Below are 134595 nucleotides of genomic sequence, written 5' to 3' on the forward strand. Positions count from 1 at the left end.
GGCCTCATGCCTACATGATTTCACTGCCGTTGGTCTTTTCAATTTCAGTTAAAAGGAGACAGAAAGTGAAAGGGAGAGAGAGAGTGAGAGACGACAGCACAGTTTCCCATTGGTGCTGTGCATGGTATTCCCATGTGGTTCTGGGGACTCGAACCTAGGCCCTTTTGCATGGTGAAGCATGTGCTCTACCAGGTGAACTACTCCCCAACCTCTGAGTGTTGGTGTTTGTTTCTAAGGGGACACATTAAAGAGTTCTAAAGATGGGGGGCTGGGTGATAGCACACCAAGTTAAATGCACATAGTATGAAGCACAAGCACCAGAGCAAAGATCTTGGTTCGAGCCCCCGGCTCCCTACCTAATGCTTCACGAGAAGTGAAGCAGGTCTGCAGGTGTCCATCTTTCTCTTTCCCTCTTTTCCTCTCTAACTTCCCCTCCTCTCTCAATCCTTTTCTGTCCTATTCAATAAAATAAAATGGGAAAAATGGCCTCTGGGAGCAGTGGATTCATAATGCCGACACCAAGCCCCAGCAATAACTCTGGAGACAAAACAGAAAGAGTTCTGAAAGTGAGGTCCCAAGGCTTCTAGTCTGTGGTAATAAAGGCATGGAGATGAAGGAGAGCTGAACTGAGACCAGACCCTACTGTCTCGACTTTTTCTCTTTTGTGATTTTGCTTCTTCATCTGTCTTGATCAATATTGCATCCACGGCACTTAGGTGCCAAGCCAATATGGGCTAATGAATGAATGTATTAATCCATCCATCCAATGGCAGAGAAACAGAGGATGACCTTAAGGAAGAAAGGAAGGCTGACTCCACTGTAGATTTCTCAGGAGAAAGAAGAGAAAATTTTAAAATAGAGAGAAGAGGGGGCTGGTCGGTCGTGCATCTGGTAGAACACCCACATTACAGTCCCTAAGGATCCAGGCTCAAGTCCCTGGGCCCCACCTGTAGGGGGAAACTTCACGAGTGGTGAAGCAGTTCTGCATGTATGTATGTGTGTGTCTTCCCTTTCAACTTATCTGTCTCTCTAAAAATAAGTAACTACAAAACAGAGGAGAATGAGAGAGATGGAGACAAAAATAGAGAGAGGAGAATTGCATATGCAGGGATAAGTCTAGCTGTTACCTGGGGATTAGACAGGGGGGGGAAATGGAGAGAGAAATAGGGATAGTTGTGCAAGACAAGCTGACTCAGACAAGAATCACTGGGTTTCTTTCTGCTTTCAGTGAAGTCAGATATCCTAAGAAGGCAGTGGTGAGCATTTCTTTCTTTTCTTTCTTTCTTTCTTTCTTTCTTTCTTTCTTTCTTTCTTTCTTTCTTTCTTTCTTTCTTTCTTTCTTTCTTTCTTTCTTTCTTTCTTTTTTGACAGTGGCAGTCTACAGAGATTTCCAGGGTTTCAAAGGGAGCATTCTGAAGGTGTCACAAAGAACACCTTATTAGAGTGCATGTCTCCCAGAAAATGAATTCTCCCTCTTTGTTCTCAGGGTGTTTCTCTGTTAATAGCTGCCTCCTACTATGACCCCAGGTTTCATGGCTCTGTGAGAGTAAAAGCTGTCCTTTGTGTGGCATTTCTCCCATCCCTAAACACACTTCTTTCCAGCCAGAGTCACAGTAGTGCCACGATTATTGAAGCAATGGGGCCGTTGAAACAGTTGTCTTTGTTCCTTTCTCTTTTCTACCATGTTTATTTAGGTTGAAATAATTTCCAGCAAAATTCAACAAACAGAGGGGAGTTGGGCGGTAGTGCAGCGGGTTAAGCACATGTAGCACAAAGCACAAGGACCTGAGTAAGGATCCCAGTTTGAGTCCCCAGCTCCCCACCTGCAGGGGATTTGCTTCACAAGCAGTGAAGCAGGTCTGCAGGAGTCTATCTTTCTCTCCCCATCTCTGTCTTCCCCTCCTCTCTCCATTTCTCTCTGTCCTATCCAACAATGACGACATCAATAACAACAACAATAATAACTACAACAATAAAACAACAAGGGCAACAAAAGGGAATAAATAAATAATTTTTTTTTAATTCCACACTTTCTCAGCACCCTTTGTGAAGAAAGCACTGTGCTCGCTTCCAAGAAAGATGAGATTCTGACATTGGCTTACAGATTATTATGACTGGCAAGAGATTTCACCATCCTTCTTAAAATTTTCTAGGCTGTAGATTTCTTTTAATTTGACTTGTTGCTCTAGAATGCAGCTGAAGGTGAATTGAATAATCTGGTGTAACAAAAATCACTGAGAAGCTTTCTTATTTCTCCACCTGGCACTCTTTTTTTTTTAAAAAAAAAAAAGAAAAGAAAAAACAGATTTTTGTGAGGGGCCAGGTGGTGGTGCACCTGGTTAAGCACAAACATCACAGTGTTCAAGTTGCCGGTCCCCACCTGCAAGGGGGAAACTTCACCAGTGATGAAACAGGGCTGCAGGTGTCTGTCTTTTTCCCTCTCTCTATCTTCCTTCCTTTCAATTTCTTTCTGTCTCTATCCAATAATAAATAAATAAAAACATTTTAAAAGAAAAAATTTTTTGTTTATTTTTTATTATGATAGAGACAGAGAGAAATAGGATAAAAGAGCAGGAAATAGAGGGAAAGAGAGACACCCGTAGCCTGCTCCACCACTTTGATAGGGACTGGGGGCTTGAACTCTGGCCTTAGCACATGGTAATTTGTGTGTTTTATCAGTTGTACCACCACCCAGCCTATCTTTGCACTCTCTACCCATTACAATATTCACCTCTTTTATATTCTATTGTATTTTCTTTTCTGTACATGTTGGCCTCCATGATCCTGTGAGTGAATAGACATAGAGAATGTGGAGTCAGATGTGGCTTGTTCTTAGAGCCAGACTTGGATATAAAATAATCTTGGCCATGCACCTGAATCTCTGCACCGCCTAGTCCTGCATCCAGAATTGAAAGATAGTAATGATGACCATGGCATAGAATTGAGGTGAGAAGCACATGGGCATGCTGTATGAATGTCGATCTGACACTGTCATCCCCTGTTCCATCTAGCAAAATGAGAAATATCTAGCCATGAGAAATACCTTATTAATATTTATCAAATTATTGAATAAAAATTACATCATATGGTGTGTTATTCTCACTCGAATTTTTTCCAGCCCACACCACCAGCTAAGTTTATCTAGGTCCAGGATAAACTTTGGGGGGCTGGGGTGGGGGAGCGGTGATGCACCAAATTAAGCACAAGGATCCTGGTTTGAGCCTCTGCTTTCCGCCTGTGGGGGCACATTTCAGAAGTGATGAAGCAGGTCTGCAGGTGTCTTTTTTTTTTCTCCCCCTCCCTATTTCCCAGTCCTCTCTCAATTTCTATCTGTCTTATCCAATAAAATAGACAAAATGGCCACAGGAGAAGTGGATTACTACTAGCACTGAGCCCCAGCAGTAATCCTGTAGGGGAAAAAAATAATAATACACTTTGTGATGAAACAGGATTAGAGGAACCCTTTTGCTGGTGTAACTCCCTTTTTAGATGGTAAGATTCAAAGGGCTCTCCCCTCATACTTCCTATGTCTTGCTTCTAAAGATAAATAATACCAATTAGGTCCTAGTAGTTAAAAAAAAAAAAGAGCTTTGAATTAAGACAGTCCTGGGTTGAAATCTGAGGTCTCCCAGTCTGCTTGCTATGGAATATGGAGTAATTTCCAAGTGTTTCCGTAAGCATTAGCATTCTCCTTTGTGAAATAAACATAACATGATATTTTACAATTAAAGTTAGTGAACAGGATGTTACTGGTCAGCTGAATAATGTCGCAAAATCCATCTTTAGTTCTTCAACATTGAGAAACTACCATATGCTGAGCACTGACACCATGATGTGTTTGGGAGACAGACTTTGTCATCAGTAAAAAAAAGGACAGACAGGAAGTAGAGCCGTAAAGCAGCGGGTTAAGCGCACGTGGCACAAAGCACAAGGACCAGAGTAAGGATCCCGGTTGGAACCCCCGGCTCCCCACCTGCAGGGGAGTCGCTTCACAAGCGGTGAAGCAGGTCTGCAGGTGTCTATCTTTCTCTCCCCTTCTCTGTCTTCCCCCTCCTCTATTTCTCTCTGTCCTATCCAACAACGATGACATCAATAACAACAACAATAAATACAACAACAATAAAAAAACAAGGGCAACAAAAGGGAAAATAAATAAATAAAATAAAAAATAAAAGGAGAAACAACTGGTCTGGAAGGTGGCACAGTGGATAAAGCATTGGATTCTCAACCTTGAGGTCCTGAGTTTGATCCCTGGCAACACATATACCAGAGTGATGTCTGGTTCTTTCTCTCCTATCTTTCTCATGAATAAATAAATAAATTCTTTTTTTAAAAAAAAAAAAAGGACAGACAAGTGCCATAGCAGAAATGACATCGGGCTATTCTGGGAACAGTAGGGAAGGAAGACTTCCTGGAGGAAGTGGATGTTGCTTGACAGCAGCGTCAGCAGTGAGGCAGGTGGAAAGAGGTGGCTCACAGTGCAGGGTAAAAAAGCAGGCCCCTCTGGATAAAAGGCAGACACAGGGGATCGTCGGTGCCAGATCTCAGTTGGCTGCTCACCTGGTGACAGGTTTTAGGCTTTCTTTGGAGGGAAAGGGGCAGCATAATGGGTAACACCACCTCCACCCTGTATCTAAGTCGTTTAAATGAAGAGCTCAGAATGCAGACACGTCTCTAAATATAAATGAGTTAATTCAGCTTTGGAGTTGCACAGAGAGCTCCTGGCTTATGTATCACTTCGTGGCGCACCAGCTGTAACATTTGCCCTTGAGGCCATGTTTCCAAGTTACTGTTTTTTTCCAAACATTTTGTTTATTTATGTATTTATTTATTTGGAAAGAGGCAGAAAGAAGTGGAGAGAGAAGGAGATATATATGTATATATGTATATATATAGACAGAATGAGAGACACCTGCAGCCCTGCTCCATCATGAAGCTTACCTCCTACCCCCTGTAAGTAGAGGACCGGGCTTGAACTCAGGTCCTTGCACATTGTCACATGTGCGCTCTATCGGGTACGCCATCGCCTGGTCCCCAGAGGACGTTTGGAGTAGGAAAGGATGCGCTGTGTGGCAAGCTGGTCACCAAGTGCATGCAACATAAAATGCATTTTCATAAAAGGTAGTTTTCTTTGATTAACCAAAACAGAAGCCACGGCTAAGTCTCTGTCTCCAGTCTGTCTTCCTCACCCTTTCAGCAGCGCGAGCCGCAGCCCAGAGCCAGGAACCCGACAGCGTCCTCCCAAGCCAGCCTCGCGCCGAGCGGACCAGCGCCCAGTCCTGGGACCCGGGGCGGGCCCGGGCGGGGAGCCAAGCCGCGCATGCTCATTGCGCCTGGCCGAGGGGCTGAGCTCCGGGCGGCTGGAGGGGAGCGGCGCGAGCGCGCATGCTCAGTGTCCGCATCTGCTCGCTCCATCCAGTGCCGCAGCCGGAAAACCGCAGCGGCGGCGGCGGCTGAGGCAGCGACGGAGCCGGACGCGGAGCAGTCAAACGGGATCAAAATACTGGGCGTCGCTGATCAGGCGACAGTCGAGCTCCCACGACTCGTGGCCTCGCGGAGGCCAGCGCTTGCCGGGAGGCGGCGGCCGCGGGAGCCCGAGGAGCCCGGCGCCGGCGGGAGGGGAGCGCCGAGGAGGGGCCGCGCGGCCAGGGCGCCGCAGGGATTTTGACGTCCGCCTCGGCCGCGCCTCCCGCCGCCCCCGGCCCGCGCGCCCCGCCGCCCACCCGGGCCTGACGGGGACGGGGCCTCCGGGCCGCCAGGGCGGGAGGGGAGAGGCAGCGGGGGCGCGCGGGCTTCGCCATGGCGGGGAGCTTCTCCACAACGTGATTGCTGAGGACTCTCCCCCCACTGAAAATTCCGGGCCCTCGCAGCCGCCACCCTCCCCCAGGCCCGAGTGACTCAACGAGACAAAGGGGAGGCGGCCTCGCTCACGCGCGCGCGGGCGGCGGACGGACGGACGGACGGACGCGGCGCCGCCACATTCCTATGCCGGGGAGGAGCGGCGGCGGCCCCGGCGGGAGGCGGGCGGCCGGCCGAGCCGACAGCTGAGCGCCCCCCTGCGCCGGGCCCCGCCGGGCCTCGCCCCGGCTCCGATGCCCGCAACCCGTTCCTCCCCGGCGCTCCCGCGCGGTCGCGCCATGTGAAGCGGGCGCCGGGCCGCCCCGAGCAGCCGCCGCGGAAGATGGGGGATGCCGCGGACCCCCGGGAGATGAGAAAGACCTTCATTGTCCCAGCCATCAAGCCCTTCGACCACTACGACTTCCCCAGGGCCAAGATCGCCTGCAATCTGGCCTGGCTGGTGGCCAAAGCCTTCGGGACAGGTACGGGCCGGCTTCGCTGGGCTCCTGCTCTTTCGGGCGTTCGCGCCTCCTCCCACGACCCCCCTTATTTATTTATTTATTTATTCATTTATTCATTTATTTATTTATTTATTTCTGTTGGTTTCCAATCATCAGATCACCCTGTGATATACGGGGTGGGGGGAGATGATGGGAGAGTAGGAAGAGCAGGCGGAAAGGAAGGAGCGACGGAGCAGGTTTGGTCTGCGATCCGCTGCCCTTGAATGGTCGGGTGGGAGGACTCGGGCACATTCCTTTTATTGGGCAGCTCACCCCCCGCCCCCGCCATCGGACAGTTGTGTCGTGATTTTTGTAGGGCGATCTTGGTGATCGTAGTTGGTGATATCCCCCCGCCCCTGGTGCCGTCATACTTGTGGTTCTCCAGCTCCAGAAACGCCGGGCGGGCTCTGGGCGGAGGGAAGGAGGCGGCGGCTGCTCTGACAGTGGCCGCTGCGCGGGGCCCGGGAACTGAAGAGGGTCGCAGCCCAGGCGCAGCATCATTTTTGTTGCCATCCTGTGAAAACCTGCTTTTCCTCCCCTCACCCGTGCCAGGCTCGATGAAACCAGCTAGCTGACAGTATTTAGACGACTGGCCGAATTTGGGTGCTGGTTTCCCTTTTCTAAATGCAAATCGACTTTATAAATTAAAAAGAAACACTCCCTCGGAATGTTTTTTTTTTTTTTTGGAGGGCATTGCTGTTGACACAGATTGCACAGTGCAGAAGCAATTAAACATTCCCTCCCTTAGCCAGGCTTTGCAAAATAACAGGAAAAGGGCCTCCTGTTATAATTCCTTAGCTATGGCTTTCGGAGCCCATGTTGTGGAGTGAAGGAAAAACAAATCAGCTTTTTGTTTTGTTTGAAGATGCTGCTGGGAGGTGTTTTTGTTTGAGGATCTCTTAAGAATAATTTTGTGAGATCTCTGTGCCCCAGTTAATAAAATTTTGTATTTAGTGACTATTGAAAAGTTTATTTGTATTTATTGACTTTCCTCCTGCTGCTGAATATAGAGGGTGTGTGTGTGTGTGATTATTTCCAGTTTTAGGTCCGTGAGAATGTGTAATAAGTGGTCTAATTCTGCTTAAACAAATACACTGCATAGTGTGTTGGGGGCTGCACTTCTTAGTTTACTAGTAGGGGAACTCGGTGGAAATTGATTTGGATTAGATTCAAAGGAAACTTCACATTGGCTTGACTTCATATTTGTGGCAGCTTTCATTTTGTTTGACTCACCATGCTTTTCTAAAGGCCCTATATAACTGGCATCACGAGCAAATATGATTTGTAAAGTCTTTGAGATAGTATGAATTTTAAAGATTTCCTCACACCTAACTGTTTGGAGTAACATATAGGAGAAGACAAAGTGTCTAGTGTTTGTGTTTCTTTTGACATTGTTGAAATCAGCAGTGAGAATGAAAGATGCATATTAGTTTTAACTTAAGCACCATTCTGAAGCTAATTTCCATGTGGGAAGGAGAAATTCAGGTGATTTCAGCATTTTGGAAAAAGGGAAATTGAAATGTATGGAGTGATATCTGGAAAAGCAATGTATACAGAATGGAAGTCAGAGGAAATAACTACTTTCTTCCCTTCTGGAACTGAGAAAAGCTGTTTCTAGACCAGATGTCAAAACGCTGCCCTGGATTCTCCAAGGCTACTAACCAGAAAATGACCTATTTTCTGGAGGTATGTCGGGCATGCCTTCTAGACACTGGGCCACAGGAGGGATGTATATCGAACACATACTAGGAAGGAAGCGGAAGGGGTCTAGTACTGATGGAATCTGCTGTGTGCCAAGCACCCAGCTAGCTTTGCATTAATTAGCTGCACATTCAGAATTCACAGCAACGCTGTGCTGCTACTCGTGTATTCCCATTTTAAAAACAAGACAAAGCCAGTGCACAGAGAGGTTCAACAACCCTTCCACTGTGACGTAGCTGGGAAGGGCAGAGAGGAGTTCTGATTTGACTGACCAAGGCTCAGCCATTGTGGAAGTAAGGCATGTCACTCTGGACCACTCAGTTAAAGGACATTGCTTCATTTATTTCTACAACTCTGGGCAGATATTGCAGATGAGAGAACAGATTCCGAGAGATTAATTTGCTTAAAATTAAACATCTGGCAAGTAGTGGGTTCTGCCTGCCAGCTCACGTCTTTCTGCCTCTGAAGTCTGTAGTTCACGTCACTCTGCACAGTAATCCTTTTATCTGCAAGTGTGAAAAAAATGTGCACCAGAGTACACCTTAAAAGCCTCCCCCCCTTCCTTTTTAACAGAGAGGATAGACAAACTGTCACATGGTTCACATGAATATTTTTCTTATTTGGTTACATTTGACTTGGCAACAGTTGGAATGGATTAAAAAGATCATATTCAAATGGAATGAAAAGCAACTTAGAGTGATCCAGGAGGTGGTGCAGTGGAGAAGGCTTTGCGCTCTCAAGCACCTGAGTTCAACTCCTGGGCTTTCATGCGTGAGTCAGACTGATGCTCTGGTTCTTTCACTTTCCTTCTTTCTCGTTTTAAATAAATAACTAAATAAATCTCTAACAAGGAAAAATAACCTTAGAAGACCTTCAAGAGAGTGACTGAGTCTTTTTCCATGAGAAACTGTCAAACTTGACATGTTAAAAAGTAATGAGTGGCAACTGGGGAGGTAGCTCAGCACAAAGGCGCAGGACTCGTGTGTGAGGTGCCGGGTTCAAGCCCTGGCACTGAACCATCCTCCCCCATGAAGCAAATAATCCGTGCTTAGAACCACATGTTGGGAACATGATTTAAAATTTAAATTTGAAATGATAGCTAGCAATCCTTGGGGGGCCACAGAATGAGTTATTGAGTCACACAGAATAATCAAGTAGTGCTGCGTAATACTACCTTACAGGCAGGTGGAGAACTTCATTAAGTTGAAATCTTATTTCAGAAACTTTGAGCCTTATTCTTCTCTCTACACTTAGACCATTCCAGATAGAGAAATCTTTCTGGAGGAATGCAGATATAGTTTTGAGCAAAGGAAGAATAAGTTTGTCTAGATGAACTGGAAGAATACAGATACCGTACAGCTGGCCTTCAGTTAGTGAGTGACCTCCTTGTTCATCCACTGCTCTTGGCCACCACCTGCTCTCTGACACACTGTGGCTCCAAGAGGACTTGGGTCAGAGCAGGCGGCAACACGACTCAGCTTCAAGCCTCACATCACACATCACCCCTCTCAGTTTCAGTCTTGTGCCCTCTTTCCCAAAACTGGTCAGTATACACCATAGCATCATTTTGTACTCTTATCTATTTGTACTTTATAGTGTACCCCACAGCACAATTCTGTTTTTATTATAGTAAAATATACAGCACTTTGCTAAATAACTAAAAAATATACAGGGAATGTTATAAGTGATGCAGAAGTGACATTAAATTACCTAGGTGGTTGACACACTTGCTACCTGTAAGTGGTGGCTTCTGGTGTGTTGATAAGTTCAGTTAACTACCAGCTCCAGAAATGCAGTCTGTCACAAAGTGAAGACAGCCTGGGGCAAACGCAACTGAGGTTAAACTATTTGTTTTCACTATTGTAGCTAACTGAGGACTATCCATAGTTACTTTGGGCAAAATGCAACCGCAAGTTAAGCTACTTATTTCCAGATTGTATTTGAATCCTTTCACCTGTTAAAGCTATGATGTTACTGAGTTTATTTCATATATTCTGTTCCTTTTTTGTCCAGCGAGGAAACTAGTCTATGCAAAACCTCTTAGAATAAGATGGAATTTAAGGCATGTGCTTTAGTGTTCATTTGCCATGTCAGCTTCAGGTACCATTGTCCCTCTCATGTGATTTAATTTATCGATATAGAGTCATCCCCTGTTACAGTTACACCTGTGGCATTTCTTTCTTTTAAATTTTTTTTAAGTTTATTTATCCCCTTTTGTTGCCCTTGCTGTTTTATTGTTGTAGTTATTACTATTGTTGTTATTGATATCCTTTTTGGATAAGACAGAGAGAGATGGAGAGAGGAGGGAAGACAGAGAGGGGGAAAGATAGACACCTGCAGACCTGCTTCACCACCTGTGAAGCAACTCCCCCTGCAGGTGGGGAGCTGGGGGCTCCAACCGGGATCCTTAAACTGGCCCTTGCACTTTGCACCACTTGCGCTTAACCCGCTATGCTACAGCCCGGCTCCCAGCATTTCTTTGTATATCCTACTGGTGAGCACATGAAGACTGTGATGACAGTGGCATTGTGGTTCAGGATTATAGCAGGAAGGCAAGTTTCAGGAGTTACTGCAGGAGTCCTTGCAAGAGATCATGAAGGGTTCAAGTAGAAGGATAGAAATTATATTTTTATACTTTTTTGCTGCTTCCCTGTTAATAAATAATATTTAATACAAATAAATGTTTTTTTCATAATTGCTTTGCTACCAAGGTTTGGGTTTTTTTTTGAGAATTTTTTTTTCTTTCTTTTTCTTTTTTTCTGTCAGAGCATTACTCAGCTCTGGCTTATGGTGGTGTGGGGGATTGAACCTGAGACCTTGTAGCCTCAGGCAAGAAAGTCTGTTTGCATAACCATTATGCTGTCTACCCCCTGCCCAACTACCAAGGTTTTTGCTGGGGCTTTGCACTTGCATTGTTCAACCACTCTTGGTGGGCTTTTTTTTTTTTTTTTACATATATATACATATATATGCAGAGAGAAGAGCTGGCATATACCCACTGCCCTACCACTTGTGAGGCTTCTCTTTTGCATAATTCATCCGTGTCGTAACTGAGGCTTGAACCTTAGTCCTTGTGCATGTACTGGACTACCCCTGCTTTATTCGTACATATGTACTGAATGCTTACAGTGCCAAGAGCTTTACGTGTATCTTCTCATATTAATCCTCACAACAAAGATATGAGATGGAAGCTGGTAATCAGTGTAGCTTTACTGGTGAGGAAAGTATGTTCCTGGGGTTCGTGATTCTTCCTAATCCACCAACTTGGGCCTGGGGAGTCTGAGTAGGCTGTGCTGTTAGCCACAGTGCTGTCTGGGTAGAAGTCAAGTGAATGGATAAAAGGCAAAAGATAGAAGAAAAAATATTGTAGAGTTATAACCCCCAGTGTTTACAAATAACTGAATTTGAGGGTTTATGGGGCTTAAATAAAAAAAGGAGAGGAACCGAAGAGGAATAGGCCACACATAATTTTAAGGAGGAGGAGGCTAGCTGAGCTTTTGAGATTTATGAGTCATGATTCCACTGACAGAGAAGGCGAAACTAGCAAATTGGAATGTGAAGTCAGTTTTGTTTTTGGAAACCTTGAGCTTGATGTGTTGACTAGACATCTGAAATTCAGTGACAATGGTCTATATATATCTATCTGTATATACCTATATATATATATATATATATATGAAACTGAGTCCCAGATGACAATTTGGAAAACTTCTGTGTATAGCTGTGTAATTGAAATTGGAAGTAGATGAAATCATAAAGGGAAAGAATAAATTTCTCCCCCCCTCCAGGGTTATCGCTGGGGCTCAGCGTCTGCACTGCAAACCCACTGGAGGCTATTTCCCCCTTTTGTTGCCCTTGTTGTTTATCGTTGTTATTATTGTTGCTTGATAGGACAGAGAGAAAACAAGAGAGGAGGGGAAACAGAGAGAAGGAGAGAAAGATAGACTCCTTCAGACCTGCTTCACCACCAGTGAAACAACCTCCCTGAAGGTGGGGAGCCGGGGGCTCGAACTGGGATTCTTGCTCGTCTTTGTGCTTCATGCCATGTGCGCTTACCCCGCTGCACCACCGCCCAGACCTCCAGAAAGAATAAATTTGAAACAGTTCACAGTAGAGAACACTTAGAATTGATTGATGGTGCTGAAGAAAAGGAGGCAGACCAGAGCAGTTAGGAAAAGAACTAAGATGCTGATGCTGAGGCCCTGCATGGAGAAGTTTCACGGGCAGTGGTGTTAGCCGCATCAAGAGCCTCCTTGTGCCTCTGCCATAGATGTCAGCAGATACTGAAGAGCCATGCAGGTGAAACAGTGATGCGGGGAGAGAGCTGGCAATGACAGTGGAGAGGAAAGGTCGTTTTCAGTATCTGTGGAGAAAGTCCTCTGAAGGAGAGGTGTTAAGAGTAGACAGCCTGGGAGTCTGGTTGAATGAACAGCAGGCCTTGTAGATGGAGGAAGTGGTTTGTGTGCAGGCTTGAGTTGTGTGTGAAACTGAGCTGGTGTTAGTGAAACTACAGTGTGGCTGAATTGGATGAGGTCTGTGGAGTAAAGCTGGGTGTGATCCAGCTTGAAAGGTGACTGGGGACAGACTTGTCTGGAAGACCAGGTTAAGGAATTTGGTATTTATTCAGGAGCTAAATTATTCTTAAACTTGGACCAAAAAAAAAAGCTATTGCCACTGAGTCATTGAATACTTTGTGTTAAGTAGTTTTGAACATGTTAAGTGCATTGTATTTTAATTCTGAAAATGATCCTACTAAGAAGTTATGCTTTTTTTTCTCCTATAATTCTAAAGCAGAATTTCCAAACTGCAGAGCTGTAGGCAGTGTCATACTTTGTCATGGAGGCCTTCTCTGTGCATTGTGGGATCTTTAAGAGTGTCCTTGGCTCCTCCTGATTTGATGGGCTATGTCCAAGGTGCTGTGGCTGTGGGGGACACTGGTGTGGTAGTGTCTCCCTTTCTCTGTTCTGACTCTGAATGAAAAAGGAATCCAAAACTGTGAACTTGTGAATCCACTAGGTCCTGAGCCCATCAAAAGAAAAAAAGAAGGATAAAGAATAGTTTAGACTAGTCGACTAAAAAGAACTTGTCCTTGATCATCCAGCTTGTATTCGGTGGAATAAAAATCAGTCTAAACCTTTATGATGGTGCTAAAATATTGGGCTGTTGGAAAAGGCTTGACTGGTTTTTTTTTGTTTGTTTGTTTTCTATGCTACAGTGTGTCGTGACTTTTCCGACAGCCAAATCTATTTCAACCTTTATGTTATATTCTTCCTATGGCTCACTGCAATTCTACACTATAATGTTGGCAGTGAAGGCGTTAAAAAAAGCATAAAAGCCTTTCAAATGCAAGTATTAATTTTTATTGCAGAATTTAAAAGTATATTTGATTTTTCTCAAGTACAGCTATTTATATTTGATAAGTTATTATAGAAATAAGGAATGCATTGAACATTGTCATTTTGGGTCCTTTTCTCATTGATCCTAGTTTTTATGAGCCATTTCTACTAGTAAACTGCAAATAAGAGTATCTAAATTAAATGTCGTGCATTTATCAGCAGTAGCAGATTTGGTGCTTTAGCTGAAATAATGTTGCTTTTATTTATCACCTTCAGCACTTTTCCTGCCCTACACCTCACAGTCTTCCCATTTCTTTTAAACAATGGCTCTTCATCAACTTAGCATTTTCCTCCATGCCGTGAACTCTCTTCACTGTTTTCTTTGACTAAAATGTAAACTCTTTTCAAATGCTCTTTAGTTGCATAAGTATGTGTGTATACACACACACACACACACACACACACACACACACACACACACACACACACACATATTTGTTGTATACAGTTAAAAATGCAGATAAAATGATAGTGTTCTTGGGCCTTCCTCCTGCCTTCACCTGGGACCCTAGTTTCTTTTTTTGGGGGGGGAACCCTAGTTTCTTTCCAGTCATCCACATGTATTTTAGATTAAAGCCAAACCCAGTTCTCCTTCTACCGTGTACTCCTTTTTTTTCTAGGACATTCTCTGAAAGTGCTTCTCTCCCTGTTGAATAATTGCCATAACAGCTATTTATATGCTACTTTGAGTTCTTTAAATGAAAAACACACATTGCAAATGTTAGAATTTATTGTTCTCATACTTAGGCTGTTAGAGATTGTTTCCCAGTGTGAAATGAGATGGCATTTTTTAAAATAATTTTAAATCACTCTTTTTTAATTAAAAATAGTTTTCACTCCAAACTAGGCAAAAGAAATCAAGGAATCCAGCAGTAGATATAGTTGCATTTCACAGTTTTGTGCCTCGTGCTCTTTGTGATCTAGCTGTATCCTGCTTTCTTGAGATAGAGATGGAATTGCAGTTAAACTGAAATAAGCGTTTATCTCTCCCCTCCATATCTCACAAACATAGGTTCCTGGCCATATATGTATATGATGATAAAATGTTGTTTTGAAATTGCTGTATTTCCTTGTTTCCAACCCCTTTCTTCATACCATTTTCTATATCTAAAATAGGAATTGATTGCAAATTTTGAGTCATTTAGACTGTTGTTACAATAATTATTTAAACCATTGAAGTTGTTCGATATTTGTCCTTAGCACAGTACAAAGCGAATGTGTCTGTCTTCACTTCCTCCCTTCCTTCTTTTACTTCCATTCTATGACTATTCTCGAGATTTTTTTCAACCATCTTCTTGTTTTCCATCCTCTTTTTTAAAATGACATTTAAACAGAGGGATTGCTGACAATGTATGTTTTTCTCTAGTTTATATTTTTGTGGAATTTTGTGTCTTAACAGGTGTTAAAGGAACAGACATTTTGCTTAACCGTTTTTCTTTTTATACAGATGCTAGAGCGTTGGAGAATTTCATTGTGAGTTCTTGTAAATTTCCTTTTTAAGATTTAAGATACACTTGGAGTAGGTGAGACAGGCACAGATTCAAAGCTCTATTAGTGATATAATAGAACAGAGCTAGGAGTCGAGCGTCAGCACAGCCTTTTAAGAGCACGTGACACAAAGTGCAAGGACCCGTGGAAGGATCCCAGTCGAACCTCCAGCTCCCCATCTGCAGGGGAGTCGCTTCACAAGCGGTGAAGCAGGTCTGCAGGTCTATCTTTCTCTCCCTCTCTCTGTCTTCCCTTCCTCTTTCGATTTCTCTCTGTCCTATCCAACAACAACAACATTAATAAAAACGATAATAATAACCACAACAACGATAAAACAACAAGGGCAACAAAAGGGAAAAAAATAGCCTCCAGGACCAGTGGATTTGTGGTGCAGGCTCTGAGCCCCAGCAATAACCCTGGAGGAAAAAAAAAATAGAGCAGAGTTAGCTACCTGTCATTGAGCCACTGGCAGTAAAGTCGGTCCAGGTGAGAGTCGATATCACTTGAATTTGGGTAGTAGCAATTGTTCTGGGAACTAGATAGTTGGGGATTGATTTATCGTGTGGAAGGAAAAGTGAGAGGAAGGACAATGAAAGAGGCTCAGCCAGGCAGCACAGGTGAGAGACAAGGCTGGGAGTCTGAGGTATATCCTACCCATATGGTGTTAGTTCACTAGGCCTTGAAAATTTCGAGGTGGATCTTAGAAGATCTTAAGGATGCAAGAAATCGACTAAAATAAGAAAAGCCAAAATAAAATAAAGTAACTGCCGGGTACTTTGATGGAGAGGGGAAAAGAGATGGGGGGCCTCAGGCAAGAGAGCCAGCAAAGGAGCCAGATGGAGTAGCCGACCACCCCGAGAGGAAGAAAGACAACCAGATGAGTGTAGAATGGTAAGACGAAGGAAGAGAGCATTTAGGAGGAGGGAATAGAAAGTACAGGCTCAGACAGAATCAGCAAGAGGAGGTCTCAAAAAAGCCACTGGATTTAGCAACATGAAGTTACCTGTGTCTTGGCTGAGAACATGCCGAGGGGAACGTGGAGGCAGAACGTCGACTAGAATAGGTTGAAAGTAAGATCATATCAGTTTATCTTCACATATTTAACAGAGTCCAACTCAAATTGGCCAACAGTAAAGAGGATTTATTGACTCACATAAGTAGAAGAGTTAGTACAGGTTTTACTGGATTAAGCTGGCAGGTCCATTTTTCTGTATTTCCCTTAGCTATACCCTTCACCAAGGAGTTCCATTCTCTAGCTGCTTTTGCTCTTGGTAACAAGCATCACAATAGTTTGAGACCTCACACTAATGTGCCACAGCATTCAGACCTCATACTCTTAGGATATACGTTCTGCATTCTTCCCTTGTGGTCTTTCTTCTCAGACAATGCCAGTTGACTACAGGAAAGTCAAATATATGACAACCAACTTTTGTCTTTCTTTTTTTGTATTTTTTAAATCATCTTTATTTATTTATTGGATAGAGACAGCTAGAACTTGAGAGGGAGAGAGACAGAAAGACACCTGCAGCTCTACTTCACCATTTTCCCTTGCAGGTGGGGACTGGAAGCTGAAACTTGGAGCCTTGCGCACTGGAGCGTGTGCTCAGCCAGGTGCGCCACCACCCAGCCCCAACTTTTGCCTTTCTTTAACCAGCTTCTCCCATTGTTGACGGATGCACAATCTTGATAAATGTTTTTTTAATATTTATTTATTTTCCCTTTTTTTGCCCTTGGTTTTTTATTATTGTTATTGATGTTGTCGTTGTTAGATAGGACAGAGAGAAATGGAAAGAGGAAGGGAAGACGGGGAGAGAAAGATGGACACCTGCAGACATGCTTCACCACCTGTGAAGCAACTCCCTTGCAGGTGGGGAGCCGGGGGCTTGAACCAGGATCCTATGCCAGTCCTTGCACTTCATACCATGTGTGCTTAACCCTCTACGCTACCGTACGACTCCCTTGATAAATGTTTAAACTCCCCCTCCTCTGTCCTACTCCCTCACTATTTGAAGCAAATCCTGACATCATACACTTTCCTCTATAAATATATTTGTCTCTCCAGAAGTCAGTGACTTAATCTTTTTATATTGCCACCAGAGTTGTCACAGAAAACTGCACAATGAATCCTCTGATCCCAGTGACCATTTTTTCCTTACAAAAAAAAAAAAAAAAGTAATTTATAGGGCAGAGAGAAATTGAGAGGGGAAGAGGAGATAGACACGGAGAGAGAAAAAGAGACACCTGCAGCACTGCTTCACTGCCCCTCAAGTGTCTTCCTTGCAGGTGGGGGGGGAGCATGGGTTTGAACCTATGTCCTTGGGAATGATAGCATGTGCACTCAGCAAGGTACACCACTGGCAAGCCCCACTTCCACTACACCACTCTGTGTCATCAGTGTTAAGAGCTCTCTATTTGGGGTCTGGGTGGTGACTCACCTGGTTGAGACCAGCAATGACCCTGGTGGCAAGAAGGAAGGAAGGAAAGAAGGAATGAAGGGAGGGAAAGAAAGAAGGAAAGGAAGGAAGAGAAAGGAAGGAGTGAAAAGGAGAATAATTCTCTAACTTTTCACAAATACTTTTTATTTTCCTGTTTTACAGTTCATTAGCTCTTTCAGTACCCATATAAAGACCATCCTTTTTGGTTGGTTGATATGTCTTGAGGATTTTTTTAAAATTGGTACCAGGGATTAAATGTAGGGCATGCACTTACCACAACCTGCTGTATATTTTTTCCTTTTGTTTTCTTTTTAAATATATAGGCTCCCCTTTTCCTTCCTTCCTTCCTTCCTTCCTTCCTTTCTTTCTTTCTCTCTCTCTTTCTTTCTCTCTTTCTCTCTCTCTTTCTCTCTTTCTCTCTGCCACCCATGCTGTTGCTGGGGCTTGGTGCAGCACTATGTACAAATCCACTGCTTCTGGAAACCATTTATTTTTATTTTCTTTATATTTTATTGGAACAGGACAGAGAGAATTTGAGAGGGGAGGGGAGATAGAGAGGAAGAGAAAAAGATAGACTCCTGCAGGTGGGGAGTGGGGGCTCAAACCCAGGTCCTTGTGCACGGTGATATGTGTGCTTAGTTGGCTGCACCACCACCCAGCCTCTCCTCTTCCATTTTCCATTGAATTATGTCTTCCTTGACAGAATTATTTGAGAAGCCAGGATATTTGTCTTACAGAGTTCTGTGCATTCTGAATCTCTCTAATACTGTTTACCAGTTTCCTTTTTGTCCTCTACGTTTCTTATAAGTTGATCGATCTAGAGAATTGTATGGATTCAGGTTTGATTTCTTTCCCTCACTTTTAAAAAATACTTCAGAGGTGCTGTGTACTTCTGGCAGAAGTGCTGTGTACTTCTGTCTCTCTCTCTCCTTTTTCTTGTGTTTATTTATTAACAGGAATGCTTCTCTAAAAAGAAACTTCCCTATAGAGTTTTGTTACCCTGTATAGAAAATTGTCTTGATGGATGCTATCTTCCAAATATTATACCAGGTAAACTACCCCAGAGGATGTAGAACAGAAAGGCTCACAGAACAAATTGAAATGTGTAAATCATGTTAAATCCTACTACAGTCAGAAATAAGGGGAGATTGACAGGTAAGCTAATGCATATAGGACAGAGAACACACGGAGAGAGAACGCTGTACTCGGAATCCTGCGGTATACAGTGTTGACTTGCCTGCCCTCCCCCCCTTTTTTTTATTTATAAAATGGAAACACTGACAAGACCATAGGGTAAGAGGGGTACAATTCCACACAATTCCCACCACCGGAACTCCATATCCCATCCCCTCCCCTGATAACTTTCCTGTTCTTTATCCCTCTGGGAGATGGACCCAGGGTCATTGTGGGGTGCAGAAGGTGGAAGGTCTGGCTTCTGTAATTGCTTCCTGCTGAACATGGGTGTTGACAGGTCGATCCATACTCCCAGCCTGTCTCTCTCTTTCCCTAGTGGGGCGGGGCTCTGGGGAAGTGGGACTCCAGGACACATTGGTGGAGTCGTCTGCCCAGGGAAGTCCAGTTGGCATCATGGTAGCATCTGGAACCTGGTGGCTGAAAAAAAGAGTTAGCATATAAAGCCAAACAAATTGTTGACTAATCATGAACCTGAAGGCTGGAATAGTGCAGATGAAGACTTGGGGGTCAGAGCATGGTGCACCTTGGGGAGGTGGAGGTGGAAGAAACAAGAGAAGCATGTCTGTGGAGCCTGGGGAAACTGGAACTTAGCTAATTACTGCGCTCAAGTTCCTGTAGCGGCAGTGAGTGGTGCAATTTAAAAGTTGGGGTATACTTGGTATACAACACTAGTAATTTTCAGATTCATAACATACTGATTAGATTCTTGTGTATATTGTGGAGTGATCACCACAATAAATCATCACTACATACTTGCAAACGTTCTTGTGATGAGAATCTTTACAGCTCATTTTTTAAAAAATTTCTCTTTATTTATTTATTGGCTAGAGACAGCCAGAAATCAAGAGGGGAGGGGTTGATAGAGAGGGAGACCGAGAGACAACTGCAACACTGCTTCACCACTTGCAAAGCTTTCTTCCAGCAGGTAGGGACCAGGGGCTTGAACCTGGGTCCTTGTGCATTGTAACATGTGCACTCAACCAGATGCACCACTACCGACCCCAAGGCTCATTTCTTAGTATCATCCAGATATGCACATTACATCCTCTTGACTTATTTATTTTACAACTGGAAACTTGAATTTCTGTCCCTCTCCTCCAGTTCTGCCACCTCTAATCTCTACTAACCACCAGTCTATTTGCTGTTTCTCTGTTGAGATCATGCAGTATTTGTCTTTCTCTGTTTAATCCATTTTCCTTTTCACAATGCTCTCAAGGTCTTGATTTGTTTCAAATGGTAAGATTTACCTTTTTATGATGATGGTATTCCATCTCTCTCTCCCTCTCTCTCTCTCTCTCTCTCTCTCTCTCTCTCACACACACACACACACACACACACACTCTTTTCTTTACCCATTCCTCCATTGATGGACAGCTGCATTTCATCCATAATGCTGCAGTCACCATGAAATTGCATGTACCCATCTTTTCCAATTTTCATTTTCTTTGGGTAAATGCCCAGAAGTAGAGTTGCTAGATTATATGATGGTTCTATTTTTTATTTTGAGGACCTTCCATATGACTGCATTCTTCACATCATCATTCTCGCCAACAGTACACAGAGTTCCTTGCTTCATACCCTCACCAACACTTGCTGTTTCCTTATTTTCAATACAGTGCTCACTGTTTAATGTACAAGTGAACCCTGTTTTCATAGATCTCTGATTGTTAACACAGGTTCCCAGGGTCTCTTGAGTTTTTTGGATTTGCAATAATGGGGATGGATGAAATTGTCTTTAATTCCTTTCTGGAAGCCTCCTCCAAGCATTTCTGGTAATATGCCACCACGACTTGGTAGATCTTTGTAGATCTGGGACACATGACCAGCTTCACATGGGCAAGTTGTCTGTCCACATTGGCAGATTTCTTTTTTCCAGAAGCAGAATTCCAGTCATTGGTTTTGCAACTTGCTCCTTCACCTCCAGGGACTCCCTATTTACTTTGCCGAGGGTTTGCAGTGTGCTGTGACCTGGTTCTTCATGTAGATAAGAATGCCACAGCCTGGGGAATAAAAAACATAAACACTAGTCTTGCCACTTGATGATAGTCATTCTAACAGATATGAAGTGATAACTCATTGTGGCTTTATTTGCATTTTTCTTACTACTAGTGTTATTAAGCCTCTTTTTTAAATTTTCATTTACTATTGGATAGAGACAGAGAGGAATCAAGTAGGGAGGGGGGAGATAGAGAGGGAAAGAGACAGAGATAGCTGCAGCACTGCTTCACCACTTACAAAGCTTTCCCCTTGCAGGTGGGGACCGAAGGCTTGAACCTGGGACATTGTAATTTGTGTGTTTAAACCAGGTGCGCCACTGCCCTCCCCCCCTTTTTGCATATTTTGGATTTTAACTCATTATTAGATATATCACTTGCAAGCATTTCTCTGCCATTGGCGAGGTTTGCCTTTTTTATTGCTGGCGGTTTCCTTGCTGCGCAGGAGCTTTTTAGTTTGATGTAGTCCCACATATTTTTGCCTTTGTTCCCAGTGTCAAACCAAAAAGGAAAAAAATGCCAAGATTGATGTCAAAAGTTTATAGTTGTGTTTTCTTCTAAGAGTTTTATTTATTTACTTTGGATAGAAATAGAGAGAAATTGAGTTGAAAGGTTGAGGTAGGGTGGGGGAGAGGGGGAAGAGAGGGAGGTACTGAGGGAGGGAGAGAGAGAGAGGAACCTGCAGCATTGTTTCACTGCTTGTAAAACTTCCCTCCTGCAGGTGGGGACCACTGGCTTGAACTCAGGCCCTTGTACATGGTAATGCGTGCATTCAAATGGGTGCATTACCACCCAGCCCCGTCTTCTAGGAGTTTATAGTCAAGTTTGTAGTTTCATTTCAAAGTAAATTTTGTGTATGATATACAATAGTGTCCAGTTTCATTCTTTTGTTTATGACTGTCCAGTTTTCCCAACATCATTTATCGAATCAACTGTCTTTTCGTGTGTGTGTGTGTTCTTTGTTATAGTGAATCAGTCATATACACAAGGAATCATTTCAGGATTTGATTCTGCTTTATGGGTCAGTGTGTCTGTTTTCATGCTAGTACCATAGTGTTTTGGGCGGTAGCTTTGTAAGAGTGTTATGCTCCCAGTGGCATTTTTCTCAAGGCTGATATATCTTTTGGCTGTTGATATATTTTATGGTTCCTTTTTTAAATATTTATTTATCCCCTTTTTGTTGTTCTTGCTGTTTTATTATTGTAATTATTATTGTTGTTGTTATTGATGTCATCGCTGTTGGATAAGACAGAGAGAAATGGAGAGAGGAGGGGAAGACAGAGAGGGGGAGAGAAAGATAGACACCTGCAGACCTGCTTCACCGCCTGTGAAGCGACTCCCCTGCAGGTAGGGAGCTGGGGGCTCGAACCGGGATCCTTACGCCGGTCCTTGTGCTTTGCACCACCTGTGCTTAACCCACTGCTCGACTCCCTATTTTGTGGTTCTTTGTTCAGTTTCTCAGAAAAAAAGCCATTGGAATTTTTGGAGGTTGCATTGATTCTATAGATTATTTTGGATTGTTTGAATCATCTTTTTAAGTCCAAAATCTATTTTTTCCCATTGTCCCAATATTCCCCACCATATAAATGCTGTCTCCTAATACCTGTGAGTGTAGGTTAACTGGCCCCAGAAATCAGTTGTGATTAATAGTGCATTGTTTGCAGGTTAGGGGAAAGCTTAGCTATGAGAGGACCTTCAGGGTAAGAATACTGAGTAAAAATGCAATTCATTTATTAAATATTTACTTAGTGTTCACCATGTGCCACTCCTATCCTATGGCTTACTTTCAGTGGGAGTTTCTGAAACTCGCCATTCCTTACTTCCTTTAGAAGTAATTTCTTAGATCTGGAAAATGAGGCAGTGTCCTCATGATTGAGTGTGATATTCATAAAATGCACCCCCCCCCCCCGCAGATCTTTCATTACTTTAAAGAATGCATGGATACAATTAGTGGCTAACTTGGCTCTATTAAAATTACCTTGAACAATACTATCTGTACTCCCTCAACCTGTACCTTAAACACTCAGGGCTTATAATAACCCGAGCATGATATCTCACAATCTAGTTAAGTCCTGATGCACAAGAAAAGCATGTCTCTTGCCCTTTGCAAATCTAGGAGTGCTATTTCGTTCACCCATTCTTTAAATGTTTTCCTATATTTTGTGCTCTGCAAGTTAGGGAGAAGGTGAATCTTCTTATTTTTTACTTTTCCTGCTTTTTAAAAAATTTATCAGTTCAGTTTTTTTGCTTTATGTATCTAATATATTTTTATTTTTAAATTTTATTTATTTGTTATTGGATAGAAACAGAGATTGAGAGAGAAGGGGAAAATAGGGAGAGAGATACCTGCAGCCCTGCTTCACTACTCGTGACACTTTCCTTCTGCAGGTGAGGACCAGGGGCTTGAACCTGGGTCCTTGTGCATTGTACTGTGTGTGCGCACTCAACTAGAGATGCCACCACCTGGCCCCTTTATCTAATTTATTTATTTATACTAATTTATTTCCTTTTTTTTTTTTTTTTTTTTGCCACCAGGGTTACTGCTTGGGCTTGGTCCCTGTACAAGGACTTTACTGCTCCCTGTAGCCATTGTTTTTTTTTTCTTATTTCCTAGTAGAAACAGAGAAATAGAGAGGGGAGACAGAGGAGGAATGCAGGAAAGACGAGAGACACCTGGAAGCACAGCTCCACCGCTCGCGAAGTCCCCCGTAGGGCTGGGGCCTTGAACCCTTGTGCAGGGCAATGTGTGTGTTCTACCAGTTGTGCCGCCACCCAGCCTTTCTTTATTTTTTTAATGGGGGGGAGGGAGGGGCAGACAGACACACTGACTAGAGCATTATTTATAAGAAGTGGTAAGAATTGAACCCAGGGCCTCACATTTGCAAAGCTTGTACTATACCTGTTTTTCCATTTTTCCAGGTCATGGTCCACTTACCTGAAAATGTGAAATAACTCCAAACTTTTTTATATTTATTTGCCTTCAGGGTTATTGTAGGGGTTTGGTGCTGGCACTGCAAACCCACTGCTCATAGGTGGCTTTTTTTTCCTCCCCCTATTTTAGTTGATAGGACAGAGAGAAATTGAGAAGGGACAGGGAAATGGAATAGTCACCTACAGACCTGCTTCACCACTTGTGAAGGCTTCTCCCTGCTGCTGGAGAGTGGCGCTTGAACCCAGGTCCTTGTGCATGGTGATGTGATGTATGTGCTCAGCTGGGTATACCAGCTCCCAAACTGTTTTTAAAATGTGGTAGTCTTGTACTACTGGCAACATGATAGGCATTTTCAAAGTGATCTATTTTACCATATTCAGTATGCAGTTTTGCATTTTTTGCAGTTTTGGGTAATGGAAAATTTTGTTTTTGACATGTTCTTGAGACATTCTTTGACATATGGAGTCTTTTCCTTACATTGGGAGACTTTTGAAACTTAAACTCTTAGAACTTAGTTTTATGGGTTTGCCATCAGGTGGAAGTAGCTCTCAGCTGTGTGTCTTTCTCCTGTCAGCCATGTCTTCTTGACAGACCACTGTTATTTTTCTTTTATTTCTCCCTTTATTCTTTTCTCTCTCCTTTCTTTCTTTAGTTTGTTCATTGTTTTTACCAGAACACTGCTCAGCTCTAGCTGTGGTGGTGTCAGGAATTGAAACTGGTGCTGCAGGCATCGAAGTCTCTGCATAGCCGCTAAGCTATTTATTTGCCTGTCCCTGTTGTTATTTCTTAAAGATTTTTTTGATATTTATTTATTCCCTTTTATTGTCCTGTTCTATTGTTGTAGTTATTATTGTTGTTGCTATTGATATTGTTGTTGGATAGGACAGAGAGAAATGGAGAGAGGAGGGGAAGACAGAGAGGGGGAGAGAAAGATAAGACACCTGCAGACCTGCTTCACTGCTTGTGAAGCGACTCCCCTGCAGGTGGGGAGCCGGGGGCTCAAACCGGGATCCTTATGCAGGTCCTTGTGCTTTGCGTCACCTGCGCTTAACCTGCTGCGCTACTGCCCGACTCCCCTATCATTATTTTTTAATCCATCTAACTAAATGGTTTAGACCTGGGGTCATATGAGTGATGTGTCTTTGGACAAGATACTTCCTTGGGTTACTTACCTGTGAAATGGGTCTAAGAGGACTACTGCGGGGCAGAATACATGTGGAGGACATTGCTTGTCATGCAAAGATTCTCAGCATTTGTCTGTATGCTGTCTGCTTTGCCAGTTTCACCAAGATCCTGTGTGAGCAGAGATGGGAAATGTAAGGCTAATACAGATAAAGGTTTATAGAGCAGTTTGTATTTTGAAAATGAGCGGTCAGTGGCCAGTGAATAGCTCTCTTAGATAATGTGCTGCTTTGCCATACGAACGACCTAGGTTCAAGCCTGACCTCCACTACATTGAGGAAGCTTTGGTGCTGCGGTGTGGTTGGGATGTCTCTTTCTCTCTTTCTCTCTCTGTCTCTCTCTTTCTCTTCTCTGAATTTTTTGTCTCTATAAAAAAAAAAATAAAAGGCCATGCATTAGACAAGAGGCTGATAACCAAAATATATAAAGAGCTCATCAATCTTAGCAACAAAAAAGTAAATGACCCCATCCGGAAGTGAGGAGAGGATATGAACAGAATATTCACCAAAGAAGAGATCCAAAAGGCCAACCAATATATGAAAAATGTTCTACAACATAAAAAATGTCATTTTTGTTGCACAGCCAATATTTAGAGTCCAATCTTTTTAAAATAGAAAAGTAAGTTTTCTTGTTAGAATTGTTCTACTAAAAGTTTTCTGTGATACTAAAATTTAAATAAACACCACCACTAGACCAGTTCACTTTTAGTTAATGCAGCTATGAAGGAAATGAAAGAGCTTTCAGTAATTCAATGAGGATGATATTTTTAGATGTCACCAAAATCCTAAATTGATACATTCACTCTTGACCTCTTTTCAGAGTCCTACATGGCCAGCTGCTTCTTGGATATTTCCACTTGGATATATTTGCTATCATTTCGAACTCAGCATGTCTAAAGCTGGGTTTGTTCATCTTGCTTCCAGAATGGTGTTTTCTCCAACTTTTCTTTTCTGTTAATCATACCGCCATTTCCCAGGTAACCCATTCTTGATCATCTTTGATTATTATCTTGTCCTCCTCTCTGCGTCATGCGTGGTCTGTTTTCAGCCGTCTTATGTCCTTTCCTGCCTGCTTTCACCAGAGTGGCCTTAGCAATACAGTCTTCTTAAAAACTGTGTGTGCTCCACTTATCATTAGAGAAATACAAACAAAACAAAACAGAAGCAAACAAACTGTAAGACTTGTGGTTAGCTTTGGAAGGGTGGAGACAGAGACCTTTGGTGTGGTGTGGAATTATACCCCGTAGTCCTATAAAGTAAGAAAGAAGGAGGAAGAAAGAAAGAAGAGATATGCAAGAAAATAAAATAAGCTGGAAACATAAAAAAGAAATATGTATTTCTGAGAGGAGAGAGAGAGGGCCAGAATATTGCTCTGGCGTACGTCATCCAAGTCCAGCGCGGTACCTGTTGTATATCCCCTGGACCACCCTGCAATTTTCCAGCTCTGAATTTTCCACCTATCAATATTGAATACCAGGTCCATCCCTCCCCCTTACTCTATGCCATCCTTGTCTTTTAAATCCGTCAGTTCTGTGATACTTTACTAGCTCTTATATGAAGATCTCATGTTTAAAAGTTCTTCTAAAGCCTTATCGCCAGCTGCCATTTCAGCCTTCCCTCTTACCCCTTACATGAACCCTACATGAACTCTTTCTCTTTCCCACACCTTCTTTTATTTATAAAGCCTGCTTTTCTTTGGTTTAACAAATTCTGCCTATTCACTTCTCCCTCCCTCCCTCCCTCCCTCCCTCCCTCCTTCCCTCTCTATACCCCTTCCTTTTAATCTGTCCCTTTCTCTCCTCCTCCCTTTTCTCCATCCTTCCAGAACCGCCCAGCTCTGGCAGTTGGTGGTGTGGGAGTTTGAACCTGAGACTTCTCACAAGCAAGCCCCTAGCAGTCTTGCAGCACTGCCTCCCCAGCTTCCTGTTCCTTTTCTTTAAGATGAGATGATGTCAGCCGGTCCTCTAAACTCCAAGCTTTTAGTGTTTCTTTTATTTGGTGCATAATCATTTTTGCTTAGTATTGGCTGGAGTTCCTACACTGCTTAACTTTGCTAGACTGTCTGCTCTTTTTTTGTGGATTATTGGCTCCCAAGTGAAGGGATTACTTATAATTCTTTGCATTCCCCAGAACCAATGTTGTTTGAAAATAATTTTCTAAAAGGAGCTTTCAAAACTTTAAGGTAAAAACCCAAGGATTATATTAATACTTTATGAATAAATGTTTTCAAATCCCAACTTTGCTGAATGCTGTGGCATTATTGAGCCTGTGTTAAAGCTGCCTGTTGTGGAGATGACTAAAATCACCAGGTTAAACACACACATTACAGTGTGCAAGGACACAGATTCAAGCCTGCAGGGGAATGCTTCACTACTTGTGAAGCACTATAGCTGTCTCACTGTCTCTGTCTCCCTCTCCCCTCTCAATTTCTCTCGGTCTCTAACCAATAATAAATAAATAAAAATGTTTTTAAAAATCACTATTGAGGGATGCTGGCCTGGAAACTCACCCCCCCCCCCCTTCTCTTTTTCCTTTTGCTGCACCGAGGTATCCCTGGGCTCGGTGCCTCCAGTACCTCCATGAGGAACCCACCGCTCCTGACAGTCTTCCCCTACCCTGTAGAAACAGAAATGGAGAAGGGAAGGGGAAGAGAAAGAGACGCCTGCAGCCCTGCTTCACCGCTTATGACCCCCCCCCACCACAGGTGGGGACCAGGGGCTTGAACCTGGGTCTTTGTGCATGGTAACAGGTGTGCTCTACTGGGTGTACCACCACCTGACCCCCAAAGTTCACTTTTCAAAGAGAAGACAGGAAGACAGGCAAGGAAGAAGGCTGGGCTGTCAAGTCTGTTTGCGGTTCCACGTTAAATTCTTAGATGCCCCTGCCTTACCTTTTAGGGACAGACCCTATTCTTGTCCTGGCTTTGTTGAAAAGCAGAGTCCAGGTGAGGAGTGGGAGATAGAGGTACAGGGTAGAATAGGCAAGCACACTTGTAGAGCAGTAGGAGCATTTTGTGTGTTTTGTTTGTATTAATAACCTTGCTGCTGTCAGATGCACACCGCTCCTAAAGTTCATTCGAAGGAGACAGTGGGAGAGTGAGACTTGACATTGCCAAGGGCAGTGGCTAGCAGAAGAGAAACTCCCAAAGGAGAGTCTGGTTTCCTTCTTGTGTCTCATTTGTAAGTACACTTTTCCATGACTTGAATAGATCATTTGGGTGTGTCAAGGAGGACCTTTAGGGTTAGGACAGGGTCGGTGGGAAGGTGGAAAATAGCAGCGATTTACTAGTATAAGGCATACACATCTTTTCTCTTTTTTCAATTTTATTTGATAGGACAGAGGGAAGGGAGAGGAACAAGGAGAGAGAGAGAGAAAGAGAGAGAGAAATACCTGCTTCACCACTCATGGTTTCCTTACTGCAGGTGGAGGGTAGGGGCTCTAAACCCACGTCCTCACACACGGTAATACTGTGTGCACACAATAAGGTGCATCACTATCTGGCCCCCAGTATAAGGCATTTTTAAGAGTAGTTCTCCCCAAAATTGCACCAATAACTCCCTCTCAGTTGTTTTAACAGGCTAATCAAGGGGGTGGGGGGAGACAGAGACTTTGACCTAGAGGGACAGATTAAGTTAGGCAGTTATGTGTTCTTTTACTTAATGAACTGTTCAACTTTGGACAAATGATTTTACACTCTAAGGTCTGGCTGTTTTCTCTGTATTTCCTGAGAGGGTATTCACCAAAGTTAGTTTTAGTTATCTGCTGACTTATTCTTTGTAGTTGAATACTCATGTGGGAATCTTTTGTCCAGAGTTATTGTGCTTAGAAAACTTTCTCTCTGTTTGCTTTGTAGTCCTCCTTTTCAGGTTATATATTTGGAACAGTATCTTCTGTAAAGAGAATTTTTTTTAATTTTTAAAAATTTTATTTATTTATTCCCTTTTGTTGCCCTTATTGTTTTATTGTTGTTGTCGTTGTTGGATAGGACAGAGAGAAATGGAGAGAGGAGGGGAAGACAGAGAGGAGGAGAGAAAGATAGACACCTGCAGACCTGCTTCACCGCCTGTGAAGCGACTCCCCTGTAGGTGGGGAGCCGGGGTTCGAACCGGGATCCTTATGCCAGTCCTTGTGCTTTGCGCCACCTGCGCTTAACCCGCTGCGCTACAGCCTGACTCCCAGTAAAGAGAATTTCTATTCCTGATTCCATATTATTTGCCAAAGTTTAATAAATCATCTTTTCACTCAAAGGGTTTCGGCTGTTTTTAGCAGGAATCTTAACTTATGTAAAAATAATAATAATAATAATAACAACAACAACATCATGTTCCTTTTACAAAGGTCTCACAAGGATCTCTCCTTCTTGCTCTTTATAGACAATGTGCCAGAGGAACTCCGGGAGCCCTTTTACACGGATCAGTATGACCAGGAGCACATCAAGCCACCGGTTGTCAATTTGCTTCTGTCAGCTGAACTGTACTGCCGGGCTGGAAGTCTCATTCTCAAGAGTGATGCTGCAAAACCCTTGTTAGGCCATGATGCTGTCATCCAGGCTTTAGCCCAGAAAGGTCTTTATGTCACTGACCAGGAAAAGTTAGTAACTGAACGAGATCTCCACAAGAAGCCCATTCAGATGGTGAGTCTTTCTATAACCGAGATTACTGGAAAGTGCATAAATTTGAGAGTGAGTTGTGCTAGAAAATAGAGGGAAATATGTTTTGAAATTTGACTGCCTTCTCTGCCCATAGTTTAAAAATCTATTTCTTAAAAACCCTATTTCCAAGTTAATGAAGATTTTACTACAGCATTTTGGAATGTTTGAGGTCATCTTACTACTACCATGGAGAAACAATTATGTAACCTCCAACTACTTTAAAAGTTATATTTACTCAACAAGGCACTAGAAGGAAAAGTAAGTCTGAGAGGGATCTATAGATGACTGTTGGAGGGATTATATAAAGCTAGGAAATTGAAGAAGAGTGGACCACAATTAGCCTTATATACAATACTAAATGAGGTAATGACTTAACTTTGTTTCTGCTTATTTTTCCTTTAAAAAAGAATAATGTGAGAATTATTAGCTTTACTCGGTTATAGATGTTTACAGTTATTAAGGATAACCAAAGAGGCTTAATATCAGATGAGATGTTCATCTCTTAGTGATGAACTTCAGATTCACCTTATGACTATTTTCTGATTTATGTACATGTCATATTTGTGAACATTTTACCAGCATCAGTGTTTAGCAGAATGCTTGTTAGGTATCCTAGTTGTTTCTCGAGCTTAACTTCTGTAGTCATTGCATTAATTGGATACTCTTACTAAGATTGTTTCCATTTATTTCTTTACTTTCATAGTTTCAAGGCCAGTCAGATAGTTAGAAAGCACACTGGTAACTTTTTGAGTTAGTGGTTGTTAGAGACTGCTTGTCCAGATACAGATAGATGAAGGTTATATAACCTAGTTGTCCTTCAAGTAGGTTATCTATTTTAGATCTTCCTGAATGAGAATGGAACAGCATTCTCTACATTATTTCCTAGTGTAGTCTGTATGTGTGAAGGTGTTTGTAGAAATGAAGGACTTGGTAGATTGCTAATTGCTTTACCTCGAGAGTTCTTTCTCACTGAGGTTAAAGAAGTCAGGCTCCCCCGGGGCAGATGACCTTACCAGTGTACCCCGAAACCCCATCTCTATGAAGCCCTGCCCCACTACTGAAAGACAGAAACAGGCTGGGAGTATAGATCGACCTGCTAATGCCCATGTTCAGCAGAGAAGCAGTTAGAGAAGCCAAACCTTCCACCTTCTGCACACCATAATGATTCTGGGTCCGTGTTCCCAGAGGGATAAAGAATAAGAAAGCTTCCAGTGGCAGGGATGAAATATGGAACTTTGGTGGTGGGAAGTGTGTGGAATTTTATGCCTCTTATCCTATGGTTTTGTCAGTATTTTCTATTTTATAAATAAATTAATTTTTTTTAAAAAAGAGGAAGTCAGAAATGTACTTTTAAGGATTGTAACTTAAGTGATTTGTAATCCATCTCCACTTCTGACTTCTAGGTTGTTAGAACACTTTATTCAACTACATCATATTAATCCTTTTACTGTCACACTAACCAATCTGTCTTTTAATTATATACTTTGTTTTTGTAATTTGATTCAAAAACATTCAATTAAGACTGTGATTTCTTTTCTTTTTTTTAATTTTAAATGGAATGAACTCAGGGCCTCAGGCATGCGTGCTGCTGAACAGCCTCCTGGACCGTTTTCTCATTCAGTAGTGGGAGTGGAGGAAGGGAAAGAGGGAGAGACACAGAAAGAACCGTCATGGCACAGTTGCACTATCCATGGAGCTCCCTTGGTATCACCCATAGTGTTGCCATGTGGTACCAGGCCTTGAACCCAGGGCTTATGATGAGATAACTACATGCTCTGCTGGGTGAACTGTCTTCTGACCCCTGCTGTGATGGCTTTTCCCCCCATCATTGGGGTTTCACCACTCTAGGAAAACTTTTTCAGATGGAAAGACTTCTAGAAACAGAGGTAGACAAAAATACTCCATAGCACTGCAACTTCTTCAGTAGACTGGGGGCTGGGCCTGAACCTGAACCATGCCAGTGGCCAAACATGGGCGTCGTCCAAGGGAGTTCTCTTCCTAGTCCTATTGTGAGCTTTTGATTGTTGATATTGGAATGTTATGTTACTATTTTTCTAAAACCTGAGAGAATTTATCAGTACTAGTGAAGCTTTTAATACTTAAGAAATCATTCTGTTTGGTGAGTTAAATGAAGAATAATGTGTTTATTTGTACTGAATACATTGGCTCTTTCCCACTTAGCAGCTCTAATCTGTGTAAATAATTTGAGGTCTTTTATTCTGTATGCTTGTCTTATAGCCTCTTTAAGAAAAGTAATTAATTAATTGGCAGTAGCAAAACTATTGTTGTCAAGTATAAGGCAAGCTTAACTAAGCAAAATATTCAAGTGGAAATCGAGAGTGTTGCTGCTCTGAGTCCTCAAAGAAGAGACATCACAGCACCAGAACTTCCCCCAGTGCCACAGTGTTTCCCATGTGGTGCTGGACTTGAACCTGGGAGTCTTATGTGGCAAGGCACACACCCTAGCCAGTGAACTGTCAGCCCGATTTTTTACCACAGTGCTTTTAAAGATAGATTTGAATGTATAGTTCATAATATTTTTTCTTCTATATTAATGGGAATTTTTTTCGGACTGTCTTAAAACTGATTATAATTATAATATATTATCGTTTGTGCATCCTATAAGCATTGTGTCTGAGAGCTATTGGGGATTGGCATTGTGGCTTGCCTAATGAATAGTAAAAACACAAGTAAGGGTGCATGTGGGCACCTGAGGGCAGCAGTAATGTAGCTTGAATCAGTGTTAAATGTGTGGCTACCAGAAGAAGAATTGTGTACAAAATCGCAGAGGACTGGGGAGAGAGCACCATGGTCAAGTGCCAGACTTTAGTGCTAGAGATTCTGTCCATTCCCCTGCACCACCACAGGCCAGAGCAAGCAGTAGTGTTCTGGTGTGTGTCTCTCTCTCATGAAAATAAAAAACAAACCAAAAAGTCAAAGCAAAACGTCACAGAGGAAAATCTGTTAACCAAAAGTATGTTCTAACCCAGATCTTGTTATCTATTGAATTGAATTAGCTGTCAAATTGAATACTGGTGTTCAGGTTGATATGAACATTGAGGAACTTAGAGGGAAAATGCAGAGAAGGCAGCCAGCAAAATGACTCGTCAGTATAGTAAACCCCTTCCCCCATCCCCTACCCTGCCCCATGTCTGTCTCTCTTTCTAATTGAAAAAGCCAGCCCAGCTTGGACAACAGCAACAAAATTGTACAGAGATTGGGAGTTGTTTTCATAGTGAAATCAGGTGTATGTGATTGTCTAAGTTATCAGGCTGGACTACAGAAATTGCATCATTATGAAATCTTAATTTCACAGGATTTTGTAGCTGGGAAGGACTTTAGAATTTAGGAACCAGTGTGTATATAAAACTGTGAGGACAGTGAGGAACTTGGGAAACTAGGTCCTTGGAATATAGATTCTCTGACACTGTGAAGATGTACAACTTTGTTATGCTAAGAACTTTTAGCAGAGGGATTGGGACATGTCTTTTTGAACAAATTTTCTAATTGATTTCATGTATTGAAAATATTAATATAATCCAGTTGTTCAATATGGGTGATACTTGAGAGTTTAGCAACTTGTTTTGCTTAAGATAGCACAGTTATTTGGTAGCACAGCTACTATTAGAATCTGAATGATAGCCTAATGGTTATGCAAAGAGTCTTTCATACCTGAGGCTTCAAACTCCCAGGTTCAATCTCCCATACCACCATAAGCCAGAGCTAAGCAGTACTCTACTAAAAAAAATAAAATAAAATAAAGAATCTGAATGAGTTACAACTGCAATTTCTAATGTATGATGGTGTGGTTTGAAGCAAATTTGTACTTAAATATTTGGAGTCATATTTGTCTATTTATCAGAACTGTAGACTGTTACAAATCTAACTCTTGGTTATGAATCAGCCATGCTTGCATATATAGGAAATTAGAACTGACATTTATAAATATCAGTTATATATATATTTTTATTTATAAAAAGAAGACATTGACAAAACCACAGGATAAGAGGGGTACAACTCCACACAGTTCCCACCACCAGCTCTCCGTATCCCCTCCCCTCCCCTGATAGCTTTCCTATTCTTTATCCTTCTGGAAGTATGGACCCAAGGTCATTGTGGGATGCAGAAGGTGGAAGGTCTGGCTTCTGTAATTGCTTCCCCGCTGATCATGGTTGTTGACAGGTTGATCCATACTCCCAGCCTGTCTCTCTCTTTCCTTTGTAGGGTGAGGCTCTGGGGAATCAGAGCTCCAGGACGTATTGGTGGGGTCGTCTGTCCAGGGAAGTCTGGTTGGCAGCATGGTAGCATCTGGAACCTGGTGGCTGAAAAGAGAGTTAACATACAAAGCTAAACAAATTGTTCAACAACCATGGACCTTAACGCTGGAATAGTGCAGATGAAGAGTTGGGGGGGGGGGGGTCTCTGTTTTGTAGGTAGCTAGTAGGCATATTTTAGTTATATTTGAAAAAAAAACTCAGTTATTTAAGGAAGGTATATATATCTATGTGTATAATATGTATGATATGAAAAGTGAGATTTATTTCTTTTTTAATAAATATTTTTATTTATTATTGCTTATAGACAGAGCAAAATTGAGAGGGGGGTGGGAGGTAGAGAGACAGAGACACCTGTAGCCCTGCTTCACCAATAGTGAAGCTTTCCCCCTGCAGGTGGGGACCAGGGGCTTGAACCTGGGTCCTTGCACACTATAATGTGAATGCTTAACCATATGTGCCACTGCCTGGCTCCTGAGATTGATTTTTTTTTTTATTTCTTTATTGGGGGACTAATGGTTTACAGTTGACAGTAAAATACAATAGTTCATACATGTCTAATATTACCCAATTTTCCACATAACAGTTCGACCCCAGAGATTGATTTTCTTAAGTGACTTAGAGCATCACTAATTAAATCTTATTTGGAATTCTTATGTAAACCAAAAATTCATTTTCAACAGTTTTCTTTTGTTGAGTATCAAAGAGAGATTGAGGGTTGGGAAGAAAGCATAATGGTAATGCAAAAGACTTTCATAAGTGAGGCTCTGAGATCCCAGGTTCAAGTCTCAGCGCCACCATAAGCCAGAGCTGAGTAATGCTGGGGGTGGGTGGGGGGGGGACAAGACTAGTTTTAAAAAGAGAGTGAGAGAAAGAATTAATATTTTTTATGGATACTTAAAAGTGGGCTGACAATGTATTGGGTATATAAATCATAAAATGTTTTCTCATGAACTGTCAGCATTATATTTCCAGATAGTCAGAAATGTCAGCTAAAAAGGTATCATATATCAGGGAGTCGGGCGGTAGTGCAGTGGGTTAAGCACACGTGGCGCCAAGCGAATGACCAGCATAAGGATCCTGGTTCGAGCCCCCGGCTCCCCACCTGCAAGGGAGTCGCTTCACAGGCGGTGAAGCAGGTCTGCAGGTGTCTGTCTCTCCTCCTTTCTGTCTTCCCCTCCTCTCTCCATTTCTCTCTGTCCTATCCAACGACGACATCTGTAACAACAACAATAATAAATGCAACAGTAACAAAAAAAAAAAAACAGCAAGGGCAACAAAAGGGGAAATATAAAAAGAATTAAAAAAAAAGATATCATACATCTATGCTACTAGCCATTACATTGCTTTGTTTTATTGGGAAGGTCTCTAAGTCTGTGGAGAGGTGATAGAAATACACATACACACAGGCTATTTGTAAGGAAGTGTTGTTCCGTTTCATTATATTTTGTTGTCTGTACACTCAGTTCTTCTTCTAGCGTTTGGTATATCATTGAATCTCCCCTTAAATGATATTGAATTTAGAATCTAGTATAGAAGAAAAACTGGAAGAAAAAACTAGACAGCATGAAATCGGTGCACTGCATGGAAGTGTGTGTAATCAGGAGACACTGGGGTTGTGGAGGTAGATGTGATAGTTTCTGCTGAGCAGGATCAGGGAAGACATCCTAGGGTTGAATGATTAATACAGTTTCAGTGTGTGGAAAGAGGGATGAGGCAATAACAGAAATCTGGCTGAAGGAGTTGTTTGAATGTGAAAGTATGTGAAATGTGAGATAAACCTAAAAACTAGGTTGGAGTTAAATCAAGAAGAGACTATATGAGCTAAAGTTACGGAATTTGAGTTTTTTTTGGGGGGGGGTTACAAAATTATGGAATAAAATTTCATTAACTTTTCTCTGGATTCATTCTTTTCTCCTTTTTTTCTCTCTAGTTATATCAAATAAAATATAAAAATACTGAGACACCATGTGTGGTGTGAAGTGTTGCAGTTTATTCTCAGACTTATGAGGTTTGGCCTTATATCTTTACTAGACTATTTGGTATGTCTTTTTGTTCTGTTTACTTTACTATATGCCAGGCAGTGTGTTTGCACTTTCCATCTCTGGTTCACTTAATCTTCTAAGAGAAAAGTGTAGTAGATTTATTTGTCCTGGGGGCTGGGTGGTAGAGCAGCGGGTTAAGTACACATGGCATGAAGCGCACGGACCAGCCTAGGGATCCCTCTTTGAGCCCCCGGCTCCCCACCTGCAGGGGGGTCGCTTCACAGGCGGTGAAGCAGGTCTGCCGGTGTCTGTCTTTCTCTCCCCCTGTCTGTCTTCCCCATCTCTCTTCATTTCTCTCTTTCCTATCCAACAACAATGACAGCAATAACAATAACAAGGATAAACAACAAGGGCAACAAAAGGGAAAAAATAGCCTTCAGGAGCAGTGGATTTGTGGTACAGGCACCGAGCCCTAGCAGTAACCCTGGAGGGAAAAAATTATAAAAAAGAAATAAATAAAATAAAAACTTAAAGAGAAATTTGTCCTGCTGATGCAAGGAAGTAGTGAAGGCAGGTCTCAGACCACCTTGGCTTTATCTACAGATTCCATGTTCTTCGTAAATTATGTTTTCTGTCTTTGATAGGAAAGGAGTAAGGAATAAGCCCTAGGGAAGAGAGGTGGAAAGAAGCAAAAATGTTGTGCTTGGAAGTCTTCTTGGTGGCTTGAAGGCCTGGTGACTTTCCCAGGGTTTTCAAAGGAACTTAAACATTCTGTTCCTGTCCTGAAGGTTCATTAATTTCATGCACTGTGGGAGGAAGAAATTGAATTGGATGATTGCTAATAGGGGCTGAAGCAGAACTGCGATCTAGTTTTCTTCGTGGATATGTATTTCTTGATTTTGTGTGTGTGTGTGTGTGTGTGTGTGTGTGTGTGTGTGTGTGTGTAAAGAATGTGCTAGGTGCAATAGATAAAGCATTGTACTCACAGGCACGAGCTCCCAGAGTTCTGTCTTCAACATTGCATGTGCCAGAGTGATGCTCTGGTATGTGTTCGCACTCTCTCTCCTCTCTCATAAACAAATGTTTTAATAAAACCAGAATGTGCAAGGTAGTCTTTTTTTTTTTTTTTCAGAATTCATGAAAAGGATGGAGAGCATACAAGCAGATCTCAGGAACATTGGAACTCTGTTTCCATTTTCTGATTTCCCTCCTTTCCAACATATTGGATCTGTTTGATAGCTGTTCTTAAGATTTAAGAGTCGGGCGGTGGCGCAGCGGGTTAAGCGTACGTGGCACGAAGTACAAGGACCAGCGGAAGGATTAAGGTTCAAGCCTCTGACTCCCCACCTGCAGGGGAGTCGCTTCACAGGCGGTGAAGCAGGTCTGCAGGTGTCTGTCTTTCTCTCCCCCTCTCTGTCTTCCCCTCCTCTCTCCATTTCTCTCTGTCTTATCCAACAATGACATCAGTAACAACAACAATAAGAACAACAATTAAACAACAAGGGCAACAAAAGGGAATAAATAAATAAATATTTTTTTAAAAAAAGAGTAAAAGCTACCATTAGAGAAAAATGATTGCATAAGTGGAAGAAGCATTACAACGAGAAGTGATATGGCCTAGCCACCATTGTATAACAGCTCCTTACAAATAGACAAGCAGAATTTGTCTGAAAAATTATTTAAAATCTCATAGCTGATATTAAATAGATATTCTTTTTTATTCTTAGTGCTGGATCTTGGTCTTTAGTTTCCCAGTCATCCTACACTAAATTTTTATTGCATATCTTTTTTTTTTGCCCATTTTTTATTCACCCATATAGCCCCACCTTCACTTCGTCCCTCAGTCACACCTACACCTATTACTTCCAAGTGTCCTTCCTTTTCCCCTTTTTCTCAAATCAAAGAAACAGTCCCTGACTTCCTCTGATGTTTTCCAGATTCTCTTCTCTTTCAGTGATGGCATAAAACCCAAGCATAGTTCACTTTATCTTTTGCTATCTTACCATGTGTATTGTGTTTGAGTTAGCGTCCAGTAGGAACAATGTATTTAGCACTCTACATTTACTTTCTCACAGAAATAATTTGAGGGTGGTGCTTGTTTTACCAGGTGACCTCATAAAAATAATCTATTTACAATAAAATTGAAGTCAGGCTATTTAGTCACTTTATTTATGAGTCTTCTTATTTATGAATTCCTGTTCTTGAGTGTCTCACTAAATAGTGAGAATTTTAGAGAAACAACTGTATTATAGTAAATACATGTTAGGAGTGTAGACATCAGATTTGGCCCTACTCTTGAGTTTTTTTAATGTTTTTTTTTTTTTTTTTAACCAGAGCACTGTTCAGCTCTGGCTTATGGTGGTGCGGGGGATTGAACCTGGGACTTTGGCGCCTCAGGTATGAGAGTCTGTTTGCATAACCATTATGCTATCTACCCTCCGCCTACTCTTGAGTTTTAAAGGATATAAAGTTTCCCAGGCAAATGTATGGCATGCTTTTGAGAGTGCCTTTTTTATGTATTTATTTATTTTAATTTGATAGGACAGAGAAATTGAGAAGGGAGAAGGTAACAAAGAGACGAGATACTTGCAGTCTTTGCTTCACTGCTGGTGAAGCTTCCCCCCTGCATGTGAGGAGTGAGGGCTAGAACCTCGGTCCTTGCACATAGTAACATTTATGATTACCCAGGTTTTCCATCACTCAGCCCATTTTTTGTTTTTTTGTTTTCTTTTTTGTATTTGTTTTTTCTCAGTAATCCTTTTTAATTTTTTTAATTTAATGATTTAGTAATGATCAACAGATTGTGGGATAAGAGGGCTACAGTTCCACACAACTCCCACCACCAGTGTTCCATGTACCCTCCCCTCCACTGAAAGGGTTCCATGTCTTTCTCCCTCTGGGATTATGGACCAAAGATCTCTTTGGGGTGCAGAAAGTAGGAGGTTTGGCTTCCGTAATTGCTTCTCCACTGGACATGGGCATTGACAGGTAAATCTATACTCCCAGCTTGTCTCTGTCTTTCCCTAGTAGGGTAGGACTCTGGGGAGGTGGGATTCCAGGACTTATTAGTGAGGTCATCTGCCCAGGGAAGTCAGGTTGGCATCATGATAGCATCTGCAACTTGGTGGCTGAAAAGTTTTAAGATACAAAGCAGAACAAATTGTTTAATAATCAGGAACCTAAAGGTAAGAGTATAGCAGATGAGATTTGTGGTCTCTATTTTGGAAAAAACTAAGAAGTCTAGTTTAAGTATATTCCAAGGGCCCCATGATTTTACTGATTTTTGCCTGAGACCCACAGCTAATATTCAGATGGACTGAAAGTATTGTCTGGGAAATTAATCCCCCAATAAAGAAATTTTTAAAAAAGAGAGAAAATAGACAAAAAAAAAAATGTATTGTCTGGGAAGATAGTGTCAGACTTGGAAATAGAGCTAGAAAGCTGTCTGTATCAGGGCAAAGAAAAGCTCCCAAATAAGAAAAAAGTATATAAATATTGTTAACTGTAAACACCATCGATCTGACCTAGGGCCAGCCTATGTCTGTTCATATTTAGCACAGGAGCCTGTGTAACCTCTGCATCCCTGTCGGTCTGAGCTCGAAATCCAGGATCACAGCTAGGAACATTCTAGGCTGCACTCATTTCAGGATCTGTCTTCCTCCAGTGACAGAGTATGTTGACCCAGCCTCCCTTCGGAGAATGGGGCCATTTCTACCGTTGTTGTTCCACACCGAGGGCAAGGTCCTATAGAACTGGCCCCTTTGTTTTGAGGTTGTCTGTGTGAGCGCATTAGGAGACCTTAAGAGGAATGTGATAGCATGATGCACTCAAAGGAACTGGTTCTAGTTTTAGCACTAACTGCTTATTAGAAAATGATCAGAAATGGAACCAGAGAGTTAGATGGGGACAGACATCATGCCAAGTGTGCACTTTATCCTGAAAATGATAGGGAGTGGCCCGGTATTAGGTTTTAAACCAGAGAGACTGTCGTGAGATTTGTGTTACGGAAAGTCACTCTGATAGTATTGAGAAACAGATACCACTGAGGAGACTGTCAAAATAGCTAAGGGTCTGAACTAAAGAACTTACTTTATATACTAAGGGCAGAAAAAAGGATGCAGGAAAAGGGTTGAGTGTGAGAAGCATTTCTGAGTCAGAATTGAGTTGAAAAATGAAGAGAGCCTAAAAGAGGCCTGGCAAGTAGGGGTTTTTTTTCCCCTTTTTAAAAATATATATTTAAGTTATTTTCCCTTTTGTTGCCCTTGTTGTTTTTCATTGTTGTTGTAGTTGTTGTTATTAATGTCATCGTTGTTAGAGAAATGGAGAGAGATGGGGAAGACAGAGAGGGGGAGAGAAAGACACCTGCAGACCTGCTTCATCCACCTGTGAAGCGACTCCCCTGCAGGTGGGGAGCCGGGGGCTGGAACTGGGGTCCTTAAGCCGGTCCTTGTGCTCTGCGCCACCTGCGCTTAACCCGCTGTGCTACTGCCCAACTCTCGGTTTTTGTTTTTTCTTTGTTACCTTACTTATTTCTAATTAAATTAATTTGTGTTAAATTGTTGGAAATTGGGCAAAGGAAGCCTGAGGATCTAGATGTTAACTTTTTCATTCTCTGTTGCCCCTGGTACTTTTGAGCCCTGATAGTTCTTATCTAGTATTGGTAAAATAAATAAATATATAAACAAAATAAGGAACAGTTTTATATCTTGAGAGCCATTAAATGATGCTCTTAACTCTTATTTTTTGATGAGAAAGATGACTCCCTTAAGTTTCATCCTCAGTTCCTCTTCGAATTACCTGTTGAGAAAGATAGAGGCCATGTGGGGTCCCGAGAGTTGCGGTGTGGAAATGGGTGGTATTGCCAGTACCCAGTGGTGGGGGTGGAAGTGAAAGATAAAGAGAATTGCACATATTTTAGAACTGGTAATCACTAATATGTGATATAGCTGGTAGTATTCCTGACTTCTAGGTGAGAAAATGATCCTCTGAAAAGTAGGTTAACTTGCTCAAGGTAAGACAGGTAATATGTGATGGTGCTAGGGTTTAAACTTTTTATCTTCTGACTCCAAAGCCCATGCTTAGTGCACTTACACCATATGGTCTTTTAGGAAAAGCACCCCAAGATAATAAACAAACAAACAAACAAACAAACAGAAAAACCCTACTGCTTCAATGGTGTTTAATGGCTTGTAAGCCCTTTATACTTCACTAAAGCATCTAGAAAAAAATAAACAAAGTAGCTATTATCATTTTGTGTGTGTGAGTTACATGGACCTCGTATGTGTGCCTTTTCACCATTCTGGTCTGTTTTTCATTCAGAGAGAAAGAAGAGAAGACACACAACACTGCAGTGTGTGTACTGGAGCTTGGGGAGACAGGCACTGGTCCTGCCTGCTGAACTAGCTCTCTGGTTTCTCACCATATATGGTAGCATTTCTTTTTGACAAGTAAGGAAGCTTTATGGATGGATTATTTAAGAGACCTCTATTCATTAGCTGCCGAAAGAGGGATAGGCCATTAGCTGTGTTGCATATAGTTAGTAAGAGTAGAGGTAAGCCTGACTTTTAACCAGTGATTGTTTACAGGTATTTTATGTTACCATCCTTTTCCCTGCCTTTGTGTTTTGGGCACTGGATTGACTCTCAGGAGGCAGGGAGAGAATATCAGCCTACAGTGGGATGGCAGACAGTGAGTGACACATGGTGTGTTGAATTAAACAGGACTACGATGTGAGAACAGGATGGAGGCCCCAAGAGTAGGAAAAGAGGGGATTGTTTTGGTCACCTAAGGGATCTTGTTATCTATTTAAAACTTTTTTTCCAGCTTGATTGGCAAATCTGTATATATTTGAAGTGTTCAATTAGCATTTTATTTATTTTTATACTTTTATTTGTAATTTGGATAGTGCCAGAGAGAAATTGAGAGGGATGGAGTAGACAGAGAGGGAGAAAGGATAAACACCTGTAGTACCGCTTTGTCAGTCTCGAAACTTCCCCTCTGCAGGTGGGGACCAGGGGCTGGAACTGGGTTCCTTGTGCAGTGTAATGTGTGAACTCAACCACGTGCACCACCACCCAGTCCTGCAGCTTAATTAATATTTTAATATAAGTATATCAATACATAAGGACCCAAAAAATTGTTAACTTTTGGCCACAGTTATCAGATGTTTTAAACAAATTGGATCATCATCAGTTTCTTTTCTTCTTTTTTTACCAGAGCACTAATCAGCTCTGGCTGGTGGTGGGGAGATTGAATCTGGGGCCTTAAAACCTCAGGCATGAGAGTCTGTTTGCATAACCATTATGCTATCTCCTCATGCCCCAAGGCCAGTTTCTGTTTTCTGGGAATCTAAGGGATGGAGCGAGAGTTGCTGGAATTGTCTTGCTTTACAGAGATGGGACCCTGGGAGAAGCCTGTCAGCTCCCACTGCCGAGACCCCAGGAGCTGCTCCCTCTCTTCTTTCTGAACTTCATGTTTCAGCTCTTCATAGAGTCTGTCAACTACTTTATTGTCCTCTCTATAACTGTTTTAATGTAAATTAACAGAATTATTGCAACAGATTCTATAGCTTGTCTTTTTTTAATGTAATAAACATTAAGGAACAATCACCTACTGACCTTTTCCCCCAGTTGAAGGTAGATTTAGTTATGGAAGTAAAGTTTTGTTTATACAAACACAAGTTAGGCATTTATTTACAGGAGATCTTAAGTTCCCAAGAAACAGGTTGTGAATCTCTGCCCATAAATGAGGGAACCAAGGAAATAGAAATCTATTTATAATACATTTCTAAGACTTCAACCAGTTAGTACTCTATGAGGACCAAACTACTCAACCAAGACACCAGAACTAGCCTTAACACTTAAGAAGTGAGTATCGGGGCAACACACTATGACATAGTTTTAATGGATAAGTTCTGTCGATGGACACAACTATGTTGTATGTGTGTGCTCCCTGGAAGTCAAGTTTTACAGGTGACAGACTCCCCAGCAGTCTTTTGATTTAGAATCTTGAAATTCTTTTGATCATCACTCAGAGTTAAATACATTTTACTCCAAGATCCATATGTGGTTTACTATAGAGACAAAATTATCCTTTTTTTTCTATTTGACAAAAACAGAGGTTGTGCCTAACTAAACTGATTCATGTATGACCTAAATTGAATTATAAATTCACATTTGAAAAGCGCAATTTGGTTAAGTTGTTTTATAGAAATAAGAAAAATGAGTATATTAGTACTGAAAACTAAATCTCATGCTCATGGCTTTTTTTATTTTATTTTAAAAGATTTTTAAATATACAAGTTACAAAATACTTTTGTTCACAAGTAGAACTATGGAAATAGTTTTATGTGGATTTCAGCTCCTGAAGATTCATTTTATTAAATACCATATTGTATACTGATACCAAATTAATTTTCCTGAAGTAATACCTTGTTGTCTTCCTTATTTCCCCATCCAAAAAAAAAAAAAAGTCTGATCACTTCATTGACATGAAATGAATATGCATTACTGTCTTGGATACACATCCCTTTTATTTTATTTTATACTTTTCTGAAGTTGTTTTTTTCTTTCTTTTCTTTCTTTCTTTCTCCCTTTCTTTTTTTTTTTTTCATTTATTTTCCTTTTTTTGTTGCCCTTGTTGTCTTTTTGTTGTTGTTGTAGTTATTATTATTGTTGTTATAGATGTCATCTTTGTTGGATAGAACAGAGAGAAATGGAGAGAGGAGGGGAAGAGGGAGAGGAGAGAAAGACAGACACCTGCAGACCTGCTTCACCGCCTGTGAAGCGACTTTTCTTTCTTTTTTAACCAGAGCACTGCTCAGCTCTGGCTTATGGTGGTGTGGGGGATTGAACTTGTGTCTTTGGAGTCTTAGGCATGAGAGTCTCTTTGCATAATCATTATGCTATCTACCCCCACCCTATTTTTTTCTTTGTAAATTCATCTTTATAATTCAAAAGTATAAAACTTAAGATATTTAGGAAGTTGATATTACAGATCTGCCAACAATAATTTTTGATGATTATTGAAGATGAATTAAACCTATTTTAACTAAGACTTCTAATATTTTAAAAAGAAAAGTTTCCATTATACATGGAGCACAGGGGATACTTCAGCGGGCTTGGTGTAGGAATAGCGATTTTTCCAGTTTGTGCAGTTGTAACTCAGTGCTGTCCACACCCTCGTTCTGTGTTGCACAGATTGATCCTCTGCCCCACCCCCATGGGACTGACCTATTTTTGCTCTTGGCAGAGCAAATTTAGCAGTTTAGGAAATTGTATTTTGGGGTTTTTTTTTGTGTGTATTTCTTTATTTATTTTCCCTTTTGTTGCCCTTGTTGTTTTTAATTGTTGTAGTTATTATTGATATTGTTATTAATGTCGTCATTGTTGGATAGGGTAGAGAGAAATGGAGAGAGGAGGGGAAGACAGAGGGGGAGAGAAAGAGAAATACCTGCAGACCTGAGTGAAGCGACTCCCCTGCAGGTGGGGAACCGGGGGCTCGAACCCGGATCCGTACGCTCGTCCTTGCACTTCACTACATGTGCTTAACCCACTGCGCTCACTTAACCCACTGCGCTACCACCCAACTCCCAGGGAATTGTTTTTAGTTAATGCCAGTGACATGGTATAAGGAAAGAATAATTAATGTATACAAAGAGCTCACCAAATTCATCCAATGAGCCATCCAGAAATGGGGAGAAAGTATGAACAGAATATTCACAATACAAGAAATCCAAAAATCAAAAAAAAAAAAAAGAACATACGAGAAAATGCTCCAAGTCATTGATTGTCAGAGGAATGCAAATAAAGACAACACTGTGATACCACTTCACTCCTGTGAGAATGTCATACATCAGAACAGACAGTAGCAACAAATGCTGGAGAGATTGTGGGGACAAAGGAACCCTCCTGCATTGCTGGTGGTAATATAAATTGGTTCAACTCCTGTGGAGAGCAGTCTGGAGAACTCTCAGAAGGCTAGAAATGGACCTACCTTATGACCCTGCAATTCTTCTCCTGGGGATACACCCTAAGGAACCAAACACACCCATCCAAAAAGATCTGTGTATACCTATGTTCATAGCAGCACAATTTGTAATAGCCAAAACCTGGAAGCAACCCCAGGTGTCCAACAACAGGTGAGTGGCTGAGTAAGTTGTGGTATATATAAATAATGGAATACTACTTAGCTATTAAAAATGGTGATTTCACCTTCTTCACCTCATCTTGGATGGAGCTTGAAGAAATCATGCTAAGTGAGATAAGTCAGAAAGAGAAGGATGAATATGGGATGCTCTCACTCATGGACAGAAATTGAAAAACAAGATCAGTAGAGAAAACACAAAGCAGAACTTGGACTGGAGTTGGTATATTGCACCAGAGTACAAGACTGGGGTGGGGGGAAAGCTCAGGTCCTGAACAGGATGGCAGAGGACCTAGTGGGGGGTTGGATTGTTATGTGGAAAACTGAGAAATGTTATGCATGTACAAACTATTGTATTTTACTGCAGACTGTAAACATTAACCCCCCGATAAAAAAAAAAAAAAAGAAAAGAAACCAGGTCTGGGAGATAGTTCTCCGAACAGAGCAGCACTTTAGCTGGCGCGAGAGCCTGGTATCACATGGGAGCACTATGAACAGGGGAAGCTTCACAACTAACAAAGCCTTGCTCTGGTGTTTCTCCTTTCTTTTTCTCTCACTCTCTTTTCTCCTCCTCCACCCCTCCAGCCCACCTTTCTGCCTCTGATATTTAAAGGAAGAAGAAGAAAAAAAAAGTCATTGGGGCAGCTTGGAATGTTCCTACTGATGACCACGGAGTGTGAGCTCAGATCTATAGGGATGCAGAGGTCACATAGGCTCCTAAGCTGAATATGGGCCCCAGATCAGATCAAATCGATGGGGTTTACAGTCAACAATATTTATATACCTTTCCCATATTTGGGAGCTACTCTCTTTCCTGATCCAGCTTTCTGGTCCTTTTTTTCAGCCATGACATCATCTCCCCACACAATAACTTGGATCTACCTGCAGATTTCAGGATTGGGCAAAAAGAAAAAAGAGGGGAAAAAAAAAAAGACTAGTATAGCTACAGGCCCTTTGTAATTAAAATAAACTAAACTATGACTAAAATAACTAAAATATGACTACTAGCTATCATCTACAAAACAGAGACATCCCCCCAACTCTTCATCTGTACTATTCCAGCCTTTAGGTTCATGATTAATCAACAATTTGTTTTGATTTGTATGTTAACTCTCTTTTCAGCCATCAGGTTCCTGATGCTAGCATGATGCCAACCAGACTTCCCTGGACAGACAACCCCACTAGGGAAAGAGAGAAGCAGGCTGGGAGTATGGATCAACCAGTCAACACCCATGTTTAGTGGGGAAGCGATTAAAGAAGCCAGACCTTTCACCTTCTGCACCCCATAATGAGCCTGGGTCCATACTCCCAGCGGGTTAAAGAATAGGAAAGCTATCAGGGGAGGGGGTGGGATACAGAGTTCTGATGGTGGGAATTGTGTGGAGTTGTACCCCTCATATCCTATGGTTTTGTCAGTATTTCCTTTTTATAAATAAAAAAAAAATTTTTTTAAGTCAGCCCAGAGAGGTAGAATCTCTTAGATTCAGAAAGCGCCAGTGGCAAAACAACAACAGAGAAAACCCAACAGAAAAAATGATATGTAACAATCGAAGACAGTGGAAAATGCTGTGAAGAAAATCAAGAAGGGGCTAGAATGGGTGGAACAATGTCAGTTTTTCATAGGAAGTGGTCAGGGAAGGCCTGTATAGAGAATTGACATTTGATCAGTATAAAACTTAATAAAATAGCAGAACTATAAAATTTTTTAAAAGAGAGAGAGTATTGACATTTGAACTGAGACCGACATACCAGAAGCAATCAGCATGTGATGGTCTGGAAAAAGGACATTCCAGACAGAAGAACATGAGACTTTGATGTAGAAGTAGATTTGGACTCAGAAGCCATTTTAGGAACTGAAACAAGGTAATAGAAGATGGTAGTTAGCATGCTGTATTGATAGGAAGGGTGATAAGAGATCTGCTTAGCAGGAAAGATTGTATCCAGAGCAGTTACAGCCCTAAAGACCATGATAAGAGATGTGTCTTGGGACTTCACCATGGCTCACCCATTAGAGCCCACTATTTTATTTTATTTTATTTTTTACTATGAGTTTTTTTACTATGAGTTGACTTGGGATTCAAACACCTGGCTATCAGAATAGCATCAGGCCATCAGAAGCTTCAGGAATATTGGAGCAATGTTGTGGTTCCTCTTTCTCTCTCATCCTCTATCTGGAAAAAAGAGAGAGGGAAAGAGAGAAAGTCCACCAAGAACAGTGGAATCATGCACTGAAGCCCCTACATGATTTGTACCTGGCAGGAACAAAAAGAAAGTTTGTCGTGAATTTGTTTTCTTCAATAAATGCTCAGTGCATGTGGGTATAGAAGGAAATCAGTTGACAGTTTCAGATGTATTTGGTCTGGTTAACTTTAAAAACTGCCTCGGGTTGCTCTCTTTGTAGACAGTATAGCAAGTGAGGGTAGGGCAGGGCAGCTGGAGCAGATCAGGAATTGCATTTTGGATGTGTTAGATTTTAAATGCATTCTAGTTATTGAACAAGTAGTTATATGTACTGAAGTTTAGAAGTCCTGGGAGTCGGGCTGTAGCGCAGCGGGTTAAGCGCAGGTGGCGCAAAGCACAAGGACCGGCATAAGGATCCCGGTTCGAACCCCGGCTCCCCACCTGCAGGGGAGTGGCTTCACAGGCGGTGAAGCAGGTCTGCAGGTGTCTATCTTTCTCTCCTCCTCTCTGCCTTCCCCTCCTCTCTCCATTTCTCTCTGTCCTATCCAACAATGACAACAACAATAATAACTACAACAATAAAACAACAAGGGCAACAAAAGGGAATAAATAAAGAAAATAAATATTAAAAAAAAAATTAAAAAAAAAAAAAAAGAAGTCCTGTGTAGAGATTTAAATTTGGAAGTCATCAGCATTTTTTTTTAGGGTGGGGAATAGCATACTGATTATGCTAAGAGACTCGCATGTCTGAGGCTCCCACCCCCCACATTGAGTTGTTCATACCACCATAAGCTTGAGCTGAGCAGTGCTCTGTTAAAAACAAAACATTTTTCTTAAAGGTTTCTTTTTATTATTATTAATGAAAGAGAGAGGGAAAGAAAGACCCAGACCTGTTAGATTCAGTGCTGGGAATCAAACTCAGGACCTCACGCTTAGAAGTACAATGCTTTGTTTTGTTTCCCATTCCCTCTCTGTACCCTGCCCCCATCACTTCATTGGGAAAGTGATGATTTACAAGACAGTTGTTCTCAGATGAGTACAATTCATATCTCCCCATGATAGGTGTCTACACACCACTCCTGTCACCAGCTCAAGTCATATCCCAGCATCTTGCACTGGGTGCCCAACACCCTCCTAATCCCCTCTCTTCCGGAACTCTGTTAGAGTCCTTGGCTCTGCTATAATAGGCCATGACTAAAATATATAAAAGGCTCACAAAATTAGTTAACAAAACAAACAAATAAACAAACAGCCTCATTAAAAATGGGAAGAGGACATGAATGGGATCTTTTTTTCTTAAATGAGTCTCTTCTAATACAAGTTAATCATAAAAAGAGAGACTCCTGTTTTTGTACATTCATGATATTCTTAAAAGGTTACCTACTCTAGAATAACATTCATAGATATCCTGGCAAGGGAGATCTACTGCCTGCTGGGTCCCTTGAAAGCCTTGTGGGGTGGGGGTGGAGAGATCTTATCAATGACTAGGGAATAAGGGCAGAGAATTGGAAGCTAAGAGGAGTTTAATAGGCATTTGTTGGAAACTAGTGGAGAGCCCCTAAAAAATTGCTATAGAAGATTCTCCCCTTTCTAATTTTACGGACTCCAGATCAACACACAAGGGAGTTGCCAGTATACTGGGTTGTGTATCTCAGCTTCCCAGATTCCTCATTCCATTTTCAATAAAGCTTACAAAGACAAATATCAGTAGACATTTGCTAGAACTCTCTTTTCTGTTTCTGGTTGTTAAAACTTTGTCAGTTTTATGTGAACCTGAGACCTTGGAGCTTCTAGCATAAGAGTCTTGTTGTATGACCACTATGTCATTTCCTCCACCCCTGAAATCACTGCTTTTTGCAGGGACAGACCCAGGCCCAGATCCATGGCTGATGGTTCTGTCCATGGTGCTCCTATGTGGTGCAGGGGCAGAGTCAGGGCTTCAAACACAAGGCATGTGTTCTGCCAGGAGAGCTGTTCTCTGAGTCCTAAAAATGCCGTGATATACTTGCCCAGCATGTTGTTGAGTTGAATGTCCATAGCATCAAAGTGTTTTGAGAACATACAACAGTGACATGATCAGAGTCACAATTTTGTAAAGGATTAATGAGATTATATGGCTTTGACCAAGAAGGTTGAGTATATGTTCTAGTGACCTTTATTAAAGTTGGTAAGAGAGGAAGGAATTGGAGTTAGGGAAGTTAGTATAATGAGTTGATAATGAATTAGGCTTGACTCAAGTTAAGATGCCTTCAGTTCATCCAGAAGAGATGCCTAGAGAAGTGTCTGAGGATAGGAACTTGGTAATGATTTTAGTATTAAAGGTTAGTTGAATCCACATTGAGATGCCTAGGGAATGACATATTTAAAGTAAAAAGAGAAAACTAGGGATAGAATTGTTTAAAGTGTGAATATTTAAGTAATATGTAGCAGACATTACTGTGCAAGAATAAAGGTATAGGGTGAAGAATTTTAGAACCAGTTTTGTTCTGTGTAATACTGTTTTGTTATTTATTTGTTCTGTGTAATACTGTTTTGTTATTTATTTGTTCTGTGTAATACTGTTTTGTTATTTATTTGTTGGCTTTGTGTCAGATTGGGAAATATTGCAACAGTTTAATAATAAATAAAAATATATTTATATATGTATATATATTTATTTATAGTCTGGAATTACAAAGGTGGGGCCAGGTGGTGCACACATTTTACAGTGTGCAAGGTCTCGAAACTTTACATCAGGCTCAACCTGACACTGTTGACTGGCTACGGAAGAAGGGCAAACGCTAGAAGAAGAACAGTGTGCAAGGACCCGGGTTCAAGCCCCCCCAAAACTCCACCTGCAACGGGGGATAGCTTTGCAAGTGGTGAGGCATTGCTGCAGGTGTCTACCTTTCTCTTCCCATTTCTATCTTCCCCTCCTCTTTCTGTCCTATTCAATAATGACAACAAAATGGAAAAAATGGCCACCAGGAGCGGTAGATTTGTAGTACAGGCACCAAGCCCCAGCAATAACTCTGGAGGCAAAAAAAAAAAAAAAAAGAATCCATCATCATCTGGGGGGGGCGACAAGGAAAATAACAGCTTACTCAAATAAATAACAGGACACGCATCATTTCTGAGCACAGTGGTTCATTAATTTAAATTCCTTTCAAGTAAGCACTTATTTTTCTGCCATGTAGTTAGCAAGACACTCCCCAGATCTAGAGCTTTGTAGTTACCCAGACAGCTGTGGCTGTCTGGACTCTGGCATGTGTCCTTATGTTGAGAGTAGGAGGTCATCATAGATCAAACTGGACTCTTAGTTCTACCACTGTTCCCTGTGAATGTGGAAACTGCTTGCCAGCAGGCTTTCATTCAAAAGAAGAGAGGTAGCGTCTAGATACTTGGTAGGTCAGAGGAAAGTCATTCATGCTTCTTACTGTTCTGTTGGAGTTCTTGCTATAAGTGTGTTCAAATCTTGTGAAAAACTTCATGCTGATATTCAGGCTAAAACGTATAGTTTAGGGACTGTAAGAGCATGTGCCTGGCCAAGTGTGCAGCCTGGAGTGAAACCCTCTAACCAGGTAAGTGCTCCATGGTACCAGAAAAACAGTCAGCCTGGGAGCAGTAAAATTGCTCATGTGTGAGACCCAGTCCTACCAAAAAGGGGGGGGGGGGACAATGTATTGAAATCTTGAATGGGTTGTGAGCAAGGCAGGTGTTCTGGCCTTTCTTTTCCACTTTCTCTTAGATAATGCGTAAGAAAGAAAGCCTCACTGGGTGGTAGAGGCAAGGTCAGAAATCGCTGTGATTGTCTTAAGCTGGTGTGCTTCAGTTTCTCTTTTTGTCTTGTAAAACTAGAACTGTCTGGCATGGCTTTCACATACACCCAGCTGAAAGAAAGGTTTGCTGACAAGTGACAAACTTCCTTGCAGACGTGTGTGTGTGTGTGTGTGTGTGTGTATGTGTTGCTAAGTGGAACCTTTATACTGCTGGTGATTTTATATAGTGAAGCATAATTCAGTGTATTTTACGTAGTTTGTTTTAGATTTTGAGATTTGAAGACAATTTTTGGCTTAACATCACATACACCAAAGAGGCGTTCAAGTCTGGGAAACTATAAAACACAAACATACTTTGAAGTACACCACATGTGATTGCTTAAACCCTTACTCGGAATGTCATATTGGTCAGCAAATGAGAGAACATAGCTGTCATTTTACATTTTTGGCAGAAGGTAGCAGCAGTTACATTGAGTAGTGGTGGATAAGGCTCAGCTGCCATATATAAGCTATTTTAAAAGTAAGTCCTGCTGAAGCCACCATGTTGACGACATTTGGAAGCAAGCTAACTGTTTTGTACTTAAATCTCCATTTCTTGCATATAGTCATCTATGTTAGTGTATCTTTGCCCTGGTATTTATTGGTATTTTTCTTGGTTAGATCTTTGATGATGCATTGGCAACTGCCATTATCAGTGACCCCTGCACAAAGAAGTGTGATACTGGGGCCAGGTGGCGGTGCAGCTGGTTGAGCACACATGTCGCAATGCACATTGCAAGGACCTGGATTCGAGCCCCAAGTACCTACCTGCCAGGGGAAAGCTTTGCAAGTTGTGAGGCAGTGTTGCAGGTGTCTGTCTCCCTTCTCTATCACTCCCATCTCTCTTGATTTTTTACTGTCTCTATCCAATAAATGTAAAAATTTTTAAAAAGAGGTATGATACTATGCAAGTCTTCTAATAAAAGTCCTTTAAATATTAATTACTATATCATTTATTTGGGGAACATTAAAATGATTAGTGAGATTCTCTTTGATAATAAACTTCTGTAGATTAATCCCATGGTTATACACTGACCATATAATACCTTAACAAAACTGTCAATTATTATATTACATTACCATTTTATAGCATTTCAATGTATGTATCATTTATTTGGTTTCCTTTGAGGTGAGAGATCTAGTATTATTCACATGGAACAAACGAAAAAGATGAAGCTCAGGGGTGTTTGAATGACTTCCTAAAGTTAGAGCTTCTTTGTAAGAGTCAGCTGTGTTGGGCTGGGAAGCTTGTATAGCAGTTGCACGCCAGTCTTGCATACTTGAGGTCCTAGTTTAGTCCCCAGCACCACCATATGCTATAGCTGAAAAGTGCCTGTCTTCCTCCTCTCACCCTAAAATAAATTTTCAAAAAGAAAAAAAAAGTGAATTAAAAATCCACCTTGTTGAGGCACAATTTAAATAAAATATACTAACTAAAGTCTGTTTTGTAGATGTAGACGTTCATATGAGAATATTCTGTTGAGATACCAAACTTTTCATCCCCCTTCAAACTTGTTTGGAGTCTCTTTGCTGCCAGCCCCACTCCTACCTCACTCCAGACATCCCTGAATCTCCTGTCACTGTGGATTAGTTTTGTCAGTTCTAGAAATTCATATAAATGAAAGCATAACATGTGATTCCTTTTTACTAGATCTTGCATTTTTGAGATTTGTTCATCTTGTTTGTTATATATTAACTTCTTTCTGTTTCTTAGTATCAGTTGCACTATATGAAAACCACAAATTGTCTAATCACTTGTCTGTTTCTTGTGAAGATTCACTTTACTTACTTTATGAGGCCATGATGGGATTGAGAGAGGGAGGCCAAAGCAACACTTGCTTCCTCAGTGAGGCCAGAGACTGAGCCGAGGCATCCTACTCTGCGCCATTTCCCTGGCTGTCCAGACCTGCTGATTGGCAGTGGTGCTTCTCAGTCTGGACCTATAATTAATAAAGCAGATATGGTTATGTGTGTGTTTTCATCTCTTTGGAGTATATAGGAGATGAGCTGGTAGATCATATGTGTATATATATGTTTTTTGCCATTCTAGTGTGCATAAGTCTCTCGTGGCTTTAATTTCCTTGAGAAGTGAAATTCCAGTGCTTTTTTATGTTTACTAGTCATGCACCTCCCGTTGTGAAGTTTCCTTTTAGATCTTCTTCTCATTTTCTTACTAGACTTTCTCATTTTTGTATTAGTAGAAGAGTTCTTTCTTTGTATTCTGAATCCAAGCCCTTTGTCAAATCCTTTTTTTTTTTTGCCTCCAGGGTTATCGCTGGGGCTCAGTGCCTGCACCACGAACCCATGGCTCCTGGGGGCCATTAGTTGTTGTTGTTGTTGTTGTTGTTGTTGTTGGGCAGGACAGAGAGAAATGGAGAGAGGAGGGGAAGACAGAGAGAGGGAGAGAAAGACAGACACCTGCAGACCTGCTTCACCGCCTGAAGTGACTCTCCTGCAGATGGGGAGCCGGGGGCTCGAACCAGGATCCTTAGGCTGGTCCTTGCATTTTGCGTCATCTGCGCTTAACCCGTTGCACTACCGCCCAGCTCCCAGTTTTTGTTTTTTTAATTCAAGATGACCCTAAAGTTTTACTTATTTAAAACCTGAAAAGGGCTGGGGGTATAGCTCAGTAGTAGAGTGCATGCCTCACAAGTATGAGGCTCTAGACTGGGACCTGACACTTCCCTCCCCCTCCCCCGCCAAAAAAAAAAAACCCCAAAACAAGACAGAAACTCCAAAAGGACTAATCGACACAGTAAGTGAATGTTACACTAAATGGTGACATGTTTCTGAAACTAAGTGGTACTTAGTTTTAAATATAGTTGGTAACTGTTTGAAAGCATTTATTTCATTAACAGTTTAAAAATAATGTTGATCAAAATTAATGCAAAAACACACCGGGATAGTTCTGTTGACACCGAACACAATATCATGTTGGAACTATTCAATAAGTATGTGTTTCATGAATACTCATTCATCTATCAGATATTTATCCAGTGGATAAATGTGTTAAGTAGACATTGCACCATGTGGACAGTCCTTGTCTTCAGGACACTTCAGAATCCTGAAAAGGAGAAAATAGGCAGTCACTTCACAGTAATTGTCTTTTTTTAAATATTTATTATTTAATCCCTTTTTTGGTTGCCTTTGTTTTATTGTTGTAGTCATTATTATTATTATTATTGATGTCATTGTCGTTGGATAGGACAGAGAGAAATGGAGAGAGATGGGAAAGACAGAGAGGGGGAGAGAAAGTTAGACACCTGCAGACCTGCTTCAGCGCCTGTGAAGCGACTCCCCTGCAGGCGGGGAGCCGAGGGCTTGAACCGGGATCCTCGCTCTAGTCCTTGTGCTTCGTGCCACCTGCGCCTAACCCGCTGCGCTACTGCCCGACTCCCCACAGTAATTGTCTTTCTTTTCTAAGAAGAAAAACAGGTAATAATTTTACCTTTACTTTGATTCTTGCAGCTCATGTGACAGAGGCTTTCAGACCTCAGGCATATGGAGCTCGTAACTGCTGTTTTAGAGGACAAGGGGGGCCCATGCTCTGAAACTAATCAGGGGAGAGTTGTAGCTAGGGAACACTTTCTGGGTGGTGTCATTTATAGTTTAAGACTTAAAGAAGTGCATGGAAATTAGCTTTAAATTTTTCTCATGAGAGTCAAGTAATGATTATACACAAAAGCAGTGAAAGACATTTGCTTTGTTCATTGTCAAATACTTGAGATTTTCACTATTTTGGCATGTGTTTTGCACATGTGTGAGAGTCTCTTTGCATGACCATGATGCTATCTTCCCCACCCAGATTCTTTTTTTAAGAATACAGACTTTGGGGGCAGGGTGGTAATGAACCAGTTTAAGCACACATAGTACAAAGAAAAACCCATTTTAGGAGTATGGATTGACCAGTCAACGCCCATGTTCAGCGAGGAAGCAATTACAGAAGCCAGACCTTCTACCTTCTGCCACCCACAATGACCCTGGGTCCATGCTCCCAGAGGGATAGAGAATGGGAAAGTTATCAGGGGAGGGGGTGGGATATGGAGATTGGGTGGTGGGAATTGTGTGGAATTGTACCCCTCCTGCCCTATGGTTTTGTCAATTAATCCTTTCTTAAATAAAAAATTAAAAATTAAAAAAAGAAGAACCCATTCAGGGATCCCAGTTCGAGCCCCTGGCTCCCCACCTATAGGGGGATCACTTTGCAAGCGACAGGAGGGATTTTATAGTCAGGAAAGATTGTTTAAAAGACTTGCAAATGAAGACAACAACAAGATACCACTTCACTCCTGTGAGAATGTCATACATCAGAAAAGGTAACAGCAGCAAATGCTGGAGAGGGTGTGGGGTCAAAGGAACCCTCCTACACTGCTGGTGGGAATGTCAATTGGTCCAACCTCTGTGGAGAACAGTCTAGAGAACTCTCAGAAGGCTAGAAATGGACCTACCCTATGACCCTGCAATTATATCCCCTGGGGATATATCCTAAGGAACCCAACATATCCATCCAAAAAGATCTGTGTACACATATGTTCTTGGCAGCACAATTTGTAATAGCCAAAACCTGGAAGCAACCCAGGTGTCCAACAACAGATGAGTGGCTGAGCAAGTTGTGGTATGTATACACAATGGAATACTACTCAGCTGTAAAAAATGGTGACTTCACCGTTTTCAGCCTATTTTGGATGGACCTTGAAAAAATCATGTTGAGTGAAATAAGTCAGAAACAGAAGGATGAATATGGGATGATCTCACTCTCAGGCAGAAGTTGAAAAACAAGATCAGAAAAGAAAACAGAAGTAGAACTTGAAATGGAATTGGTGTATCACACCAAAGTAAAAGACTCTGGGGTGGGTGGGGAGAATACAGGTCCATGAAGGATTCAGAGGACCTAGTGGGGGTTGTATTGTTATATGGGAAACTGGGGAATGTTATGCATGTACAAACTATTGTACTTACTGTTGAATGTAAAACATTAATTCCCCAATAAAAAAAAAGTGGAAAAAGAAAGAAAAAAAGACTTACCACTTGAGGGGGCTAGGCGGTAGTGCAGCGGGTTAAGTGCACATGGCACGAAGTGCAAGGACCAGTGTAAGGGTCCTGGTTCGAGCCCCCAGCCCTCCACCTGCAGAGGGTTGCTTCACAAATGGTGAAGCAGGTCTGCAGGTGTCTATCTTTCTCTCCCCCTCTGTCTTCCCCTCCTCTCTCCATTTCTCGTTGTCCTATCCAACAACAAGGGCAGCAAAAATGGGGAAAAATGACCTCCAGGAGTAGTGGATTGATTCGTAGTGCAGGATAACTCTGGAGGCAAAAAATAAGTAAAATAAAAAAAAAAAAAAAAAAAAAAAGAAAAGAGAAAGAAAAAAGACTTGCCACTTGAAAATAAGGCTTAACGGTGCAAAGTGGCGGGAGTGCCCCATGACTTCCCTGTGTCCATAGGGATATGGTGCTAGTACTTACAAGGTGTTGCCCTTGGGGGGAACTGCATGGTAAGTATTGGTAGGTATCTCCGTGTTAGTTCCTACTATTCATGTAAACCAATAATTATCTCAAAATAAAGATTTAAAAAAATGTCTGGGGGCAGGGTGGTGGTGCACCTGGTTGAGCACACATGTCACAATGCGCAAGTATCCGGGTTCGATCCCCCTGTCCCCACCTGCAGGGGAAAGCTTTGCGAATGGTGAAGCAGTGTTGCAGGTGTCTATCTCCCATCTCTATCTCTCCCTTTCCTCTCGATTTCTGGCTGTTTCTTTCTTCTCTTTTCTTTTTTTCTTTCTTTCTTTCTTTCTTTCTTTCTTTCTTTCTTTCTTTCTTTCTTTCTTTCTTTCTTTTTTAAGAAAGACATTAACAAAACCGTAGGATAGGAGGGGTACAACCCCACACAATTCCCACCACCCAATCTCCATATCCCTTCCCCTCCCCTGATAGCTGTCCCATTCTCTATCCCTCTGGGAGTATGGAGCCAGGGTCATTGTGGGTTGCAGAAGGTGGAAGGTCTGGCTTCTGTAATTGCTTCCCCTCTGAACATGGATGTTGACTGGTCAATCCATACTCCCAGTCTGCCTCTCTCTTTCCCTAGTAGGGTGGGGCTCTGGGGAAGCAGAGCTCCAGGACACATTGGTGGGGTCGTTGGTCCAGGGAAGTCTGGTCGGCATCATGCTGGCATTTGGAACCTGGTGGCTGAAAAGAGAGTTAACATACAAAGCCAAACAAATTGTTGAACAATCATGGACCTAAAGGCTGGAATAGTGCAGATGAAGTGTTGGGGGGTACTCACTGCAGACTCTTGTGTACTTCTGTTTTCAGGTATGTATTTTTCCCTGGTTTATGGACATGTGTGAACATATGCTCTATCTCAGGGGACCTGGTCTATATCTAGGTTTAGGGACTTTATTGAGGAATGGACCACCTGGAACGGAATTATAGAATACTATGAAAGGAAAGGTTTCATCTGAGTGATGAAGATGAAGGTTTGTCATTCCACACCTGAAGTCTCTGGACACAGTCTGAAGTGAAGCATGCTGGGGTGACACTCATTGCGTTGATTATATTGCGATCGGCGGATGCAATATTATTTAATATGAATTGAGAGAAGCATGCAGGAAAGTGTGCCCCACCCTAAGGTTCCAGGACTGGGGGAAATATAGGCTCTATAGTGGAAATGTCAGGTTCCTGCTGTCTTAGGGTTCAAGAAGACATAGTTATTGTTATTGTTATCATCACATTATTTGGTAATTGGGTTAACTTTGGAAAGTCTTTTTGTTAGGATTTGCTGTACAATACCCAACATCTTATATATAGCTGTGCCACCGGTTGCTTCTGTTCTCCCTGGTCTAGGCTTTTAAGAGAGTCAGCATATCAAAGACACAGACCCCTGCAAGCGTCAACCCGGCTTTGACCTAGCACGTTATGATTGGGCCCTCCTCAATTGCTATCGAACAGGCCATGGCCGGTGCGCCGCTATGTTCCATCGCTGAGGAGCCAGAGACGACCCGAACTGCCCCTGCAGCTCCAGACAGACTATGACCCACATAGTCAACGACTGCCACCTCTCCAGATTCAAAGGAGGTCTCGAAACTTTACATCAGGCTCAACCTGACGCTGTTGACTGGCTGCGGAAGAAGGGCAAACGCTAGAAGAAGAAGAAAGACTCAGCCTATGTATTAAAAAGACTCAGTCTGTGTTTTAAAAAGTTCCAGACATACAATCAATTTTTCCCCTTTCATATTAATTAAATAGTGGTTTATATGACTACACTTTAATAGGAGTATACATAAGCACCATTCCCACCACCAAAAGATGATGTCCCAATTTCTGGCTGTTTCTATCCAATAATTAAAGATAAATTTTTTTTTTTAAATGTCTGTGGAGACAGGCAGATGACTCACGTTAGAGCACATGTCTTGCACGTGTGAGGCTCTGGTTTTGATCACCAGGACTCAGTTGCTCTGGCATGTGCAGGTCTGAGAATTGAATCTGGGCCTCCACAGACACAAGTCTTGTGCTTGACTCACTGAGCCACCTCCTTAGTCCAAGTGAAGTGCTGCAGTTGAGTTTCAGAGGCTTTTGGCATATGCTTCACTGCTAACGAGGCAAAATCACAGTGATTGAATACTTGTCTCTAGACGACAGATCGGGGTTTACAGCAGTCAGCTGTTATTTCTGAGACTCTTAAGCATCAGTTTTCTCGTCTGTAGTAAGGGATGATGATGTTGATTCTTTACCAGGACTAGGCAAGCAGTGGTGCCTATGAAAGGCCCAGTGTAGTTCTGACCTATGGAGAGCAAGGAGCAAACGTTAGCAATTAGGTTTTATTCCCTGCTTCTGTGCTTAGTTAGGGTTTTAAAGAATGGTTACACATACAGGGTAAAGCACATAACAGTGAAAGGGAATGAAATTTATTTTCATTTCAGATATTAATAATTTTTTAATACTCATTTTCCCTTTTTGTTGCCCTTGTTTTTATTGTTGTACTTGCTACTGTTATTGATGTCTTCACTATTGGATAGGACAGAGAGAAATGGAGAGAGGAGGGGAAGACAGAGAGGGGGAGAGAAAGAGAGACACCTGCAGACCTGCTTCACTGCCTGTGAAGCGACTCCCCTGCAGGTGGGGAGCCGGGGGCTTGAACTGGGATCCTTACACCGCAGATATTAATAATCTTAAGAGTGGCATAGTTTTAGGAAGGGTTGCTGTGAAGAGACCTGCCTCACTGGGACACTGGTGATGAAAGGCGAGCGGGACACCCACCCACACACACTCTGCATACTGCCTGTCATAATGGCTGGTATCTGCTTTGAAGCTCCAACTGAAAGCTTTTTGTTTGTAAAGCTTTCTTCATCTTTTTTTTTTCCTTCTCTTTTTTGACTTGATAAAACCACTTCAGTTTCTGTAACTAATAGGAGCAACAGGACTGGCAGGTGTTGCTCAAATAGAAAAGTCTTAAGGCTCTGCACTTGCCTGTACCCATCATGCTCACTGAAAAATAAACATTTGAAGTGTGTTCTTTATGGGGTATGGCTTGGGAGCAAGTCTTCCACAGCTAACCTGTGGTTTAAGCAGGTTGACAGAAAGGCTTTAAAAAAAAAAAAGTGACTGTATTAAGAGCTCTTTTTATAAGCAAATAGCAAAGTTTGATGGGACAAGAATATTTAGAAAAGATCTGGTGGGGGGTGGTGCACCAGGTTGAGTGCACATGTTACAATGCACAAAGACCCAGGTTCCAGCCCCCAGTCCCCACCTGCAGGGGGAAAGCTTTGTGAGTGGTGAAGCAGTGCTACAGGCGTCTCTCTGTCTCTCCCTACCCTCTTGATTTTTGGTCATCTCTATTCTATAAATGAAGATAATAAATTTTTTAAGTCCTTATTTAAAAAGGGGGGGGGTCGGGCTGTAGCACAGTGGGTTAATAAGCACACATGACACTAAGCACAAGGACCGGCATAAGGTTCAAGCCCCCGGCTCCCCACCTGCAGGGGGGGTCGCTTCACAAGTGGTGAAGCAGGTCTGCAGGTGTCTGCCCCCCCCCCCCCCCGTGTCTTCCCTCCTCTCTTGATTTCTCTCTGTCGTATCCGACAACAGTAAGGACAACAGCAAGGGCAACAAAATGAGAAAAAATGGCCTCCAGGAGCAGTGGATTTGTAGTGCAGGCACCGAGCCCCAGTGATAACTCTGGAGGCAAAAAAAAAAAAAAAAAAAGGAGCCAGGTGGTGGCACACCTCCTTGAGCGCACAAGGACCCAGGTTCCAGCCCTTGGTCCCCACTTGCAGGGAAAAAACTTTGAAAGTAGAAAAGATCTGGGAGTGATGGGAGGGAGCATTGGCGCACCCTGTTAAGAGCACATAGCATCGTGTGCAAGGACCCAGGTTTGAGCCTCTACTCTCTGCCTGCAATGGGAATGCTTCACGAGCAGTGAAGCAGGTCTGCAGGTGTTTTTCTTTCTCCCCCTCTCTCTCCACCTTCCCCTCTCAGTTTCTCTCTATTCTACTTAAAAAAAAAAGGGGGAGGTTGGGCGGTGGTGCAATGGGTTATAAGCGCATGTGGCGCAAAGCGCAAGGATTGGCATAAGGTTCCCTGTTCGAGCCCCGGCTTCCCACCTGCAAGGGAGTCGCTTCACAGGCGGTGAAGCAGGTCTGCAGGTGTCTCTCTTTCTCTCCCCCTCTCTGTCTTCCCTTCCTCTTTCCATCCATTTCTCTCTGTCCTATCCAACAACGAACAACATCAACAATGGCAATAATAATAACCACAACGAGGCTACATCAACAAGGGCAACAAAAGGGCGGGGGGGAATGGCCTCCAGGAGCGGTGGACTCATGATGCAGGCACCGAGCCCAGCAATAGCCCTGGAGGAGGAAAAACTCTAGGGAGCTGTGTGGCGCCTCTAGTAGAGTGCGCAAGCCAGATGTACAGGCGGCCAGGGTCAAGTTCCCAGTGCTCACCTGCAGGGGGAGCTTCACAAGTGATGGAATAGTGTTTCAGGTCTCTCTCTCTCTCTCTGTCTCTCTCTCTCTTTCTCCCTTCTTCTTTCCCTCCCCCCTCAATTTCTCTGTCTCTATCCAAAATAAATAAATAAATGTATTTTTTAAGATTTAGCTTTGGACTGTTGCTGACTTAAGAGATTGCATATATTTGAAACTAGGTAAAAAAAAAAAAACAGTTACTGGTTTCTATGGCAAATGAAGATAAGCTTGGTTTCCTTTTGAATTATATTTTCTTAAAACTAGCATTTTACCTGTTGGGGCTCACTCAGCAGGATGGGTAGATTGCATGCTAGCATGAGTAAGGCCCTGGGCTTGACCCCAGGCACCACTGGGTTTCGTTGCAGAGAGCACCTAGGAGCTCCAGGAATGGGGAGTGATACTTGGGTGTTTCTTCCGTTCCCTAAAAATAAGGAATCAAATATTTTACAGTATGTGTTTTATCTCCTTTCTCTCCTCCTCCCCATCTCTCTAGCCACAGACACAATCATCCACAAGGTTATGAAAACTGCAACATTTTTCTGCATAACTTGAACACCGTAGCCACACCAGGAAACTAAGTAATAACCTAACACAGTCCTATTCCTGTTTTCTTGGTTCTTGTGCCTAGAATGTGTCTGTAGCTACTTCCCCCTATTTCAAACCAAGAAGTCAGAGGCCACCTATTGATATTCGTTGTCTTTTTTTTGTTGTTGTTTTTACATCTAGAACAGTCACCTCCTCCACCTCATTTTTTTGCTGTGACTACCTCTGTCATTGCCATTTTGAAGAGAAAAGCAAGTGACTTGCATAATAGACTTTAATCCTGACTTGCCTGATTGCTTCCTCCTGCCTACATTAAGATGAGCGTTTTTGGCGTGAGGCTCTCTCTGTAGGTGATTCTACTTGCAGTCTGATCTGACCAGAAGACACGTCAGGTCGAAGTATATCATTAGCAATGGCATTGCTTAACCCCTCCTGCCTTTGTAATTAGGAAGCATATGTGGACTGATACTTGGATACTGATTGCGTGTTTTATTTCCCAATAATGTCCCACTCCACAGTGGCTTTAGCATGCTTGTTATCTGTGCACACGTTAGTTATGGATAGTTGATGGCAATATGGTGACTTTCACAATTCTGTCATTCCTCTTGCATTGATTAACTGGTATTAATCAGTTGGTATTACTGTTTTGTAAAGAAGAGGTTCCTCCTCCTCTTCCTCTCTTAATGGCTACTGATTCATATTCATGAGTTTTTATTATTGTTATTGACCTTTTTTATACTCGTGTGAGCCCATACTTGGTTGTGGGGAACCCCCTTCAAGTTTGTTTTTCTGTCCTTTTAACTTCTTCCTATCAATCTCTGAGCAACTTTATTCTTTCTGACACAGCTATATTCTAGGTTCACTTTGTGTTTTTTCCTCTTTCTTGCTTGGAATTAGCCTTTTTTTTTTTTTTTCATTATTATTGTTAGTCATCACTGGGGCTTCACCACTCTGAGCTAGGTGGGGGAGTAGGGGGGGAGACATGCCACAGCACCAAAGTTTCTCCCAGTGCAGTGGGGACCAGGCTCAAACATGGGCCACATGCATGACAAAGCAGGCTCACTGTTCATGTCAGATGTCACTGACTCTCAGCCTTTTTTTTTTTTAATGTTATTTCTAAATTGAGGTCTAGACAGAGGTATTTATTTATTCAGACATTTTGGAGTACACGTGGGGAGAGAGAAGAGAGAGAGATGTAAAATGGGACAGCTTTCGTTCAAACAGGGCTGTGACTCGGGAGTGGGCGTGGTGGGTGGAGCATCTCACCTGTGGACGTGAGGTCCTAGTTTATTCATGCCATGGCAGGTGCTACAGGGATGCTGTGGCCCTGTTAGACACAGGGCTTATCTGTTAGACAGAGGCATTTATTGCTGTGTTAGTGTTACTGATTTGGGGCTCTTTATTTGAGACAACAGTGGGGAAGACTGACACTGGAACTTTTCAGCCCTTGAGTCTTAAAACAAGCAGCTAATAAGCCCAGGAGGTTGCCCAGTAGTAGAACACTGGACTTGCAGCCATCAGTTCTGGGTTCCATTTCTAGCACAGCATATACCACTAGAGGTGTGCTCTGGGTGTGTGTGTGTGTGTGTGTGTGTGTGTGTGTATGTGTGTGTGTGTCCGTCCCCCTCTCTCCCTCACTCTCCCTCTCTCTACCTGTAAAATTGGAGCATCTGCGCCCAGTTTTCCTTCTAGGAGAGGTGCCCTCCCAGCCTGTTCCCACTTGACTAGTGCACCTGAGCCAGCTGGCTGAGAGCCACATCAGGTTTGCATTATCTCCACATCCACTAGCTCTGCCCTAATTAGTGCCAGCTGCAGACCCACACTTGCTTGTGTGCATTTTCCATATGTTATAGCACCTGCTGGGCAAGTGGAATCATCTGTCCAGGTCGTCGATTACCAACTTGCAACGCTGCCAAGCAGCCCATTCCTAACCCGATTCTTGGCATAGGTCATGTTATTTTTAGACTTTGCATTATTGTCACCTGGACACTGACCTAAATGTCCCATAGTGTTCACTTAGACCTGAGGGTTTGCAAAGAAAAAGATGAAAAGAGCTGAAGTGAGACATAAGCTTGTGAAGTATCTCATTCAGTTAGTTCTGGGCTTCTTGTTAGGTGCTGGGAAGTCACCAAGGGATTTTGGTTATGGAATGATGTAAGTGGCTGGCCAGGCTGGTAGTTCAGGATTAGAACATAGAATTTGTGTGCTTGAAGTCCCAGAGGCTCCAGGTTCAGTCTCTGACACTATAAAATGCCAGAGCTGAGCATCCTCTCATAAAAATATACAGATTTCTTTTTAAAAGATAGATGTCAGGGCTGGGGGAGACAGCATGGTGGTTTTACAAAAATACTTTTGTGCCTGAGGCTCTGAGATTCCAGCTTCACTTTCTAGCACCAAAAGCCACAGCTGAGTAGTGCTCTGGGGGTGGGGGGTAGAAAGGAGAAGGAAGGAAGAAGAAAGAAGGGTGAAAAAAAGAGAAAAGAATGTCAGTGATTGGGAAAATGTATGCTATAGAAATTATAATCTCTCTCAGCTATAAGGAACTGTTGAGGAGGAGATAAACCTATTGAAAGGATACTATTTTGAGACTTTGTCTAGGGATTTAATTAATTATACTCTCATAGGATTTGAGGTTGAGCAAAATAAAAACAAAGCATTTTAGACCGAGGGGCCAGCATAATGGTGATGCATGTCTGCGGCTTGGAAGCCCAGGTTCAGTCCCAGGCACCACTACTAACCAGAGCTGAGCAGTACTCTGGTTAAAATAAAATAGAAATTAAAAAGATTTGAGACGGAGGATTTTTTATTTCTTGGTTAGCCAGTTTCATAACCACCACAGTAAACTATTTCCTTAGTTTGCCATCCTGTCATTTCACATGTGGCTTCAGCCGTAGAGCCTCAGGTCAATGTTCAGATGAAGCTGATGAAACCGCTTAGAAGACTATTCTCTCTTCTTGGTCAGGATTTGCATCTTAACACACATTTGGAGCGCATTTCACTTGTTTAAATCACTTCTCCACTGGGTAGTGTGATTATCAGACTTGCCAGAAGTACACTACAGAATGTAAACCAGATCTGGTGCTACCTTTATAGAAACAGATTAAAAGAACTGTCAGCTGCTTCACTGTGTGTTGTGCCTGTTAAATTTATGCATAATTAAGTGGCAGGTAAATAGCTGTAACTATGCTAAGAGATACATGCTACTTTTAAATTAGTTTATTTCTTTTCACCTATCTAACTAACCAGAGAGATCCAAATTAAATAAAGGAATTAGTTTTGTATAGTAGCAAGTAAATGTCATGTTAAGATTTTGAATCTTGGGCCGGGTAGTGGTACAGCAGGTTAAATGCACAAAGCGCAAGGACTGGCATAAAGGTCCTGGTTCAAGCCCCCGGCTCCCCACCTACAGTAGGGCATGTTGCTTCATGGGCAGTGAAGCAGGTCTGTAGGTGTCTATCTTTCTCCCTCTCTGTCTTCCCCTCCTCTCTTGATTTCTTTCTGTCCTATCCAACAACAGCAATAACAACAATAGCAAGGGCAACAAAAATGGGAAAAATGACCTCTAGGAGCAGTGGATTCATGGTGGTGCAGCGATAACCCTGGAGGCAAAAAAAAAAGATTTTGAATCTCATGAATGCCACTTCCCTTGCTAAGTCTACCCATTGGCAAACTGTCACCTGGGCATGTAGCAGAGCACTAGTGGCACTCTTTGCTCCCAACTGTGTTTATGCTTTTATTATTTATTTACTTATCTTGCCAGAGCACTGCTCAGCTTTGGTTTACGTCCATGTGGTGGATTGAACCTGGGACCTCAGAGCCTCAAGCATAAAAGTGTTTTTGCATAACCATTATGCTGTCTTCCCCACCCATTCCCGACTAAGTCTAATATAGGCTAGAAACAACATCACTGTGTAGAACAGCAGTACCCTAATATTCCTGTATTAAAACAGATCTTTTCTGGTCAGTGTGTATTCATACATTTTTTATTTGTTTTGATTTTATTTGTTTTGATAGTTCAGTGCCTTCTTGCTCCTTGAACTAACCAACTTTCGATTGACTACAATTTGGAACATTTTTTTGGGCCTATCCTTTAAGATTCTTAGATGTTAGCTATATTAAAGGATATCTTAAAATAGCCAGGGCATGCCTAAGAGCAATGTAAAGACCTTTTAAAAATAAATTGTTTACATACCCCTTTTCTGGAATTGCTGGAGCCTTATGAATATGAAGATAAACGTCTGTTGGAGGAAATTTTAATTCATGCAAGATACTTATTTTCACTATCACTATATGTGGAGATGCTTTTCACTCAGGCAGGGATGCAAAATTATGGATATAGCAAATATCTATAATCTATTTCATTTTTAATATTTTGAAATTTTACTTTAATGAGAGAGAGATAGAGATAGACAGAAACCAAAGTACCACTCAGCTCTGACCTATAGTGGCACCAGGGATTGAACCTGGGACCTTGCAGCCTCAGACATGCAAGTGTTTACGTAACTGTCTCTCTAAGCCTCGATTTCTTTTCTAATGCTCCCTTAACTTTGTTTTTCTTTATTTTTATTATTGGATAGAGACAGAGAAATTGAGAAAGGAGGAGGAGATAGAGAGGGAGAGAGGCAGAGAGAGACGCCCGCAGCCCTGCTTCACCACTCATGAAGCTTTTCCCCTGCAGGCGGGCCAGGGTCCTTGTGCACTGTGATGTGTGTGCTTAACCAGGTGTGCCATCGCCTGGCCCACTCCCTTAACTTTGAAATGCGTACACAGGTATTTGAAGACAAGTTTTTAAAAAATCAGATTACTTTGTGACACTGTTTTCCTACTTTTCCAGCATAAGTGGTGACTTATGTGTTATTTGTGCTGGAAAAGTGGGAGGAGAGCATTAGTACACATTTAATTTTTTTTTCTTTGCTGACTGCTTGAAATGTAATTGGCATGCCACGTAACTCACTGACAGTGTGTCGGTGGGCATATATTTTCTACTCTATGGGGTATGTGCCCAGAAGTGGAGTTGCTGAGCAAGTGGTAGCTCTGACTTGTTGGGAGTCACCAGACTGCCTTCCCCGCTAGCACTGTTCACGGCTTCCGGCTGCTCCACGTCCGTGACAGCAGTTGTCATTATCTGCCTTTACGATTACAGTCTCCTTAGTGGGTGGATACTGCTATCTCAGTGGGGTTATAAGTGCTATTTTACTTTTATTAAACTCCAAGCAAATTAAGATAAATAAAACGTAATGGTAGACCAGCTTTATAAATAAAATATTCTTTTCTAAATTAAATTAGCTTTAACAGAATAATCATATATATCATATTGCATGGTATGAATGCTATTTAGCAGAACAACTCAGGTATTTCGTGTTCACCACTGATTTGTTAAATTTCTGTTCATTCCTGTACTCCTGTATCTAAGAGTGTTTAGAATAGTCAGTGTTGTCGCCTCTTAGTACGGAGGCCAAGACCTGACTATTAAAAGAAATTTTTTCTTCTTAGTTATATGTCTAAATCTGATTAAGTAATTAAAAAAAACATGAAATAGTGAAAGTTCTAGCTTATTAATTTGTGGGGCTAGAAATTTCCTAAAATTAAATATTGTTTTTGACAGCATTAGCCTTCTTTTATAAAACATAACTTATTTTTATCTAGACTCTATTGATCAGAGAACAAAATATAATCCTTTTACCGCAGATATGAAGCCTGCTACTTATCTTTGCATGATACTGACGTTTTCACTCCAGTAAAGTCCCTGCTGCTTCTCTCAGTAGTATTCCCTTTTCTATGAAATGACCTTCATGATGGGCCTGCTTTTGGATGTCACTGTCTATGCTGCCACCTTCTGGCTTCATCTTGCAACTGTCCTATGAGTAACACTGCTGCTGCTCCCTGCAATACTGAGATCAAAGTCGAGAGATTTGGGGTCGCAGGCAACTCTAGAGCCAGCAGCATGAGAGCAAAAAGGTGATAGAAATTAGAACCCTGTGAGTGCCAGACCGCGGTCTTCTCATTTGTTTTCTCTCTTGCCTATAGCAGTAATGACTGGAACTAGACTATCGTGATCAGAATGAGGAAAAAGGTAGATCTGGGAGACATTTTAAAAGTAGAGTGAGTTTCTACTATGTGGATGCAAAGGAGGCAAGATCGTCGTAAAGTTGATTTTGAAATTTACGATGAGTAAGTGAACTCATCATCAAAAATAGTAAAAGCCGGCACAGGAGCTTCTTTGAGAATATCTCAAATATAGATGCTCAATAAGCTTGAATGCTAGGTCAGTCCAGCTCTCTTTAGCTTGTACTGTTTGTGCTCTCCTAGTAAGGCTTGTCTAGTTCTGCTGCCATTTATTAGAAAATGTTAGTACTATTTCTGAATATTAAACATTCAAAATCTATAAACTGTGATTTCCTGGCATAATTTTTTAACTGTTCTTTTTGATTTTTTTCAGAGTGCTCATTTGGCTATGATAGATACCCTGATGATGGCTTACACTGTAGAAATGGTCAGCGTAGAGAAAGTAATTACGTGTGCTCAGCAGTATTCAACTTTCTTTCAAGCCACAGACCTACCCTATGATATCGAGGATGCTGTCATGTACTGGATCAATAAGGTAGAAATTTAAACAAGAAAGACATAGATACTCATTTGCATGTTGCCATGCTGGATATTTTGGTCCTTTCAAAATGTGTATGTTGAAATAGTAAACCCTCTATGATGGTGTTAGAAGTTGGGGTGTCTGGAGAGTGACTAGGATATCAGTTGGAGCCCTCATGAGGGTAGTGAGTACTATTATAAGTCAGATCTGGAGAGCTAATTGCCCGTCAGCCATGTGAGGTCTTAGCAAAAAGATGGCCAGAAAGCAACACTGCTTCTCCTTGCACCTGGATCATGAACGTCCCAATCTCCAGAACTGTGAGAAGTAAATTCCTACTGCTTATAAGTACCCAGGTACTTTTGTTAATGCAATCTGAACAAACTAAGATACTGTGTCACTGTTTTTTTTGTTTTAAAATCAAAGTAAAAGCTACGCTTAGGGAGTCAGGCGGTAGCGCAGTGGGTTAAGCGCACATGGCGCGAAGCGCAAGGACCAGCGTTAGGATCCTGGTTCGAGCCCCCGGCTCCCCACCTGCAGGGGAGTCGTTTCATAAGCGGTGAAGCAGGTCTTCAGGTGTCTATCTTTCTCTTCCCCTCCTCTCTCCATTTCTCTCTGTCCTATCCAACAATGATGACAACAACAACAGCAATAATAACTACAACAATAAAAAACAAGGGCAACAAAAGAGAATAATAAAGTAATAAGTAAATATAAAAAATGTTTAAAAAGCTACGCTTATATAGTCTTTCTTGGTATTTCGCATTCCTCATTGACTAAAAACAACTAGTTAAAATAGATTGTAGAAAATAGATATGTCTGTTACAGCACGCAAAGACCCGGATTTGAGCCCCTGGTCCCCACCTGCAGGGGGAAAGCTTCATGAGTGGTGAAGCAGGGCTGCAGGTGTCTCTCCGTCTCTCTCCCTATCTCCCCATTCCTCTCAATTTCTGGCTGTCTCTATCTAATAAAAATAAAGATAATAAATACATTTTAAAATTGACATGTCTTTCACAGTACCTAGAATTACACTTACTAATGATGAGTGATTAATCTACTAAATATTCAGTAAGTAGTTATTGAATCCCAAGAATGAACATATTTTCAACCAAGTTGCATAGGATTATATTGGTAGATTCTGCTTCTTGGAAATTTTTGATACTGTGATTAGTTACTTATTCACTGAAGGTATATAAATTTTCAGCTTGCCATTCCAATTAGAGTAGTCAATTCTTTACAACCCTCTTTCATTTATTTCTTTATTCTTGCATAGAAACAGAGAGAGATTCAGATGGGAGGAGGAGATAGAGAGAGAAAGAGACAGAGACACACTGGCAGCCCTGCTTCCCCACTTAGGAAGCATTCCCCCTGCAGGTGGGGACCAAGGACTTGAACCCAGGTCCTTGTGCACTGTAATATGTGCACTTAACCAGGTGCTCCACCACCTGGCCCCCAACCCTCTTCCAACTTACATCTATTATCCCAGAAAAAATTAAGTCTTATTTGTGAACAAGTATTGGACAGATAAAAAGAATGATGGTCACATGCTAAACCTATTTATCTTCAAACTATGTAGCCATGCAAACATCCCAGTATGGGATAATTCCTTTACTTACTCTAATATTCCTTACTGTTTTTTTAAAATAATTTTTATTGAGAATTGCTGAAGTAGTTGATAGCCTTACTATTAAAAATGTACATTCATATGCTCCAAACCATTAAGCCTATTAAGTCTCATGACTTCCCAGTTCTCATTTTTGACTTTCCATTTATGCAAGTACTATCCATTCTCCTGCCTCTCTCTGCTTCCTACCACTCACCTGGCTAAGCTTAAGTTAGCCGCTTTATTGATTTAAGTTTAGCATTACAGTGAAAAGTAGTAGAATTACATACAGATATAGTGAATTAATACTTTATAGACAGTCACAAGTACTTGGTAAAATAATGAAGTAATTTTAGAATCTCAAATGAAGTACTTGAAATACTTTTTTTTTTAATTGGGAAAAATGATATCTTACCATTTAAGTGATTCTAATACTTAACATCAGGAATATAAGTTATTTTATTTTTATATTTAAATTTAAGTTAGTGTTTTTATATTTTAAGGTAAATGAACATTTAAAAGATATAATGGAACAAGAGCAGAAGCTGAAAGAACATCACACAATTGAAGCTCCAGGAGGCCAAAAGGTATATATTTCAAAGAGTGAAATTCTGTAGACATATATGTGTATTATTTGGGGAAATGTTAATAATTGTTTTCACTAATTAGTGAAGGTCACTGCATCTAGAAAGCTGTGTTATGAACTCTGGTAAGTAGATGCACAAATAATGGTTAATTGAATAATAATGTTTAGAAAAAGTCTTAATGACTAGAACTCAATTCCTAAAGTTTTTTAAGCAAGAGTAATAGTTTTGTTTTTGTTTGGTAAGATAAATATAACAACATAAGGACAATTTTCTGTGTAGCAGCCTTTTAGTTTACTTGATAAAAAAACCCTTCAAGGGGGGGAAGGAAGGAATAAAAAAAGGGGGGGAAAGCTTCAAATATAATAATCCAGGAGTTAGAAACAGTTTGAATATTTTGTGAAGAAATTAAAAAAAAAAAACAGCAATATGGAATCATTCTTTAAAAAAAAAAAATCATTGAGCAGGGTTGCTGGGGATTGAACCCAGGACCTCATACATGCAAAGTATGAATTCTGCTACCATGTGTATCCCTAGCCCCTTTGAATTCTTGAACAGACTTTCTGGTTTTCTTTGGAAATTTATGTGGTTCTTGAGTATACTAAAGCCAAGTGTATTCTAATGAAGGCCCATTAAACAAATGGAATTGAGGTATACAACTATAAAAAAAGTAATGATCTTAACTCTCCATTTGTATTACTTTGTCACTTCATTTTTTTTTTCCTTTTTAAAAAATTTCTTTATTGGGAGATTAATGTTTTACAGTTGACAGTAAATACAATAGTTTGTACATACATAACATTTCTCAGTATTTCTGTATTTCTGTTCATTTTGGGATGATGCGACTAGTCACTGATACCTATAATAGAAGAGAAAGAAAGGAATGTTCTTTTATGTGTCATCAACTTCAATAAAAAGGTTTGTGGAAAACCTTGAATTTGGGTCTTTCTGATGATTGGATTGGAGTCTTATGCCTTTCTAGAGTATCACAGACACGCCATGCCACATGAAATCGGAGTAGATTATATTGATATGATTTGTTGTGGTGATCTTAACCTGATAGCATTTATCGGTTAAATGTTCCTGTTTAAATGTTCCTGTCCAGGTAAAGTTCCTGTTTTTCCCTTTCAGTACTGTATTCTTGGGGGTCACTCTGTTCTTGGGGTCACTAAGTCTAGCTCATACTCTGGGGATAACCCGAACTCTCACTCTTAGAAAGGAACAGTGTCTACATAGTTATTTGCAATTCATCTGTAAGGAACCGTTGTGTCTTCTCTATTTATATATTGTTGTCTACATTAGTTTAAGTTGGCATAACCATTATACTATCTCCCTAGCCCTTAGATCACATAACTACAACAATAAGTTTAGTAAATATCTTTCACATTCATTTTTCTTTCAATTGATAATATATAGTAAAATTAAATGTTGTGTTCTGAAGTTACTTGAACATTTCCCCCCACTTCACTGAAGTTATTTGAAATAAATTTGGGTTAATTGATTTCTGTTTCAATTTTATTAGTCTTTTTTGATTTAATTTTGAATATGTAGAACATTAATAAAATGAATTATATTAATATAATTCCAAAAGTCAAAACTCCTTAAAAGGCATACTCAGGGAGTCAGGTGGTAGCGCAGCGGGTTAGGCGCACGTCGCACAAAGCGCAAGGATCCACGGAAGGATCCCGGTTTGAGCCTCTGGCTCTGCACCTGCAGGGGAATCACTTCACAAGCGGTGAAGAGAGTCTGCAGGTGTCTGTCTTCTCTCCCCCTCTCTGTCTTCTCCTCCTCTATTTCTCTTTATCCTATCCAACAATGATGAAATCAATAACAACAGCAATAACTACAACAATAAAAAAAAAACAAGGGCAACAAAAGGGAATAAATAAAGATATGAAAAAAAAAAAAGCATACTCAAAGCAGTGTCACTCCTTCCCCTACCTGGCCTACCTCTTTCCTGCCCTTCATTTTGTCCTTTTGAATTTATTTTAAGACCAGCAAGCACACATAGGCTTGTGTCTTTTTGTTTTGTTTTGTTTACCCTTTTGCAGTTTGCTTTTTTCAGTCTCTCCTGAAAATCATTCCACAGCGTTCCTAGAGAAGCTCCTCACTCCTCTTTATAACCACTCTACTCTGGTGTGCATGTGGACCAGTCTTTCCAAGCTCTTCACTAGATTTGGGGATACTAGCAGTCTCCAGAATCAAATAATTGCAAATAATGTTGCAAAGACTGATGTTATATATGTACTTATGTAGTTTTGGGATTTGTAACAGATCACTAGATTGAAAGGTAAAATGCATACTTAGTTTTGGTAGCTATTTTCAAAATCTTCCCCAAGTGGGTTTTTACCATTAGCGAGAACTTAAAGATTCATGGATTTAAAAACTTAAAAGATTCATGGATTTAAACAAACAAGCAAACAAAAAAAAAAACTTCTTTGGTTTCCTACTTACTTATACCATAAAATATGATTTGAGATTTCAATGTGTCCAGTTCACCTGAAAGTTAAAGAAGGGATCAGTTTCTGTCCACTTCAGAAATAGTTGTCTTTCAACAGGGATCTCATACTATATAGTTGAACTTTCCAACTGTGAGTATGTAAGCATGGATTATATAAATATTTATTTGTTCAGTATATTTAGAAATAAGAAAAAATAGAAATAAGTCATTTTCCTTCAAATAGCCTATCTAGTTAATTTCCCCCTTTACGCCAATAGAATTGCTGTCACTGAATCAGGTCAGTTGAGAAACAGGAGGAAGACTAGAACAGCTGGAGTTAGCAAAATGTCAAAATATTGAACATTTATATGAAATATCTAATGACTTGAACCATTGGATATTTCTTTTCATGTCTAATGCTTTGGCTAGTCTGCAGTTTTTGTTACTAGTAGCCTCTATGTAGTTTGTCAAACTTCAAAGAGAAAAATAATCTGTTTGTGAAACTTCTGATCTGTGAATGGAGAACTCTAGACACACGTTGTTAGTGGCTTCCTGCCCTGGTCTTCCTTTTGCACTTTTTATGAATATTTCCCTGCAGCTGTCAAAAACTTTTGTTAAATGAGAGCTCAAAACACAGGCAATAAAATCACAAGGGCCATTCTTTTTGATGTAATAAGAAAAAAATTGTTGAAAATGTTCTAGCTTTGTGGTAAGCTGGTACTTTTCTAATTCTTGAGATGATGTTTTTCTAATTTTTAAAAAATTTTTTATTGTTTTTATTTGATAGAGACAGCCAGAAATCAAGAGGGAGAGATAAGGAGAGAGACAGAGATACCTGCAGCCCTGCTTCACCACTCATGAAGCTTCCCTCTACAGGATCTTGAAGTTCTAGAATGTACTTTATAATAGTTCTCCGACTTTTCATTTCTCATTTGTGTAGGGAGATGATTTATGTAAGAAAATCTTCTTCCATAAAAGTTGAATATAAATTTTAACTCTTACTCCATTTGCTTGGTTTACTTCCACAGCTCTCAGAAAGTGTTCTAGGAAATACAAAGGCTAACATCCACAAACTACTCTTTGATATTATCTGTATTTTTGGCTTCATTATAGTCACCTATTAAAGAAGTATAAGGGAGTTGGGTGGTAGCGCAGTGGGTTAAACACAGGTGGCGCAAAGTTCAAGGACCAGAGTAAGGATCCTGGTTCCAGCCCCTGGCTCCCCACCTGTGGGGGAGTCGCTTCACAAGTAGTGAAGCAGGTCTATGGGTGTCTTATCTTTCTCTCCCCCTCTGTCTTCCCCTCCTCTCTCCATTTCTTTCTGTCCTATCCTACAACGATAATAATTACAACAACAAAACAAGAGCAACAAAAGGGAATAAATATTTAAAGAAAAGAAAAAATACAATTATATTATTCCAGACACTGCTGGATAGTAAAATTAAGAGGGCCAGTCAGTGGCACACCTGGTTTAGTGCACACATTACAGTGTGCAAGGAGCCAGGTTCAAGCCTCTGGTCTCCACCTGCAGGGGGAAAGCTTCACAAGTGGTGAAACAGGGCTGCAGGTGTCTCTCTGTCTCTTTCCTTCTCTATCCTCCCTCCCCTCTCAATTTCTCTCTGTCTCTATCTAACAATAAATAAAAATATTTTAAAATTTTAATAACATTTATATTCTTCTGTAATTGGCTACTTGCTTTAGAATTTTAACTGGTTAGAATTACAGACTCCTTTCCCCCCATTCCCCACACCCAACCCGTGATTAAAGAAAACTGGGGAGGAGGAGTGGCACATCCAGTGGAGTGCATAAGCTACATGTGCAAGGACCCAGGTTCAAGCCCCGTGTCCCGACTGCAGGAGGAAGTTTCAGTGGAGCAGTTCTACAGGTGTCTCTCTTTCTCTCCCTCTTTACCTGTCTGCTTCTGTGTCTATCAAAATGAGGGAAGTAAAAAAGGGGAGGGGAGACAAAGTCCACAGAAGTAGTAGTGTTGTCATGCAGGCACTGAGCACCAAATGGTAACCCTGGGTAAAATAAAAATAAACATCGCTGCTGAAAGAGATGGCCTGGTTATTTTGCTCTGTGTTGCTGTTTGCTGTATCTGTGCCCTTACTGAAGAATTCTTTCTTCTCTCTCCATTGGGAATACTGCATTATCAGATTTGTCCAACTAATACCTAAGAGTTACAGTGATTGCAAATCAGTCCTAGAATCTTTCTCTATTTCATTTTTTGTTACAGATTTATTTTTTAAAAAAAGAAACATGTAATTGCAGAACTTGGAAATAGAGGGGTTTTTGTGGGTTTTTTTTTTTCAAAAATACACAGTATATCCTGGACATAAGTTTTGAGTAATGTTTCTAAAGTGTCATGAGACTGTAAATTTGGAGTTCCACTGCCTGAAGCTTTACTATAATTTGCTAATTAAAAAATAATTCTGATGACTTTTCTCTTTACCTTTTGCTTTCTCTTTTTTCCTGCTGCTTCCTCTGAAGTCTCCTTCCAAATGGTTTTGGAAACTGGTCCCAGTAAGTTTGTCCAGCTACTTCAATTTGTCTGTGAGAGTGTAGAGTGCTGTTCATGCTGGTCCAGTAGTAGTCGCTGCATGTACTTAGTCACTGCCTAGAGATGAGATGGAATCTTAAGATTTGTTGAGCATATTATAAAGTGATGTGAAATAAAAAATCTATTCAAAGCCTGTACTAGCAGCTTAAAAATAATTTAAAGGGGAAGCACCCTTTTAATGTTTTCAGTATTCACAAACTGTCAGTAACTATGTGAAAATAGAGAAAGATCTAGATCCTCACCCATTTTAATAACTTTGGTAAAAGTGAATATGACTTGTGGGGGTAAATTAGCTGTGTTTCCAAATAATCTTTCTGAAGAGTACTTTTTTTCTTTTTGAATCACTTGGGCTTCACTGTTCTTGACAAACTTTCTCAAATATAGACAAAAGCAGAGACAGAGAGGGAAAGAAGTCACAGCACCGCTTCCTCCAGTGTGATGGGGGCCAGACTCCCCGCGGCTTAAACCCGGGTCAGGAGCCTGTGAAGCAGGCAGACTGTCCAGGTGAGCTACTTTGCTGGCTCCTGGGGCATATCTGTGTGGCGAAGTAGCAGTAGATTCCTAATTTATGTGGAGAGCTAAGATCACTCATAGTAATGTATAATTCAGTATGGATGGACTTAATTTATATTCAGTTCGAATTTCACTGAAGGGTTTATCTTTCAGGATTAAATGAGGAGTGGAGAGAATTTGACCACTTAAATATTTTTAAAGGCCTGCAAAATAACTTGGTTGTGTAGTGTGCTATTCGCCACGTGTGGGACCCAGGTTCAAGCATGGACCCCACTGCATTGGAGAAAGCTTCAGTGCTGCAATGGCTTTTCTCCTCTCTGTGTCTCTCTTTCTGAAAAAAGTCATCCCATAGTGGTGAAGCCCAATGATAGCCAAAATAAAAAAAAGAAGTATTTTGTATCCTTAGGAATTAAAATGTAGCTTGCAATACATAAACAACAATGTTGAGAGAAAGGGGGGAAAATAATACATCTTTTAAATACCATATTTTTCAGTGTGTTGAAAGAACTGGTAATGTTTCTATGAACCAAGTTTGTAAGGCATATAGAGCATTCTGGTATAGAAGTCTTTAGGGAGTCAGGCATAGCGCAGTGGGTTAAGCGCACGTGGCACAAAGCACAAGGACCGGCATAAGGATCCCGGTTCAAGCCTCAGCTTCCCACCTGCAGGGGAGTCGCTTCACAGGCGGTGAAGCAGGTCTGCAGGTGTCTGTCTTTCTCTTCCCCTCTCTGTCTTCCCCTCCTCTCCATTTCTCTCTGTCCTATCCAACAACGGCATCAATAACAACAGTTACAACCACAATAACAATAAAACTACAAGGGCAACAAAAGGGAAAAATATAGCCCCCAGGAGCAGTGGGTTTGTGGTGCTGGCACCAAGCCCGAGCAATAACCCTGCAAGCAAGCAAAAAAAAAAAAAAAAAAAAGAAGAAGAAGAAGAAGAAAGCAAGAAAGAATACTGTTCCTGGCTGGCCAGAGAGAAGCATGTAAGAATCTGCAACTTTGCTGACCCAGAGTGATCAAGGCGGCTCGAAGCTGGAAAATGCTGCTGGTTCATTTCCTCTTATTTTCCTTTTCTCCCCTCCTCTCTTGTCTTTTTTTTTCTTTCTAAAATCTTTACTGTTAATTAAGGTTTATAAGATTACAGGTTGTAGTAGCTCACCTCCCAGCCCACTCCCCTCTAGTCTTTTTATGGTGGATTCTTAGAGTCTCCCAGCAGCAAAGTGAGAAATTTTTCTAAAGTTTATGTTAAACCAATAAACAATTGGTATACTAGGTACCTTTTTACTGAATATGACAATCTAAATGGAATATATTGTAGCCTATACTGATTAACAAATACAAGCCCCTCCAGACATCTTCAAAAGGAAAAAGAAATACATTGCAATAACCTTGTTCTTGGGTATCCAGTCACAGAAAAATAATGATACACATTTTCGTCCCAACTTCATATACTTTCCTGAGGACTATCTTAGCTTTACTACCACATATACTAATATTATTTCAGTAAGTTATTTTTTTCTTTTAGTCTCACAAAGCATTTCATTTTTATAATTCCATCTAATTGTAATAAATTTAAAAAAAGAGTTAGAAGGAAAATTAGTGCACGTCATAATGCTCAAGGACCCAAGTTCGAGCTCCTGGTCCTCACATGCAGAGGGAAAGCTTCACAAGTGGTGAAGCAGTGTTGCAGGTGTCTCCTGGCTCTCTTCCTCTCTGTCATCCTCTTCCCTCTTGATTTCTACCCAATAAGTAAATAAAAATAATAGAAAGTAAATTAATTAAACAGCAGAAACCAATGGTAATTGTTCTCCATACAATACATTAGTATAGATATTCACTGAATCTTCATTGTTATTCCTCTTGCATTTAGGAGAGCTCATGACAGCTAACTTTAGTTATTGTCTGCTATGTGCCCGACAGTGGCCTTGGCACTTTGTCTCTCATCTTATAGCTCCGATGGTTCTTTGAAGTAGGTGCTATTATTATAATACCCATTTTACAGCTGGAGAGACTGAACATGAGAGTTTCAAGTAATTTGTCCAATATCACACAGCTAGCAAGTGGCAGAGCCAGGATATGAATGAACCTAGGTCTCAAGTCTGTTCACCTTATTAAATTTGCTTACATTTTATCTTGTGTGAGAGAGAAACTAGAGCACTGCTTGTTCACATATCTGGCCAGGAATCAAGCCTGAGGTCTTGCATTCTACCCTCTGAGCCATCTGCCCAGCTGTTCGAGCTCGTTTTCTTGAACGTTTCAAGAGAATTCTTTCAGCTTGTCTCAGTTTTAGAGAACTACCTCATAAATCTGTGTTCAGTCATGCCAAGTGATCTTTACAAAGGAAGCATTTTTCTGAGGAGGAGCAGAGACTTGTATATAGGTTAATGAAACTTCAGCTGGGAGGGTTTCTCAGTCTTGTAGTTGTTACACTGTGTTATCTTAACATGGAACTGATAAACCAGAATTTCTTGTTGATGTTATTCCAGTGTCTCAGATTAATGTTTCTTATTGCCAAGTTTTCTTTAGGACTATGGTATTGCTTTCTTGCTCCTGCCTCCTGATTTGATGACTTGTAATTCTTTCTGCTTGAGTAGAATTCTTGCTCTCAGCATAGAAGAACTTGTAATTTAAATTAAGCCTCACATTAAAATAAATGAATTTTATTATCTCTAAGAGTTAAAAAAAGAAAGTACTCATTTGGGTTCAGTGCTCAAAATCCATTTTGTAAAGCGTTTGCACAGAAATACTTAGGTTAAATGTCACTTCATGCAAACTAGCAACCCAATGTTCTTACAGTACTTTGCTTCAGTACTGTTACAGCATATTTCACTTTGGGAATGTCTAGTACTCAGAAGGATGTTGGTTCTCATTTCTTTTGACTTATTACTGACATATTAGAACCTAAACATTGTCTTCTGTACGTGTATTATTTATTTTAATCTTTTATTGTGTGTTTTAGGCTCGCTATAGGAAAGAGCAGACATTGCTTAAGCAGTTGCCTTGCATCCCACTGGTAGAAAATTTGTTGAAAGATGGTGCAGACGGCTGTGCGGTAGCTGCGCTCATCCATTTCTACTGCCCTGGAGTGGTTAGACTAGAAGGTGCGTGTTCCAGGGAAATCTTTCAGGATTTCTTTCAGGATAGTGGTAGCAAATAGTCCAGATAACACTTATTAAGTAATGAAGGTTTTGTGGTTTTTTCTTTTAAGAATGTTTATATGGAATCTTGGGAAGATAGTGGAGAAAGTAGTACTGGAGGTGGGGGCAGGCGGTGGCGCACCTGGCTAAGCGCAAGGACCCAGGTTCAAGCCCCTGGCCCCCACCTGCAGGGGGAAAGCTTTTTTTTTTTTTTTTAATTATTTATTTATTTATTTATTCATGAGAATGATAGGAGGACAGAGAGAAAGAGCCAGACATCACTCTGGTACATGTGTTGCCGGGGATTGAACTTGGAACCTCATGGTTGAGAATCCAATGCTTTATCCACTGCGCCACCTCCCGGACCACAAGGGGGGGAAAGCTTTATGAGTGATGAAGCAGGGCTGCTGGTGTCTCTCTGTCTCTTCCCCTCTCTGCTTCTTCCTATCCTCCCAGTGTATCTGTCTCCTACCAAATAATAAGTAAAATAAAATAGAAAGTAGTACTTGATTTCCAAGTCTTTTCTGTGTAAGGGCCACTATATATTTGTAAATGGGCTCAGTGGCTTTCTGCATAGTTCCCTTATTTGTACTAAGTCATTATTAAGTGAATAGGAAATGTGTGTTATCAAATTAACCCAAAATCATTGCCTTGCTCTTTCCTATTTGAAGATATTTGTTTGAAAGAAACCATGTCTTTGGCTGATAGCCTGTATAATCTGCAACTGATTCAAGAATTTTGCCAAGAATATTTGAACCAGTGTTGCCACTTCACCCTGGAAGATATGCTATATGCTGCTTCGTCCATAAAGGTAAATGAATGTGCTTAAAGCTGGTTGTAAAAACATAAAGCTATTATATAAATGACCTACCCACATTGAACTTACAAATTAACTGTATCAGTCCAAAGAAATTTTGAAAAGTTTTAAAATGTTCTGTGTATTTTGTTCTTGATAGTATCCTACCAGCTGTAGTTTTTCTATAAGTCCAATTTAAAGTCTGAAAGTGATCTGTTAAAAACGTAGGGGATAAGTCACTTTGGATCGTGGGTAAATATTGGCTCAGTAAGTGGGCACAAAAAGCAAGTGCTGTGGCTCTGAGTCTTCAGGAGGACTGTGTAATGTGTCTGGGAAGAAGGATACTTCACATCTCGGAACCCGACACAAAGCCTAGAGAAAAGAATACTAACATAATCTGGAAATTAACAGAAAAAAAAAAAAAGGAATTCAGGAGAGCAAGCTCAGCTGGAATGGAATAGCATACCTCAGCAAGCTGCTAGGCCCTTAGCTCTGGTCCTGGCACCACAGGAGACCACTGTGGACAGCACCCAGGTGGTGAGCAGTGCTGGGTGACCCCCACTCCCCCCCCCCCACTTACTTGAGTAGTTAAGTTAAAAAAGCAGTTGCTTGGTAGATAACATAATGGTTACCCGTTGAAGCTGGCTTCAAAGTCCCAGGTTCAGTCCTTTGCACCACTGTAAACCAGAACTGAGCAGAGCAGTGTTTTGGTTTCAAACAAATAAACAAAAAGCAGTTGTCTGTTCCACAGTTTCATGATGTGAAATAGTATCTTCTTAGAAGTGACTCATAGCTATAAAGTTCTTATATATCTTATATATCTCATAGCTATAAAGTTCTTATATATCTCTGGTTGAGATGAATAATGTTACCAGTTCTGATGTCACCTTTAAGAGAATGTGCTAATGGTCTCTTTTCACTGTAATGCTAGTGTCTGGTAATTAATCTTTTTTATGTAGGGTTTATGTGTGTGGCAGGACTCGCAGCATGAGCAGTTTCACTGTTCCCAGGCTGCTTTTCATGCAGATAGAGTGGGAGACACACACAAACACACACACACACACACTCACACACTCACTCACATAGAGTGGGAGACATACACACACACAGAGTGGGAAGGAAACACACACACACACACACACACACACACACACACACACACACACACACACCACTCCATAACCCCAGAGGTTTTCATTCAGATAGAGTGGGAGGGACACACACACACACACACACACACACACACACACACACACACACACACACACACCCATAACCCCAGAGGTTCCTCTGGTGCCGTAACATCTTCTTTGTGGTGCCAAGGCATGCACTTGCCAGGTGAGCTATCTCTCCTGGTCAAACTCCTTTCTCTAGTAGTTATTCTTTTTTCCTTCACCCATTTCTGGTTTATCAAAAGATCCAACAAGCCATTTCTCCAACAAGCCACTGCTCTTATTTATCCAAAGGAGTATCCATGCCCACTGTCTGGGGCAAGAGAAGAAAAAAGTAGGTTAATTTTGAGAGTTTACACCTTGCCATTCAAAAAAGGGGGAACATTTCCATACATACATTGCCTAGTGCCTTATGTGGTACTTGTTTGTTGTAACATTTAAATACTACTTCTATACTGTAAAAGAAAATATATCACTTCATTCAATACACTGAGATATTATTAGTTACATTTACTTAGTATGTATATATTAGATTTCCAGTAAATAATTTTAGTTCTGGTGTTTAGATCAGTTTAATCTAGGTGTGATCCAGATATTAAAACATCTTGTCCAATCGTGCATATTTTAGATTTAAAAAAAAAGAATGTCAGCAGAGAACTCTTTGTCATTGCCTGTATTCCCCAATTCTCTGAATTCACCTCTACAGAGCAATTATCTGGTGTTTATGGCAGAGCTCTTCTGGTGGTTTGAAGTTGTGAAGCCGTCATTTGTGCAGCCTCGTGTTGTCTGTCCGCAAGGAGGTAATCAGTTGGTGTGTTTGTTTTGTGGACTCAGGGCCTCTCATGCGACTGTTCCCAGGCTGACCACAGACCTGCGGCGGGTGCTTCTTCCCCTGGTGCCTGGCACTCCTATGTGGTGCTGAGGCGTGAACTTGGGCCACATCTCAGCAAGTCTAGTGCCTTTCCTGGTTTTCTATCTCTTAGCCCCTTGGTTGTTTTTAAAATTGAAGTGCTCTATTAAAAAATAAAAAATAAAAATAAAGCAAAATATGATGGGCTTATTCTTTCAGAGGAAAACACAATTTTTTTTTCTTCTGGGAGTTACTGTACACCTTTGGCCCTGGCCTAACCTCTCTGTCTAGAGGAGTAAAGCTAAACTATATTGGACTACTCTGAGTAAGACTCCTGAATTGGATGCTTAGGCTGAAATCTGTTATAATTATAAATCTGGCAGTAATCTATCCTGACCTTATTTGGGGAAATTTTAAGTTGGTGACATGTTTACCATTGTGAGAAAAAGAGCTATGGCAGTGGAAAAGCATGGGGAGGGGAGGACTGGGCAGTGTCTTACTCGATTATGCTCATGAATTACAGTGGAAAGCACACTTTTAATTCAGGTTTCAGCTATTTAACCTGCATAAGTTCTGGATATTTCAAGCCACTAAATTCTCTAAGTGGCATATGCTATAAGAGAAAAAGAACATGAAGACAGTGGCTGTGGATTTGATTGAAGCCCTGGGTTGTAGGACTTTGAGCTTTAACTCTTGCTTGCTTCTCTGCATCCCCTGCTCCCACCCCTAGCTTTGATAACTCACTAGAGCTGACTTTAATGCTGTTACTCAGGATCTTCTAAAGTATGCTTGATTTCAACCCATAATTTGCCATTAAATCATTAAAATTCTTATGTTGTATATGTTTTAGCCTTGTAGTTTTATGATTATTATAATTATAGTATGACCGCACGTTAAAATAAAACAAGTGTGTATCAAAGCAAAGAACTTGGGAGATGGAGGAGTGATGGATGGAAGAGAACTGTAGGGTCGTAATAAATAAATAAATAAATAAAATAAAGGGAAACCAGGAGTCGGGCAGTAGCGCAGCGGGTTAAGCGCACATGGTACAAAGCACAAGGACCAGTGTAAGGATCCTGGTTCAAGCCCCCGGCTCACCCCCACCTGCATGGGGAGTTGCTTGACAAGTAGTGAAGCAGGTCTGCAGGTGTCTTACCTTTCTCTCTCCCTCTTGGTCTTCCCCTCCTCTCTCCATTTCTCTCTGTCCTATCCAGCAACAATGGCATCAATAACAACTACAATAATAACTACAACAACAATAAAAAACAAGGGCAACAAAAGGGAAAAAATATTTTAAAAAATTAAAAAATATATATTTTTTTTTAAAAAAGAAAGAAAGGGAATCCTAGAAATTAGGAACAATGAAAGCTCATTACACTTTCTATAAAGCTATCTTCTGTGTCTTCCTCTATAAAACTAGAAGTTTATTTCTATAGGGGGAAAATAATTCTAAATTACAAGATTTTTTTTTTTTAATGCAGTGCACAGGAATTAGGGCCTCACGGGTATGCAGTATAACTGAGCTGGTCCTCATGCCCAACTATCTCACTTTTCATTTAAAGGGAGACAGAAGCCACCACATAAATTTCTGCTGTACCATCCATGGAGCTCCCCTGGTACCCCACCCTGTCTGGGGTGGGGAGAAGAAAGACAAGAGGGGGAGGGGAGAGGGGACTGGCTTTTCCTGCCAAGTTCTTTCTGACGGCCAGTTCATTCTGATACCAGTGACTGTCCTGCCTGACACAGAACATGATTACTGTGCATCCCATCTACTTAGCTGCTTTCCTTTGTTCCAGATGTTGGTAGTTTTTAACCACTACCCTTTTTCCTTGCCACTGACTCCCTCCTGCCCTCAAACAAAGAAAACAAGAGTAGTAAGGAGGGAAATACGTAAGGAGCCAAACATAAAGCCTATTATTATAGTGAGTGGAATGAGCTTGCTTGCAGTAGCCCACTGCATGTTGGGCAAAATCCTGTGCAATGTTCTATGACTTCTAAGCCATTTAAGGCAAGATTCTAAATATTGAGCCATTATATAACAGAATTCCTGTAAAAATAAAAGCTGAGACCCTTCTCTAAGGTCATATTATAAAGAAGCAAAGAGGACTCCATGTAACAAAGCTCTACAAAAGTTTTTAGCAATTTAGCAGCATTAGAAATTCAGATTAATTTTTAAAATACTAGTATTTTTTGTTGTCTTTTCTCCCAATTAGACATATTTAAGTAGTTTTTTTATATTTATTTATTTATTTATTCCCTTTTGTTGCCCTTGTTTTATTGTTGTAGTTATTATTATTGTTGTCGTCATCGTTGGATAGGACAGAGAGAAATGGAGAAAGGAGGGGAAGACAGAGGGGGAGAGAAAGATAGACACCTGCAGACCTGCTTCACCACTTGTGAAGTGACTCCCCTGCAGGTGGGGAGCCGGGGGCTCAAACTGAGATCCTTACACCAGTCCTTATGCTTTGCGCCACCTGCGCTTAACCTGCTGCACTACAGCCTGACTCCCTTAAGTAGTTTTTTTTTTTTTTAATTCAGATCATCTGAAGAATTTAAAGGTATTATGAAAATTATGTAAGAAGAAAACTCGGTGCTTGGAGTTCCCAGTAGTAAGGTTAAATTGAAACATTTGTGGTCCAGAATTCTTGGAATGATGTTGGTAACGTGCTAAACACAAAACTTTATGGTTTTTATCTTTTATTGCAGCTGAACCAATGAAAGATATGCCTGTCTTGAACACTGCCAAAAGAAACACCTTGGATAGTTCATACAGTTCTGACTTCTCTCCATGGTATGTTACAGAATGACTTTACTTCTTAACTACTTCCATTCTGTTTAGTCAAAATGAAATCTTGTTAGATTTCAGTAGGAATTGGACTTGAAATAAGTTTAATTAACATATTACCAGTTTAAATGTAATTGCAGCTTACAGCAAATGGATGTTTCATAGGCTTTTGTGAATCATAGGGAAAATTGAGAAGATATATTCTCTAGTGCTCAAATATTCAGCCTAAAACCAAACCAAACTTTTGCAGGGTAATTTTTTTATCCTTTATTGGGGGGATTAATGGTTTACAGTCAACAGCAAAATATGGTAGCTTGTACATGTGTAACATTTCTCAGTTCTCCACATAACAGTTCAACCCCCTCTAGGTCCTGCTCTGCCATCATGTCCCAGGACCTGAACCACCCACCCCACCTCTGTCCCACCCCAGAGACTTTTCTTTGGTACAGTGCACCAACTACGGTCCGAGAGTGCAGGGTAATTCTTTAAAGGGAACTTCTTAAATAGTGATTTTAGGTCTCAAAGGAAATTTAAAGTTCCATAATTTTTTTTATCATTGAGGCAGTCTTCTCAAATGTTTCAGTTGTTGGTCATTATATTTTTTAAGAGGTCACAATGGGATATTTGTTACAGTATTGAATACTTAGTGCCTTAGTTCTTAATATCAGAAAAGTAAAACAAAAATATTCTCCCATTTAATATCAAGGTACTCCTTACTTTTGACTCAAATGTGTGATGGAGAGAGACATTATTTTAAAATGTTTTTTTAGCAGATGCTTTAAGTAAGCAATTCTTCCAAGTACTTTACTAGAGCCTTGAGTTTTCTGTTGACTGTGGATTAATTTACCTGGTTTTTAAAGTTTAAAAGTGATGCATTTTACGAGTTTTTGGATATTTCAAATGATAAGTAAGAAATTAAAATTTTTCTGTGTGGGTTTTGCCTTAACATAAACATACACACTTGTACTGATGCTGTCATCTATCCCTCACACATGAAAAGCTTCTCTCAGAGCCAGGAGACAGACCACCTAGTATAATGCACACTTTAACCATGTGTGAGAACCCAGATCCTAGTCCCCATGGAGCCACATGGAAGCTTCACGAGTGATGGGACAGTGCTGGGTATCATTCTGAAGTCCTGGCAGTGCTCTCATTTCCATGATCTTCCTACATTGCACTGTAGTTCTCCCATTAAAGGATTAAAAATCCTTAAAAAGGGGTGGGGGCCAATAGCATAATCCTCCACACCACTGTAAGCCAGAGCTGAGCAGTGCTCTGGTAAGAAAAATAAATAAATAAACAAGAATTTCTACTTTTCCTGGGAATAATGCGGTCACATCTACAGATGTCACTGCACCTAAGTCATATCTTAAGAGAAAGAAGGAAAGCAGAGCAAAAGACATTACTAGCACTTAGCTGCCAGCCTGTTCCAGAAAGAATCCTCTATATGAATGTCAAAGTGAGGTGATTAATAGAAATTTCTGCTTTGACTATTATTTGAGGAAGAAGCAAATCATATTTTAATAACTAACTCATCATAGACCCTTCTAAGGGAGAGGAGGAACTGTGCAAATGGCAATAGAGGGAGGGGATACAGAAAGGAGCACAGGTGGGGAGCAGTGTGAGCATTCTCTGGTAGTTCACCTGAAGAATACAGACAGGACAACGCAGGGCTGCTGTGCCTGTGAGGGGAGGGAGGGGGGCAGGGAAGCAGAGGAGCACTCGCTTTGGACAGAGCCAGCATCTGCCAGTTCTTCAGGTAGTGGTGTGAAGTTCCCTACTTCAGCCTTCATTAACTAGGAAGAATGCAGCATTGTTTATCTTTGCTTTATGGTTGACTTGTTGATCCTCTCAGTTTATAAAAATCAGAAGAGAGAGCTATAAAAGTCAGTGTATTTAGTTCTCAACTGTTTGGGGGTGGCAGCGCCTAACTTCTTCCTCTGACCAAAAGGTAGCTCATGGAAGACTCAGAGGAAAATTAAGTTCTGGTCAAATAGCCCTCAGAATTTCAGAAACAGACTTAACAATACCCTGTGTTAGCTGGAATAGGAATGAATTAAATAGGAAGAGATAGCAGGGGACTCGAAGGTTCTTACTTTGCAGGCTTCATGTCGCAGCTCACTAGAAGACTCTCCATGTATCTGAGGTACACAGAATTGGTTCTGTGTGGAGGGAAACTGCCAGGATCTTTTTGCAAGACTTTATTACTGCTGTAGTTCTTTCAAGATTTAGATTTGAGTGGTCTGGGAGGTGACACAGTGGATAATAGATAAAGCATTGGACTCTCAAAAGCATGAGGTCCTGAGTTTAGTCCCTGGCAGCACATGTACCAGAGTGATATCTGGTTCCTTCTCTCCTCCTATCTTGTTCATGAATAAATAAATACAATCTTTAAAAAAATCTTAATTTAAAAAAGATTTAGATTTGATTTCACTTAAGCTCTTCATTGTTTAGTATTTCTATTTCTAAACTGAAAATAATGTCATACTTTGTTTCTCAAGAACAATATGAACATGTTGGAAGTATTTCAAGTTTTTTTGGCCAAAAAGCACCATTACCCATATAATCAGGCATCCTTTGTTAAAATTGAGTTTCTTAATTTTTTAAAAAATTTGAGATGGGGAATCTGGGGTCGGAATGCTGTTATATTTAAGACCTAAGATACCACTTACATTTTAAATGTACTTACATTGCAGTGGGGAAGGAGCCACATTTGCACATTCCCATCATCTGTCTTCAAGATATTCACGACCACAAGCTCATTCTTCTGCCTCGGGTAATATACTTGAAAATAAACTAGAAAAATGCCATTTAAGTTGGTTAATTAAGAAGTGATTGAGAATAAATGTAATCAACAGAAACATCTTTTTTCCTGGAAAGTCCTACATATGTATCTAAAAAGTTATTCTTGTTTTTCTTAAGGAAATCATCATTAATTCCTCATACTTCTTAGCACTATTAATGAATCTACAGAATCGTGACATTTGTTAAATTGCTATAAGTTAAAATTTTCATGATTTTAACGCTTTTTGTTTGTTTGCATGTGAAGGAGGAATTCGAAGGTCTTCATCGATGTCTTATGTTGATGGCTTCATAGGGACATGGCCCAAAGAGAAAAGGTAAATAGATACACAGAGCTGCTTGTCGCAAAGTCACATTCTCAAGAGGTGAGGCCTCAGGAGGTAGTGCAGTGAGCTGTGCTCTGCCCTTAGAAGCACTGGTCTGGAGTTCCATCCCTCATGTCCCCTGTGCCAGAGTGATGCTTTGGTCCTCTTTCTCTGCCTCTGTATCTACTGTTGATAAATAAAGTGTTTACTTTAAAACAGAGGGAGGAGGGACTGGGTGGTGGCGTACTTGGTTGAACACACATATTACAATGCACAAGGGCCCGGGTTCGAGCCCCTGGTCCCCACCTGCAGGAGGAAAACTTTGCAAGTGGTGAAGCAGTGCTGCAGGTGTCTCTCTGTCTCTCTCCCTCTCTGTCACCCCCTTCCCTCTTGATTTCTGGCTGTCTCTATCCAATAAATGGAGATTAGAAAAAAGAGAGAGAGGGAGGTGCTACTGCTGTCTCTTTTTATTTATTTGATTTTAATAGTTAGAAGATGATAAGATTAAAGGGTATAGTTCCACACTGTACCCACCATCAAAGTTCCGTGTCCCCACCCTCCCATCTCCCAAAGATAACCACCATAGTTCTCACAGAGCCTTAGAAACAGTTTGTTTGGGGGTCGGGCGGTGGCGCAGTGGGTTAAGCACATGTGGCGCAAAGCGCAGGGACCGGCGTTAAGGATCCCGGTTCGAGCCCCAGGCTCCCCACCTGCAGGGGAGTCGCTCCACAGGCGGTGAAGCAGGTCTGCAGGTGTCTATCCTTCTCTCCCCTTCTCTGTCTTCCCCATGTCTCTCCATTTCTCACTGTCCTATCCAACAACGAATTGTGTCAACAAGGGCAATAATAATAACCACAACGAAGCTACAACAAGGGCAACAAAAGGGGGAAAAAAATGGCCTCCAGGAGCGGTGGATTCATGGTGCAGGCACCGAGCCCAGCAATAACCCTGGAGGAGGAAAAAAAAAAAAACAAGTTTGTTTGCTTCTGGGTTTTTTTTGTTTTGTTTTGCAATTCATGTGTATCAATTCTCTAGATTCCACATATGAATGAAACATCCAGTTGTATCTCATCTTTTTATCTCATCATTAAGCAGCATCACCTCCAGTTCCATCCATTATGTCCCAAAGGACACAGGTCTCTTCTGATTGCAAAGTAATAGTCCATAAAATACACATCCCGTAATTTCTGTAGCCAATTACCTGTCGATAGTCCTTTAGGCCGCTTCCATTCTAGCTATTGTGGATCATGCAGCTATGAACATAGGGGTGTATATGTCCCTTCAAATTAATGTTTGAGTGTCCTTTGGATAAATGCCTAAGGAGTGGCATTGCTGGGTCATATACCTCCATTTTTACTTCTTTAAGAACTGTCCATACAGTCTTCTAATTTTGCATTCCCACCAGCAGTGTAACAGAGTCCTTTGTCTCTTTTTTGTTGGTAGTCACATTGCAATAGACTTTTAATTAGTTGCTGGATTCGAAAAGGGCAACATAGGCTGAGGATAGAGTGATGAGGGGCAAAATTTAAAAGGCAGCTTAAAAATTCTGACTTTACCTTGAAGACAATATGATTATGAGAATTAGGGTAGAGGGACATGATTTCAACCACTTTAATGTAAAGCAGTTCTCTGTGGGACTACTTAAGGGCTTTTCTATTTGCAATTTTGTAGATCATCCGTGCATGGAGTTTCATTTGATATTTCTTTTGATAAAGAGGATGATGTGCAGAGATCCACTCCAAACAGAGGAATGACACGTTCTGTTAGTAACGAAGGACTAACTCTGAACAACAGTCGTGGATCTAAGCACATTAGGAAAAATTTGTCCTTCAAGCCTGTAAATGGAGAAGAAGAAGCAGAAAGCATTGAGGAAGAACTTAATGCAGACTCTCACAGTGACCTCAAATCGTACATGCCCCTTAATAGAAATAATCTCAATGCTAATGAGAACATTCATTACAAGCTTCCAAATGGAGCTTTGCAAAATCGAGTGCTTCTAGATGAGTTTGCCAATCAAATCGAGACACCAAGCATTGAGGAAGCGTTACAGATAATCCATGATACTGAGAAGCCTCCCCATACACCCCAGCCGGACCAAGTCGCTAATGGCTTCTTCCTTCATAACCAGGAACTCAGTCTCCTGAATTCAAACATCAAACTAAACCAGTCTAGCCCTGATAATATGACTGATATAAAAGGTGCCTTGAGTCCTATAACAGACAACACCGAAGTAGACACTGGAATTCATGTTCCTTCAGAAGATATTCCTGAAACTATGGATGAAGATTCTTCCTTGAGAGATTACACTGTAAGTTTAGATTCCGACATGGATGATGCGTCTAAATTTCTTCAAGATTATGATTTGCGAACCTGCAACCCCAGAGAGTCTCTGAGTCCTTGTCCAAGTACCGTGAGCACCAAGTCTCAGCCAGGTAGCAGCGCCTCCTCGAGTTCTGGAGTTAAAATGACCAGCTTTGCTGAACAGAAGTTCAGGAAACTGAATCATACCGATGGAAAAAGTAGTGGAAGCAGTTCTCAGAAAACTACACCAGAAGGTTCTGAACTCAATATTCCTCATGTGGTGGCTTGGGCACAAATTCCAGAAGAGACTGGTCTTCCGCAAGGGCGGGATACCACCCAGCTGTTAGCCTCTGAAATGGTGCATCTTAGGATGAAGCTAGAAGAAAAGAGACGCACTATCGAAGCCCAGAAGAAGAAAATGGAGGCCGCTTTTACTAAGCAAAGACAGAAAATGGGAAGAACAGCATTTCTTACCGTAGTGAAAAAGAAAGGGGATGGCATTTCCCCTCTTCGAGAGGAGGCAGCTGGTGCAGAAGATGAGAAAGTTTATACCGATCGAACAAAAGAAAAGGATTCCCAGAAAGCTCATGGGCAGAGGAGCAAGTCACTGGCGGACATAAAAGAAAGCCTAGAGAGTCCTCAGCCCAAATGGCTCAAGTCTCCAACAACACCTGTTGATCCCGAGAAGCAGTGGAACCTGGCAAGCCCCTCAGAGGAAAATTTAAATGAAGGAGAGATGATAGAATACACCAAATCCATCGAAAAACTCAATTCATCTCTGCATTTTCTACAGCAAGAAATGCAACGCTTGTCACTTCAGCAGGAGATGTTAATGCAGATGAGGGAGCAGCAGTCTTGGGTGATCTCGCCCCCGCAGCCCTCTCCACAGAAACAGAGTCGAGATTTTAAGTCTTCTAGGCAGACGGGCCTGTCCTCAGCCGTCGCCCCTTTCTCATCAGACTCCCCTCGCCCTACTCACCCATCACCTCAGTCTTCTAACAGGAAGAGCGCATCCTTTTCTGCTAAAAGTCAAAGGACTCCTAGGCCAAATGAATTAAAAATAACGCCTTTGAATAGGACACTGACCCCGCCTAGGTCTGTGGATAGTCTCCCACGGTTAAGAAGGTTTTCACCCAGCCAAGTTCCTATTCAGACTCGGTCATTTGTATGTTTTGGGGATGATGGAGAACCTCAGTTAAAGGAATCCAAACCTAAAGAGGCCGTTAAAACGGAAGAGTTGGAATCCAAAGAGACTGTGGAGCAGCAGGGGCAGAATTCAGAAGGAAAGAAGATCAGACCTCTTGAATCTACAGTTTCTGAAGTTCTGTCACAGCCGATCACAGAGACAGTATGTCTGACTCCAAATGAGGACCAGCTGAGCCAATCCACAGAGCCTCACTCTAAACCCATTTTCCCACCTCCTGCTCCTAAAACTGTTAATCTGATTGAAGTTTCCCTCTCGGACTTGAAACCCCCTGAAAACACTGACGTGGCTGTTGAAAAATATGATGGAGAAAGTGATAAGGAACAGTTTGATGACGACCAGAAAGTATGCTGTGGATTCTTTTTTAAGGTAATACTAACCTGCCTGACACTTTCAGGCATCTTCCTTAGATGAGCTTGGCTTCTTTTAGTAGCAGCCCTTTTTGTTATAAACCTCCTCTGCTATTAATCCTGAAACACACATCAGTTCCTCCATTATTGGACTGTAGTAACATCTAAGCAGATGGTGATTTCTAGGGTGGTCTTTTCACCACTGTTATGGTCCATGTTCACATGTGCCGTGTGTGTGTGTGTGTGTGTGTGTGTGTGTGTGTGTGTGTGTGTGTGTGTGCTTTTCTCTACCTCTCACTTTCATCAAAGCCTTTTAAAAGTCAAGCTTTTCATTTGCAGCCCAGGGAGGTGGCACAGTGGCTTGGGTGTTAGACTTGGAAGCATAAGATCCTGATTTCAATCCCAGGCATCACATCCCCAGTGGGAAGCCTCCAGGGGATCGGTGCCTGCACGACAAATCCACTGCTCCTGGAGGTCATTTTTCCCATTTTGTTGCCCTTGTTGTTGCACATTTTATCTTTTTAAAAAATTTTTATTGGCTTTATTTATTGGATAGAGACAGTCAGAAATCAAGAGGGAGGGGATGAGAGAGAGAGAGAGACACCTGCAGCACAGCTTCACCACTTGCAAAGCTTTCCCCTTGCAGGTGGGGACCGGGGGCTCGAACCTGGGTCCTTGAGTATTGTAACGTGTGTGCTCAACCAGGTGCTACCACCCAGCCGCTGCACATTTTATCTTTTAATCGTGTTACATTCTCACTTTTTAAAAAAATATTTTATTTATTTATGCATGAGAAAGGAAGAGAGAGAAAGAACCAGATATCACTCTGGTACATGTGCTGCGGGGGATTGAACTCAGGACCTCATGCTTGAGAGTCCAATGCCTTATCTACTGCACCACCTCCAAGACTGTATCATTCTCACTTTTTGATTCTGTGCAGCTGTAAACTCACTCAGCTCTGGTTTCTGGTGGAGACTGGACCTAGGACTTTGGAGCCTGAGACATGGAAGCTGTTTTGCATAACCATTATGCTGTCTCCCTCAGAATGGAACTTTTTAAATTGGGAACTCTCCATTCTCAGTTACTTTCTGTATGGAAGAAAACAAACAAACAACACCTCTATTCTTTCTCCTTTCTGTGGTTGTTCTTCACTAACTTCCTAAGTTTTGAAAACAAATAGTAATTTTGTGTCCTTTGTTACTTGATAAAACTATTACCATTTTAATTCATTTCTTCATAATTTTTACACATTCTATATGGCAGGGTTGGAATAAGATTGACTAGCTACTTGAGATTGTCACTTATAAGAGTAAGCACACAACATGACCGTAGCAACTAACAGTGAGAATACTGGTACCTAAACTACCTATCATCTTTTTAATGACATCCATTCTTAGGATGACCAAAAAGCAGAAAATGACATGGCAATGAAACGGGCAGCTCTGTTGGAAAAACGGTTACGGAGGGAAAAAGAGACTCAGCTTCGGAAACAACAGCTAGAAGCGGAAATGGAGCATAAGAAAGAGGAGACAAGGTAAAGGAAATTGCTGTCCAATTCTGCATCTTGGCACTAACTGTCCAGGAGCATAGTTAGAAAACTTTGGTCAGTATGTTCATGTAGAAGTTTCTCATGAATTTTGTTCACTAATAGGCTTTTCAGAGATAAGCTACCTGCCGACCTGTTTCATCATTGATGAAGCAGATGAGGAGCGGGGTCTTTGCACTTGCTGATGTGTGCACTTAACCGGCTGCACCCCTGCCCGGCCCCCCATTCTAAATTTAAGGCATTTCAAAGTAGAGTTCTCCCAAAACATCAATTTAAAATAACTTCACTGAAGTTACATACTTCTAAAAATAGTTATTTACTAGTGTAATAATGTGTGTGTGTGTGTGTGTGTATTAGTGACCTAAATGATCTCAAGTACATTTCAAATGAAATCATTTTTCCCCAGAGCACTGAGATATAAAAGAATGTCTTCCTTTTTCACATCAAATATACTCTCCTATGTCTCTTCCCTTTGGTATGCACAATAAGAAATGTAACAATTTGCTTTCTTAGGCGTAAAACTGAGGAAGAACGTCAGAAGAAAGAAGACGAGAGAGCTCGAAGAGAGTTTATTAGGCAAGAATACATGAGGCGAAAGCAGCTGAAGCTAATGGAAGACATGGACACAGTAATTAAACCCCGTCCTCAAATAGCAAAACAAAAAAAACCGCGCCCAAAATCTATTCACAGAGATCATGTGGAGTCCCCCAAAACGCCAGTCAAAGGTCCTCCAGGTAACACAGCTCCGTACAGAGAGTCTGTTCATACGCAAACACCAGCCTGCTTTGTTCTACTAACTTGGTTGTACTTTGGTTTACTAGGTCAACTGCATCATTTGAGACTGCATGTTCCTTATTTGGGAAAGCCAAAATAAGCAGATAAAAATGTTTTATGGCCTAAGTGTATTATGTCTGCATGCATATATTCAATAGAATTAATGTTAGTGCTAAAAATACTCAATTGAAATACTAATCTATAAGGGAATTCTGCCTTCAGATAAAACCTTCCTGAATTGTTAACTACCCTCCCTAGACTTTTTAAGAATAAACACTGTGGGGGGAGGGGGACTGGAGAGACAGCATAATAGTTATGTGAAAGACTCTCATAGTTGAGTCTCTGAGGTCCTAGGTTCAATCCCAGCACCACCATAAGCCAGAGCTGAGCAATGCTCTGGTATTTCTCTTTCTCTCTCTCTCTGTCTCTCTGTCTCTCTCTGTCTCTCTCTCTCACACACACACACACACACAAAATAAAATAAAATAAATAAAAATTACTTAAAAAATAAACAAACAAACAGGGCAGAGGGTAGATAGCATAATGGTTATGCAAACAGACTCTCATGCCTGAGTTTCCAAAGCCTCAGGTTCAGTCCCCCACACCACCTTAAACCGGAGCTGAAGAGTGCTTGGGTTTAAAAACAAATAAATAATAAAAAACTTATAAAAGGATAAAAATTGTATGTATGAAATTAAAAAAAAAAAAAAGGTTGGCTCAGGAGAAGTAGAACTGTGCATGTGCAAAGCCTGGACCTGTGAAAGGAGGGAAGGAAGGAAAGCTGGCAGGCCAGCCATTGGTGGCTGGGGAAATAGCTCAGTGGGTAGAGAATAGGATTTGCATGCTTAAAGCCCTGGGTTAAGTTCCCACTACTGCATATACCAGTGGTACTCTGATTCTTTGTCTCTCATTAAATCAATTTTAATAAGTGCCATAGAAAAATTAGAGAATTTGCATGGCTATTCTGAAACCAAAGAAGATATATTAACATTGACTATTTGAAGAGAACTCTACCTTTTTTTTTTTTTTTTTTTGCCTCCAGGGTTATCACTGGGACGGTGCCTGCACTATGAATCCACTGCTCCTGGAGGCTATTTTTCACTTTCGTTGCCCTTGTTTATTGTTGTTGGATAGGACAGAGAAATCAAGAGAGGAGGGGAAGACAGAGCAGGGGAAAGACACCTGAGACCTGCTTTACCACTTGTGAAGTGACACACACACACACACACACACCACCCTACCCCCCACCCACCACTGCTGCAGGTGGGGAACCAGATGCTCCAACCAGGATCCTTGTGCTGGTCCTTGCGCTTTGCACCATGTGTGCTTAACCCACTGCATTACCATCCGCCCCCCCCCTTTTTTTTTAATGACCACAGTATCATGTCCCAAATTGCCACTTTCCTTTTGGACTCATTCCCAACAAAAATTAGTTTTACTCTTATTTCTTAGAGTGGGTTTCTTACAAATTTTAAAATAAATTGTACATGTATGCATGCAAACATAGTATATATCTAGATTTAAAATTTGAAACTAGAGAACCCAAATTTTCATATGCTGGTGTTATCTAATGAACAGACTCTTTCCCAATTTCTTTTCAGTTTCTAATTCTGTCTTTCTTCAGGATCACGACTTTATCGTGTCTTTTCAGTCTCTAGCCTCTCTTTGGCATCACTGAATACGGGCGACACTGAGAGCGTACAGTCAGGAAAGCAGACGCCGAGGTAAGTCCAGACACACCACTGTTCACGGCAGACAGTATGCTCCCTGAAGCCACCGCATAATGGATGAGTCATAAGAACACATTCTGTAAATTTTGCTTACTTGGACAGTTTGGGTATCTATTAAAAGAAATTGAAAGATTTATTTAGGGAGGCTGAGGGGAGCAGTGACAAGGATCCAGATTTGAGATCCTGCTCCCCGCCTGTAGCAAAGACTCTTCGTGAGAGGCAAAACAGGTCTGTAAGTTGACTTGTCATTCTCTCTCCCTCTCTATCTCCTCCTCTGTCAATTTACTGTGCTATCCAATAAAATAATAATTAAAAAGTGGTGGGGGGAATGGCCACCAGGAAAAATGGATTTGTAGTTCTAAACACCAATGATAACCCTGGAGGCAAAAAAGAAACATCTATTTGAGGCAGGGGAGATAACATAATGGTTTTGCAGAGATTCTCATGCCTGAGACTCCAAAAGTCCCAGGTTCGATCCCCTGCACCATCATAAATCAAAGCTGAGCAATGCTCTAGGAAAAAAAAATAATAAAATAAAGGAAATCTATTCATCTTTTGTTTTTTTAATTTTTAATTTTTTTATTTATAAAAAGGAGTCTTTTAAGTTTCTTAATCTTAGAATTTTAGACTTACTGACTTTGATAAGATACCTTTTAAAAACTCTAAAGCAATGAACTGGGAACTTGGTGTATTACACCAAAGTAAAAAACTGGGGTGGGTGGGGGAGAGCATCCAGGTCCTGGAACAGGATGGCAGAGGGATTTGTATTGTTATGTGGGAGTTGTATTGTTATGTGGAAAACTGGGAAATGTTATGCATGTACAGACTATTACATTTACTGTCAACTGTAAAACATCAATCCCCCAATAAAAAATTTTTAAAAAGAAAAGAACCTTTTATGCCTAAGGCACCAAAGGTCCCAGGTTCAATACCTAGCACCACAATAAGCCAGAGCTGGGCAGTGCTCTGATAAAATAAATAATTAATATATATATATATATTTTTTTTTTTAATAAAACAGTAAGAGTGGTTGTTCATTGGTTGTTGCTAACGTGGTGATAAAATCATAGCAGTAGAAACAAGAAGTCTATATTTTCTACCCAACATAAAGATGTTTTGCCATTAGAATAATTACAGAGTAGGTTGTCTTTGAATTAAAAATTATTTCATTTGGGAGTCGGGTGGTAGCGCAGCAGGTTACGTGCAGTTGGCACAAAGCACGAGGATTACTATAAGGATCCCCACCTGCGAGGAGTCGCTTCACAGGCGGTGAAGCAGGTCTGCAGGTGTCTATCTTTCTCTCCTCGTCTCTGTCTTCCCCTCATCTCTCATTTCTCTATCCTGTCCAACAACGACGACATCAATAACAACAATTATAACTACAACAACAAAGCAACAAGGACAACGAAAGGGAATAAATAAATAAATAAATAATGATTTCATTTTGTACTCTGTCTCTAGGTCAATAACTAACTCAGTATTCCAGCATACTATATCATATTATAATTATATTATAATTACTATAATAACCAAATAAAAAGAAGAATGTTTTAGTGGCACTCATCAGCTCTGAGTTCTAATCTTTGCATCACCATCTTGTTGTGTTACTTGCTACTTTGATTGGGGAAAAGCATTTATCGTTCACCTAGTATTTGTAGGGTGCCTGCTGCCTTGTTGGTGCTGGGGTGATAACTAACTATAAGACAATGCTGTCACTGCATTTTTATTAGGTTGATTTTATCTGGAACTCTCACATAAGCTTTTCTGATCTCCCAGTGTTCTTTCTCTGAGACACCAAACATTTTATTTGCTCTTTAGATCAGAGTCTGTAGAAGGCTTCTTGTCTCCGAGTCGTTGTGGCAGTCGCAATGGAGAAAAGGACTGGGAAAATGCATCCACAACTTCTTCAGTGGCTTCTGGAACAGAATACACAGGTTAGCGTCTGTACATTTTTTGGGAAACATTTTCATTAGCATACTAATGAGGGATAGGACTGCATTAAGGGAGTTTTTACTTACCTGTTAGTCTAAAGACAGAAGACTGTGAACACGTGGTCACGTTCAAGGTCAATTTTAGTGACTCATTTGACATAGAGCCGAGTGACTTTTCACACGTGAACTAAGATAACAGTTCTGAAAATGAACGAAACCTCATTCTTCTACTTTACTAAAATAGCTGAACACTTCAATAGTTTGTGTCTGAAGAATTTTTTAGAAAATTTCTGCTGGGGCCGGGTGGTGGCACACCTGGTTGAACGCACATGTTACAGTGCACAAGGACCCAGGTTCGAGCCCCTGGGCCCCACCTGCAGGGGGAAAGCTTCACAAGTGGTGAAGCAGGGCTGCAGGTGTCTCTCTGTCTCTCCCCCTCTCTATCACCTCCTTCCTTCTTGATTTCTGGCTGTCTCTATCCAAATAAATAAAGATAATTTAAAAAAGAAGAAAATTTCTGCCATAATACCTAGATCCTGAGAAAAGGCTAGAATTCAATCTTACTGCTCGCACTTAGAAGTGTCCGGAATGGTATGTCTTAAAAAACAAGAAGAAAAGGAAGGAAGGAAGAGAAACGTATTAAGGGACTCTAAAAGGCAAAAAGAAAACTTGAGTTTAGGTAGGCATTAAAGCAAACTGAATAAAATGTAGGTAAGGATACTGCTAAAGAAATGCCAGGAGAAAACGGAACCTAAGTGCTAGCGGCATGTCCGGGTGAAAAGGTCTAGGAGAACACGCAGGACAAGTGCAAAGAACAGTGAAGGTGCGGCCACTGCCCTGAAGATCCCTAAGGTCCCCAGAGATCTGGGTTCACTGCTTTCCCGCGCCGCTTTACTCTGAAGCTTCTAGTTCAGCCTCCACTAGTCTGCAGCATGGCCTTCTCGGGTTGGGCTGTATTTCCTTTGTATGGCCTGTCCTTCTCTGTGTTAGTTCAGTTTAACAATCACATTACCCAGGCATTGTTCAAACCTCCAGGGTTTGAATGGTTCCTGGAACCAGCTCCTAGCAGCTCAAGAGTGGATTATAAATTAGGATCAGAGAGAGAACAGCAGTAGCACACCAGACTCCCGAGGCAGCTCCAGTCCTTGACTCCACCCTAAGCCACAGCTGAGCCGCAACTCTGATCTCAGTGTCTCTGTCTCTTTCTGGTTTAAAATAAATATATCTTTAAAATATACAATAATATTTTTTCAAGAATCAAAAAAGATATATAGCCATTGGTAGCTTGAAACTAGTGATGGTAGGAATACTTTATACTACAGGAATAGGCCCTGGTTACAAACCAGGGCTGGTGTTTGTTTCTTGCCCAAAGAATCTGTTTCTTGGGCCACTGCTGAGGCTGAGGCACAGTCCTTTCCTCTTAGAGCAGAACTGCTTTATAGAGGGGGAGAGGGGCTATGCTGCATGCTACCTTCATCGGGAGGTGGCTATGTCACAGGAAGATGACAACAAGCACTGCCAGTGTGCTTTGCTGACCAAGAAGTGTCACTGACAAAACAGAATGCTAAAACAACTCAAAAAGAAAAACTACCCAGGCAAAAAGCCCCCAGAGGGTGATGGAGATAGCATAGTGGTTATACAAAGATACTGTATTACCTGAGGCTCCCAAGTCCCAGGTTCAGGCCCTCCCACCACCGTAAGCCAGAGCTGAGCGGTGCTCTGGTAGAGGGGAAGGAAAAATGTGGAAGACAGAGACAAAGCTGTAGCTTGGCTTTTTTGAAGCTTACATTTCTCATGGGTCCATTCCACTGTAACCCACCAGTAGCTTTACCAGACCTGAGAAGAGCAGAGTGGCAGTGACAGCAGGCTCTAACTTCTCCCAGGCAGCCCCAGCCTATCTTCAGGGTGTGGGACCTAGTGTGAAGAAGCCACTTCTGACTGGAATGCAGCCAGTCAGACCTGCAGGCAGTCTGGCTTCCTTGTTACAATGTAATACAAACACCTCACAATGTCACTCAGACTTAGTATTTCTGACTTCACAATACTATTTTTACCGTTGGCAGGCAGTCTGGCTTCCTTGTTACAATGTAATACAAACACCTCACAATGTCACTCAGACTTAGTATTTCTGACTTCACAATACTATTTTTACCGTTGTTGTAAATTCTTACCACAGGACCAAAGCTTTACAAAGAGCCTAGTGCAAAATCCAATAAGCATATAATCCAAAATGCTTTAGCTCACTGCTGCTTGGCTGGGAAAGTAAATGAAGGTCAGAAGAAAAAGATACTAGAGGTAAGTGTATTTGCAAGAAAATTAAAATTGGCAACATTCTAAGACTAAAGGAGTCTTCTCGATACATTTTAAGATAGAATACACTCATAAAGGGGGGTAGATAGCATAAAGGTTACGCAGAGACTCTCATGCCTGAGGCTCCAAAGTCCCAGGTTCAATCCCCCGCACCATCATCAGCCAGAGCTGATCAGTGCTCTGGTTAAAAAAAAAAAAAAAAAAAAAAAGAACACTCATAAGCTAAATTTTCAGCAGAGTGTAAAAAGACCTGTGACCACATGTTTTAATTATTATATTGAATCAGTACAATTTCAGGAAGAGTTCTGGGACGGAGACTGCAGATTTAAGATTGGAAATTGACTTAGATGAGAATGTCATTTTGTTGCTCAGATTCACTCATGTTTCATAGATGTAGGTTACCTAATTTCCCTTTAGAGAAAAAGTTTTTACTGTTATGGTTTTGTTTTCATTGTAAGATTTTTATTGTTTGCTTTTTCTTCTCAAGGAAATGGAAAAGTCAGATGCCAACAACTTCTTAATCTTGTTTCGGGATTCAGGCTGCCAGTTCAGATCTTTGTATACTTACTGCCCAGAAACTGAAGAAATTAATAAACTTACTGGGATAGGCCCAAAATCTATCACTAAAAAAATGATCGAGGGACTTTACAAATATAACTCTGACAGAAAACAGTTTAGCCACATACCTGCAAAAACTTTATCTGCCAGCGTGGATGCAATTACAATACATAGCCATTTGTGGCAGACCAAGAGACCAGTGACTCCGAAAAAACTTTTAACCCACTAGAACATAGGAGTTGGAAAATACTTGCTTCAGAACATTTGTGGTAAATTTGCACTTCATATTTCCTGCCTGTAGAAAGTCTTTCTAATTGCCAACAAAACTTTTATTAATTGAAACTGGACATTAAGCTCTGCTGTCAGGAGCAACTGGAATGTATCCCACAGTATTTTGGAGAGCGGCAGATTCTCGCTTAGGTGGTAAGTCCGAGCAGTGAAGAGAAGGTTTTGACTCGCAAGTGTTAGAGTTGTGTCTGTCAGTGGGTTCACGTGCTTGAGATTAGATCACTGAAGCACTGAATTCTCATGGACACTAGTTGATTGGTCTTGGGATTGAATTATGGTTAAAACTACAAGTTATGTGTTCTGTTGCCTTTTTATTTTTAATGTGCGTGCTTGTCTTCAGATGGTTTATTTTGCTATTTTCCTCTGTATTTGTTTCATGTGACAATCATGAGAGTAGGAAATACACCTTCACAGGTAACTTGCACCTTTCTTATGATGCTGAGAGGAACACTAGTGTTGAGTTTTACAGTTATCCTTGCATTTTGATGGTGTTAGAACATTTTTGAGAATTATTCTAAGTATTTACAATCCTGTATTTATTATTCACTCAAGTATTAACATTCTTTATTAAATAAAAGGAAGTGTTTAAAGAGCTGCTAGTAGGTTCGCTTGAAACCACATGAGCTTAACCAACAGTATGTCTAAGAATTTGCTGATTAAATCAGTGCTGTTTCTACACCACGTCTGGCCAACTCAGAATAATCTAGATTATTGTTTTAACAAAAAAGGCTTTCTATCTCTTTTAAAGTAAGTCACTTTATAAGCTGGCTGAAGTGAATGACACTTTGAGAGTAGTCTTTCAACCAGAAGATGTAAGACTTCCTGCCACACACTTCAAGAGGTCTTTACATTATATTTATAACTGATATAAAAAATATATTTAGAATTTTTAAACATGTACAAAGGGCTACATTTTAATTTTAAAATAGCTTCACGTTAATTTACTTGTATTTGAGGTTTTTCTTCCTTTTGTATCCTCGTCAGGTGGGACAGCTTAGATTAAATACACACTTGCAATATCTCCTCTTCGTGATCTCCTCTTTGTGATCCATTTTCAGTGTATTCCAGAGGGTTAGTTGGGGGGAAACTTCATTCTCAGGAAAAGACTTGAATGATTATGTGACCCTGTTATGTTGCAGTGTTGTGACAACTGTGTAAACTTAGGGTGAAGACAGTAGTGTATCATAAATGAAAGGTGTAGTTTGTTTTCTTTTATGGGAAGTAGAGACTAAAATATATACATTTCTCTGAGTTGTTTAGAGGAATAACTAATATCTCATATGATGTATTTACTTATTTAAAAAAAAAAAAAAGATAGGAATGAGGTGTCCCGAAGCTGTACTTTTCTATTATTATAAGGCCATTGGGCAACAGTGTGTCTGGGTTATCAACATTTTCTCAAATGCTGTCAATATCTTACTGTAATTTATGTTCTTATATTTATGTATATTTGTTAAAACTGTAAAAAAAAATATTCACAGATTTTTTTTTCCAATACCTGTGCAAGATATATGTGTAGCTCAGAATTCTTTGTGACCTGCTGTTTGCATGTGAGAGACCAGGATATGTAATTTGCATATTTTAAGAGTATACATAATTGTGTATATAACATATGACTATTAAAAATGGGAAATCGCACATTTTACCTTTCAGACAACAGTTTCTATCACAGGTAGAATGAAATGATTATCAGATACATGTTTAGATTTAAACTAGTTAAAATGAATCTAATCAGAATATGACAAATAGTCAAAAGGAGCCTAGTATTTGTATTACTAAATTTACTCTCTTCAGTCAGTTAAATTTCCCTTATCAAAGCAATCTTCTTCACGATACTATTGGCCATTACATTTTTAATTGGATGCAAGGCAGTGGAGGAATTAACAGGACCAACCCCTTTTATATTCCAGTTTATGTGCAGTGGATGTCCACGTGTCAAAAGGTAGAATGTGACTCTTGCCTCAAAGCTCACTGCTCTCAGTGTAGTCTATTATGCAGAAGGAATGTGGCTTTCTTCCTTTACATCTACAGTGTTTTTTTTTTATTATGGTGCAGCTTCTGTTGGATTATGTTTTCTATAATGCACACATGAGAATTATGCTACTTGATAAAGACTGGGGATTTTATCAACTTTATGGGAACACAGTGGTGCTGTGGTCAAATTATTACAATATTCAATTAAGTTTGCCAAACCTTTATCATCATAGCAGTGTAGCCCTCAGGTTCTGCTAGTTGACAGTTTGGGAAAGACTTGATTTTTCTCAGTTTGCAGCTTTGCTGTAGGATGACTGTTCCAGTTCTTATTTGGCTGTTTAAAGCCAGATTCAGCTTCTAATCACAGTTTGCTGAGCACTGTCAGGCACTGTACAGTGTGTGGTGTGCTTCCGGTCCACTCCAGGGCATTGCTTCCAAGTGTGTGCTGTAAAATGCTGTCATACTTGCTCCCTCCTGGTACAGTGTAGTTTCCCCCTTCATTTGAATAAAAGCATGGCACCAAATGACTCATTGGCTGTTTCTTGAGTAGACTCTGGGTTTCTGGTAGTATTATTTGAACTTGATCTAGAAGATGGCTGTTAGTACTGTGTGTACGGCTTCTTATTCCCGTGATAGGTGTCTGCACACCACGCCTACCGCCCACTGACATCTCCCTCAGCCCTAGAGCACCGAGACCCCACCCCCTCCCGGCCCCCACCCCTCTCCACCCTTAGAGCCCTGGATCACTGCACTAGACCTAGGCTAGTCTGAGTTTGATGCTGTGTTTGCATTGACCATTTTGGGAGATGACTTTTAGTGCTACCTGCCACTGTTTGAACATTGACTTGAAGCAATGTTAAAAAATCAACTTTCTGTGCGTCGCTCGGAACAGCTACAGATGGTGGAGCATAAATTCTTATGCGCAGCTTACCAAATGATCCCCTTTCTCTTGGTGCATGAATAATTCACTTGTGTCAGAATAAATGCGCTGTACCTTGGGAACTGAATGGCTAGGAAAGTCACAACTCTGCAGCAGCCTTGAAACACCAGTTTCTTCCTGTTGGTGTCCCACTCTAGGTCTCACTCTAGGTCAGCCCCTCAGGTGGAAACTGGACAGGCAGGGCAGTTCACTGAGGAGTGCGCCTGCTTTGCCATGTGCGAGGCCCCGGTTCAAGCACAGCCTGCAGTGCTGTGACCAGTCTCTAACTGAAATGGCTGCCTGGAGGGGCGAAGCCCCAGTGACAACAGAAAGGGAAAGACAGCACAGCGCTGGAGTGAGTCCCCAATGTGGCGGCAGCTGGGCTCAAACCCGGGACCTCCAGTGAGCTGCTTTGCTGTCCCCAAAAGCCACCTCTTGACTGTTACTTGTAAAAGTTTCCTGTTCACTTTGTTGATTCTACCCATTCAGACTAATTAGAAGCTCTGGGTTTTGTTTTGGTTTTTGGCATAATCGGGGCCTTGCACATAGATGACCTCACTGCTCAGGGCCACACTTTCATTCAGAGACATAAAAGGGAGGACACCGTTGAACCAGAGCCACCTCAGCTGCCACAGCACCTCCCTGTGCTGCCATACTTGCAGTCCAGCTTTGAACACTGGTACCACATGGGAGGTGCTACAGCAACTGGGGAGGCTCTGGTTCTGGAGTAACTAGAAGCAGATGTCTTCATACCCTCTCCACAAAGAGAATGGCATGCATTTTGTTTGAATGCATTGAAAATGCTGCTGGGTTACTATGACACAGAAGTTAGGCACTAGAAAAACACATCTAGAAAATGACTGGACACCCAGTTAAGCGCAAGGACGGTGCAAGGATTCCAGTTCCACCTGTAGGGGGGAAGCTGTCTTTCTCCCTCTGTCTCCCCTCCCCTCGAAATTTCTCTCTGCCCTATCCAACATAGGAAAAAATGGCCGCCAGGAGCAGTGAATTCATAGTGCTGGCACCAACCCCAGCTATAGCTCTAGAGGCAATAACAGTAATAGTGATAATAATATAAATAAAATGACTGGAGGGGCTGACCGGTGGCACACCCAGTTGTGCACACACTCCCCACCTGCAGGAAGGGAGCTTCACAAATGGTGAGGCTGTGCTGCCGAGGTCTCCTCCCCCTGCTCCCTCTCTTCTTGATTTCTCGATGTCCTATCAAGTCAAATAGGAAGAAAGATAAATAAAAGGTTTTTAAAAATAATAATAAAATGATTATAAAGGGTCTCCTTCCCTCAAGAGTGTATATAGGTTTTTAAAAATAGACCAGCTTCTCCTTAAATGGGTGTTTTGCTTTTAAAGGAAGGAAGGGAGAGGCCTGGAGAGCGAGCTCACTGGGCAGGGCGTGTCTGCCATACAGTGTCGCCCCGGCACACACCCGGTACCACATGGGAGCATCTGTGACCCTGGAGAAACCTCTGGTGTCTCCCTTTCTGTCTGTCAGCCCAAAGCAGTGAAATGGTGCATGTACAAACCTCTTCCCTGATCCACAAAAATTGAGGAAACTGTGTGTCTCTGGTGAGGGCCCCCCAGTTCCTATGCCGCTGTGAACACAGGGAGATCACAGATCTAGCTTCACTCACTCTTTTTGCACCTGTGGGTGTAGGAAAAACATGTTTGATTTTACTTTTCTGTTGAATAGGGTAAAAGCAAATGCTTTTACAAAAAATGCTTTTAAGCTTTATTTCTCATCTTGAGCAGAGCTGCTAGACACTTCACCCCGCCTGCCTCCGCCTCCGCCTCTGCTCTGCTCTGTTAGTGACGAGACTTGTGCTGTCAATGCCCTGCCTGTGCTGGCCACGTCCTTCTCGCCCATTTACCTTCACACTGGGCCTCGCTGACTCCTGCCCATGAGGTTACACAGGCGTCAGGATTTGTCAGGATTTACATGTTTATCGGAGAAAGGAAATGTGGCTCTCAGCCCCCAGCAAGTAGAAACTCTCCCTTGTGACACCTCCCTACAGCCTCACAGGTTCTTCTACCTGCTTTCTTTGAAAGAGGGAAGCATTGTCAGTGCCACTTAGCTGTGGAGGACAGCGAGGGAGTTATGGGCGAGGTGACTGTGGCCTCCGCCTGCTCACTCTGAGCCCCTCGCACGCACGGTGTCACACAGTGCAGGGTGCTCGCTGCTGTGTGGAGCTGTCTGGAACAAGAACATGGCTACACTGGTAGGCGTGCCTTCACTGACTGAAAACAGAACTTGCAGTTAAGCTAGACATTGTCCCTTTGCCTAATAATCTCACCAGCATGAATAGCAACAGCGAAATTCAGACTGGGGTGGTGCTGCTAAGCCCTTAAAATCTGCAGCTGCATAATGACAGACGGAGAGGTCACAGAGGTGGGTGAAATAAACGGACTCTGCTAACAGGTTTGCCGCAAAATATATTTTATATCCAAAAAATATTTAAATTTTTAAATGGGAAAATATCTATAGGATTTAAAGTCATTTAAAGCTTTGCCATAAAAAGTACATATTTTTAAATGTGTCAAAATGTTTTCATTTTGGACAGTAGCATTAAATTTTCTACTAATTTCTCATGTTTTGCTATGCCATTTTTTAATCCTTTTTAAGGCAATGTTTATTATTATTATTATTATTATTATTATTATTAGATAGATAGATAGAGACAGAGTGAAATTGAGAGGGGAGGGGGAAACAGACAGAGAGACAGCCCTCCTCCACCACTCCTGTGAAGCTTTCTCCCTGCAGGTGGGGACCAGGGTCTTAAACCTGGGTCCTTGAGCACTGTAATGTGTGTGCCACTTCCTGGCTCCTGCTGGGCCATTTTAAATGAATGTCTTCCTTTCTGTGTGATTGTTTTAATGGCAAGGTCTCTTGTAGCCTTCAGTTCTGTGAGAGAAATGCTCCTTCAAAGGTTCACATGAGGCTGCCTGGCCTGAACTCGCTGAGCTGGCAGTGGAGTGGGGCGGGGTGGGGGGCTGTGGTCAAAGCTGCACAGACAGCTGGTAGACTTGGTGCCGGAGAACACGCTCTTGCCCATTGAGTCCAGTCCTCTGGATTAAACTGATTATGCAAAGAATGTAAGACCCAGCCTGGGGAGCTAGCATAGAGGTTTATGCACCAGACTCTCATGCTTGAGGCTCTGAGGTCCCAGGTTCAATCTCCAGCTTAGCAGTGCTTGGTTTAAAAACAAAAACAAGTCTGACTTGATCAGCCAGGAGGTCACCACCTCCTGCTTTTCTTCAGGGGTTTGACTGCAGTGACCTCAATTCCAGTGCGAGGCCCTTGAAGGGAGCTTTCTGGTCACACACTTCTACAGAGCTTGCTCTTGGCTTCCTCTGCTGGAGGCCACAGCACCGCGCTGCCTCTGCTCTGCCATGGTCCCCTCCGACCAGGTGTAAAAGGGGCAGAAGATGCAGGAGGCTGGCTGTCAACCCTGGGAAGTACCGCAGTGTACATTGTTTCCATTACCGTGCTCAAGGACCTGGGTTCAAGCCCCAGCTTCCCACGTGCAAGGGAAAAACTTCACAAGTGGTGGAGCAGGGGGTGTCTATCTCCCCCTCCCCTCTCAATTTCTATCTTGTTAAAAAAAAATGGGGGGAGTCAGGCAATAGCGCAACGGGTTAAGCGCACGTGGCACAAAGCGCAAGGGCCAGCGTAAGGATCCCGGTTCGAGCCCCCGGCCCCCCACCTGCAGAAGGTCGCTGTGCAAGTGGTGAAGCAGGTCTGCAGGTGTCTATCTTTCTCTTCTCCTGTCTTCCCCTCCTCTCTCGATTTCTTTCTGTCCTATCCAACAACAATGACAGTAGTAACAATAATAACAACAACAATAAACAACAAAGGGCAGCAAAAGGGAAACAAATAGCCTCCAAGAGCAGTGGATTCGTAGTGCAGGCACCGAGATCCAGCAATATCCCTGGAGGCAAAATAAATAAAAATAAAAGGAAAATGGCCGCCAGGAGCTAACCCTGGTGGCAGTAATAATTAAAAAAAAAAAAAAGGTGATGATGATGAAGTTTGTGTTTGGATTCCTTTTGGGACTTATTTATGAGAGAAACAACATTACTCCATGGTACATATAATACCTGGGATCACACTCAGGATCATGCTCTCGAGTCTAACCACTGTGCTACCTCCCAGGCCGTATACTGGATGCTCTGTCCTTACATTCAGTGTCTAACACACGGGTATTCTGTGACTATTTCCCAAGTGAGTATATGGGGTGGGAAAATGTAAGCCAAGTCCAAAATCTGACCACAGACTCAGTCTGATTTCTGCTCAGCCACCCCCGATTTCCTAGTGGAGGGAGATACCATCACCCCAGGCTGACTGTCCCCACCCAAGTCCCTCTGGTTCACACCAAACCAGGCCAGGCGCCCAGATGCAATGTGGAAATCCACAGCAGTGGCCACGTCGTGCAGAGGTGCCCAGACTCTGCCCGAATCACCACTGCAGCCAAGCCCCCCATTGTCCTCACACCCTGCTCTTCCTTAACTCGCCCCCTAGCACACACAAGGGCTGCTACTGAACCGCCCCTCCCTGGAGAATGCACCTCCCACAGGCACCTGCAGGCCACACCTGCCAGGGACCCAGCTGCCTCAGAACATTTCTCTCCCTCCTGTTGCCCAGCCAGCCACCAAATGCTGTCCACTTGTTCTCCTTTTCTGACAGAGACAGAGCGGCAGGGAAAGAAGCCACGGCACTGAAGCTTCCCTTGCTGTGGTGGAGGCCGGGTTTGAGCCTGGGTCACACATGGCAGAGCAGAGCAGGCACTAAGCAGGTGCACTTTGCCAGCCCTCAACATTCACTTTTAGTCCATCCCCAACTTTCCTGCTTCATCCAGACCCCGAGCTCATGCTTAACATCGCCAGCCCCTCCAGCCGGTCTTTCCCGAAAGCGGTTTCTCTCAGACACAGTCCAGCAACTCTTGCTCAATGCCCTAAAGCTACCATTTCAGGTCACTCCTACTAGGAAGCTCCCCGTGCCAGCTCACCACAGTATCAGACTCTGAAATCAGTGTTTAGGCCTCAGAGGTCCGTCAGTCAGAACCTGAGCCTTTAGCAAGAGCAGGACAGCTAGTAGGGAAATATTTTGAGATTTTAAAATAACTCATCAAAGTGAAGGAAAAAAAACACATTTAAAAACTCTTCTTGTAGTTTTTAAGAACGCTTTTATAGTTTATTGTTTTTATTTTAGTTGCCGAGAGGGTGGGGCTAGGGTGTCTGAGGTCAGTGTAATTTTTCCGGTGCTTGGAACCACTCAAGATTTTTATGATTTTTAAATTTTTTTATTGCCAACGTTATTGCTGAGGTTCAGTGCTGGCATTACAAAAGACAGAAATTGAGGGAGGCCGGGTGGTGGCGCACCTGGTTGACTGCACATGATATAACGTGCAAGGACCTGGGTTTGAGCCCCCAGTCCCCACCTGCAGAGGGAAAGCTTCACAAATGGTGAAGTAGTGCTGCAGGTGTCTTACTGTCTCTCTCCCTATCTCCCCTTTCCTCTCAAGTTCTGGCTATCTCTAATTAGTAAAGATAATTTTAAAAGAGAGAGAGAGAGAGGAGAGGGAGATAGAGATGGGGAGACAACTGCAGCACTGCTTCACCGCTCATGAAGCATCCCCCCCAAAGGCGAGGAACAGGGGCTCGAATCAGATCCTGTGCATGATAATATGTGTCTTAACCAGACACGCCACCACCCAGCCCCCTCCCTAAAGCAATTTTTTTATGCAGTGCCGCAGAATGAACTGGTGCCTCCTGCATGTGTGATGCCACCAGCAAGTACGCTTGTCAACCCAATTAAAAAAGAAAAAGGGGAAATAGCTAGAGAAAGAGGGAGCAGTGGAAGACAGAAAGGCAGTGCTCCCTCCCTGAAGCTCCCTCCGGCACTGCCCACTGTCCATGCTGCTCCTGTGTGGGGCAGGAAGATGGAACCCAGGGCCTCCAGCACACATGGCGTGAGCTCTACCCGCTGAGCCCTCACAGACCTTCCTCCTGCGTGTTGCTCCAATGCACAGGCTGCTTCTGTGCGGCTGCCCTGAGCCTGATTTAAGACAAGATGTGCCAGTCTGACAGCAACACCGTCCGTGGCTCCTTCCCCAGCAGTGTGTGAGCGGCTGCATAGCCAGCCTGTGTCGTGTCCTTTGTCTCCACAGTCACTCTGAACCCAAGGTGACTTGAGGAACTGGGGTCACTGCCGACTGGCAGAGTCACCGCACTGTGTGGGGCACCCCTGCCCATTCAGAGAGGACTGGGTCAAATCCCTGCCACAAAAAAACCCATGAATTCACCCCAACTTCCTGAAAATCACTGAAAAGGAATGGCAGGGCCCAGTTTAGAAGCTTCCGCAGGCAGAAGAGCTGCTATAAAGAGAAAATGTCACTTCCTTTCCAAACAAGTCCTGGGGCCACGCTGACAAGAGGGACTTCCCTGGGGCTTGTTTTTACCTTGAAAAGAAGGGAGGAACTGCAGAGCCCCGCCATGGAGGGAAGGAGTCTCACTTTCCTTGAAAGCTACCCCCAGTCCTCAAAGGGCCACCCTGGAGTCTGCCCTAGACCATTTCTGGGACAATCACACAGCTGCTGCCACCCACAGGCTTTCATACTGAGTCAGCCTGGGGCTGTCTGGGCTGGAGTCCCGAGTGGAGTGTGACTCACTCAGACCCTGACCCTGCTCAGCCACCCTAGACTTAGCGCCTGAAAGTTGCTAAAATAAAATCACCAAACCTCCGAAACGTTCTACCCCAGGTGCCCCTGTCCTGCCCTGTGCCAGCCTCCCCATGGGTGGTGCAGCCTCAGGGCAGAGGCAGGAAGGGTGCCTCTCCTGCCCTCCACCACCTCGGGCCCCTACACGGGTACATGCTCTGTGGGAACCCCATCTCGGTGACCACTGAGCAGTAGGGAAAAGAGAGGACCCCTGTGGCTTAGGAGGTGGTGCAGTGGAGAATGCATTGGACTCTCAAGCGTGAGGCCCCGAGTTCAATCCCTGGCATTGCCTGTGCCAGTGATGCCCTGGTTCTCATTAACAGATATATTTTTGAGAGAACATGTTGAATGACATTTATTATGCACATTAGAATGGGAGCCCATGAAGGGAGTTGTTCTTGTGAAGGGAGGAAAGACGATGAGAAAAGTCCTGGTGTAGAATTACAAGGATGGGGGCTGGCGAAATGGCTCCCTAGGACACTGCGCTGCTTTGCCACATGTGCGAACGATCCAGGTTCGAGCCTGGCCCCCACCACACTGAAAGCTACTTCAATGCTGTGGTCTCTTTCACTCTCCCTGCCTCTGTCTAAAAATAAATAAATACATGGACAGTCAACCGGCAAAGATGATCAATTCAACATTCTGCACGAGAACTTGAAGAAATGCCTGAGTGGTATGATTACAGCTAGTCTTGTACAAGCCACAATTTCATGTATATGCAAGAACTTATTTGTTTTAGTTTTAATTCACTGATATGTTTTTCAGCAGAGCACTGCTCAGCTCTGGTGGTGCTGGAGATTGAACCTGAGATTTTGGAACCTCGGACACGAAGTCATTTGGCATAACCATTTTGCTATCTCCCCTGCCCACAGAATTGGATTTTATGAGGATCATACCATATTAGCTGTTTTATTGTTTGGGTTTCACACTTGTTATATCTTGAGTACCTTTCCATGGGAGTGCCTAAGTAATATCACTAATAAATATTGGGGGGACCTTCCCATTCCCAGCTGCATATATATAGCAAAAGAGATGAGACTTCGTAAGGTTTTCCTATGTCCAGGACTCCTGGTGGCTGACACACTGACGGCCAAGCCAGCTTGGTGCCTGAGTCAGTGTTTCTGTCTTGCCAACAATTGTGCTCCATTCGGCTCTAGAACTCACCACCAGTGGCTGCAGGCCCCATAAATAGGGCTGGGTAAGCCTTGGTGGCCTCCAGATGGGGCTTAACTGATTCCCAAGGTGATTCCAGAAATATGCAGCCACCATCAGCTATGTGCAGAGACAGGCCCTGTCTTCAAGGGAGGAGGCTCAAGCAGCTGTGGCTGGCAGGAGAGAGAAGACACAAGAACAAGGCTCTGAGTGCACCCTATCAGGGGATAGGCACAGAGCCTGGGAGGGTAGGGAGCATGGGCTGGAAGCCACTCAGATGTCTACAGGGGCTAATGTGCCCCCTCCCAGACACACCCCAAATCAGGTGGATGACACCCCAGTTATCCACCCATCCTGCTCATCTCCAGATTCTGGGCTCCGATATAGCAAGGATCAGTCACAAAGCCGATGCTATGAGGTCAGACTCACGCCACTAGGAATCAGGCCTGTTACATGTTCACGGACCAGAAACACATGCCATGATTATTTTTAAAGATTTATTTAGTTATGAGAAAGAGGAAAAGGGCCGGGGAAGAGAGAACCAGAGCATCCCTCTGGCATACGCGATACTAGGGACCAAACTCAGGACCTCATACCTGAGAACCCGACACTTTATCCACTGTGCCACCTTCTGGGCTACCACCATGATACCGTGTATGTGCGTGTGCATGTAATGAATGAGAGCACATCACAGAAAGCAGAGCTTTAAAATAAACTTAAAAACAATAAAATTGTTAATGGTGTTGAGGAAATTGGATAGAAATTTGAAAAAGCACAAGGACCGGCATAAGGATCCCGGTTTGAGCCCCCGGCTCCCCACCTGCAAGGGAGTCGCTTCATAGGCGGTGAAGCAGGTCTGCAGGTGTCTATCTTTCTCTACCCCTTTCTGTCTTCCCCTCCTCTCTCCATTTCTCTCTGTGCTATCCAACAACAATGACATCAATAACAACAACAATACCTACAACAACAATAAAAAACAAGGGCAACAAAAAGGAAAAGAAATAATTTATTTTAATAAACTGAAAAAAATGAAAAATGACATTAGACTCTAGGGGTTAGGGATTTTATTAGGCAATCTCTAGGTGGGTTAATAAAGATAGGAAAAAAATTTTTTTTTTCTTCTTTTCCTCCTCCAGGGTTATTGCTGGGCTCGGTGCCTGCACCATGAATCCACCACTCCTGGAGGCCATTTTTTTTCCCCCTTTTGTTGCCCTTGTTGTAGCTTCGTTGTGATTATTATTATTGCCCTTGTTGACACAATTCGTTGTTGGATAGGACAGACAGAAATGGAGAGACGAGGGGAAGACAGAGAAGGGGAGAGAAAGATAGACACCTGCAGACCTGCTTCACCGCCTGTGAAGCGATTCCCCTGCAGGTGGGGAGCCTGGGGCTCGAACCGGGATCCTTAACACCGGTCCCTGCGCTTTGCGCCACATGCGCTTAACCCACTGCACCACCGCCCGACCCCCAGGAAAAATTTTTTTTAACCACCACAGAACTGACTGCTTTGAGATGGTCAAAGATAAAGTAACATCTAAATTCAAATTGCTAAGACAATTTATCCATGTGAAAATGGCAAACTAAAAACAATGAAAAATAGCTAAGAAAAAGTCTGGCAAGACATCTGAAGCAAACAGGACAATGGTTTGTCCTAACTGAACAGTTCATACAAATTAAGAACCATACAAAAATAATAATAACTGAATGGGGGGGGGCATGATCAAAATCCATTCACATGGTAGGGAGACAGTATAATGGAAAAAGTCTCTCATGCCTGAGGCTCCAAAGTCTCAGGTTCAGTCCTCCACACCAGCATAAACCAGAGCTGAGCAGTGCTCTGGGGGAGAAGGAGAAGGAGAAGGAGAAGGAGAAGGAGAAGGAGAAGGAGAAGGAGAAGGAGAAGGAGAAGAAGAAGAAGAAGAAGAAGAAGAAGAAGGAGGAGGAGGAGGAGGATCATTCATATGAGAAGACTTAATACGGAAAGACTGAAAATCTTATTTGTATTTAAAGAAATAGAAGCTTATATGAGGTATCAACTTACCTCTTCACCTGTTAGAAAAAAACAAACAAACAAACATTTCACTGCTGGGTTTGGCACCCTTGCCACCCCCCACCATCTGCATTGTCCCTAGGCATGAGCACGGCCTCTTGCTCCAAGTTAGTAGATAATACAGGTCTAATTTTTTTTTTTCAAAAAGTTTCCTAAAGTGTTGTGATTATTTGTACAGAAAAATGAAGATGGGGAAAATTGTGAGAGTATAAATAGGCCTGTGAAGAAACAAAAAGAACAGCCTTGTGAAGCAAGTCCTTCAGGCTGATGGGGGGAGGGGTGTGTGATCAGGAAGCAGAGGCAGGGCGGACCCCCCAGCAGCAGCAGCAGGGACCCCCCATCATTAGCAGCAGCAGCGGCAGCCTAGGGAGGGGGAGGGAGAGAGGGTGGGGCAGGTGGAAGCCTGCTCTGCTGGACTCACACTGGTTCTCCTGTTACCCCAAAGCCTAGCATGCCTGTTCCATCTGGGCAGACAGGGTACTGTTCTGGATCCAGGAGCCTTAAAAAAAACAAACCATCGGGAGTCAGGCGATAGGAGATAGACAGGTGTCTATCTGTTTCTCCCCTCCTCTCTCCATTTCTCTGTCCTATCTAATAACTATAACAACAATGAAAAACAACACGGGCAACAAAAGGGAAAATAAATTTTTAAAAAACTAAAAAAAAAAAAAAGAAAAACAACAAGGGCAACAAAAGGGAATAAATAAATAAATAAATAAAATATTTTTTAAAACCCACCTTGGGGCTGGGTGGGGGGTTCACCTGTTTGAGCACACATGTTACCATGTGGAAGGATCAGGGTTCAAACCTCCAGTCCCCACCTGCAGGAGGGAAGCTTCAAACAGTGCTTGCAGGTGCCTTTCACACCTCTCTCTCTGCCTCTCCCTTCTCAATTTCTGTCTCTATCCACAATAAAAATATTTTTAAAAGAAAGCTTATTTCAAAAACAGAAATAGAAAAAAAAAATTTTTTAAAGACTTTCATGTCTACAGTACCAAAGGTCTCCAGTTCAACCCCCAGCTGCCACCATAAGCCAGAGTTGAGCAGTGCTCTGGCCTGTCTCTTTCTCTTTTCTCTTTCTCTCATTAACACAAACCGGCATCATCTCAGTGAGTGCAGACAGGGACCCCAGATCACAGCACACAGATCTCGGAGAATCTGACCTTTCTCTAGCCTTGTGGGTAGAGAGTCCTCTCATCCCAAGGTGGCAAAGAGAGGACAATGTCGTGGAACTGGCCTAGTTCACTGAAACCAGGCTGAGCACCTGGATGGCCAGGCCCAGAGCGAGGTCCCATGGTCTGGCTTTGCTCTGAGTGCCCCCTGAAGACACAGGGAAAGGCCCCCTGGGCTGGGACCTCACTGAGACACACCAACCCAGTGCTCTGGGCCACACACTTCCCCCTGCACTGCCCAGGTCCGGAAGCCAGTCTCTGTGCTTCTCAATAAACAACCCACTTCTGCTTCCCCCACAGATGCCCACCACCTCACCTGGCAGCTTCCCTGCAGCTCACATCTGCCTTTCAGGATCACTCATCTCTCTCTCTCCCTCTCTCTCTATGTCTCTCTCTCTGCCCAGACTGAGCTGATCCAGTGTTGCCCGGATGACTATTGATGACTGTCGCTAGGCTCTGGGGGAGGTGACCACAGTCCCCCAGGACCTAGGACGCAGGCAATACATACACGCACTACAGCAATTGCTCTCCAGCTCCTGCAGCCATGGGGTTCCACCCTCGGGGACAGCCCAGGCCTGGAGGCTGGAGGCTGAGGAGGGACAGAAGCCACAGGCTCCCAGGCTGCCTCTCCTAAGCACCCCCAAAAGGTGGTGTGTGTGTGTGTTGTGTGTGTGTGTGTTGTGTGTGTGTGTAGTGTGTGTGTGTAGTGTGTGTGTGTGTGTGTGTGTGTGTGTGTGTGTGTGTGTGTGTGTGGAACAGAACGACTTCAAACTAGGGTGACTGCATGTCCTGCTTTGCCCTGAGAGGGTCTCTCCAGGTCCAGGTTGATGATGGAAAAAGCAAAATGAAGATTCCAGGAGGTAGAGCAGTGGGTGAAACGCTCAACTCTCAAGCAGGAGGTCCTGAGTTCAATCCCTGCCATCACATGTGCCAGCGTGATGCTCTGCTTCTCTCTCTTACCCGTGAATAATTAAGACAAAGATTCCCGAGTCTTGCTCCTCCTTGGCTCAATGTCTCTGGGTGAGACTCTCCCCTTCCTGTCCCCACCCTCCCCACAAAGTAGATGCCTGTGGGGCCTCCCCTCACCCGCCAACAAGCAGTGGCTCCCACCCTGCAGAATGAGATCCATCCTCCTGCACCCCCTTCCTGCTCCGTGTCCCCCCAGGCCCTGAACACTCTCCTCCCCCCTCACTTCCCTGGAACTGGCCGGGCATCACCTCCCGGGGAGCCTGTTCTGCCCCTGCCCAGCCGGGCCTTCCACAGAAGCTCCGGACCCGTGGCTGCTGCAGGGGTGAGTGCGGGCGACTATCGTGGCGGCCCGCCTCCCTCCACCCTGCCGGCCCCTCGCCCACTCCCGCAGGACTCAACACCCCAAAGCGGCTCCACGCTGCACCTCACGAGCCCCGCTCACCCCATCTTCCCGAGGGTGGCGGCCGCCTGGGGGTCCCTCCGCAGCCAGCCAGGAGGGCCGAGCCCCGCCACCCAGACGCCTGCCTCCCGGTGAGCCTGGGGAGCCCCCACCCCCCGCTCTGCCGACACGGACGCCGTCTGGGGACCCCGCGGGCCTAGACAAGCTTCTCCGTGAGGACACAGCCGGCGCCCAGGTGGCCGCCATCGACCTCGGAGCCCGGCCACTAGGCCCCGCGCGGCCAGACGCCAGCAGGTGTCCCCGCGGGGCCGCTCCCGCCCAGGTGCACGGCCGTGAGACCCCCGCCCGGGCCAGTCTCCTCCCTCCGAGCTGGAGGGGCAGCAGCGGGGCGGGCAGAGATGGGGCTCCCGCACCCCGACCAGACCAGAGGGAGTCCGGGGCTCTTCCGGGCCGCAGCTCCCCGCTCGCCCCCGCCCCCAGGCCCGCCGCCCCCGCCCCCGCCCCCGCCCCGGTCGGGCGGCAGAAGGGGAGGTGCGGGGCAGGGCGCCGGGGGCTCAGAGCCGTCGGGCCGGCGCCGCCATGCCCCCCTCCAGCGAGCCCTGGAGCCCCGGCGCGTCGGGGGGGCTGTCGGGGGACTTCTCGGGGGACTACTCGGGCCTGGGGGAGCTGCAGCTGTGCGCGCCCCGGGAGCTGCCCTTCGCCTCGGCGCTCGTGCCCGCGCTCTACCTGGCGGCCTTCGCGCTCGGGCTGCTGGGCAACGCGGCGGTGCTGTGGCTGCTGGGCGCGCGGCGCGGGCCGCGGCGGCGGGCCGACACCTTCGTGTGGCACCTGGCGGCCGCCGACCTGGGCTTCGTGCTGGGCCTCCCGCTCTGGGCGGCGGCGGCGGCGCGCGGGGGGCGCTGGCCCTTCGGCGACGGGCTGTGCAAGCTCAGCAGCTTCGCGCTGGCGGGCACGCGCTGCGCGGGCGCGCTGCTGCTGGCGGGGCTGAGCGTCGACCGCTACCTGGCCGTGGCGCCGCTGCTCGGCGCGCGCCCGCTGCGCTCCCCCGGCTGCGCGAGGGCCGCCTGCCTGGGCGTCTGGGCCGCCGCGCTGCTGGCCGGGCTGCCCGCGTTGGCGTCCCGGGGCCTGCGGCCGCACCCCGCGGGCGACGGCAGCCAGTGCGCCGAGGAGCCAGCGGCCGCCTTCCAGGGCCTGGGGCTGCTGCTGCTGCTGCTGACCTTCGTGCTGCCACTGGGCGTCACGGCCGTGTGCTACTGGCTGCTGTCGCGCCGCCTGCGCCGCTCGCCGCACCTGGGCCGCGCCCGCCGGAGCTCGCTGCGCATCATCTGCGCCGTCGAGGCGGCCTTCGTGGGCGCCTGGCTGCCCTTCAGCGCGCTGCGCGCCGCGCTGCACCTCGCCCGCCTGGGGGCGCTGCCGCTGCCCTGCCGCCTGCTGCGCGCGCTGCGCTGGGGGCTCAGCCTCGCCACCTGCCTGGCCTTCGCGCACGGCTGTGCCAACCCGCTCATCTACCTGGGGCTCGACCGCTCCTTCCGCGCGCGCCTGCGCCTGCGCCGCGCCCAGCGGTCCGCGCGCGCCCGGGCCGACTCCGCGGACGACGCCGACCCCGACACCCTCTGCGCCCGCGGCAGCTCGCTCCTCCGCTGCTCCGCCGCGCGCTAGGGGCCCCCACGGGGTCTCCGCGCCCCCCACCCCCGCCGCCATCTTCCGCCCCCGGCCCGCCCGCTGGGACTCCTGCGGCTCTTCTCCACCGCCGGCTCTCCAGGACGGCCGGGTTGTTGGCCTCCGCCTTCCCCTCGCGGGGCCCCACCGGACGCCCTGGTGCCCCGACCCTGGGCGTCGCAGGAGCCCAGCCTCTTCCCGCCAGAAGGACACCGGGACCGCTGCGGACACGGGCTGACTGTCGGGGCTGCGCGACTGGTGGGCGGGTGGGGTCAGTGTGAAAGGGCAACTCTCCTCCCTCCCTGGCTCTAGTGCTCCAGAGAAGCGCGGTGGCATCAGACCCGAGCTTGCTGGGTGCTGGGCTTTAGCTCCCATGCTCCCACTCTGCGATGCGCCCGCGGGGGATCTGGAAGGACTGGAAATCATTCAGCAATTTGCTTTATTTGGGGGGAGGTGGGTGCAGTGTGGAACTATACCCTGTAGTCTTACAGTCATGTAAACCGCGAGTAATCACAAATTAAAAAATGGCTTGGAACACAAAACGAACTTCAGTGCTTGTCCTTTTGTTGTAAGAGGGTTTGTCTTGCAGGCTGCAGGCGCGCAGCCCCCGCGGGCCCCTCCCAGCCGGGCCCCACCCCGGGCACCTGGGGCTGGGCGCTGCCCACTCGGGGTCGCGTCCCGGGCATCCTTCCTTCCCGGGCACCGGGTGCATCTGCGTTTCCCTTTCAAGTTGAGGACTGCTGCGCCGAAGCTGGCCGGACACAGCAGCCGCTCGGACACCCCACGTGCCTCCCACACAGACGGCGAGCCTGCGGGTGCCCTGTGCCAGAGGACAGACTTGAGACACGTGTGCGGCGGCCCTTCCTATCCTGGCCGTGGCTCTCGGAAGCCCCGTGGGTTGGGGCCTCTAGGTCTCCTGCCTCCTGTGAAGCCGCAGCTGCAGGAGAGGCCCTTCTCCAGGCTGTGCCCACTGTGCCCACTTACTACGAGCTCCCTGAAAACAAGGGCTTCCCCAGTCCAGGCTTCACTCCCCTCCTCCATGGAATCCTCGAACTCTGCAATTCCTTCCCGCTGCAGAACCCAGGACACTGCAGAGAGTTGCTTCCTTTTGTTACAGTCACTGGATAACTCGGCCACCCATCCCCTGGAAATTTCCAAAACTAAGATCAGACTGAAAAGGGACCCATTGTTCACCGGGGAAAGACACACAGCTTCTGAGAGGCAGGTGGTGTTGGGAAGGTAAGTGGGAGAATGTTCCAGAAAACCATTGTCAGCTGGTGACAAGAGCCTTAAAATACCCACAGTTCATCCTTCCAAGGAACAGTTCACTTACTCCACTACTGGTGACCCTGGAATTTCTGTCACTCCTAAAGCTCTTATACTAAGTAAAAAAAAAAAAAAAAAAAAAGTAATGTGCTTGCTCAGTTATGGACTTGGAACATTATTTGTTTTTGTCACCACCAGGGTCTCACTCTGGGCTGACTTTGTCAGATGGAAAACACTGGGAAGGGGGGAGTTGGAGGTGGGGAAACACCTCAGCACTGAAGCTTCCCCCACTGCCACTGATGTGCCAGGCCACAGACCTGGGCAGCACATAGGGCAAGGCGGGTACCCGCTCAGTTAAGCTCTCTTGCTGGCCCTTGAAGTGTTCAGAGACTAGCCTGAGAGAAATGAGTCTAAATGCTCAGTAGTGGTGTAGAGCCTTTAGTAAGAGCTGGCAAAATAGCTCACTTAGACAGTGTGCTGCTTGCTGTGTGCGTGATCCAGGCTTGAGCTTCACTGCTGTCCTCAATCACTCTCTCCAAAACCAGAAAATAAGAAGAAGAAAAGAAAGAAAGAAAGATCCAACAAAATGTTGTACAACTGATAAAGTGCTGGAGCTAAAACTGACATGGGTAGGAGTGGGGTCCTGGGCTTGAGTCAGGACTCTTCCCCTCCTTTCCCACTTTCCTTTTCCCACTTTCCCACTTTTCCCACTCTTTCCTTCCTCTGGAGAATGGAAATGTGGAGCTAAGGGAATGATGGGAATGATGGTGCGTTCCTGACCGCGCCTTGTCAGCTGTGGCGTCCGTAGAGGCTGCCCACAGGCACCCCACCTTGGGGTCAGTGGCGAGCCCCCCTTCAACGTGCCAGGGACCCAGTGGAGCAGCACTGGTCGTGGAAGACCAGCATCTGCGTGGAGAGGAGATGGGATGCTGGCCTCGGGACTCTGCTTTGATTCCTCTGACTAATTTGGGGCTTTCTTCTCTCTTCCCTCCACCCGCTGGTCCTTTCTCAGGGCACAGTGTGGGAACTTAGGGCCACCCCAGGGTGCTGAGTGATCTGGGGAGTTCAGCAGAATGGCAACACCGGCGCCACTCGCTTGGTGAAATGACTCAGCTCCCGTGTCACCCAGGGGGCAAAGGAAGGACTCTGTACATTTGCTGGCAGGGTGGTGGGTATGGCTCTGATGCCCACCTTCCTGTTGGGTGGTCTAAAAAGCATGTTCCCCACCCTCTGAACCCCACCCCAAGGGACCAGGTGATGGAGAGATCCAGAGGCCAGCACAGGCTATATAGGTGAGAAAAAAGCAAACAGAGGTGTAAAATCCTTTTTTTCTTTAACCGCTAAGATTATCGCTGGGGCTCGGTGCCTGCACTACAAATCCACTGCTCCTAGAGGCCATTCCCCCCCATTTTGTTGTCCTTGTTGCCATTATTGTTATTATTCTTATTGATCTTGTTGGATAGGACAGAAAGAAATAGAGAGAGGAGGGGAAGACAGAGTGGTAAGAGAAAGACACCAGCCGACGTGCTTTACCGCTTGTGAAGTGACTCCCTTGCAGGTGGGGAGCTGGGGGCTTGAACTGGGATACTAGAGCGTCATGCCACATGCGCTTACCAGCGCTACTGCCCAGCCTGCTTGAAATCACTTTTGTTTCTGCTGCCATCAGTCCACATACTGGGTGTGCAGTAATTGTTCCCAGAAGGTCAGCACTGAGTGAGTCACGTCTGCATACATTGTAGAACTTGGGAGTGAGCAGACAGACATGATGTCCCTTCAGAGAATGGAGACACTGCAGAGCTGAGATGGAAATTAACTTCTTTAAGGCAAAAAGAACAAATGCTTGGGTCTCTGTGGCACGTGGTAGACTGGAGAAAACGTACACACACACACACACACACACACACAAACACACAACTTTGTGGTGGGCAGGAGTGACTGATTAGCTGCATTTTATTGCAGGTGAAACTGATTCTGGTAAGTAAACTGGTTGGGGTCAAGGTCACAGATGAGCGAACACACAGAGCAGCTCAAGCCTCACCTCCCCTGCTGCCACCTCCTTTTGCCACCTGCTTCTGTGTGACGCCCAGCAAATGCTATCTCTACCCCCAACCCAGTTCATAATCAGTGAGTGACCCCCTGGTCCAGGTTCACTCTTTTTAAAAAATCTTAAGAATCCTCCCCAATTATTAAAAACCATACCGGTTTGTTTTGCTTTGTTCTAAATAAAATGTGGAAACTATAGGAAAATGTAGGAAAAGATATGGAAAACAACTGCTATTCCACCAAGAAGAGAAAAACTTGACAGCATTTTCCTATTTTTATATAAAGACACATGCAGGGATAGGGAGACTGCATAATGGTTATACACAAAGGCTTCTGTGCCTGAGGCACCAAAGATCTCAGGTTCAATCCCCAACACCACCACAAGCCAGAGCTGAGCAGCGCTCTGGTAAAACAAAGCAAACAAACAAAAAAACACATGCACATTTTTTTCCCTTCTAAACTGGGCTTAATCTACATAGGAGATCAAAGACTGAGTGAAATATGTACCCAGTGCCAGGCACAGAGTTGACATTCTGTAACTACCTAAACATACTGCATGCACGTCTTTTTAATGTGCTCACTTCCTTGAGCAAAATGCAAATTTCATCCAGTCATTAGATAAAATTCTAAAGCATGTTTTGAGGGTTATCAGAAATTACTATATAAATGTGATACGTTTCAGTGCTGTGCTCTCTTTCATATTCTCACTGCCTCATCTCTTTTTCACTCTCTGTCTGAAAAAGTCATCCCGGAGTAGTGAAGCCCTGGGTGATGACAATGTAATTTACTTTAACTTAATGAAAAAGTCAGCCCAGAGAGATGAAGCTGTGTGTGCTGAAGTCCCCCGGTGGTGGAAAAGATTTTTTTCAACATTGAACACATGCTACATGAGAGTTGCTAAGCTAAGGGTTATCAGTCCCCACAGAAATGTTGTAAAGTATATATTATTAGTGGTGTGTGTGTGTGTGTGTGTGTGTGTGTGTGTGTATGTGTGTGTGCCACCAAGGTTTATCTCTGGGGGTCAGTGCCTGTACAACAAATCTACCGCTTCTAGGGGCCATTTTATCCTTTTTTTTTTTCTTTTTTAATTTTTTTTTATTTGCTAGGAAAGATAGAAATTGAGAGGGGGGAGATAGAGACAAAGAGAGATACCTACAGACCTGGAGGCTTGAACCCAGGTCCTCGCGCCTGGTGACATGTGTGCTCAACTGGGTGTGTCACTGCCCACCCCTATCATCCTGTTCTACAGATTCAAAACTTGAGTTTTGGGGAGCTTATGTAACCTGCCCTAAATGCCTTTCAAAAAGAGTGGACATTATTATCTCCATTTTACAGGTGGGGGCCTAGAATGCCAAGAGCTTCTTTGCTGCCCCAGAGTCAGTTTCTCAATTTCTTTCTCTCTCCTCTCTCTCTCTCTCTCTCCATCTCCATTTCCTCTCTCTCTCTCTCTCTCTCTCTCTCTCTTTCACACACACGCACACACACACACACACACACACACAAACACATACACGACAGGAGAATTAGAACCTGTGTTTTCTGGTTCACAGTGCAGCTTGTCCTCCATCTCCCAGCACTCCGTGGCCCCAGTTGGCCCCAGTTATCACTAATATTGGGCTGCTGGAAAAGTCATAACACATTTTTGCATTGAAAAACACCTCATGGCCTTTTCAACAACCCAAAAGCATTAAACTGAAGGGTGAACTGGGGTCAAGGCCACCACTACTGGCTTTGCTTAGAAATCCCCACTGCTTCTGCTCTCAGAAAAGCTGGGGAGGGGGATCGCATAATAGTTCTACAAAAGAATTTTCAAGCCTGAGGCTCTAAGGTCTCAGGTTAAATACTCACACCACCATAAATTAGAGTTGAGCAGTGCCATGGTTAAAAATAATTGTTTAAATTAAAAAAAAAAAAGCATGGGGGACAGGGAAATTTAAAAAAGCATGGGGGACAGGGAAATAGTTCAATGTTAGAGCACAGGCCTGGCACACTTGTGTCCCCAGAGGCTCCAGGTTCAATTCCTGGCACAGTCACCTTCCAGTGTTATATAGGTTCTTTCTCAAAAATACACAAATCATTAAGGGGTTGGGGAGATTGTGTAACGGTTATGCAAAAGGCGCTTATGCCTGAGAATCCAAGGTTCCAGGTTCAGTCATAAGCCGGAGCTGATCAGAGCAGTGCTGTGATGACAACTATAAGTATATTATATTTTTTTATTTTAGAAAAAGTAGTTTTAACCAGAGCACTGCTCAACTCTGGTTTATGGTGGTGCAGGGGACTGATCCTGGGACTTTGAAGCCTCAGGCATGAGTCTCTTTGCATAACCATTATGCTATCTCCCCCACTCACAACAATAAATCTTTTAAAAATGGTGTGTGGGGGATCGGGTGGTAGTGCAGCAGGTTAAGTGCATGTGGTGCAAAGCACAAGGACCCGCATAAGGATCCTGGTTCCAGCCCCCAGCTCCCCACCTGCAGGGGAGTCGCTTCATAGGCAGTGAAGCAGGTCTGCTGGTGTCAATATATCTTTCTCTCCCCTTCTCTGTCTTCCTCTCCTGTCTCCATTTATCTCTGTCCTATCCAACAATGACAACATCAATAACAACAACAATAATAACCACAACAACAATAAAACAGCAAGGGCAACAGAAGGGGGGAAAATGGTGTGGTGGTTGGTTCATTTTATGTATCAACTTGCTGAGGCCATAAGTGTTCAGCTATTTCATCAAACACCCCTCTGGGGGGGTGGTGGTGTGTGTGAGGGTATTTCCAGATGAGATTAGTACCCAAGTGAAGAAAGTGGCCTCTCTAGCATGGACAGGCTTCAGTCAGTAGAGGCCTGAGGAGAACAGGAACTGGGGAAGAGTGAGCCTCTCTGCCTGACTGCCAAACTGGGGCAGCTCTCCTTCTCCCTCCAGACTCAGCACATCACTGGCTTTCCCCATTTTTCCCCAAAACAGAGTACAAAGAGAGGCCTCCTTGCCTCCTATCCTGCAAGCCTTTCTCCCTTTTCCCCTTTCTCCCTCTCTCCCTTCCTTCCTTTCTTCCTTTTTATTTATTTATTTACTTATTGATTTATTTCTTCCCTTTTGTTACCCTTGTTGTTTTATTGTTGTAGTTATTATTGATGTCGTTGTTGTTGGATAGGACAGGGAGAAATGGAGAGAGGAGGGGAAGACAGAGAGGGGGAGAGAAAGATAGACTCCTGCAGACCTGCTTCACCGTTTGTGAAGTGACTCCCCTGCAGATGGGGAGCTGGAGGCTCAAACTGGGATCCTTACACCGGTCCTTGCACTTCACGCCATGTGCGCTTAACCCACTGCGCTACCACCTGACTCCCCTTTCTTCTTTCTTTTAACCATAGCACTGCTCAGCTCTGGCTTATGGTGATGCTGAAGGCTGGCCCTCAGGCAGGAAAGTCTCTTGTATAAATATTATGCTTTCTCCCTAGCCAAAAAATTATTTTAAAGATGTATTTATTTATTATGAAAGAGATGATCAAAGTACCACTCAGTCCTGACCTAAGGTGGTGACTGGGATTGAACCTGTGACTTCTGGGACCTCAGGGTCACAAGTGCTGTGCTGTAACAAGCTGAGCCCCATAAGCCGAGTCCTCATGATACATCTCGTCATATGCCTCTAGCTTCTCTTTGGGTTGAGTTTCTCTAGAGAATTCAGACTAGTATAACCAGGGTCTCTTGCTAAGGAGAAATCTGGGTATCAGATGGGGAGAAAGGAGCTATTCCCTAGTGTGCTAAGGTCAGAGGTCAGGGGTCAGGACCTGGGTGCAGGGGTGTTAAAACCCTGCAGTCCAGCATCCCTGGAGTCTAGCTGGCAGGAAGAGGTAGGGGTGGGGGTGGGGTGGGGGCAAGGGTGTATCTGGGTGGAGGCTGTGGTTTGCCCCAGGGAGATGTGCTAGACAAGAAAGGGTGATTAATCTAGTTCCCCGGCTCCAAAAATGACTCTGCACACCATGGGTACCTGCCAGCTCGCCTCCAGCCCAACATGCCTGCTGGTCCCCAAGTCCCCTGTCACAAGCAGACGGTGGCATCTTGGGCTGTCCCAAAGCTGACAAAGACACCAAGTCACAGGACAGGGTAGGAATCGGATTCCTCAGATCCTTCCTTTCTTCCTTCCTTTCTCTCTCTCTCTTTTCTTCCCTCTTCCTTCCTTCCCTCCTTCCTTTTCTTCCCTCCCTCTCTCCTTCCTTCCTTCCTTCCTTCCTTCCTTCCTTCCTTCCTTCCTTCCTTCCTTCCTTCCTTCCTTTCTTTTTCCTTTCTCTTAAACAGACTCGTCTGAAAGGCACTGGCCCACACTGCAAATTCGCTTTGAAAGCACACTATTATGAGTGAGAGCTTGCCACCAACCTGTTATTAGTATCTACCTACCTATTTATTTATTTATTTATTTACCAGAGCATTGCTGAGCTCCGGCTGATGGTGGTTCTGGGGGTTGAGGCTGGCACTTCACAGCCTCAGGCTTGGCAGTCTTTTTGAGTAGCCATTATACTCTCTCCCTGGTTCAGCTGCTAGTATTTTTTTTCACTTTTTTTTTATTGGGGAATTAATGTTTTACATTCAACAGTAAGTACAATAGTTTGTACATGCATAACATTCCCCAGTTTCCCATATAACAATACAACCCCCACTAGGTCCTCTGAATCCTACCTGGACCTGTATTCTCCCCACCCACCCACCCACCCACCCCAGAGTCTTTCACTTTGGTGTGATACGCCAATTCCATTTCAGGTTCTACTTCTGTTTTCTTTTCTGATCTTGTTTTTCATCCTCTGCCTGAGAGTGAGATCATCCCATATTCATCCTTCTGTTTCTGACTTATTTCACTCAACATGATTTTTTCAAGGTCCATCCAAAATAGGCTGAAAATGGTGAAGTCACCATTTTTTATAGCTGAGTAGTATTCCATTGTGTATATATACCACAACTTGCTCAGCCACTCATCTGTTGTTGGACACCTGGGTTGCTTCCAGGTTTTGGCTATTACAAATTGTGCTGCCAAGAACATATGTGTACACAGATCTTTTTGGATGGATATGTTGGGTTCCTTAGGATATATCCCCAGGGGATATAATTGCAGGGTCATAGGGTAGGTCCATTTCTAGCCTTCTGAGAATTCTCCAGACTGTTCTCCACAGAGGTTGGACCAATTGACATTCCCACCAGCAGTGCAGGAGGGTTCCTTTGACCCCTCACCCTCTCCAGAACTTGCTGCTGTTACCTTTTCTGATGTATGACATTCTCACAGGAGTGAAGTGGTATCTTGCTGTTGTCTTTATTTGCATTTCTCTGACAATCAGAGACTTGGAGCATTTTTTCATGTGTTTCTCAGCCTTTTGGATCTCTTCTGTGGTGAATATTCTGTCCATGTCCCCCCCCCACATTTTTGGATGGAGTTATTTTTTGTCTTTTTGTTGAGTTTGGCAAGCTCTTTATATATGTTGGTTATTAAACTCTTGTCTGATATATGGCATGTAAAGATCTTCTCCCATTCTGTGAGGAGTCTCTTGGTTTGGGTAGTGGTTTCTTTTGCTGTGAAGAAGCTTTTTAATTTGATGTAGTCCCATAGGTTTATACTTGCCTTAGTCTTCTTTGTAATTGGATTCATTTCATTGAGGATGTCTTTAAAATTTATGCGGGAAAGAGTTCTGCCAATATTTTCTTCTAAGTATCTGATAGTTTGTGGTCTAACATCCAAGTCCTTGATCCACTTGGAATTTACTTTTGTATTTGGTGAAATACAGTGGTTCAGTTTCATTCTTCTGCACGTTTCAACCCATTGTTTCCAACACCAGTTGTTGAAGAGACTCTGCTTTCCCCATTTAATAGAATTAACATCATCAAAATGAATATACTACCCAGAGCCATCTACAAATTTAATGCTATCCCCATCAAGATCCCAAACACATTTTTTAGGAGAATAGAACAAATGCTACAAATGCTTATCTGGAACCAGAAAAGACCTAGAATTGCCAAAACGATCTTGAGAAAAAAAGAACAGAACCAGAGGCATCACACTCCCAGATCTCAAACTGTATTATAGGGTCATTGTCTTCAAAACAGCTTGGTACTGGAACATGAATAGACACACTGACCAGTGGAATAAAATTGAGAGCCCAGAAGTGAGTCCCCACACCTATGGACATCTAATCTTTGACAAAGGGGCTCAGACAGTTGCTAGTATTTTAAACGCTGATGTGTTGGCTGAGTCACAGCCAAACACCCGCGTTAAGCGTACACACACTGGTGCTGAGCTGGGGTGCCAGTCCCTGACTGCTCACTGGACTCTCAGTCACTGTGACCTTGGGAAATGAGTCACCTCTTTTTGACTTCAAGTCTTCATCTTTAAAATGGGGGTGATGCAGCTTGTCTCAGAAGCGAGTAAATGAGTGACCAAGTTAAAGGTGTTATTCTATGAAGTGCTTGGTACTTTCTATAGACAGTGAATATTGTGCTTATTATCATCATCGGGAGTTAAAGAAGCATTAAAATGTACTTACTAAATAAAGTTGAATTTTATCCTTTTTTTTTGTTTTTGCTCCTCAAATCCACAGGTTCAATCCACTTTGCATTTTGCTCTTACTATGGGCCAGTTAGTGAATAAGTTGGGGTGTGTGTGTGGGAGGCAGCTATAGAAATTATCTTGAGTCTCTTCCACACACACAGAAGATGCAAAATGTGACTTATAGACATGAAAGGAGGAAATAAAAGCCACCTGGACCCTTCCCTTGAGGAGGGAAAGATATTTTTTTTTCCTAGGCAGTGGTGTAGCAGGTTAAATGCACATGGCGTGAAGCACAAGGACCGGCATAAGGATCCTGGTTCAAGACCCTGGCTCCCCACCTGCAGGGGGGTCACTTCACAGGTGGTGAAGCAGGTCTGCAGGTGTCTATCTTGCTCTCCCCTCTCTGTCTTCCCCTCCTCTCTTGATTTCTCTCTGTCCTATCCAACAACAATGACAACAACAACAACAACAACAACAACAATAATAATAACAATGATGATAAACAACGAGGGCAACAAATGGGAAAAAATAAAAATAAATTAAAAAAAGAATTCCCAGCAGCCTATGAGGTGGAGCAGTGGATAAAGCACTGGACTCAAGAACATGAGGTCCTGAGTTCAACCTCCTGTTCCACATGTGTCAGAGTGATCCTCTTAACTCTCTCTCTCTCTCCCTCCCTTTCTCTTTCACAACAAGTAAAGAAATCTCAAACACAAACATTTCTGAGCTGTGGAGAAGTCACTTCCACATCTCAGTGATTTCTAGAGAATTTGTTGATCACAGTGTCATCTTGTAAGAACATCTATCTGTCTCTCTGAGCAGGGACTGTCCTGCAGATGCCCTCGGGTCCCTGAAGCTGGTGGGTCTGAACTTCACCCACAGGCAGCTGGGGTTCTGGGGGGAGCCAGTGTGGGGGAACCAGGCCCCCACACGTGGCTGGGCCGTCAACCCTGTAAATCCAGGCACCCCACACTCCCCGCACTGTAGACTCAGCCTACTTTTCAGAAATTTTCTAGTTTATTAACTTATAAAAACTATTTTATAACAGACACTCATTAAAAGGCTAGAAGCTTTAATGGAGCTGCAGCTACTGACAGCCTCCTCCTCCCACAGACACACAAAAGCCTCCATTGCTGGGAAGGACAAACAGCTCACATCAGCTCTGCAGGGCTGACTCATGCACAGGTCCACTTAATACAAAAAAAAAAAAAAAAAGTTTACTATCTGGCATATGATGGTGTCGGGGGATTGCACCCAGGTTCAAGCTCTCAGATGCCAGGCCCATGCATTGCTGCAGTCACTGGCTCCCTGACCCAGAAGTGCTTTCTGACATGGAAGAGCCAGTTTCTCTGTGCTCTGGGGCCAGGAGAGAGCTTTGAGCACACTCAGAGGCCAGAGGCTGGGAGGGGCTGGTGAGCAGGGCCAGTGGAGGTAGCCAGCACGCTGGGTGAGGAGGGAGTTTGTGCTGAAACCTTCCAGGACATGGCAGAGAAGCTGGAGCACCAGTCTTGTAGGCATGACGTGCTGAGTTGGAACCCAGGCACTACATATGCCAGAGAGATGCTCCGGTTCTCTCTCTGTGTGCTTCTTCTTACTCTCCAAATTAAATTCTCCAAAGGTGTGTATGGGGGGGGTGATCTCCCAAATTGTGAATTTGGAAGATAGATTAATAGGAAGGTAACTGTCCACATCACATAAAATCTGTTACTTTTTAAGAGTAAAAAAATATAATTAAAAATATTTTTTTTCTCCCCTCCCCAATTAAAATATATTTATTTACTTATTATGAGAAGGGGAGACAGTCTGAGGCTTTACACATTGAGCCACTTCCCTGAAAAAATTACTTTAGTATGTTTAGACATTCACCTTTTGCAGCTTCTAATTATATGTGATGGAGACAGAAACCATGGCGGATATTCAAACCACCAGGTGACTGGCAGCTACACTATTGCAGGGAGCCTGCTGATGGACTTGGATGTGACTTTAATTTAATGAATTAGTTAATTAATTCATTTTTTTGCCACCAGGGTCAGTGCTGGAGCTTAGTGCTAGCACTAGAATCCACCACTCCCTATGGAAATTTTTCCTTTTTTAAAAAAATATACATATAATTATTATTTTGGATAGAGACAGGGAGAAGTTGAGAAAGAAGGGGGAGACAGAGAGGGGAAAAAGAGAGACACCTACAAAACTGTTTCACCACTTACGAAGCTTCCCTTCTGTGGGGGTGGAGGAGGTGAGGCAGGAGCTCGAATCTGGGTCCTTGCACATAGTAACCTGTGTGCACTCACTGAGGTCCACCACCACCTGGTCCCCTTGGATGTGAATGTAAGAGGAGTGACAAGCTGCTCTGCGCCCCAGGGACCCCGTCAGGTGCCCTTGCTCTATGCTCAGCCTGCTTGTGCATAAGCCTTGGCTGCTGGCCCCGTGGGCCACAGGAAGCCCGGCAGTGAGGCTGCAGCACCTTCCGCAAGACAAATGGCCTGATTTCAACAGACCACCAGCAGGATTTACATAGCAGAGGGTGCGGAAGGGGAGAGGCCCCCAGAGATTCCAGTGCGACATGTGCACCCCACCTTAGCTTTCCAGATCCAAATAGATCAATTTTAAAAGAAAATGTAGACAAAACAAACAAACAAGAAAACCCCACGAAATAACCATACACACACACACACACACATACACACACACAATGTGGGACACTGGAAAAGTCTATGGACTTGGTCTTGGCTGACACTAAGGAGTGACTGTGATGTGGCCATGTGATAGTACATTTTGCAAACGGTCCAATTTCCCCCCACCCAGATACGAGTTCTAAAACATGTAGGCATGGGTTTTGCACTAATTGGCCTTGGATACAGCATATGGTGATACAAAAAGACCTTCCTGCTTGAAGCTCCAAGATCCCAGGTTCAATCCTCTGCACCTCCAGAAACCAGAGCTGAGCAGTTCTCTGGTAAAAATATAGTAACAGTAGTAACAAATGTTCACTGAAGAGGCTGGGATGGTAACTCAGCAGTGAGCTTGTCCCTGTATGTGTGAGGCTGCAAGTTCAATCCTCAGAAGAATCAAAGACAAAATATATGGGACTTCTAGGGCTACTGGAGCCCTGCTTTCATTTCTCTCACAAAGAAATTAATAAAATATTACACCAGTGGCCTGGGAGCTGGCACAGTGGTAGAGCTTTGGACTGAGAAACACGGGGCATTGCGTTCAATCCCCAGCACTGCAGGTGTCAGAATTCTGTGCTGGCCTCCCCCACCCCCCATCTCTAGCTTATGAAATAAATCCTTTAAAATACATTTCAACAAAGGGGAAAAAAATCAGGAAAAACATAGAAACATCCTGCACTAAGTCAAGGGGACAGGTGGGTGGGAATTCATTGTACTAAACTACATTGGGAAGTGTTTTGCTTTTCCTTCCTGTTTCTCTTTCTTTCCTTTCCTTTTATTTATTTATTTATTTTTCTACCAGAGTTACTGCTGGGGTTTGGTACCTACAAAATGACTCTATCACTCCAGTGACCATTTTTTCTTTCCTTATTCTTTCTTTTAAAAAAAATTATTTTTATGCTAAAGACAGAAATAGAGAAAGAGGAAGAGAGAAAGAGAGACACCTGCAGCACTGCTCTACTGCCTGTGCAGTGTTCTCCCTGCAGATGGGGACCAGAGGCTTGAACACAGGACCTCTCGCATGGTAATGTGTGCACCACTGCCTGGCCTGGAATCCTAGCTCCTAGCAAACAGTAAGGTCAAGGAAAACAATACTTTCTAGCATCCAACATAAAGCAGTGTCTGAAGCCTCCTGAATAATGCCACCAGTCTTCTCCACCCCTGATTTTAACCTGTTTGGGGGAGGTGTTTACGCATCAGGAGTCTGCAGACAGTCCTACCCACTACCCACCAACTGAATCTTAGATAGTGTCTCTGAGCCACCCGCTTCCACTCAGTCCCCGCCCCCCTCTGCTTGCACTTCAGAGCTAGAAGGCTCTTCACAAACAAACACAGGAGAAAACGGGGGGGGGGGGGGGGGGCGCTAAACCAGCCAGTCATAGGGGACAGGGGACACAGCAGCACTGGGAGAGGGGTCGGAGGAAGGACATGGGAGGGGCCAGTCCCATGGGTGGAGATCGCGCCTGACCACAGTACAAAGCAACCTCTCTTCCACACACTCTTCTCTTGTTATGCCAATTCTTTTAAGAGAAGTCATGGATGTGAAATTTTAGTCTGTGTCTGCTGAACCCAAGCTAAGGCCACAGGCCAGGGGTGGGGGCACGGGGGTGGGCATGGGCGTGGGTGGGGGGTCGGCCTCTGAGCTAAACCACAGGAAGTGAAACTTGGGCACCAGTAAACAGGCCTGGACCACTGCATTGGTGCACGTGTGTGTGTGTGTGTGTGTGTGTGTGTGTGTGTGTGTGTGTGTGTGTGTGTGTGTGTATGTGTGTTCTCAGAGCTGGATGTGATGAAAAAGAAAAGCTAAACCTAGCGACGTGGGGGAAAGTCTTAAGAAGTCACTCCCTTCACAGGCTGGGCTGGTGATGCCGCAGTGCAGCCAAAGACTTGCAAACAAAGTCTTGGGTTGCAATCCAGCGCCACATATGCCAGAGTGACGCTCTGCTTCTCTTTCTGTCTCTTTGCTTCTCTCTCTCTCTCTCATTCTCTCTCCCCCTCTTTCACCTGTCTCTGTGTGTCTTTGTCTCTCTACTTCTTCCTTTAATGAACAACTGAAATTTTTACACACAGAAACGTATACTGTTAATTAAAAATGTCATTACTAGGGCCTGGGTGGCAATGCACCTAGTAAAGCACACATGTTATTATGCACAAGGATGTGGGTTCAAGCCCCCAGTCCCCACCTGAAAGGAGGAAGCTTCGTGAGCAATGAAATAATGTTTCAGGCATCTCTTGTCTTCTCTCCCTCCCTCCCCCTTTCCTCTCAATTTCTTTCTTATCTCTGTCAAAAAGAAAAAATAAAGAAAAAGAAAAGAAGGAAAAAAAGGAAAAAGAAGTAAAAAGGGAATAAAATTTAAAAAAAAAAGAGGAAGAAATAATGGTTGCTGGGAGTGGTAGATTCATCGTGTAGGCATTAAGCCCCGGCAATAACACACACATCAATTTAAAAAATAGAGTAAAGGGCAGGGTAGATAGCATAAAGTTTATGCAAACAGACTCCCATGCCTGAGGCTCCAAAGTCCCACGTTCCAGAGGTTTCAGAAGGGTATAGACTTAGAATGAATGATACTCCCTGGTGGGACAGGAATTTGGTAAAGAAAGAAGCTCCTAGCAGGGGAGCCTGGTCCCCAGGGACTGGTTATGGGGGGGGGGGGGTATGCTTAAAAATTAAAAGGAAAAAAAAATTTTCCCCTTTTTTCCTACTCTAATTCTTAACCCAAATTAAGTTATAGTCACCTCCTTGGTGTCACCACTAGGACCCCTTATTGACTGGCCTACTAAAGGCAGAAAATCCTACCGTTTCCAGGAGATGTGGTCAGAGCTCAAGCCACTAGCAGCTTCTCAGTCTGCCATCTTCTGGGAACCCCCCCAGTCCCAGGTTCCATCCCTGCACCACCATAATCCAGAGCTGAGTAGTGATAAAAAAAAAAAAGAGTAAAAAAATAGAGTAAAAAAATAGAGTAAAAAAAAAAATAGAGTAAAAAAAAAATAGAGGAAAATATCATTCCATTTTGAGCCAGAGTAACAGGCCACCAGGCAGTCTGTGTGCTTTGCCAAGCACATTGCCCAGGTTCAAATGGCAGGGCCACAAGGGAAATGCTATGCCACCAGAGAATATTCCAGTACTGTGGCGTCTCACATTCTTTGTGTTCATCTCCCTGAATGAAAAAGTGACCCAGAGGGTGGGGGTAGATATCATAACAGTCATGCAAAAAGACTCTCAGGCCTGAAGCTCCAAAGCCCCAGCTTCAGTCCCCCACACCACCATAAGCCAGAGCTGAGCAGTGCTCTGGTAAGACAAAACACAACAAAACAAAAAAGTGACCCAGGAATGGTGACATCCCTTGTGTGTACGGCCCTGATTCTCTCTCCCTCTCTCTCCCCTCCCCCTCACACACACACACACACACATACATTATATGTATGGAATTTTATTTATTATTATTATTATTATTTTGCTGGGACTCGGTGCTGGCACTACGAATCTGCCACTCCTGGTGGTCATTTTTTCCATTTCTTTTTTAAAAAATCATTGGATACAACAGAGAAAAAATTGAGAGGGGAGGGAGATGGGGGGGGAGAGAGATAGATACCTGCAGACCTGCTTCACCACTTGTGAAATGACCACTCTACAGGTGGGGAACTGGGGAGTTGAACTGGGATCCTTGAGTGGGTCCCTGCACTTCGTACTATATGTTCTTAACCCAGTGTGCCACCGCCTGGCCCCTCTATATGTAACATTTTATCTGGTTAACGTGCTAACACAATCTCGTCAGCCTCATAACACATAAGTGGATCCTACCATCCCCGTTTTTATAGAGGCTGTGAGACTCCAAAGCACATATTTTGACATTGTAAACTCTGTACCTTAGCCACTTACCCTTCACCTGTGAGATAAAAAGCCAGGAAAAGCACCCAAGGACTTCCAAGCCGGGAAAAGCACCTCTCACCCTCTGCATCCCCGACCTCAGTCTGCTTCCTGGGACAACAGGAAACCCCACATGGGAGGAACTGGGGATGGGCCAAGCTGACAAAGTGGAGGATGGGGGCCTAAGAACCCTGACTTCTTATCTATCTGGACACATATTTGTACATCCCATACAATCCCCTCGCCACCCTCTCAATACACACAGCCCTCCCTGCTCTGGTTCTGAGCTTTTTTTTCTTTTTATCTTTGTAGTAATTTTTGAGCATAATTCCCTATCTTTACTTCAAGGCCCCAATTTCTCTTCCCCCCTCCCCCCAAACCAAAGAAAGACTGGCCAGAGAGACCAGGTCCCTGGCCATCTCAACTCCAGAGAAGCTTCAGGCATGCAAGCCCTGCACTCTACCAGCTGAGCTGTTTCCCCCAGCCCATGCCTAAGGTCACAAACAGGACCAATGGGCCCACTTCAGAGCTGTCTACTAGTAACCGTCGCCCCCTGGTGGTCAGACTTAAGTAGAACCTATTTTAAGTAGAACAATTTTGGGCGTGGGTGCGAAGGGGCCTGGCTTGGAGACTGACTGCAATGGGGCTCTGACTCAGTCCTAGGAATCTCTGATGCCTACCGAGCGAGCGCCAACAGCAAGAGGGAAAAGTTGGAGAGAAGAAGGTGTGAGAGGAAACAACGAAGGTGAAGAAGAAAGGAAAAGAAGAAAGGAGGCAGTGAAGAGGAGGCAGGACCCCCCTCCCCCCAGCCCCCTCTGGAGAGGCCTTGATGGCACTCAGGAAATGTTGGGTGTGGCACTTGCTTTTCCACGTGCACAACCCTGG

At 43.1% G+C, this 134595-nt stretch overlaps 2 protein-coding genes across 5 annotated transcripts; both read left to right on the forward strand.

Moving 5' to 3' along the window:
* The first annotated feature begins 6170 nt into the window (after positions 1-6170).
* On the forward strand, positions 6171-102815 carry CAMSAP2 (calmodulin regulated spectrin associated protein family member 2). 4 transcript variants are annotated; one of them, XM_016187672.2, is made up of 18 exons: positions 6171-6320; positions 29033-29292; positions 67630-67791; positions 69880-69963; positions 74891-74923; positions 78435-78576; positions 79284-79423; positions 81287-81380; positions 84137-84221; positions 86912-86991; positions 87265-87334; positions 88994-91196; positions 92575-92711; positions 93237-93457; positions 95122-95221; positions 97046-97161; positions 99335-99453; positions 99956-102815. In XM_016187672.2, the coding sequence occupies exons 1-18, from the start codon at positions 6182-6184 to the stop codon at positions 100253-100255; spliced, it is 4485 nt and encodes a 1494-aa protein (XP_016043158.1). In that variant the 5' UTR covers positions 6171-6181; the 3' UTR covers positions 100256-102815. The 4 variants fall into 4 exon arrangements, with proteins under 4 accessions (XP_016043158.1, XP_007522186.1, XP_016043159.1 ...); XM_007522124.3 differs by having other exon boundaries at positions 95149-95221; XM_016187673.2 differs by lacking the exon at positions 74891-74923.
* Positions 102816-116220: 13405 nt separating this feature from the next.
* GPR25 (G protein-coupled receptor 25) lies at positions 116221-117874 on the forward strand. Its single transcript, XM_060179177.1, has one exon. The coding sequence runs from the start codon at positions 116261-116263 to the stop codon at positions 117338-117340; it is 1080 nt and encodes a 359-aa protein (XP_060035160.1). The 5' UTR covers positions 116221-116260; the 3' UTR covers positions 117341-117874.
* The last annotated feature ends 16721 nt before the right edge of the window (positions 117875-134595 follow it).

The sequence above is a fragment of the Erinaceus europaeus genome, chromosome 19 (genome assembly GCF_950295315.1).
Source record: "Erinaceus europaeus chromosome 19, mEriEur2.1, whole genome shotgun sequence".
NCBI classification, from domain to species: Eukaryota; Metazoa; Chordata; class Mammalia; order Eulipotyphla; family Erinaceidae; genus Erinaceus; species Erinaceus europaeus.

Excerpts from the sequence above, each read along its gene's own strand:
- GPR25 (XM_060179177.1), top strand. The coding sequence starts at position 116,261 with ATGCCCCCCTCCAGCGAGCCCTGGAGCCCCGGCGCGTCGGGGGGGCTG.
- CAMSAP2 (XM_016187672.2), top strand. The coding sequence starts at position 6,182 with ATGGGGGATGCCGCGGACCCCCGGGAGATGAGAAAGACCTTCATTGTC. Across the intron at positions 78,577-79,283 it reads TGGAGTGGTTAGACTAGAAG|ATATTTGTTTGAAAGAAACC; the intron begins GTGCGTGTTCCA and ends TCCTATTTGAAG. Across the intron at positions 97,162-99,334 it reads TTCTGGAACAGAATACACAG|GACCAAAGCTTTACAAAGAG; the intron begins GTTAGCGTCTGT and ends TTCTTACCACAG.